Raw genomic sequence first — 113,521 nt, 5'->3', positions numbered from 1 at the left:
ACCATCTACAGCTCCTCACTGGGGATCTCTAGGCAGGGGCTCCACCCCGGAGCCACACCCCATCCATCTGTTTGTGTTCAGTCCTTTCTGAATGAGGGTATGTAAAATAACAGCACTTTTCTCAGGGCCTGGCCCATAATAGGCACTCAATACTCACAAGTGAGTCAGTGAAGAACAATTGCCAAGGCATCCAACACACAGTAAATGAACCAATAAAACTCTCCCAGGCCTCAACAGCCCCATACATGGTGACTCCTCCATTGATTGATTCACTTGAACTCCTGGGCTTGTCCTGGATGTCCCTGCCCTCAGCCACATCTGCTGTGGAGGTCATCAGGAGCATGTAGACCCCTCTGTGGGCAGGCGCACATCTAAACACCTAAAACAATCTTTTACACCATGCGGTGGTGGCGCACTCCTTTAATCCCAGCACCCAGGAGGCAGAGGCAGGTGGATGTCTGTGAGTTCAAGGTCAGCCTGGTCTACAAAGCTACACAGAGAAACCCTGTCTCAAAAAAACCAACCAAACAAAAAAACCAAAATAACCTTTTACATTATTTATTTTAGCACGTGTGTGTATGTGCAGGGGGGGCGTTAGTGAGTGACAAATCACTACCACAATGGCTGGCAAATAGTAGGTATTCAATACATACTTGATGAGCTGGAAAATGAATAAAAAGCAACTATCATGATGTCTGGCACATAGTACATATTTAATAAATAATTGCTAAGTGAATGAATACCAAAAAAAGTTCACACATGTGGCACATGGTATGTACCTAGTAAATATCTCCTGAATGAGTGGATGTGGTGCCTGGCACATAGTGAGTGCTCAATTAGTTGACTGGATGGGTGGATAGATGAAAAAGTTATTCCAAGGTTGGCAAACAGAAGGCACTCAATAAATGCTTAAGTAAGAGAAAATCAGTCAGCTGGGCGTTGGTGGCGCATGCCTTTAATCCCAACACTCGGGAGGCAGAGGCAGGCAGATCTCTGTGAGTTTGAGGCCAGCCTGGTCGCCAGAGACAGTGCCAGGATAGGCTCCAAAGCTACACAGAGAAACCCTGTCTCGAAAAAAAAAACAAAAAACAAAACACACACACACACACAAAAAGAGAAAATCAGTCATCGTGGTGCCTGGCAAGTAATAAGTGTTATATAATTAAACAGTTGTTATAAAGGCTGGGATGGCTCTCAGTGCCTAGGGTGAGAAGCTCTGGGTAATCAGTAGGTGATCAATAACTGCTGCATGAATTTTGGGCATCCCTGTATAGTTCCAAAGCATGGGGACAGACATGCCCTCCTGCCACATGGTGTCCCTAACCCTACTGTTGACTTCACAGACTTCAACAATGATGACTACATCTGTGCCTGGGACCTGGAGCAGACGGTGACCAGACTGACCCGAGGGGAGCTGAGTGCCGAGGAGGTGACCCTGGTCTGTGAGAAGGTACTGGACGAAGCAGACAGCGACCACGATGGGCGGCTATCCCTGGAGGACTTCCAAAACATGATCCTGCGGGCACCAGACTTCCTCAGGTGCAGGTTCAGACCCAGGGATGAGAGACCCCAGGGACCTCCCCTAGATGCTGTGGCTTCAGCCCACTCTGTCCAAGGACCAAGACTGGGAGGCCGAGGGCAGCTCCTGTGGACAGAAGCAGTGTTTCTGTCAGATGCCATAGCGTTTTGCTGTGAACTGTCCACATGGCTGTCCTTGGCAGCCTGGGGTAAGGGAAGAGCCCCTACTGCAGGGCTGGTGGGTATGACACAGGGTTGGTAGACTATGGTCCAGGGCTACATCCATCCATTCCTTTGTTTGTTTGTTTGGTTTGCTTTTTTCTCAGAAAGGGTCTCACTATTTAGACCTGGCTGTAGCATGAGTTCTAATTGGTCTTAATAATAAAAATCCAGAGTCAGATATTAGGGGTTTGAAAGCTGAATGATCAGAGAAGCAGAGCAGCCACTAGAGATCTTACCTCCTGGAAATCCTCAGACTAAAAAGAAACAGAGTTCCTGTCTCCTCTTGCCTTATCACTTCCTGTCTATCTGTATAGACCTCTAGCCCTCTATGGTTAGCTAGTGGCCAGCTCTGCCCTCTGATCTTCAGGAAAGCTTTATTTGTTAGAGTATAAACAGCATATCACTACATTTCCCCTTTTTTGTCTAAAATTAAAAGGCTATAACTAATATACGAAAAACTATATACAATAAGTATATACAATGTAAACAGACAATAAATACATCAACAATGTCTAATCCATTAGCAACTGACAAATCCGGAGAAAATACTCCATATCTATCCTATCTTGGTGAGTCCAAAAGGTTGAACTAATTTACTTTCTATTCTAACTTGCATTACCAAAACCATCTTTTTATGTCTCTTAACATTCTACACTTTACATTTCTTTTTTTTTTTCCAGACAGGGTTTCTCTGTGGCTTTGGAGGCTGTCCTGGAATTAGCTCTTTGTAGACCAGGCTGGTCTCAAACTCACAGAGATCCTCCTGCCTCTGCCTCCCAAGTGCTGGGAGAGGTGTCTGCAACCAAAGCCTGGCTGCTTTACATTTCTTTAGTGAACTTCTTTTCTGACTCTGGTAACAAGGAAAACTATAACTACAAATTATTCAACTCCATCAGAGACCCGACAAGGAAATAATATTACCTGAGTAAGCAGGAAGTGCAAGCGACTTCCAAAAAATGTGAGAAATGACAGAAACAGCCGGCTGCCTGAACAGTCACCCAAGGGTCCTCTGCAATGTTGGGGCACCCATCTTCAGCCTGATTCTTTCTTGTAACTGAATAAATAACAAAGTCAATTCTGTATCATCTGGTATAAATTTAGAAGTTTTAATATGTAAAACAACTTTCTGCATATTGCAAATCAGTAACTGTTGAGAGGTTCCATAGAATCCATTAATACCATGAGAATAGCATATAATTCTGACTTTTGGACAGAATCATAAGAACTTTGCATCAGTATAGAATGTAGGGTCTCCAGATATTGGTGCTCCCTGAACAATGTGAGGAAGGACCCAGTTAGTTCTCTTATAAGTTGAATTCTCTTGCTTTTGGGATATTTATTTTTAATCTCTCCCAAAATTTTTCTGCTCATAATTTGTCAATTTCATCATTAGTAAAAGGTACTACAATTTCTGCTGGATCTATTCCTGCTAATTGATTGTCTCAATTTTCCTTTTAGAATCGACTCAGAGACCTTTTCCACATAAGTTTTTATTTTTTACTCTGCTTGGGTGGTAAAAAGATCCATTCTAACACAATATCTTCCCTCTGCATTAATATTCCTGTAGGAGAATGCCGAGAGGGTAAAACAACCAAAATACAATCAAGTTTTGGATTAGAACAATCCATATGTGTATTCTGTAATTTCTCTAAGCTTCAGCTGATATTTCTGTTGCACTATTTAAATCCTTGTCATTGTCTAAGGTTTTAAACAAATTACTCAGTTCATTTTTTTCTACTCCAATAGTGGGCCTTAGATAGTAAATGTCTCCTAGCAATCTTTGAAAGTCATTAAAGTTAGCAATCAATCTCTCCTAATTTGCAACTTTTGGGGTCTGATTTTCTGTAGACCTATTTTATATCCTAAATAATTAATAGACTCTCCTCTTTGTATTTTTTCAGAAGCAATTTGTAATCTTCAACAAGGCAATGTTTTTTTTTCACTTCTTTAAACATTCTTTCTAATCAACTGATCTACATTTCTACATTCTAATCTACATTTGAGCCAGCTAGTAAAATATCGTCCATATAGTGGTAAACTATAGGTTGGAGGAATTGCTTACATACTATTCCTAATGGCTGACTTATAAAATATTGGCACAGGGTGGGGCTATTTAACTTTCCCTGGGGAGAACCTTCCATTGATCTCTCTCTCTCTCTCTCTCTCTCTCTCTCTCTCTCTCTCTCTCTCACACACACACACACACACACACAATCTCTCTCTGTTTTTTTTTTTTTTTTTCTGAGACAGAGTTTCTCTATTGCTTTGGAGCCTGTCCTGGAACTCACTCTGTAGACCAGGCTGGCCTTGAACTCACAGAGATCTGCCTCTCCCTGCCTCCTGAGTGCTGGGATTAAAGGCATGTGCCACCAATGCCTGGATTCCAGTGACATCTCTTAATAGGCTAAGAATTATAAGTAGGTATCCCGACCTGCAGGACATCAACCTGGGGCAAGAGAGTCAGGGATAGGGAATGGGGACAAGAGACGCAGAAAGAATGACCACAAGACAGGGTTCTGATCAAGTGGCAAACTTTACTTTTTCTCAGGCTAGCTTATATAGTCGGCAGAGCAGGATATGGGGAGGGGTAGAATGGGTTGTTTGTGCACCAGGTGTTGGTATAGGCAGGATATTAGGAAGCCACAAAGAGGATGTTTGACAAGGTAAAGAGTTCATGAGTAAGAGGTCCGGGAAGAGGTTGCCTAGGTGACTGAGCCTGTGGTGGAGGCCTGGGTCAAGCTGTTTCTTTTCTTGAGCTGAGGTTCTAAGGAGCTGCTATGTGAAGGTTAACTATGTGGCCTGCCAAGCATGGCCTAGAATCTCATGCCAAGATCTGAGATTTGGCTCCCAACAAGTAGGCACCATGAAGGCAAATTTTTCTGTCTTTTTCTTGTAAAGGTATGTGAAAAAAACACCAATCTTTTAAATCAATCACTATAAGAGGCCATCCTTTAGATAATAAAGAAGGCAAAAGAATTCCAGACTCTAGAGTGCATTGGCTGAATCACCTAATTAACAGCTCTTAGATCTGTTATCATTCTCCATTTCCAGATTTCTTTTTAATAACAAGGGCTGGCTGATTCTTCAATATGCTGAGTATTTATCTGACTCTGTTCTAAGGCCTGCAGTTTCTCTGTTGTTAAAAGCAGTTGCTAAACCCATCCAGGTTTGTCCATCAACCATTTTAAAGGTAGGGCTGTTGGTGCCTTTGAAAGATCAGCAGCTGTTGAGCCCTGGTCTTGTACAACCTGAATGGCCAGTGACTGTTCTTTAGAATACCTTCTAATATTGTTCTCAGAAACATATGTTAATTTATGGTTTGTTTCTGAGATTGGAGGGATGGTAATCTGAGTATTCCATTGCTGTAACAAATCGGATCCCCATAAGTTCATTGCTATGTTAGCCACACATGGCTTTAATTTTCTTCTGTCCTTCTGGCCATATACATTTGACCCATATCCAGTTCTCTTTACCTGAGATAAAGTTCCAATCCCTAAAAGCTGAACATTTATCTCCTGAAGAGGCCAATTTGGATTCTCAGATTCTGGTGCAATTATTGTGACATCCACACCAGTGTTTACCAGATCTTCGGTGACTATACCATTTATTTGGATTTCTTTTTTGTTTTGTTTTTCGAGACAAGGTTTCACTGTGGCTTTGGAGCCTATTCTGGCACTCGCTCTGTAGACCAGGCTGGCCTCGAACTCACAGAGATCCACTGAGCAAAGGCCCTGGTGTTGACATCCAGCCTCAGTCCTATGGGTGCAGGGGAACTACTGTCTGTGACTTCTAGGGCGTCCATCCCCCTGGTGATCCCTGCTTGCCTCTGGGTCTAGAAGAGGGCGTGTTGGGGATCCAGTGTCTATTTGTGAGTTGTCAGTGATAACTCTGCTTTTTGTATACAGCACCTTCCACATCCGAATCTGACAGACCCAGAGGAAGTGACCTGGCCCTCACCCATCCATCTGACCTCTGAATAAACAGGAATCAAACCTGCCTCGGGGTCTTTACCTTTTGCTGTGTGGATTGCCATCTTCCATTCATATTTTAAACTCCAGGTGAGCGAGCATATGGAAGAAGTCCAATGCCACACCATAGCTCCTTCCAGAGGCCAACTTGAGCCCAGGGGTGCCTCATTTTTCACTCACACCTCCATGTTTTGTGAATTCCAGGAGCCCAAGGTTGTCCCAGGGCCTTTGAGTAGAGCACTCTCCTGCCCACAAGGTGGTTACCCCACCAGACAGCCCAGACACCCTGAATCTTTCTAGACCACTTGCCTGTTGATTAAGAGCACCAGGTTCTGGGGCTGAAGAGATGGCTCAGCTATTAACAACACCTGCTTCTCTTGCAGAGGACATGGTCCTTGGGTTGTGTTCCAGCAGCTACATGATGGTGGTTCTCAACTGCCTTAGCTTCCCATTTCAGCAGACCCGACGCCACCTTCCGGCCTGAATGGGCACTTATGCGCACCTACCCACCCACGTATATACTTTTAAAAATGAAAATAATTCTAGCCGCTTGGTGGTGGTGCACACCATTAATCCCAACACTTGGCAGGTGGATCTCTGTGAGTTCAAGACCAGCCTGGTCTACATAGTGAGTTCCAGGACAGCCAGGGCTATACAGAGAGACTTTATCTCAAACAAAACAAAAATAATAATAATGAAAATAGGCAAGGCCTTGTGGAGCACAACTTTAATCTTGTTACTCAGGAGGCAGAGGCAGGTGGCTCTCTGCCAGTTCTGACACAGCCAGGGGTACATGATGAGACCCCGTGTCAACCAATAGTGGTGATGCTGATGCTGATAAGTAGAAGCCCCAGTCTTCCCTGCCTTCCTCATGCCCCAAGTGAAGAAGCGTGCCCAGAGAGGTCTGCGTTCATCAACGATCACATGGTGCTTTAATGTAGGAATCCCTTCAGAGGCCACTGCCAACCCCACCTTTGTGTTTTGTGGGGGCATTTGTGTGTGCTTTTATACAGTGGGAGGTCAGAGGACAACTTGTAGGCGTCGGATCTCTCCTTCCACCGTGGGTCCTGGGGCTCAAACTCAGATCCTCGGGCTTAGAGGCAAGAGCCTTTACTGGGGTTATCTTGACTGTTCAGATTACTTTTAACTCTGGTCTGTGTTAGTATGTAGGCATCTGTGCTGGCCTGCCCTTGGAGTTCTGACAGGGTAAGTCCTCAGCTAGCTGCAGCTGCTAACAGCACATTCACTATGTTCCTTTTTAAAAGGTGGGCCTTCCCCACCTTCCCTCTCCCGACCCATTCCATCAGCCCCCCTTTCCTCTGTATAGCTACTCCTGTCCCCAGCCTCCCTCTGCCCCTCCCCCTTTCCCATTCCCTTCCTCCAATAGGAAAACTCTCCACACGAGCTCTGCCAAATGATGGCGTGGCTTTCTCTCACCTGCCCTTTTATAAAAACAGTCTAGAATTCATCAAGTGGGCTAATGTGGCTGAGTGGGACATAGAGGACTAACTCATGATCAGAGAGGCTGGGATACAGGCCTGACATGTGTTGTGCCCACCGAGTCACTGCGATAATTATTCTTAAAGTTGTATTTACTATGTGTGTGTCAACACGTGTGTGGAGGTTGGAGGACAACTTTCAGGTGTTGGGTCTGACTCACTCCTTGGTGTGAGTGCCAGGGATTGGACTCAGCTAGTTAGGTTGCCTGCAAGCCCTTTACTCCCCTATCGATGGCCCATCTCATCCGAGTCCCTAAAGTGGTAATTCTATTATTATTAGAGCAATCAGGTCCCTCTGTTGACAACTGCAGAATTCTGCCCTGTAGCCCTCGCACAGTTCTCTGGTTGTGAGGGCAGGGGTGGGGACTGGAAAGAAGAGATGGGTACCCAAGACAGAGAGGGTGCTATCAGTACCCAGGGGCAAAAGGTGGTGGTCGGAGGTATTCCTCAGGTAGCCAGTCCTGGGCTTCTGGCAAGTCTTCAGGCTCTGACTTGGTTGCCTGGACCGAAAGGGCCCTCGCCACCTTTCCACGCCAGGCCCTGACCCCTGAGACTGCCTCCTTCCAGCTGGCAGGCCTGGAGGCTGTGAAGGTGGATTCTCTGCTTCTCTGGGCCTGGGGCTCTGAGAGGTTCTGGAGAGAGGTGGCTGCACCAGGGTCCTTGGAATGGCTAGCACTGTCCCAGCTGGATACTCGAGTCACTGGACTGCAATGCTGCACCACACGCCTGGCATCGCCCAGCAGGTTTGTGGCTGACAGATGCGAAGTGAGCCGCTGTTTCACCCTCCGGCTGGTCTCTGGCAGAGTCCTCAGGTTCTTCCACAGTTTCTGTCCTGCCTCCCCAAAATGTGCTTTTGGGGAGCACGGGGCTGATGGGAGCTTTCCATCAGTTGCTGCGTTAGGCCTCCTTTCAGGAGCCTGGAACAGAGAACATGGAACAGGGAAGGGCTGGCCTGGGGCCCGGCTGATCAATAAAGCTCTAGGCAGCCCCACAACCTCGTCCCAGAGCGCTGGAGGAAGCCCAAGCCCTATCCCTGGCCCATCCTAACCCATCTCTGTGTGTGGCTTCACCCCTGCTCAATCATTTATTCACTCATCTACACTGAAGATTCATTAACCTAACTCCTTCAAATGGCCAGGTCCTGGGTGGGCTCCTTGAGGCCTGGTGGGGCACACCGTTAATCACAACACTCAGAAGGCAGAGGCAGGAGGATCTCTGTGAGCTTGAAGCCAGCTTGGACTACATAGGGAGGTCAGGCCAGCCAGGGCTACATAGAGAGACCTTGTCTCAACAGAAACAAACAGAAACTCTTCCTAGGCCAGGTGTTGGTGGCACAAGCCTTTAACCCCAGCACTCGGGAGGCAGAGGCAGGTGGATCTCTGTGAATTCGAAGCCAGCCTGGTCTAGAGAGTGAGTGCCAGGATAAGAAGAAACCCTTCCTCTTGGAAGGGTGGGGACAGCTGTGCAGAAGGAGTCATCTGGACTTTGAGGTTTGATGGGAGAAACAGAAAGGATACATACACACCCAGAATAAACAAAAGCCTCTCAGTTGGAAGTTGTTCTCTGCAACAACCACACAGGGTGATATGTGTGGGGAAACACTTGTATGACTTCTAAAAGAAGAATCCAGGCAAGTGCCATGGTCCTGTGGAGGGACCCGAGGAGGAAAGGCCTGGAGCAGAGCAGCACAACAGGTTCTCAGGGTGGCTGGTAGGTCGATCTGAACATAGGAGGCAGCTGAGGGCGAGGATCTGAGGTTGCAGAGTCCTTGGTTGCTTCTGACGGGGTGGGGATGGAGCCCCGAACCTTAGGCACCCCTGACAAGCTCTCTACCACCGAGCAACACACAACCCAAGACTGCAATGTGGAGTCTAATTTGAGAGTCTGGAAATCACTCAGAAGCTTTTTTTTTTTTTTTCTTTAATTACCTAGCTACAAAAGAGAACTCTTTCTAGAGAGGGCCTGCTCTAGCATCTTTCTCCGACCAGGCTAGAGGTGCCACCTGGGGCCTACCTCCTCGGGTGGGCAGGAAGAAGGCCTCTGAACTTCAGTGGGGCCACGGCTTTCAGCATCCTGAACCAGGGCATTAGAGTACAGTAAGAGATCTTCGTAGTCCACGTTTGCTGGATCCTTCTGCAGGGTGTGGAAGAGACATAGGGCTCAGACCTAACAGTGAAAAAGGCTGGAGTGAGGAGAACCATGGGTGGTGGGGAACCCCTGACCAATCTCTGAACCCAGGTCACACCCACCTAGCCTCAGGGAAAGAGCCCCGCCCACAGTTTCTAGATCACGCCCACAAGTCTCAGATGGTAGAAAGACCTCCAACTACTGCAGATCTTAGGCTACACTCATCGTCCATTAGAGGAAAGAGCCCCTCCCACAGCAGGTTTAGGTCACATTTCTCATTCATAAACTGAAAGAGCCCAGCTCACATCAGGTAGGCCAAGCCCACCAGCCTCAGAAGAAAGCCATTCCTGTAGATGAACCCCTGTGAATTCCCTGCAGGGGCCTTTGGCACTCCCCGGTCGCCGGCTGGTGTCCTCTTGCCCTCACCTGCCCGCAGGCTTGTGTCAGAAGCTCCCGGTATGGACGAATAGGTTTCTGCTGGTGGAAAGTGACCAGGGCGTCGAGAGAAGCGTGGGTCACATGATCCCCAGCAAGGATGAACGTCCCATCATCTGAGAGTTTCACCATGAAGTGACGGCAGCAGGTCTGGGCTCTGTGGAGACACTGCTGGGATTGGGATGCTGCCAGCGTGCCTTGGTTTCCCCAGTTACCATGCAGGATTTCTAAGGTCCACCGCAAGAGTTCTTGGGTGGATGAAGTAAGGGGATACAAGCTAATTGTAGTGCCTGCCTGTCATCCCTGCGCTGGAGAGACTGAGGGCAAGAGGATGGAGGTTTGGAGGCCAGCCTAGGCTACATAGTGAGACACTGTCTCAACCAAATAGTAGTAGCAAAATGATAATAATCTTTTCATTTTAAAGATACAATCTCATGTAGCCCAGGCTACACTTAAACTACTACGTAGCTAAGGATGGCCTTGAATTCCAGATCCTCCTGCCTCAGCCTCCCCCCACCCTTTGTTGGGTTAACAGATGTGCACCCCCACATTACATAATCAGTCCAAGGAACCCTCTCCAAATAGGAATACGGGGAGAAAGAGAAAGAAAGAACAGGGTGTTTGTGTGGAAGCTCAGCCCCCCACTCCAAATCCTGCGTGGCTCCTCCTCCTGAGCTCAAGCCACACCTACAGGGTATTTAAGATCTGATCCCTAGACCTAGACAGGACAGGCACCCAGGAGTTGCTTTGCTCTGTCTTATTAATTCGGCTAGATTTGGCTTATTGCATTGGCAGAGAAACCCACAACAGGGGATTTCAAAATACTTATCAGAGATGGAGGACGGAAGTAAGGAAGGAAGGGAGGGAGGGAGGGTGAGAAGGAGGGAGCGAGGAAGACTTGTTTTCCCTGATGCTCTAAGATGCCAAAATCAGGCTTTGAGGCCCCAAGACCTGGCTTCCCTGACCCAGACTCATGTCACTAATTTGAAGGTGAAGGGTGCAAGGAGGCAGGAACCACCCTCAGATCCTGCCCCGTGCTCAGACGAGTCTCAAGTCTGCCCCAGTGTTCCATGACTGCTGGATACAGGCAGGCCGCAGACTGGGCAGACCCCTCATGCATGAGGTGATCTTGGCCATCTTCCAGAAGCCTTGGTCTAATCTTCCCCATGGTGCCCTCTCCCTGAAGCCTGGGCCTAACCTCCCCCATGGCCTTACTTGTAGGAAAGGGTGTAGCCCACATGGCTGTGGCTGACTCGGATAAGAAATGTCCCCAGGGGTTGTGACTCCAGCAGATTCTCAGCAACTCTGGAAGAGACAGAGAAAGGAGACTGGCTGGACATGGAGGCAAGCATAGGTGATGGCTTAGCAACCTGGGGTCCCATTTGGCTTGGTTATACACAGGGCACTCTTACAGTATTGCCCTTGGCAGCCTAGCTCTCTCACCTGCATGTTCTGTGCATGCGTGTGCACCCCCACCCCTCGGAGCCACGCACGTAGCAACCTTGGATGTCACATGCATCAGGCTACTTGTATATCTCTCACTTAAGAATGGGATAAGTTTCCCGACCCCTAAAAATGATCAAATTTAGTTTCTACTCAAGTGTATTCCCAGAGTGTCTAGGAGAAAGAACTGAAGGGCTGATCCTGGGCTGGCTGGCGCCGCCAAGCCTGTCAGCCTGAATTCAATCCCTAGGAGAGAGAACCTATTTTCACAAATTGTCCTCTGACCTCCACACATATAGTAAAGAAATAAAATATAATGAAAATGTAAATATCTTGTTACAAAGAAAGAAAAATTCTGACCCAGCCTCAACGGGTCTAGTGTGCATGTACGTTCAGGCAAATGGGCTTTTGGGGAGAGTCCTTCGTTTCCCGTCTTACACCTGTGTATAATTGGGCATGCACGTGAGTAGGATCAGATTTATTACAGGAAAGGCATGTCCGTGAGCAAAGACTTACATAAGCCACCCTGTGAATCAACCACAACCATACAGTACACTCCCTCAGCAACCAAACTCCTCTTGGAGCACACACCTTTGGTCCCAGTACTCAGGAGGCAGAAGCAGAGGCCAGCCTGTTTCAAGGACAGCGAGGGCAGGCGAATGTGCTATGATACATTCAGAAGTAAAGGACAATCCACAGAGGTGTTTTTCTCCTTTTGCCTTGTGGGTTCCAGGAATTGAATTTGCATTATCAAGTTTGGCTACAAGCACCTTTACCATCTTGCTGGCCCTTGCTGTCAATCTTGACAATGTAACCCTCTCTAACCTGCACTATTGCTTTGCTTCTAATTAGACAATTCTGCAAATTCATGTGAGCCCTTAGCATAAGAAGCCAAGAACCCGGGAGCACTTGACCCTGACCTAGGAACACCAGGGCAGGCCCTGGATCTTGTGGGCCCACACTTTCAGGTTGCCTTTGTTTCCTTTTGGGGTGAAACGTCTGAAGTAGCTCAGGCTAGCCTCATTCACACTATGAAGCTGAGGACGGCCTTGAATTCCTGATCCTCTACTTTCTGCCTCCTGAGTACTGGGATGACATTACGCTTGCTTTGTGCAGAGTGGGAACAGAACTAAGGGCTTTATGTGAGCCAGGCGAGCACTCTATCAATAGCTATAGCCATAGCCTATGAATGAGCAAATAACACTCTTAGGTGGGACACAGTATCCAAGTGAAAAAGCAGGGGCTATGGTCTGTCTGGTACTGAGTCTAGAGCCCAGCTGTGCTATGCATCTGCTGTGTAACCTCAGGCAGTTGTCTAACCTTACCTGCTCCTCAGCTTCCCAGGGCCCTGAGCTAATCTGAGAATGGTGTGAATGGGGGGTGTGGGGCTTGCTGCCTGAGTGTGCTCCCAAATGTTCACTGTGGTTAGCAGAGACCAACCAGGAAGCAGGATATGGCAGGATGGGGGGTTACCATTATGTCCTTACTCTCGAGAGATGGTGCCATGGAACCACTCCGGGATCCCATATTGGGCCAGCTGGTCCACCTGGGTGTGCACAAACCAGTCCAGCCGAGGGGGCAGTGGCAGGGGCGGCCTCCAGGCTTCTGCCATGGCATCCAGGGAAGGGGATCACCTGTGGGGAAGAGGAGAGGGGGGTGTCTCTTGGCTCTAATATTCCACACCGTGGTGCCTCTTTTCCTGGGAGCCTCCCTGGTGGTCAGAGCAAGGGCAGTCCTGTGAACACACAATTGCTTGCTGGTGACTATTGTGTCACAGGCTGTTGTGTACCTTGTGAGTGAGTATGAAGGAGGGGTCAGGTGTCTTCCTCTATTGCTCTACACCACGGTTTTGTTTGGATTTACTTTATTGTGTGTGTGTTCATGGGCCACAGTACACATGTAGGTAAGTCTGGACGACTTATAGGAGTCAGTTGTCTCCTTCTACCGAGTGGTTCCCTGACTGAAACTTAGGTCATCAGGCCTGGCAGCGAGCGTCCTTGGGTGCTGAGCCATCCTCAGCCAAACCAACACTTGTTATTGTTGTTCTGTTTTTAGACAGGGTTCTGCTTTTAGACAGGGTCTTTTTACATAGCCCTGGCTGTGCTAGAACTTACTATGTAGACCAGGCTGAGATGGAGATCCACCTGCTTCTGCTTTCTAATTAAAGCGACATTTTTTTGTTTGTTTTGTTTTTCAAGATAGCTCTGGCTGTTATGGAACTCGCTTTGTAGACCAGGCTCTTCCCTAACTCACAGAGATCTTTCTGCTTCTGCCTCCCCAGTGCTGGGATTAAAGGTGTTCTCCCCGAAAACTGCCACATTTTTAAAAGTTTTTTTTTTTTTTATTTGTGTGTGTGTGTGTGCGCGCGCGCGCGAGCACACACACACACACGTACAAACAGGTGCTTTTGGAGGCCAGAAGAGGGCACTAGATCTCCTGGAGCTGTAGTTATGGGTGGTTGTGAGCTGCTCCCTATGGGTACGGGGAACTAAATTGGGATTCTCTAGAAAGAGCAGCGAATGGTTGAGACATCTCTTCATACCTCACCTTCTATTCTGTCACTAAACCTGGGGCTGGTCACAGAATTCCAGGGGTCCTCATATATGGCCCCCCTACCTCAAGCCGAGCCTTTGTTTTGCTCTGTTGTTTCCATGCCTGCTGAACGGCAAATTGGAACTCAGGCCTTCATGCTCACACAGGAAGCTTTTTAAAAAATATTTTATTTATTAATTGCTTCCATGTATATCTGCACACCAGAAGATGGCACCAGATCACATAAAAGATGGTTGTGAGCCACCATGTGGTTACTGGGAATTGAACTCAGGACCTCTGGAAGAACAGTCAGTGCTCTTAACCTCTGAGCCATCTGTCCAGCCCCCGCAGAAAGCTTTTTTACGGGCTAAGCAAGACCTTGGTTTGGTTTATGAGACAGGTTAGCCCAACACTCACCACGTAGCCAAGGATGGCCTTGAACCCCCAACCCTCCTGTCTCTACCTTCTTAGGTGACAGCTCCTCCTGTGTGCTGTTAATTCACGCTCTTGGTTGATTTACACTCAGGGTACCGCAGGGCTTTGTGAGCTGGTGACTTAGGGACACAGTCCTGAAATGGAAAACAGTATTAAGCTGAAGGAAAATCAGCAAAAAGCACACCCAGGCCCTCAATCACTCTTCACTCAGTTCCTAGACTTGAGTGGTCTGATCCCACAGGGAGGGGCTGTTGACACAGGGTGGCTGTGCTGACTTTCTTCCCGGAGAACAAACACATTCCCTCAGGTGTGGCCCAAAGGCACTCAGAGGAAAGTCATTAACCGAATCCATTAATGAACCCTTGATAACCAAGTACAGTCTCTGTCCCCATTTCCTGTTCCCTCTCTCTCAGTGGGGCTTCCATGGAGGTGAACAGTCTCTTCCAGGCTCCCCTGGATGAGGCCTGGGATCACAGCATCTGGAATTAGAGGCAGATTATCTGGGTTCAAATTCTACCTTACAGAGCTGCTGTGTGGAGTCACAAACTCTGTTAAGTGACATTTTTGGAAGGGGACGGCTGGGACAGAGTACTATACCATCAATACATTACACATATAGATTGCTTACACTTCGATGTGAATGAAAAGAGGGATGAGAGGAAAAGAGCTGTCTAGCCCACGCTGGCTTTAGTGCACCTGAGGATAACCCTCAACTCCTGATTCCCACCCCCCCACCAAGTGCTGGGATTTCTGGCCTGCTCTACCAAGCCCAGTTTACACTGTGTTGGACCCCAGGCTATTGCCACATACCTGTAATCCCAGCACTTGGCAGGCTAAGGCTGGATTGCCATGAGCTCAGACCTACCTAGGGCTACACTAGGATACCCCGAATTAAAAACAAAAGGTCACATGTAGTGATGTACGTCTGCCATCTCAGTACTTACACAGTGGAGACAAAAGGCCACCTTGAAAATAATAATAGTGGAGCTAAAATTCTTCTATTACTTGGCTTTTATTTATTGTATTGCTTATTTTAAAGGTTTTTTTGTTTTGTTTTTCGAGACAGAGTTTCTCTGTATTGCTTTGGAGTCTGTCCTGGAACTTGCTTTGTAGGCCAGGCTGGCTTCAAACTCATAGAGATCCACCTGCCTCTGCCTCCCGAGTGCTGGGATTATAGGTGTGTGCCACTAACCCCCGGCTTTTGCTTTTTTAAGTTTTTTATTTTTATTTATGTGTATGTGTGTCTGTGTACAAATGTGTATTAGCCATGTGTGGTCAGGTACCACTGGAGGCCAGAAGGTGGCGCTGGATCCCTGGAAATGGATTTACAGGTGGTTGTGAGCCTCCCATTACAGGTGCTGGGAACTGAACTGGGATCCTCTGCAGGAGCACTGTGCACTCTTAACTGCTGACCCCTCTCCAGTCTCACTCTGATATTTAAAAATTTTAGTGTGGGGGGCTCAAGAGATGGCTCAGAGGTTAAGAGCCCTGACTACTCTTCCAGAGGTCCTGAGTTCAAGTTCCATCAACCACATGGTGGCTCACAACCATCTGCAATGAGATCTGGTGCCCTCTTCTGGCCTGCAGGCATACATACATACAGAACACTGTATGCATAATAAATAAATATATCTTAAAAATTTTTTTTAGTGTGTCTGGGCGGGTACTCATGTGTACGGTGTGTGTACGCCTGAAGTTGACATCAAGTGTTTTCTTCTTTCACTCCCCCTTTATGTATTGGAGTCTCGGAATGAGCAGGAGAGTCTGACTAGCCAGCTGCCCTGGATATCTCCTGCCTCCACCTCCCACATGCCAGGAAGACAGGTGGCCATCACCTGCCAGACTTTAGGTGGGTTCTGGGGATCTGAACTCAGGTCCTCATGACCCTCCACCATCACATCAGCCTTCCCTTTTGACTTCCCTTTTCTTATTACTCACCATGCTTCACAGAACCTGCCTCGGGGGTCCGCCTCTCACAGAATTCATGCAGATTGCAGTCCCAATCCCCAAGGGTGCAGCAGGCAACCGTCCAGACTGTGTAAGTACATGCTGCGACAAAATCAGCTACCAACACACCTCCCAGAATGTACCCCATCATGAAGAGAGTCTACATCTGCCGCTGTGTAAAATACAGCTGAATCCAGTCACAAACTGGCACAGAATTCTTTTTATCTCAAAACACTCCTACCCATCTCTCAAGACCCAATGCGAATGTCCCTTCCTCCAGCCAGCCTTCCTTCCTTACCTGCCCACAAACCCTGGCAATGTTTCCTCCCTCCCCTTGAGTATCCCCATTGTTCCTTCCTCTGCTGGCTCCAGCTGGACCCCAAGGAGCTGGAGGGGCTTTATCCCTCTCTGACTTACTTTCATTGCTTAGGACACAGGGCTAGTGGGCCGCTGGTTTCTTTGAAACAGGTCTCACTACTAAGCTGAAGCTAGCTAGCCTCAAACTCATGATCTAGCCTGCCTCTGCCATTAGAGTGCTGGAATGACAGGTGTGAATAACCATGACAGAGCTTGCAATGGTTCCCTCCTCTGGTAAACCCTTCCCTCATCTCCCAGTCCCACCCCACCCCACCCCACCCCACCCCACCCAGTGCTGGAGCCCAAGGGGTTCCGCAGCTGGGATGCTGGGATGCCAGGATTCTGGATGCAGGCTACATACCTCGGAGAGCCTGGGCTGTGCTGCTCTTGAGCTGCCGCTGGAGCCTTAGTTTCGCTTCAGGGTCTGCACGTCAGAGGGGCAGGGCGGGCAGCCCCAGGCGGTTCCTGTTTCCTCCAGCAGGTGAACCTGGGCGGGACTAAACTCACGGTTTGGTCTGTGGCTGAAGCTGATACTGGCTCCTGCTATGTCTTTGCTCACTATCTACTCACCACCAGCTCCATGGAACCCCCAAGACAGTTGCAGCCCTTCCTTCCCTTTTGAGACAGTCTCATGTGCCCTAGTTAGCCTGGAACTTGCTACGTAGCTGAGGGTGACCTTGAACTCCTGATCCTCCTGCTTCCACCTCCCGAGTGCTGGCAGGTCTCCGCCATCATGCCAAGATTATGCATTGCTGGTGATGGAGCCCAGAACTTCATGCTTGCTAGGCAAGCACTCTGCTAGCTGAAGTGTATTTCCTACCTTAATTGCAGCCTTAAAGTAGTCGGCTGTCAGGAAATGGGGGTGTGAGAGTCAAAAAGTGAAAGGGGTCACGCAGGAGACTGCTTGGTGGGTATGGGGTGCAGGAACAGTGTATAGACAGGGAACAGCACGTGCAAAGGTCCTGAGGTTGGACAGAGACATTGAAGAACAGACTCTCACTGCCCACACAGCTGCATCCTGCCTTCCTTTGCAAAAACACACTTGAAATGACATTCTACAATTGTGTTGCCCTCTAGGCCAACATAAAAGTGTGATGTGGCTCAGGTTTGTAGTCCCAGTATTCAGAAGGTTGAGGCAGGAGGACTTGGGGTTCCAGGCTAGCCTGGGCTACATAGGGAGACTCAAACTCAAAACCCAAACAAAATCAAAGCAAGACAACACCTGTTTTGTTTTGTTTGTTTTTGTAAGGTAGGGTCTCATAGCGTCCTGGCTTGCTTGGAAGCCACTATGTAGCTGAGACTGCTTCAAAACCCTGTTCTTCTTGCTTCTGCCTCTGGAGTGTTAGGATTACAGGGGTGACCATATTTTCTGTGGTATTGGGATAGGCCCCACAGCTTCATTCATGATAGGCGAGCACCCTGTCAACTGGGGCGCAGGCCCAGTCCATGCTGGACTGGTGGGGGCGGGTGGGAATGGGGCTCAGTCTCAGAGAACATGAGCTGTTTTGGCTTTGCTCTGGGGCTGCGGTCTTCTACAGGATAACATCTTCCTGTCAGCAGTCAAAGTAGAATTCCCCTACGCCCCATGTCTGTGTGGTTCACAAACGGACACAGCTCCCAAAGGAAGCTGTGGTAACCACCAAGGCGGTGCAAACAGGGTTGCCTGATGGAAGGAAGATAACAGGGACCCCGAGGTCCTGCTCCCTCTATGTCAGCTTCTTTTGTTGACCTCATAGGGTGAGTTCCAGTGGACAATCCTCAGGGGAGGTAGCTGCAGCCAAACTGCATCAGCTTGGGCCACAAACTCTGGGGACAGGGGCAGGTAGGGAAGGGTAGAGCCACCATTTTATAGTTCTCTCTGCCAAGGGCATCTGCTTCTATTTTTCCTTTGTTCATTCTTTCATTCCGTTTGTTCATTTCACAAACACTGGTTGGGCTTGACTTCTGTGCAAGTACCATACTGGGTGTCAAGGCTGAAGCAAAAGAAATGATGGCGTACCTCTCATCCCAGCACTTGGAGAGGCTGAGGCAGGAGGAAGGCAAGATCTGGGCCAGCCTGGGCCGTATCCTACCTCAAAAACGGGGGTGGGCAGCAAGAAGGCTCAGGGGGTAAATGCACTGGCTGCCAAACATTATGTCCTGAGTTTGATCCCCAAGAATCACAAAGTGATTCCCTCTACAAACTGTCCTCTGAACACATACACACAGGGAAAAAAACAAAAACAAACTTTTTTAAGTAAAAAAAAAAGTTTCTGTTACTACATTGGGCTTGAGCTGTGAGCCCAGGAACCTTAGCAGACACACTCAAAACATGGTATCACACACTGGAATATTACTCAACCATGAAAATGAGGGAAGTTCTGCCACAGGCTGTAACTTGTATAAACTAATAACTTGCTGCTGAGTATGATGGCCCTTGCCTTGAATGGTAGCCCTTGGGAAGCACAGGAAGGTAGATCTCAGTTAGTTCAAGGCCAGCCTGGTCTGCATATCAACAACAGGCCTGCTAGGGCTACACAGTGAGACCTGTGTCAACAAAACAAAACACCAGAAGTTGTTGCTGAGTAACAACACAGCACAGAAGGGTGTGTGTCATCACAATTAGCATACAGCCAGAGCAGGCAAATTAGACAGAAGCAGATGACAGGCTGCCAGGGGCAACTCACCAAGGGGGACAACAGGAAGTAGGGCCTGCTCACGAGGACTCGGTGATAAAACATGCTCTGAACTTTGCCGAGGCTATTTCAATCTATGATTGTGTTAAAAACCTGCCCAAGAACTGGAGAGACAGTTCAGTGGTTAGGAGCACTGCCCTTACTTGAGTACCAAGATTTGGTTCCCAGCACCCACAAGGTGGCTCACTTTTAATTCTGGCCCCAAGGGATTCCATGTACCTTCTGGCTTCCATGGGCACCAGGCACGAATGTGATGCACAGACATACATGCAGGCAAACACTCAAACACAGAAAAATAAAATTCGAAAGCCTTTCCAACCTCGTAATAGCCCACTGGCCTCACGCCCCTCTCCCTCCTGTTCTCTTCTCCAGGGCTGGGGAAGACCTGCTTGGCTCCCAAGCTTTTATGCTCCTTAATGCTTTTTATCTTGGATCCTTTTGAGATTGTTACCCTTCTGTCACATCGGAAGCATCTCTCTGTTTAAAGACGCATGCTATTATTATTTCCGGAAGACTCTGGGTACGAAACCTCAGTCTTGAACCCTGCTCTGTGAAACTGTTGTGGAATCCAGACTGCACATGTGCTTGGCAGGACCAGATGTGTGGAGTTCTTTCTGAGGGCCAAATAATGCCACAGGGTTATCACTTATGATGCATATAGGATGTTTTTATTTTTATGTGTATGGGTGTTTGGCCAGCAGGTGTCTCTGCACCATGCACGTGTGTGCTTAGTGTTACAGACTTAGTAGTCCTCTGGGACTGGAGTTAAGGATTGTGGTGAGTCACCAGCTGGGTTGCAGAAATAGAACCAGTGTCCCTCTGCAAGAGCAACAAGTGCACTTAACCACTGAGGCATCCCTTTAGCCCCTGTAGGATCTTAGTGTGCCTTTGTAGCCATTGCTCATCTCTTCTCTCTAGCCCCCGCCCCACCTTCCTGACTCTTCCTACTGACTGTGAGTGGGGGAGCTGGGATCTCTCCATGGCACACATGGTAAGGCTCAGAACAGAGTCAGCAGGGTTTGGTGAAGATCGTCTGTCATCCCAGCACCCAGGGGGCTGCAACAGGAGGACTGCTGTGAGTTCTAGAGCAGCCTGGACTTCATAATCATCCTCAGTCAAAAACCACAAAAAGTAAATCCAAAGGAACCCTTATCTGGGTGGCTCAGGGTGGTGCTAGCCATCTGCATACACACTAAGGTCTGTGCTAAGCACATGCTCACTGGGAGGAGGCAGTCCTCCTGACACCATGTGGGCGTCTCCATGGAAACCAGGATGCAGACACTAACCAACTTCCAATGGCAGACCACTCCTTCACATGCTGGCAGTCTGTTCATGTGGGGTGAAGCATGTGGTATTTGATTGCTGTGGTGGAGGGTTCTGGAAGTTTCTGCGGACTGTCTCCTGTGCTCACCCTATTAACTCCCCTCAACTCCTGACAGTTTCTCTGTAGCCTTGGCTGTCCTGGAACTCACTCTGTAGACCAGCCTGGCCTCAACTCAAGAGATCCTCCCACCCTGCTGGGATTAATGGCCTGCTCCACTAAGTCTGGCTTCATTAGCTGGCTTTTTTTTTTTAACAGTGAATCACCTTAGCTGACAGTGTGTGCTATAGTTTGGCTAGAGCTTCTGGCTAGAAAGGCTGTGTGCTGGAAGTTTGGCTCTGTGAAGGTAAGAGGTGGTGAACTTTTAAGAGGGAAGGTCTTTGAGGAGTGTGGAGTGCCTCCCAGGTAGCAAGCAGGCAGTGAGAGCCAGAGAGGAGGATGTCTGTAGCCAAACAGTATTTGCCCGACAAGACAGGGTTGCAAGTAACTCACAGCTGCCGTGACTGCACTCACAAGGCTGGCCCAGGCCACATGGACAGGGAGGGGCTTGTGAAGTCTCACCCCTAGCTGAGGAGAGCTGCAAGTGCTCAGCTGTCGGGCCATCTCTCCAGGCCCTGGGCCACTTGTACTAAATGTCATCCATTGAACCTGCCACCAAAAAGCAACCTGGTGGGTGCTGGGTGTGCAGAACTGCTTCTTTTCAAATGCACTTAAATCCGTTTTCCAATGCATCGGTCAGTGTAAGCAGGAAACGTTAGAGACTCCAGGGGAAGGTGACTATTGCTGGTACGTTGGTTTTAATTTCAAAAAAAGGGAGATTTTGATGCTGACAGCTTGGACTGACAGCAGCATGGGGAAGGGTTAGAGTGAAAAGGAAGGGGCTCCCAGGCAACACCCCTCCCGCCAGGACGTCTGGTCCCAATCAGTCTCTCCGGGAGGACAGAGCTGTCAAAACACAATTGGGTAAAGACAGAGACAACCCACCAGACTGTAGGGCAGCACTGTGCCGTGGAATGCCTGTCTGGGTCTCAGGGACCAGGTGCCCCTGTGTGGCCAGGGCAGTCACGCTGGTTCCTGATCACCTGGGTATGCTGCTAGAAAATCAAAGACGGAATCATTTCATGGTGTTAGGAATCTGGAAAAATAAAAAATCATCTCAGCTAGAAAAGGAACGTCCGATTGGAGCCAGCCAGAGGATGAGAAGAGCGGGGAGGCGGTTTTGGTGCCATTGAGGCAGGTGGCCCAGTGACAGTGGTTGTGGGTGAGTGGTGGTGATGGCGGAGTCACCTGCTGTGGGTAGTGTCCCCTCAGTGCTGGACCACAGACTCCCATCCTGCAGTGGCCATGAGAGCCGTCCACTTCTTCCAAAATCCTCTACATGGATTTTCCTTAGTTTGTGCTTCCCTTTGGTTTGACATGTAAGGAGACAGGGGACATGGTTCTTTGCCACTTGTCCAAAACTGAGAACAGATGAAGGCAGGTGTCAGGCTTGGCCTGCAGTGGCTCTTGTGGCGGTGCTCGGGGTATGGGGCCAGGCAGGTTGGGCACCGCTGCTGGCCTCACTTCTATGGTAGAGGGGCAGGGACAGAAGGCTGGGAATGGTGGCTACAATGCTCCCACCCCACCTCTCTCCATCGATGGCAATATGACAAGGGATGGACAGGCCTGACTGGCAGATGACACAGGAAAAACAGCAAAATTCTAACTCGTTCCATCTCTGAAGGTGGAAAAGATCAGAAGGTTACTAAAATAATCAATTTCTCAATTGTGTCCGGGCGGCTGTATCCGAGCAGTGGAGGTGGAGGCTCGCCCGGGGCAGGCACAGTCAGCTGGGCTGAGCCAGGCTCAGGATGGCGGTGACCTTGTCCTCACAGGAGGCTGCACCGGAAGAAGCTGGTCCTCTTCTGCTGCTCCACTGTGATCTTGACCCCGTGGCTGCTTCCCTGTGGGCTGTTCCCTTCCTGAAGTCACAAGTGTGCCTTGTTACTTACTGTGGACTGTTAGCACCACTTGCTACCCACATACAGCTGTCATCCAGTCTGTCTGCCCACCACTGTCCAACTAACCACCCCGCATCCACCACTCCAGAGCCAATCACCCACTAGCTATCCATCTGTCCATCCTTGCCATCCAGCTATTTATTCCCTAGTAACCACTCAAGTACCCACCCATCAACCATTGATCCATCCATAAAAACTCTCGTCTCAATAACTAAGCAAATAAATAAATAGGGGCTGGAGAGATGGCTCAGTGGTTAAGAACACTGGCTGCTCTTTCAGAGGCCCTGGGTTCAATTCCAGCACCTACATTGAAGCTCATAATTGCCTGTGACTTCAGATCCAGGAGAGCTCATGCCCTCTTCTGGTCTCTGAGGTCACTAGACGTATACATCGTGTTCAGACATAGTGCATAGACATTCATGCAGGCAAAACACCAAACACATAGGAAATAAATAAAATCATAAAACAACAAAACAATTCAGCTTGGTGGTGCTTCTAATCCCAGTATCAGGGCGGGGAGACAGGAGGGTCCTGAAGCTCACCGTCTAGCTAGACCAACCTAACCATCTGGCTCAAGGTTCAGTGAGAGACGCTGTCTCAAAATGTAAGGTAGGAATTGAATGAAGAAGATACCTGACAACCTGACATTGACTTCTGGCTGACATTGACACATACATGCATATGTGCACACACGCACATGCACGCACGCAGCATACACACGGTAGGATGGTAGACCTGGGCAGTGATGTGCTGCCCTAGGCAACGATAGCTGTATCCTACAGAACCCCACATGGAGACCTAGGAAGGATCCAGACTCACCAATTTTTTGTCCATTTTTGCTTTGATATCCCTGGCGAGAGTGAAAAACGCCTGTGGGAAGAGCAGGCTGTCAGAGCCCTCTAGTGGTGGGATGTGATTGGCAGAGGTGAGGGAGGGTTCCAGCTAGCACTTCCTCCTGTCTCCAACTAGGCCCCCATCTGTCACCCTCTGTAGAGCACTATGGGGACAGAGGCCTGCTGTGTGCCCACCTCCTGTCAGTTGGCCCTCGACACAGAGGCTCACAGGAGATCATGAGATTTGCTCAAAGGTCCCAGTGGTTAACTGGTTCAGAAGGGTCTGGAGGACCTGTGTCTACACATGCCAATGCCCTCCCTCTTATTTATTTTAGAGACATTCTCTCCAGCCCAGGTTGGCTTCAAATTCCTGTTTCTCCTGCCTCCACCTCCTGAGTAAGAGGTGACAGGTGTCACCAAGCCTGGCTACTCCTCTCTTGAACATCTACACAAGTCAGTCTGCTTGCCCACTGGCCCGTAGAGAGAGCATGCAGGTGGGGTTTAGCATCTCCGGCAGTGTTGGCAACTTGGGAAGTGGTGCCAGGGGAGAAGGCATGGAGGTGTTGCCCTTAGGTGGTAGGCTTGGACAGGAAAAGAAGAATCTGATGGCAGGAAAAGGGAAGGGATGCAGCAAAGGCTGGGAAAGGGGGACCCATCCAGGTGGCTTATGGGAGAAGTGGGAGTGAAGGTGAACAAGGTCCACTGTCCTCTGGGTACCTTGTGGGGTGATATGGATGATTTTGTTTTCTTATACAGTCTTGCTGTGTAGCCAAGGCTGGCCCCGGTAATCCTCGTAGCTCAGCCTCCTGAGAGCTGGGACTACAGGTAGATCTACAGGTCTGTTTTTGAATATCATTAGGGTTATGTGAAGTTGAGGGCCAGGAGCCAAGCTGGCACTGCCTTGGAGACAGCATGAGGACCAGGGAGCAGCACTGAGACCTGGCTCCCTATTGGGGCTGTGAATTAGCAGTGTGGCTGAGACAAATGCAGCTGGGCCTAAGACCGGGCTGGCTGGAATGGAGCATCACTCTCCCTTCATCTGTTGAGAGCCAGTGACATGTGTCCAGAGTGCCCAGCAGAGGGCGCTGCAGAGGCCCCATCAGCAGCACTGGGCTGGGGCCGCTGAGCCAGAGGCCAGTCCCTCTGTATCCTCCAGGCTGAACCTCCCAAAGAAAGGCCCCTAAAGCCCCACAGCACTGATCCCACAAGCCCGTGTCTCCCAGAAGCCTGGGACTCACATTCTCCACATTGATGTTGGCCTTCGCACTGGTCTCCATGAACTTGATCCCATAGTCAAGTGCCAGCTGTAACAGGGGACACATTAACAGTGAACACCTAGTGTCCCTCAGGAATGAAGCTGGGGCAGGGCTGACACAAAGCTCAAGTGGTGATAGGTCTGGACAGGCTAAGGGTGTCACCTTCACTGTGTGATGGTGCTGCACCAAGCAGGGAGGGAAAAGCAGAGGAGGAAGGGAGAGGTGGCATGCCTCAGCTCTGATCCGTGCTGTGGCGCTGTGTGCCTGGCCTTGGTGGGTTCTGGTGACAGAACTGGAGCTCACTGCCAAGTTCTCGTTGTGAGGCATGAGCAGGCTCTCTCCTCCATCCCAAGCAAGCCAGGATGGCATGTCATCCTCTGCTCAAAAGACTAGAAGGGGCACGTGGGTCCCCTGGGGTGGGACTGGCTCTGGCACCCACCTTTTCTCCCCGCTCCTTGGATACTTGTCTCTTGTCATTCACATCACACTTATTCCCCAGTATCATCTTCTCCACATCTGCAGAGGCATGCTGAGGAGAACGGATGATCAGGGTTACAGCGGCCGTGTGGGGACTACTCAGGGGCTGATAGCCCACGCCCCACTGTTGAACCCTTAACTGCAAACAGCTTCCATGGGCCATGGTCACCAGGCTCCAGGGCCAGGGCTCCCAGAATGGATGCTGAGAGACCTTACCCAAGCCCTCCCGACTGTTCTGTGTTAGTTTGTGTGTGTGCACTTGCATGCACACACCATGGCACACAGAGGACTATGTGGAGTCAGCTGTCTCCTTCCGTGGGTTCTGGGACTTGAACTCAGGACGTCAGGCTTGGTGGCAAGTGCCTTTACCCACTGAGCAAACTGCCAGCTGAAGCCTCAATGCCTGCTGGGACCTTTTTATTCTCTCCTTTCTCTAGGTTCTGGAAACAAGGCTGTGCCTAGAACAGCAAAACTTCAAGCTAAGTTCTTGATGAGCACTAAGGCTCCCTCCTAGAAATGGTTCCCTTGTCAGTCCCTCCAGTGGCTCCCCTGCAGAAGGGACATCAGCTCTGCTGTCAGGGAACACTTCTCCACTCTCTGCCATACCTATCTACCAGAGGACTACTCAGGGTGTCCCAAGCCAAATTCAGGACTCCTCTTTTGACCAAGATGGCATCTATAGCCAGAGCAAGCCCAAAGCAACTGCTCATAAACAAAGGGCCTGCCTCTTAGCCAGGCCTGGATCTACAGGGACATGTGTTCCTCTGTGGCTTTAGAGACGGGTGACGTTCTTGACATCCTAGACCCAATGTCTCACCTACTTAGTCATCAGGGCCACAGGTGGAGCTGGCCAGCAAGGGTAAGGGGTGTGGCAGCTGGTCAGAGGACAAAGTTAGCTTTGGGAGGGGAGGCTGGGCTGGCTGCCTTCTTGTCTCTTCACAGTTTAGGGTCTCTTTCTATGACCAGCTGTTGACCTGAGTATGGACTTGGACAGGCTCACACTCTGTTGAGGCTGCAGCTCAAAATGTTTCTAACACACCATCCAAATTACAAGTGTCTGTTGCTCTAGAACCTTCTCTCTCTTTCTCTCTCTCTAAAGAGCCAAATGCTCATGTGACCCCAAACAGAGATGACCTTAAGATCAGCCAAACACTACTGTGTGGGGCCTGGGCCAAGGGCGAGTTTGGGCAGATGGCAGGCATTTTGGTCCCATTCCCCACTCCCTGCCTGTATGCCATGTGCCTGACTTTGAGGAGAAGAAGCAAAAAAGTGCCCTCACCTCTTCAATGTTCCGAATCCAATTCCGGATGTTGTCGAAGGATTTCTCATTGGTGATGTCGTAGACCAGCATGATACCCTGGGTGAGGAAAGAGAGACTTGGGCTTTGAAGGGCCCCATGAGGTAGGCAGTGTACCCATCAGGAGTAGGTATGGCCACTGCCAGAGATGACCACTGTCTCAGCCCAGCCTGTCAGCTTCCCCACCTCCATGGTGACTTTTCTGACTCCCAAGCTAGACCTTGACACACACCCTCTGTTACCAGCCTTGCTGGCCCCCTATGCCAGCAGATGTGGACCTGAACTCCCCAGTGGCATCCAGATTCAGCTGGTGCCTCTTTGGATACCTGACATCATACTTACTATGTGCCAGGCTTACTTACAGCAGGCAGGAACCTGAGGCTGGGGTATGCACTCAGGCCCTACCCTTGGCAGTCTAGTCAGATCCCTAATGGATGTGAGGGATGCCTGACAAGGTGCACAGGTCCCAAGAGATCCAGGAGGCAACCTCAGCCAGCCTGAGCATACTGCCTCATTGCTGCTGTAGAGAAACCGAGGCATAGGGAGATGAGATCTTTTTGATTAATACTGAAGTCCAGGACACCTGAGTGCTGGTTCACACCTAAAATCCTAACACTCAGGAGGCTGAGGCATGTATGGTAAGACCACCTGGCCCTCCAACCCCCTAAGCTGCAGAGGATGCTGAGACAGAGAGCAGCTGTCCTCTGATAGTCTGGTACCGTCCTGGTACCTACAATGGCCCATCTTCTACCCCACTATCACAAGGCCCACATAGGACCAAACACTCTGGGTTTTAAGGTCCATAGTTGGTTCCAGCCCAGGCCCTACTTGCTCCTCTCCTCAGGCATTGGCTACTGGGTACAGTCCTGTGTAGAACACAGAATCCCACTTCTTTCCCCCCCACCCCTTTGGGTTTTCTGTGGCAGGGTTTCTCTGTGGCTTTAGAGGCTGTCCTGGAACTAGCTCTTGTAGACCAGGCTGGTCTCGAATTCACAGAGATCCACCTGCCTCTGCCTCCCGAGTGCTGGGATTAAAGGCGTGAGCCACCACCACCTGGCGCAGAATCCCACTTCCAAGGCTACCCACATTTGCCAAGAAAGAGGAGGAATCAGCAGGATGTGTGATGGCCTGGGTTCCATTCCCAGCACTGAAATGATAATAAACACAAAGTAACATGAGCTGCTATTGCTTGTAATTCAGCACTCAGGAAACAGAACAGAGGCATACTACAAGTCTGAGGTACAGAGATGCTGCCAAGAGAAAAATTGGCCCAGGGATGGTGGTGCATGCCTTTCAAACCAATACTCAGGATCTAGGAGGGTCAAGTGGATCTCTGTGAGTTCAAAGCCAAGCTAGTCTACATAGTGAGTTCCAGACCAGCCAGGCTATACAGTGACACCCTGTCTAGAACAACAAAACAAGGAACTGGGCTGGGAGTGAGGCAGGCAGATCTTTGTAAGTTCAAGGCCAGCCTGGTCTACAGAGTGAGTGCCAGGATAGGATAGGCTCCAAAGCTACACAGAGAAACCTTGTCTCTTAAAACCAAAACCAACAAACAAACAAACAAACAAACAAACAAAAAAAACCAACACTGAAGGAGACTGTTCACACCTGTACTCAGGGCACAGCCATGATCCAAGGAGATACCAGATTAAGATCAAGGGTGCTCTGTGTGTGGGGGGGGGAGGGGGTGGGGGAAGACGGGATGGGTTCGGGACACACTCAGGGGGGCAGGGAGGGGCTCAGGGTGACTAACTCAGCCCCCAGTGCTCTCAAGGGGCAACAGGATTAATTTAAACAAGGGTGCTAGGGTTTCAGGCCATAGGATTGAGTTTCCAATGTTGGCTGCACTTCCTGGAAGCTCTAAATACTTAATTTAATGTCATCATTCATGCCTTTTGCTCCCAGGCTCCTCAGGTGTCCCCATGAGTTCTCAGGCATCAGGCCTGCACAGGGATGAGATACATACTGTCCTCACGCTGTGGACAGCTGCTGGGAGGAACTGGGGCCTATGGCTCTAAATGACAGGTTGAACTACAAAAGTCACAGGGTGATAGGGAGAATGGGACTCTGAGAAGGTGGTCATTTGTTTTCATAGCAGCCCGGGGGCATGTTCCACTTTCTCAGAGAAGAGACAAAGCTGCGAGTGTGACCCAGAGTTCTGATCAGGGCTGGGGTTGCTCCTCCTGCCCCCTTTGTCCCTCAATGCCCTGTTTTACATAGTCTCACACAAGCAGGACCAGGTCAGGGTGGGACTCCGTCCTTTCTCACTGCCTCTCATCTCCATGGGGGAAATACATGGGGGTGAGTTTGTTGACATGTCATTGTAGGGAGCCGTTCCTGCATCCTCCATTACAATGATGGTGCCTGCAGACACCAAAATGTAAATTACTTCACAGGCGCTGGGTAATTTCCATTCCTTTGATCTCTGCCTATCCCGTGGCTCATTTGGCCTGAGGAGCTGAAGCCATTCATAGGGTAACACGTCCCAGGCGGCTGCTTGCCAGCCTTTATTAAGGAATGGGATTCTTGGTTCAGGGTCTCCGCTCTGGTAAGCTTATGCTCTCCCCTCTCAAGATGCATTAAAGCTTTTCTGCAGAAGGATCCGAGTGTCCTGCGTGTATTTCTTGCCGGCGAGAACATACAGCGCGCGGGACATGTCATCTGGCTACAGGCCCAGGTGGAGAAGATGGGACAACGATAATCCCAATTAAATCCAGCCTTCAAGTTCTTGTGTCCCATGTGGCCTTTCTCAGTATGGAGAGGCCAGCCCAGGGTTTGTCCTCCCTTGAAGGATGGGCTTCCTGGTGCTCCTTCATCCTTCAACAAAAGATATTCTCACCATTTAAGCCTTGTGCTGGGTCTGAGGCCTGGGAGTGTGTGGTGTATGTGAAGATGTTGCAGGGATCTGGTCAGGGCACAATGACCTCTCTAAAGCCAGTTCGAGTCCTGAGTTGCCTGAGGAGTTGGAACACAGGCAACAAACACAAGCCTTGGCCAGGTGTGGTGGCATACACCTATGATATCCTAGCCTAGAACTGTGAGTTTCAGGATAGCCTGGGCTACACAGTGAATTCTAGGCTAGCTTGGGCTGCACAGAAAGTCTTGTCTAAAAAGCAAACCAAAAAGGAGGCTGAGGAGATAGCTCAAGTCCAAGTGCTTACCACATGAGCCTGAGTTTGATCCCTAAAACCCATGTCATGCTGCTTTGCACTGCAATCCCTGGGCTGGGGAGGCGGAGACAGGCTGATCCCTGGGGCTCCTTGCCAGCTAGCCTGGTTTATCCGGCAAGTTCCAAGCCAGAAGCACTCAAGGAATGATGCTGGAGGCTGACCTGATCTCTGACCTCCACACTCATGTACACACATGCATGTGCACCCACATGCGCGCGCGCATGCGCGCGTGCACACACACACACACACACACACACACACACACACACACGCGCGCACGCATGCACACACTCACACACACTCTTTTAGAACACATAAAACAAGCAGGGTGCAGTGTTATATACCTACCATCCCAGCACTTGGTAAGTTAAGGCAGGAGGACTTTGATCCCAGGCCAGCCCAGGCTACCTTTGGGACTATTTCAACAAGAAAAAACAAAACAAAAGCCAATCACACAGGCCTTCTTACTGCTACCTACTGACGCTTGTTTCCACTTCAAAAGCAACAAAAAACAGTAACAAAATCAGTACCATGGCACCCCTGTAGTAGGCTGTCGTGATCGTCCGAAACCGCTCCTGGCCTGCTGTGTCCCTAGAAAGAATGAAGAATATTAGTGGTATCTATGGCCTGCTGGATCTCTCCCTTGATTCCCTCCTGCTCAGGAAGCAGGACTGTTCCTATGACACAGAAGAGGACTGTGGAGTGACAGGCTAAGGCCTTCCAAGTCCCCTGACACAAATGTTCCATTGGATTGTGTCCCCTCTGCCCCTTCCATGTCTTAGCTTCCAAGTATTGTCCTGGGGTCCCTGCAGTTGATGCTGAGGCTGTCAGGAAGAGCAAGGTGAGTTCAGGGGCTGCAGTACATTCTGTCACCCCCTTCATGAAGGAGGTGCCCGAGTTGGTGAGACCATGCCTGGACCAGCACTGGGGACATGGGGTGTGTGATGTATGGGTTACAAATAGGTGCCTTACATAGTTACATGTCTGCCTGTTATCCTGGCACTGGGGAGGACTAGCAGGAGGGCTGTGAATTCCAGGCCAGCCTGGGGTACACAGTGAGACCCTGTTAGAGAATAAAAAAGGGACAGGGTGTGCCTGGTGGTACAGTGTTTGCCTAATACATACAAGGTCTGAGAGGAAAAGTGATCTGGTCAGGGACATGGCTTTTTGTCCCTGAGCTCAGGTTCTTCCTGAGGGCTCTGGCCATCTGTATTATACAAAAATGTCTAGTGCTGAGTCGAGTTCTACCTCTTGCCTTTAATGTTTTCTTTCTTTCTTTCTCCTTCCTTCCTTCCTTCCTCTCTCTCTTATTCTTATTATTGTTTTCCTTTAATGTTTTCTTATTTGTTTGTGAATGCCACGGACAAGTATAGAGTAACTTGCAGGAGTCGGTTCTCTCCTGCAGTGTGGGTCCTGGGGATTGAACTCTGGTCATCAGACTTGGCAGAAAGCACCTTTACCTGCTGAGCCATCTTGCTGGCCCCTTGGCTTTGACTCTTACATTATCATGGCACAGGGGATGGAAGTCAGTGCCCCGTGTGTGCTCTGTCACTGAGTCTGAAAGCTCTCATTTAATATTATTTTTAGTTCTGAGATGACTTGCTGGTGGTACCTGCAGGGGACATACATGGTGAAGAATGTCAATTACAGCCCAGGTCAGCTTTCCAGTGACTCTCCCCTTGCCTGGGAATGCTGAGGGGTGCGGTGGAATGGGAGGAGCGAGGGCAGGTGGCCTGGCTTACTGGGACTGTGTCACTTTGGACTTGGGCACAAAGGCTGCCCCATGGCCAACCAATTGGAAGTGAAGAGCTTCTATGGTTTGGCTTACCATGTGGCCATGACTGATGACCAAGCTCTGAGGACAGGCAAGGATTCTCCCTTATCCAGGTTCAAGGTCTGAAGTCAGACTGTGGGGTGCTGACTGGCTAGGGACAAGGGACCCAGGAAGCTCCCCGAGAGATATTGGCAAGCTGGGTGATGGCTATGCTGAGATTAAAGAGAACGGACCATGCCACGGGGGAGGGGCACCTGGGCTCTCTGTTCCCACCCAGGGGTGCCTGGCTGGTTTTGACACAGGTTCTCACTGTGCAGTACAAACTGGCCGAGAACTTGCTGTGACCCTCCTGTCCACCCCATAAGGGTTGGGATGACAGATGTATGCCACAAGTCCCACTGAAGCATGCTCTTTGGGTCTGTTTGCCCAAGGCTAGCTGGATGCAGCCTCCCAGGATGTTGGGCTACCCCAAGTCCACACCAGTGATGGGGACCTAGATGCTCACACTTCTCTGACTGACTTTGGTGGTGAAGCCATGCTCAGGGCTGAGGAGTGTGGATACTTATGGCCTCTGGGCCTGGCCTTAGCTTCACAGTTGTTTGTGAGTTTCAGGTCCACACACCAGGAAGTGAGGCCTGGGTTCTGTCCGCAGGGGAGAAAACAGGAAGTGGTATGAGGCCTTTAAATTTTGGGGTAAAGCCGTGGGCTCGGAAGGAAACTCCCAGCTGGGTGCGGTGGCATACATTTGTCATCCCAGGACCTGGGAACCCCAGGCTAAAGACTGAAGTTCCAGGCCAGCTTGGACTACATGGTGGGACTCTCTCACAACAAAAGAGAAAGAGGAAATTCAAAGTCCAGGTGTCTTGTGCTACCATCTCTGCCTACTCCCCAAGACCCTTAGGAGATCAGAGCCACCAGACTGAGCTAGTGATGGGAGCTGTGGCTTATGGCCTATCTTCTGAGCCCTGGGCCTTTAGGATTCTCTCCATTCCCATTTGATAGCTTCTGGAAGTATTTTTCCGGACTCTGCTGTTTCTGCTAGCTTCTGGCATGGAGGACTCCTTCCAGGTTCAACATAATCCTTGCGCACCCTGGGACACTGAACTCACTGGACAGGTAGCTCTTCCCCCACAGGTTATGTCCATTAACACAACCATTAGGCTCCAATGGCCAGCAGAGCATGGCTGCCTGGGCTGGGTATGAAACTCCGGAACCTTCTGAGGAAAAGAACCGTGTGCCAGGGCCTGGTACCAAGGAATTATGCTCAATTAGTAGTGTTTGCCTAGCATGCACGGGGCTCTGGGTTCGCCGCCATCAGTGCAAAAACCAGTAGCTGTGACATATACCAGTCATGTGACACACCAGTAATGTGACACGCACCAGTCATCTCAGCACTTGGAAAGAGAGGCAGGAGGATCAAGAATTCAGAGTCATCTTTGGAGCTCAATGTGTAGGTGGCGCACCCCTTTAATCCCAGCACTCAGGTGGCAGAGGCAAGCAGATCTCTGAGTTTGAGGCCAGCCCAATCTACATACATAGTGAGTTCTAGGACAGCCAGGGCTGAACAGAGAGACTCAGCCTCAAATACATACATACATACATACATACATACATACATACATACATACATACATACATACACACACACACACACACACAAGTAAAATACAGTATGTGTGGGAGGGGGCACCAACAGCTCTGCTCCAAGTTTGGAACAGCACTCACCATATCTGCAGTTTAATCCTCTTGCCATCAAGCTCTATGGTCCTAATTTTAAAGTCAATTCCTGAAAGGAAGAATAAAAGGTGTTATTAAGCACGTCCCAAGCTGCCAGCCTAGGCTGGTGACAGAGGCTGTGGCTTGTGGAGCAGCGGCTGAGTGCTGGGTCCTCAAGAGCTCAGGGTCATCTCTACCCCAACAAGACTGGAAGCTTCTGGCCTTCTGGCCTCCCCTGCTAGAATCAGAGCCTGAGACTGCAGGGGGCTAAGGAAACTGGAAGGAAGCTGATAGGTGATGGGAGGTGGGTAGGCCCATCTCACACTGGCCCTGCCTTCCTGCTGCCATGGTCCAGCCTCAGAGTGGGCATCCTAAAGCCTTCTACAGGCCAGATCCTGCACTACAAAGCATCGAGCAGCTGCTCTATCACCCCACAGTGCACTGCAAACGGGTCACAGCCTCTCTCCCTAGCCATTGCACAGGTTCACTTATTTATTTGTATTTTTGAGACAGGATCTCATGGAGTCCAGGTTGACACCAAATTCACTATATAGCCAACCTTGACCTCCTGATTTTCTGCCTCCCTCTTCCTAAGTGTTGGGATTATAGACATGTGTGTCACCACACCTGGTATATCCAGGCTTTCTTCTGTACAGATGGTCTACCAGCTATCTGTCAAAGCCCTGCCTCAATGTCACCTCCTAAGACCCCTTCCTGATGGTGCCAGCTCTCTACCTCTGTATTCCCCTCTGCTGAGAGTGACTTGGAAGTTCTTTGGTCCCACTGTTACTTCTCTGCCACCACCAGCCTACAAAAATACAAGCCTTGGGCTTCAGCTGTACCTCAGGGTAGAGCACTTGCATAGCATGCACAACAAGGCCTGGAGTTCCATCCAGAACCACAGGGTAGAGGGCAATGGTGGTGAATTGTGCCAGACACAACAACACCCAGGAGGTGGAGGCAGGAGGGTCAGGAATTCATGGTTAGCGTTGCCTACACAGAGAGTTTGAGGCCAGCCTATGCTACATCAGGTCTCAAGATTAATAAAAACCCCAAACAACCCTAACTGTAAGTATGTCCAAAGCGGGCCTTGGCCCCGAGCTTCCAGTGGGCTCAGAAACAAGCAGAGAGACCAGCAACAGACCGTCTCTACTGTGGGATGCTGCTCTGTCACTGAACTGAATGAAGGACTCACTGGTAGATACACCGTGGAGAAGACTCAAAAGCACAATGCGGAGTGAGAGAAGCCAGAGAGGAAGGAAGGCTACATATGGAGTGACCAGGCTGACAGAGCAGGCAAATCTGGAGACCAGGACTGTGCCCGAGGTTGCCAGGCCAGGGCGTGGGGAAGATAAAGGGCTGAGAGGCATGAGGTGCTGGTGTTTCTTTTTGGCACAAGGAGACATTCTGAAATTTACTATGGTGATGGATGTGCAACTCAAAGCATACCAAAAGGTGCTGAGCTGTATGCTTTAAGTGGGTAGATCAATGAGATGTCAGTTATGATGGTCCTTTTTATTTTTGTTTATTTAAGGGTTGGCAAAACAGCTCAGCAGATAAATGGACTTGCTGTCAATCCTCATGACTGGGTTTGATGTCTGGAACCCACATGTCATTGGCCCCCACTGGCTCATGAATTTGAGTGCCTGGTCACCAGAGAATGGATCTATTTGAATGGATTAAAAGGATTAGGAGGTGTGGCCTTGGAGGAGGTGTGTCTCTGGGAGTGGGCCCAGGCTATCTCTCTGCTGGCCTGTAGATCAGGATGTAGCTCTCAGCTACTGCTTCAGTGCCATGGGTGCTGCCATGCTTCCCACCATGATGATGACAGACTAAACCTCTGAAACTGTAGGCCAGCCCCAATTAAACGCTTTTCTTCATAAGACTGCCATGGCCATGGTGTCTCCTCACGGCAGTAGAACAATGACTATGATCCTGGCCCACCGTGTAGCTATGCCAGTCCTCTGGCAGCACCCTACACATCCTAAATGTTCTAAGGGCTTTCACACTTGCTCTTCTCTCTTCTGCAATGTTCTTTGCTTCTACAGTCATCTGGTGTCCCTCTCCTGCTCAAGTTGTTCAAATGGCTTTGTGGGGGCCTTCCAACACTAGACACAACCATAAGCACCTACCCCATGGCGGGCAAGACAGATGGCCTCTACCTACATCAAAGCCTGAAGATATTCAAATCCTTTTCATACTATGATACTTGGTTTACACAGGAACTCTAAATATATCCCATAGATTTTTTTTTTTAATATATAGTTTTGTGAGATGAGGATGCGCTTCAGGAGGCAGCTCTCTCCTTCTACCATGTGGGTCGCAGGAATTGAACTCAGGTTGTCAGACTTGGCTAAAAGGGCCTTCACCTGCTGAGCATCTCATTGGAAGACAGGACCTCACTGTTTTATGAACTTTCCTGGAGATAGGAACAGGCCTCTATTTAGGTCTAACAAGAGACCAAAGGAACAATCCCACCTAAGTGTAACTGGGTGAACCATGTGGTCTTGGTTACAGAAGCATGGGTAAGGGTGTCACTGAAAGCTGCAAGGCAGACCTCCAACTCCACAAGCAGAGTCCACTCTTACCTTACATACATGTACTCCAGCACTCATTGAGACTCTGTGCAGCGGAGACAGAACTACTGTGTACTGGAAGGAGGTGCAGATGGGAGCAGCAGACAGCAAAGGCAAAGGTCTGCGGGGCCTCCCCATCGCACCTTCAGTGAAAGTCAGCAGTCGAGCTATCAGGGTCTAAAACAGTAGCCAGCTGTGAATCCGAGACTAGCTAGGGCTGTACAGAGAGATCCTGTCTGAGGGGGGGGAGGGAAGAAGGGAGGGAGGGAGAGGTAGGGAGAGGGAGAGAGAGAGAGAGAGAGACAGAGAGAGAGAGACAGAGAGAGAGACAGAGAGAGAGAGAGAGAGAGACAGACAGACAGACAGAGACAGAGAGAGAGGAGGAGGAGGAGGAGGAGGAGGTGGCTCTTACACTTAGAAGACAATACCTCACAATGAACTTAGAGGACAATACCTCACAGTGATTCTCCTGCCTCAGCCTCCCTTGTGCTGGGATTACAAGCTCCACGCATGGGTCCTCTGTAGATTCCCTATCCTGTCTAGAGGAGACACAGACTACCCACTGTCCAGGCTGGCAAATGGCAGTGATCAAGACGCTTGCCAACAAGCTCAATGACTTGAATGCGATCCCTATATAATCCACATGGTGAAAGTACAGACTCAACCCCTAGAAACTGTCCTTTGACCTCCACACATTGGCCACAGCATACACATATCTATACACACACACCCCAACCAAATTAATAAATGTTATTTGAAAACTTTTTAAATTATGGGTGTGGGGCCAGGGTTGTGGTTCAGTAGGCAGAAACCTTTGTCTAGCCTGCACATAGACCGAAGTTCTACCAGAGGTGGCGGTACACACCTGTCATCCCAGCATTTGGAGGTGGAAGAAGGTGAGGAGTTCAAGGCCAGCCTTGGCTACAAATTAAGTTTGAGGCTACTTGGAAGGCTAAGGTAGGAGGAACGATTAAGCCCAAGACTCCTAGGGCAGCCTGGGCATCTCTCTCCCTCTCTCCCTGTCTCCTTCCCTCTCTTTCTCTCTCTCATACGCATACACAGACCAGACACAGACACAGACACAGACACAGACACACACACACACACACACACAGACACACACACACACAGCTAGTGAGATGACTCAGTGGGTAAAGACACTTGCAACATAGCCTGAGATGACCCAGGACCGAACATGATGGATGGAGAAAACTAACTCCCAGGCTGTCCTCTGACCTCCACATATGCACTATGACAGGAACACCCACAAATAAATAAATGTGGCCAAAATTTTAAAAATAACAGGCTGTGACTGCAGCTCACTTGGTAGACTGCTTACTTAGTATCCTGGGCTCTACTTCCAGCACCCAAAAAACTGGGTGTGCTGATGTATCCCAGCAATCCCAGAACTCTGAAGATGGAGGCAGGTAGGCTAGGAGTTTAATGTTATCCTCAGCTACATAGGGAGTTTAGGCCAGCCTGGGCTACGTGAGGCCCTATCTTAAATAACAGAAAGATGGTCAGATAACACAGCTACAGTGTCTGCTGAAGCAATGAATGGCCCCGAGAGAGTGGCCTGGTTCTGAGACTGGTTTGAGAACTGATTTCAGGGTGCTGCAGGGCCAGGTTCACACCACAAATAACTCATGTAGCTCTGGAGAACAGCCTACCACAGGGCCACAGCTTCCAGAAAACAAAAAGCCACTCAGTCCTGGTCCATCAATGAACACAGCGAGAACAGCTGGCTTCCAGTACAGATGCACCTTCCTGCACAATTTTAGGGCTAAGCAGCCAAGGCAGACTCTCCCAGAGACATTTCCCAGTGTGTCACACATGCCCAGTGACACACAAAAGTCCAGAGTCACTGTATAACTCACTTTGGTCTGGAGCTCCCCTAGCTTCTATTAACATATGAATTGAATTAGGAACTGTAAACTTTATGAGGCTCCAGAATTATGAGGCCGTAACTTAAAGGTCAAGGAGATTAACTTTCCCAGAAGACAGAGGTCTGTGGGAATGTGATGCTGATTTGGGGAGGGAGAGATCCTGGTTCAAGTGCTACCTTTACCTCACTGTAAAGGAGGGCTGTCTCCCAGGGACCCCGAAGGACTAAGTTGGTTTTCTGATCAAGAGTTTCAAACCATCCAGATGGATATGATCAGTGGTCAGATATGTGGTTAACCTGGGCTCCATATCCAGTACTTCAAAAAGAAAAACTGGAGAAACACACGTGAGATGTAAAACAAGAGCCTACAAGAAACCTCATCAGGTAAAGGTGCTTGCCACTAAGCCTGATGATGTGAGTTCAATTCCTGGGGCCCACTTGGTGAAAGGAAAAAAACTAACTCCCACAAGTTGTCTCCTGACTTTGGCATATATGCACACACACAAAATAAATGTAACAAAACCAGTGGAGCAGGATGGCTCATATCTGTAATTCCAGCATTTGGGAAACAGGGGCAGGCAGATTTCCAAGAGTTCCAGGACAGCATGGTTTACACAGTGAATTCTAGGCCAGCCTGTTTCAAACAAACAAACAAACAAACAAACAAACAAACAAACAAACAAGGGCTAGGGACATGTTTGATCCCTCGAACCCATATAAAAATACCTGGGCATGGTGGTATCAACTTACAATCCCAGCACTGGTGACACAGAGAAAGAAGGGTCCTAGGGCTAGCTCCAGGTTCAGTGAGCTCCAGGTTCAGTGAGAGACTCAGCAAAGATGGCTTGGTGGGTAAAGGTACTTGCCCATAAGCCTGGCAGCCTGAGATCAGTCCCAATGATCCACATGGTGGAAGGAAAGAACAGACTCCCACAGATTGTCCTCTGACCCCCACATGTGCACCAGCATGCACCTACCTTCCGAATAAAATAATTAAAAAAAAAGAAAAAAGAAAAAGCAGCAGCAAGGAGAGTGACTGATCTGGTTGTTGACAACCAGTTCACTCTGGTGTCAACCTCTAGCCTCCAGCCCTCATATATATGCATGAGTATGCAAGAGCACACACACACACACACACACACACACACACAATAAAGCAAGCAAGCAAACAAACAGAAAACCACCCTGAACTAATACGTTGGTGACTAGGAAGTGTCTGAGGCCGGGAAACTGAGGTCTGTGTTGAGAGCAAGCCAGAGCCTGTGGGCAGCTATTGTCATTTCCTGCTTGGTCCTCACCTAAGGGTGACTCCAAAGCTGGATGTTTTGGGGGGGGGAGGGGAGAAGCTTCAGATGCACCTGTGTCCAGGGGTGTCTAAACCCTCCGCTTCCCCCAGATGGACCTCTTCACTCGTTGTATAGAGCTAACCCTCAACCACCCCGGGCACCAGCCAAGACAGACAGTGCCACATCTGCTCTAAACCAAATCACATAAGAAAGGTCAGAGCCTGTTCAAGGATGAACAGCACCTGGAGTCCAGGTATAATTTTCTGTACTTGACACCTGACTGTTTTAGAGTGCCCACCAGGAAGGAGAGTTCCGATGACATTAGCACACAATGGTCCGGTCAGGGAGACAATACAGCTTAGTTGACATTACACAGAAATCATTCCCTATGTTTTCCTTTTCTTTCTGAGCCAGGACTCATGTAGCTCAACCTGGCCTTGAACAGTCTATGTAACCAAGGATGACCCGAACTCCTGATCCACCTGCCTCCACCTACCTAGTGCTGTCATTACAGCTATTTACCAGCACACCTGGTTTCAGGATGCTGGGGATGGACCCCAGGACTGCACCAACTGAACAACAGCTTGGCCTGGGATAAACCAGGCCTAGGCACCATTCTCTTGTTCCAGGGCCATACAGCATGCAGACCACCCTGTTTGACAGGAGTTACTTCCAGGTCCAAGGTCTGTGCCATTTTTGACATCAGGACTTTGTCAATCACAAGCCAATTCTGTTCAACTGCACCGTGAGGCAGCCCTGGGGGAAAGCTGTTCAGGAAGTGACAGGTGGTGTCCTGTCAAGGCTGCACGTGGCCGTGGCCGATCTTAGTTTCTCACAGGAACTTTTTTCTCACATCTCCACCAGGGTGACAGGTACTAGCACCACTCCTCAGGCAGAGGGCAGCAGGACTTTGGGTTGGAGTCCTGACTTAAAGGTTAATTGATGGTGCTGGCCCTGTGAGGGTATAAGGCGGCACCTCTCTGGGACAGCTAGGCCTCGAATTTGGGAGTCAGATACACATGGGTTCAAATCTCAACCCTGACACCTGTAGACTGACCTTCAGTGCGTGCCACACCCTCCCTCAGTTTCAAATTCCTCCTTCAGCGACACAACACCCAACCCGAGAGCACTACAGTATTTGATAGTGCACAGGCCGAACCTGGCACATAGGGAATGATGCACGAGGTCAGGTGTCACTTCCATGCCTCAGTTTCCACTTCTGTAAGACGGGGATCTCTCCCAAAATTACCGTCTCGAGGGCTGCTGTGAGGACAGAGAGTTGACAGGCTCCAGGACCCCAGCCCAGGGCAGCCTCTCCCTCAGACAGCAGCCTGAGTGTTCCCGTCTGCACCTCGTTCGCGGCGTCCCCTCGAGGAGACGGAGGCCGCTGCGGTCCTCCGTCAGGGCCCACGACCCTCCCGGATCCTCGGCCCGGGTGGATACCGAGCCGATCCCTCAGCCCAGCCCCACAGGGGCGCGCCCAGCCCCGGTCCCCGGCCGCCCCGAGGCGCCGCTACCTATGGTGGAGATGAACGTGGAGTTGAAGGCGTCCTCGGAGAAGCGGAACAGGACACAGGTCTTCCCCACCCCCGAGTCCCCGATCAGCAGCAGCTTGAACAGGTAATCGTAGGTCTTCGCCATATTACACTCTCTCCCCGACGGGAAGTCCGGCCGGCGCCTCGCCACTGGCCGCTAGACCCGTCCATCATCTCAGATCCCGCCCCCTATTGGACCTCGGCCCGCCGCGCGTCACCGAGGCCGACGCCCGCCCTCCGGAGCCCCGCCCGTCGCAGGGAGCTCAGGGCAAAGAGACGAATCCGGCGCAGAGCCGGAAGCAGCCGCACCGCGCCGCTCATTGGCTGGCCCTTGGGGTAGCGAGATTTGTGATTGGCTAGAGATGGAGAGTCGGAGTGGGGGGGCTTCAAATGAACGGCGGTGGGCGTGGCTATGCCCTGGCCCCACCTTCTCATTCCCCGCCCCTGACGGGAGGGACCCCAACAATTCCGCGCGCTAGGGGCGGCGAGGGACGGACGGGCTTGGTGAAAATGCGCATGCGTGCTGGAAGACGGTTGGCTCCAGCAGAGGGCGCACGCGCGCGGAGGACGCCTCAGCTTTCCCGCCTTCGCAGCCCGCGCAGTCGCATTTAGGCACTGCGGCGAAGCGCGGGAAGTGCATGAGTCACTGCGCTCACTCCCTTGTGGAGGTTTTTCGGCCGAGGCCTCCGGGCTCGCCCCAGTGAGCCCGCCACGCGAGGCCCTGAGGCGTGCCATCCCAGAGGCCGTAGCGGGGGCAGGCGCTGGTAGGACAGTGGCAGATCAGTGTAATGGCAGTGTTTGTTCTGTGCCCGCCGGAAATGCAGGCTCCTTCACCCCACACCAGCGGCTGAGTATGCTGACGCTATAGGTGAGGTGACTTTCCCAGGCTTTACAGTGGCACTTCCTTCCCTTCTGGGTTTTTGTTTTTGTTTTTTTCGAGAAAGTGTTTCTCTGTGTAGCTTTGGAGGCTGTCCTGAAACTTGCTCTGTAGACCAGGCTGGCCTCGAACTCACAGAGATGCGCCTGCCTCTGCCTTCTGAGTGCTGGGTGTAGGGAAAAAGGGCCAGCCAGAGAAACACACTTTGGCCCTGCAATAAGTGCCAAAGAAACACACTTTGGCCCTGGAATCAGAGTCAGTGAAAGAAATATACCTTGGTTCTAAAACTAGAGCCAAAAGCTAAAAGAACTTGTGAAAGAAACACACTTTGTCCCTAGAATCAGAGCCCGTGAAAGAAATACACCCTGGTCCTAAAACAAGAGCCAAAAGGCTAAAAAGACCAGTGAAAGAAACACTTTGGCCCTGAAACCAGAGCCAAATCTGACCACAAGCCTGTGCAGAAAACTAAGCAATCCCTGAGCAGGAGATCTAGCCAATCTGAGTTCAGGGATTGAAATCTGACCAATCCCCACCTCCCTTAGGAAATCTCCACCCCCCCCCCAAGAATTCCTATATAAACCCTGTATCTGTTCAGCTTGGGGCTGTTGGGGCTGTTTGGGCTGTCCCGCTGTCCTCTGCCACCCTGGATTCTTCCTGGATTCTTCCCTCTAAATAAACCCCTTGGGCTGGGTGGTGGTGGTGTTTCGAGGCCAGTCTACAAAGCAAGTTCCAGGACGGCCTCCAAAGCCACAGAGAAACCCTGTCTCCAAAAACAAAAAGCAAAAACAAAAACAAAAACAAAAATAAGCCCCTTGGACGAGCTTTGGGTGAAGACCTTTTGTTGCAGAGCAGAGACAATCCTGGACAGAGCAGAGTGAGCTGCACTGTAACACTTGTGTCAGGATCCCTTTCAATCTGAGCTGTGTAACACTCAGTATTTTGTGACTCCTGAGAGCCAGAATACCTGTCCCATCAGATCCTCGGGAAATACACTGGGATTAAGGCCTCTGCCCAGCTGTTTGTCATATGTGCTTTAAAAAGTTTGTTGATATGGAACCTGGGGTAACAGGAGAGCAGTGACAAAAGAAAAGTGCCACATTAACAAGATGAGGAGCTGCCTATGTGGCCAAGCCAGTAAAGGCACTTGTTGCCAAGCTTGAGGGTCTTAGTTTGACTCCTGGTACACACTTAGTGGAAAGAAGAACCAACTCGTGTAAGTTGACTTCTGACCTCTACATATAGGTCCTGTGCCACCCTTCCTCTTCTCCCCAAAATATAAAATCTGTGGATAGCAGCATTAAGTTTAACACTAGGGGCCAACAAAATGCCCCAGTGGGTAAAGATGCTTACTGCCAAGCCTGATGTGACACAAGTTTGATCCCTAAGAAGACACATGGTGGAAGAAGAGAAGAAGCTCCTACAAGTTGTTCTCTTGCCTCCACAGGTAGACACATGCTAAGTAAATAAATGCAATTAAAATAATATATATATATATATATATATATATATATATATATATATATAGGAGATGGCTCAGTGGGTGAAACATTGGCTAAAGACCAGCTTAGGTCAAACCTATCTCCCAATGTGTCTCTCCTCACCTTCCTAAGTGATTGTGTATGCAGGCTCCAGGCTAGTACACACCAAGTTATCTTATGTTGCCTCCTGAGAGGAGCAACATTAATTAAATGAACCCCTTCCAACTTCCCCTACATCATGCTAGCTCAGAATCAGAGACAGCCTGATTGCAAGCTCTTTCTGTAGACTACTCAACCATGTTGTGGCTTGGAACCACTCCCTATAAAACCTGCAAGTAAAGCCACCCTACTATGCCACATTGACCTGAATTCTGAGTTCCTACCTCAGAACTCCTTCCCTGCTGCTTGTATGTCTATGTGTTAATAACTCTTCTAATAAATGTCTTTGCTGAGGGGCCAGGTGATGGTGGTGCATGCCTTTAATCCCAGCACTCGGGAGGTATAGGTAGGCAGATCTCCGTGAGTTTGAGACCAGCCTGATTTACAAGAGCTAGTTCCAGGACAGACTCCTAAGCCACAGAGAAACCCTGTCTTGAAAAAACAAACAAACAAAAAAGAAAAAGAAAAAAAGAAAAAGATCTTTGCTGAGATAATCTGTCTCAGTATCCCCCCTGGAAGTCCAAATCAGAAACCTTTCACTGTGTAAGGTGAGGACTGTGTTTGAATCCCCAGAACCCACATAAAAAGTTGAGTGTGGTCTCACTCAACTATAATTTTTTTTAAGATTTATTTATTATGTAAACAGTGTTCTGCTTGCATGCATGCCTGCACACCAGAAGATGGCACCAGATCTCATTATAGATGGCTATGAGCCACCATGTGGTTGCTCACAATTGAACTCAGGACCTCTGGAAGAGCAGTCAGTGCTCTTAACCTCTGAGTCATCTCTCCAGCCCTCCACTATAATTCTAATGCTCCTAAGGTCAAATGGAAGACAGGTAGGAGAATCTCCAGAAGCTCAAAGGTAAACCTGGCAACAGCACAAATGAACAAAAAAGCAGTGTTTTAAACAAACAAAAAACCCAGTCTCAAACAAGGAGGAAGGCAAGCATGGACAATTGAGGTTGTCCTTTGACCTTCATGGGCACATGTACCTCAACAGAATGCCATACAAAAAGCCAGCCGGCAGAGGACTGGAAGTTCTTTTCTACCTGAACTATCTACAACAAATGGCATGTACAGAAAATGGCCACCATACACATATATGGGAGAGGCTCATCATGAGTCTTGTAACCCCGTGCTTTTGAGGAGAGACCTGTTTCCTGCTCACAAGCCCATTCTCATTCTCAAAAGCACTATTTCTTACTAAACTGTCTATTTTTATGTCCCTGGTACAATCCTTTGTCCTGGTATATAAGAGTAGGAAACCTGAGCATGTGCCTCTGGGATGCACCTATAAAACAAGGAGGACTTGTGTGTGCCGAGCAAGTACTTTGATCCTAACCCTCATTCCCAAGCTAGAAATTGGTTTCTGAGCTCAGACTATCACAGAGTAATGGCAAGAATTTGATCTATGGTTTCCTGTTCCTCCAAGGTAGTCTACTTTTAGGTTACTCTGGAGCATTGGGAAGGCAGAGATTCACCTAAGGACATGTAAGAAGCTGGTCTCTGTCTGCCTCTTCTTCCTTCTCGTTCTGCTTATTGTATTTGTCCACCCCAGCTTGGGAAGTTTCCATCTGAACTGATGAACTGATGCCCACTTTCTAGGCCTCAGCTTCTGTGGTAGTTGCTTCTCTTGACTACCTCTGCAAATTTCTTTTTCTTGGTGCTCTCTTCATGCTAGCTGCCTCTCCTGTCTTCTCTATATCCCCTTCACTAAGCACTGCAGATATCTGTAATTCCTGTTTGTATTTCACTATCGGTGTTCGGCAAGGTTCTTTCCATCTGACTATCATTTTCTGGATGGTGTTTCCTGAAGCTTTTAATATCTCCATGGTGATAATTCGAAATTCCTCATCCAGGGGCCGGTGATATAGATTTGTGAGTAATGGTGCTTGCTACCAATTGTGACAACTTGAGTTAGATTCTTAAGATCTATGTGGTGGGGGTTCAAGGTGGCCAGTGTGAAAGGGAAAACAGGGTGCAATGTCTGTAAGCTGTGGAGATGAAGCCTTGATGTTCTGGATCTAGGGTGTCAGGCTGAAGCTGAACCAGGAGGATTTAAAGCAGAAGATGCTTGAGGATGTGAGCTCCATTCAGAATTTTCTCATCTATGTGGCTCTGCTGTGAGTCATACCACATATCTTAACCATTATGAAGATTGGGAGTCCTATGTGGTGCATGACATGAAGAATCTAGTGACAGTTTCTCCTGTCTGTAGATGACTTGGCCTAGAAAGGTATAAGAATGATTCAAAGAGGACAGGCGGTGGTAGTGGCACACACCTTTAATCCCAGCACTCGGGATGCAAAGGCAGGCAGATCTCTGTGAGTTGTAGACCAGCCTGGTCTACAAGAGCTAGTTCCAGGACAGCCTCCAAAGCCGCAGAGAAAACCTGTCTTGAACCCGCACCCACCAAAAAAGAATGATTGAATGGACATAAAAATTCTGTTAAGAACAAGTTGGGCTGTGGGAACTGACATTTATAGCTGAAATATAGAACCATTTGGGAAGTGCAAAAAGATGTGGTAATAGTCTTAGGCCTATGGTGTCTACTTCTATGAGTGTTGATGGAATTGTAAGTGATATCAAACTATAAGGGGATTATGTCTGAAATGATACTGTCTTGGCAGTCATTTTTGTTTACATCTGTACTGTTCAGAATGATTGGTGAAGAGTTTGATGGAAGTCTGAATATACTCACAATGACATTTGAGCACAGGACTATCAGTCCATATTTTCAATAAAATACTGATGAAATAAAAAATATCCAAGTGATGGAAGAAGAGACTCAATTTCTGCAAGCTGTCTTCTGACCTGTATAAGCATGCTATGGCATGCACCATGCACCCAGACCCATACACACACACAAAATAAATAAATTACTCATCCATTGCCCATGTTTAATTGCTTTCTAGTCATTATCCAGACTAGCTTGTCCTAAATTACCTTGTGGGTGAAACTGAGGTAATTTTTGAAACTTTTAAAAATCTCTCTTATATCCTGATTCTCTGTGTATATCAGTCTCAGTGTGTATAGGTGTGTGGTGTGTGTGTGTGTGTGTGTGTGTGTGTGTGTGTGTGTGTGTGTGTGTGTGTATGCATGAACCAGAAGTTTATTTGGTCAGGCGTCTTCCCCAGTCACTCTCCATCATATTGTTGGAGACAGGATCTTACTAAACCTGAAACTTGTCAGTGTGGCTAAATTTCCTGTCCAGAGAGCCTCCGATCTCCATCTCCCCCATGTTGGGCTTAGAGGTGAATACCACCACGCCTGCTTTTTTCACATGAGTGCTAAAGATTGAACTCAGGTTCTTATGCTTACATTACTCACTGAGTCATCCCGCTAGCCACATTCTGGTTCTTAAAAGAGGTTCAAATCCATTTCCATTATCATAGTTACATTATCATGCTCCTCCCTGTCCATGGTATAATCCACTCTGGTGTGCTCATTCTTTTTATTTATTTATTTATTTGAGAAATACTCTTATTTACATATCAATCTTCCCATTCTCTCCCCATCCCATCCTCCCATGCTCCCCACCCACTCCCCCTAACCCACCCAGGTATGCTCATTCTTTTTTGCTTTTTTCGAGACAGGGGTTTTCTGTGGCTTTGGGGGCTGTTCTGGCACTCGCTCTGGAGACCAGGCTGGTCTCTAACTCAGAGATCCACCTGCCTCTGCCTCCTGTGTGCTGGGGTTAAAGGCTTGTGACACCAATGCCCGGCTTGTTAATTTAGTCTTCTAGAGTCTATCAAAACTTGACAAATCTAACTATAGTGTAAGTCATTACCAGAGATACTGGGAAAAATTTTCAATTACAGTCACACCTAAGATTATCATCACTGGCTCCAATTCTCCTATTGTGATGGAAAGGAAAGCTGAACACTTAAATGCTGAGGCACAAATGTGAATAAAACTATTCTGAGTTCAGTTAGACTCTAACCCTGTGGGATGAGGAAGGAGCAAAGACGTGCATGAAATAAGAACTTTGATTTTATGGTAGTATGGCACTCAGAGGACAGGATTATGCTATTTAAAGACATCTGTACCATCTAAACTAATGGTGTCCACACTGCATAGGGAAGCTCTTAATTATATTTGGTTAAGGAAATGGTTTGTATTTTGCACAAATGTTTTGAAAGCTATCATTTCTGTCTTGAGACAGGGTCTCAAATATCCCTGCCTGTCCTGGAACTCACAGAGATCTGTCTGCCTCTATATCCTGAGTGCTGGGCCTAAAGGTGTGCACCACCTCGCCTGACTTTTAGAATCAGGTCCTTACTCTAGTTAGCCTGCAGCACTACACCCAACAAAAACTCCATTTTCTTCACTGCCTTAACCCCCTTGAAGGTAAGGTTTTGAAGCCAAACACTAAAGTAATTGCAGTAGTGAAACTGTAGTGGTTGACAGGCTCTTATTCCATGTCCCCTACCACTCAGCCAAACAAGAAGATCACTTCTCCTTCAGAGCAACTGCTATCCCAGATATCCCCCTTTAAAAACATTTATCTCATGTGTGTATACAGGTGCATACATACTATGGTTTATAAGTTGGGGTCAGAGGTCAACTTTTTTTTTTTTTTTAAGAGTTTCTCCATGTAGCTCTGGTTGTCCTGGAACTCATTCTATAGACCAGGCTCCTGCAGTGGACAACTTTTATTTCTACTTTGTGTATGTGTGTATGCCTGGTTATCTGTTATGTGTATCTCGTAAGTACAAGTGCCCTCTTGAGGCCAGAAGTGGTTGTTGGATACCCTGAAACTGGAGTTACAGATAGTTGTGAGCTGCCCATTGTGGGTGCTGGGAACCGAACCCAAGTCTCTTCAAGAGTAGCAAGTGTTCTTCATGCTCAGCCACCTCTCCTGCCCTGAAAGGATGTTTTTTGGGAGTTGGTCCTCACCTCCCATGGTGGCACAAGGATCTAATTCAGGTGGTCATCTTGCACAGAAAGCACTTTTACCCTGAGCCATCCTGCCAGCCTCTATCCTGGGTCAGTAGCATTTTCCCACCTTGCCTTCCTGCCTGTAAAACCAGCCAGTCACAGTATTTCTGAGATTAAATGCTAAGCAACTTCCCTAATACTGCTGTTTATTTCCATTTCTGATCAAACTAGCAAGTGGATCCAGTCTTCTCTATTTTCTGCTTGACTTTGTATGTACCACAGGAAGCCTGGTCCCAACAGGCCTTACATTTTCCTAAATAGGACAACAGAAACCTTTCTTTCACCATCTACTAACATCATTCCCACTCTTTTCAACCCAGCTTAGGCAGGACTAGGAATCACAAAGGACAGGGCATCTGTAGTGACAGAAGCCACATGCTTTTTGCTGGCTGTTTTTCTGGTTCTGTGGCTGCTTCTCAGCCCCAAATAAACACAGAGACACTGTATTATTAAGCTGTTGGCTAAAGGTTAGGGCTTCTTATTAGCTAGCTCTGTTTTAACCCATTTCTATTAATCTATTTCCATGTGGTTTTACCTTACCAGAGAATGCCTGGTGTGTCCTTACATGGCTACTCTTTTCTGCCTATCTTTCCCAGAATTTTCCTCCTCTCCTACCTCCGCCTATCTTCCTGCCTCTACTGGCTATAGGCCAAACAGTGTTTTATTCATCAACCAGTAAGAGAAACATATATCCAGAAGGACATCCCCCATCCCATGTTCCCACCAGCAGTATGGAGATTATCATTGTACCATGAAGTCACAGTGTAAGGCAAAGAAGCTACTTGCTGAGCTCTTGACACAGTCTCTTTCACTTTACATTCTGATAACATTTGCCTGCACATTCTAAAACACACAGCTGGGCTCCATAGCAAAAGGCCATTGGTGCTAAAACTGAAGATCCCAGAACCCAGATGGTGAAAGTAGAGAACCAAGTCCTCTGGGTTGTCCCCTAACCTCCGTGTGCTCACCATGGTGTGCATCTAAATGCACAAGTGCACACACAATAAACATTAAAAAAGAGCTACACAACTAAGTCCTAAACAAGATAGGCTCAGGAAACAATGTAGAAGAGGGTGGAAACAATGTAAGAGCCAGAGTGGATAAGGGCTGGGAAACGACATTGTCTGGGCAGAGACAGCCATCAAAATCGTAATGTCCTTAGTAGGTCTGCACAGGAACAGGACAGTCAACAGCCAGGTGTTAGCCGGGCATTGGTGGTGCATGCCTTTGATCCCAGCACTCGGGAGGTAGAGGCAGAGGCAGGCGGATCTCTGAGTTCGAGGCCAGCCTGGTCTCCAGAGCGAGTGCCAGGATAGTCTCCAAAGCCACACAGAGAAACCCTGTTTCGAAAAACCAAAATAAATAATTAAAAACAGCCAGGTGTTGATGGAGGAGGGACCTGGGTGTCCCATCCCTCAGTGTGGAACCAGTTTAAGGGGGAATAGTTGTGTACACTGATGATCCCCTGAAGGCTCCTGTGGAAATCATAGTCTTCGTTTAACTATACCTGTTGCAAAGCAAAACCAAAATGAGACCGGTAGGGGTGGAGGTGGGGTGTAAAGGAGTGGGAAGGACATAAGGGTGTGTGTGTGTGTGTGTGTGTGTGTGTGTGTAATAACCAGATTGTATTATATATAACCACACAATTATCCAAGAACTAAAAAAGAATAAACACATACATATTGTTTATGTAAAAATTTATTTGACCAAAATGTAGAAAAAGTGATATTATCACATATACAATTGCAAGAATCTAAAGAACAGAGTAGGTTTATTCAATTGCACAGTTTGCTAAAAATTCATCTTCCTGGTAGTGTGATGCTTAATAAATAGGAGTGAGGGGCAGGGCTTCAGATAAGCTAGAAGCAGGGTGATTTTCAGGTGGAATTGTAAACTTGAGTTTTCCCCACACTGCTAGGGAATGTGGAATGTTTCAGTCTGAGATGGTAACTTAGAAAGCAAAACTACAACAAACCCAAAATAATGTGCAGCCTACAGAATACTCCACATCCAGTTCAATCAGGGGTTTCTTGGTCTTTTATTAGTGTCATTCCCGAAGGAATTCAAGTCTTGGCAAAGTCAAGCTTCCATTTGTTGTTCCCTGAACAATGGAGATGAAGTTAAACCAATTTCTTTTTCTATCACTTTGCTGCTGGAGAGACCTTTCGTTGCCCAACAGTTGTATGTATTGATGACTAGCAGTCCTTTTGCTTATTATTTGAGACAGGATCTCACTCTATAGACCAGGCAGGCTGGCCTGGAAATCAGAGAGACCTGCCTGCCTCTGCCTCCCGAGTGCTGGGACTAAAGGTGTGCGCCACTGTGCCTGGCTTTGCTAGCAGTCTTTGACATGGCTGATCTGGAAAGGATTGGACTCCGCCACTGGCTCTACTGAGTATGTCACTAGACCACAGCAGGCAAGTCCTGGAGTAAGACACTTGCTCCTCAGAGAACAATTTTGGAGTGGAAGGAAAATGTGCATGGAACAGCATCAAGGATCTACTGGAAGACAGATGGGCAATCACTTCAGCCTCCTCACTTGGAATGCTTAAAGGAAGTTTGTTCTGCACAGTGGAGTGTGGAGCCGACTCAGCATGATCAGGCCAATCTAGCTATGGCTTGACTTCCCATACTAGCCCGTTTTAAATTTTAGCTCTGGGTGGAAAATTCCTACTTTTTCTTGTAACAACCCCCAGCCTCCCATAACTTCCCCAACAGTGACCAGATACTATCAGATACCTGAGCCTGTGCTTGAAAGTGTGGGGCTGACTAATTCCCAGGAACCAAATGCCCTCAGCCTTAAGCAACTACACTCAGTGTGAAATTCCCTGCCTATTTTAGGAATAAATGCAATTTAAGAATAAGACTAGCTAAAGAAGCTGGTGCCATTTGAAAAGAAAAGGAAAGAAACTTAAATGGTGCTCAAAGCTTGCCTGATACAAAATATTTGGTCATGAATTCATTATGTGCTTGGCATTTCCAGTAAGGTGGAGACACAGTAACAAGAGGAACTTCTTACAAGAGAGGAAGACACAGCACACTCTCTGGAGTCGAGTTCGTGTCAGAACAGGACTCTTCTGGTTTGGGTTATATACAGTTAAGTTCGTTTAGTGTCTGATCCAGTGTCTGATGTAAGCCCACATTCTCTTCTTTGGCCTGGGCAAGTTTTTCTGTTAAGGATTAAGACAAGAAGGAAAAATGAATTAATAAAAATTTTTGTTAAAGGAAGGAAAAGGGGGTAACCTCAAACTGTCTCAAAGTCACAGCTAAGATAGTATTTCTGTTCAAATCACACAGAATACCATGGAGTAACAGGGATCAAGGATCAAACAAGCTAAAGTATGGATTACTAGGCTGGGCATGGTAGTGCATTATTTGAATCCCAGCTCTCAGGAGGCAGGTAGATCTCTTAGTTTGAGATCAGCCTGATCTACATAGCAAGTTCAGGCCAGCCAGAGCTATGTAGTTAGATCCTGTCTCCAAAACAAAAATGTCTAGAAACAGCCTGGCTTTGTGGTATATACCTGACACTCCAGCACCTAGAAGACTAAGGCTGGAGTATCAGGAGTCTCAGGTCATCCTGGGCTAGGCTTCAAGTGACTTTGTTTCACCTCTACCCCCAAACCAAAGAAAAATCTTGGGTTGGTAGAATTCCTCATCAAGAAAATGTACTTGCTGCCAGGTGTGATAATCAGGTTTGTTTTTGTTTTTGCTTTTTTGAGATTGTTTTTCCATGTGGCTCAGGCTTTCCTGGAACTCACTCTGTAGACCACGCTATCATCCTTGAACTCACAGAAATCCACCTGCCCCGCCTTCCAAGTCCTGGGATTAAAGGTGTGCATCCGTCCCTTCCATAATCAGTTTTGTCCCTAGGACTCACATAGTGGAAGGAAGAGAAGTGACTCCTACAACTTGTTTTCTGACCTCCACACATATACTATGGCACATGAGCAACGCCCCCCCCCAACAAACATATAAAGTACAAATAAAATTTTAACATCCCAAATGTTTCACGAGATGAACTGCACAAAAACGAAATTCTTTGCCTTGATGAAATTCAAGTTTGACCTACTGCCCTGTGTTGTCCTTTGCTAAATCCAGCAATCCTTGAGCCAGGGCACTTGGACTGAAGCCCTAAGATGTACAATTAGAATAAGTCATTTAACCTTTGCAGGTCTCAGTTTGCCCATCTGTGAAATGGAGAGAATAACACCAGTGTGTATGATCTTAGGAGAACTAACTGGGACATGCTTCAGAACTCAAGAGGTACTGTACACATAAAAGATTTTGGTCCCAGATACAGGTACTTATTACATTTGTTACAAAAGTGTCTGGGGATGACTGCTATAATCCCAGGCATACAGTGTTCACTATCTGTGTGCCTCTGGCAATGGAGTCAAATCCCAGGTAAATGACGTAAGACTGAAAACCTAAGTCAGACTACAAGCTATTCCATAACTGAGCTGGCTAAATAAATTTTAAAAAAGAAAACGATGGTTTGTGAGATGGCCAAGGTTCTTGCTGTGAAGCCTGAAGACCTGAGGACCCACATGGTGGGAGAAACTTGATCGCTCTGTGTGCTCCCTTCACCCCCACGTAAATAAATCCCCACAGTCTGTAGAGTTCATTGAGAGCTCTGCATGATCAAACACGAGAGGACACTGGTTTGTGTGACCAATGGCGGATAAGGTACCAGGTCAGGAGTCATTAAAATACTGGAAGGAAGCAAAAGGCCTCAACTGTGATAGGACCACCCTGGAAATTTCCAGAAAGGAAAACACCTTACACTGCAGAAGATGAAAGCCTCTCCATAGTCACAGATGTCTTTGTGTGACAAACTACTGTAACGAGCCCACGTTAACTGCATGCCCCTGGGAGCCAGCTGCTCCGTGTTCTCAGACAACTCTCCCGGTAATCCAGACTGCAGGTTATGTCTGTTTAACAGAAAAGCTCTTGTAGGGCTCCAGTAGAATGATCAAACAGACAGGAAGAGATGGTTATTTCAAAGGGTGGAGGCTATTCATGTCTGGAAAAATCTCAGGGAAATACAGAGCAAACAAAAGCACTCCACCCCCTTGCAAGGTCTGTAATCTATCCCAAGGCGTATGCAAGACAAGGTATATAGGGCAGGGTTTACAAAATGCCCCCCCGCCCCACACACACAGGGTTTCTGTGTAGCCCTTGCTGTCCTGGAACTCGCTCTGTACACCAGGCTGGCCTCAAACTTAGAGATCTGCCTGTTTCTGCCTCCCAAGTACTGGAATTAAAGGCACGTAGAAATGGGGAGACTGGTGGTAGGGAGGGCAATGTAGAGATATGAACCTTTGCAAGGTTGGTCAGAGGTCACACTTGGCTGCTGTTCCTGAGATGTCATCCACTTTTTTTTTTTTTTAAATTGGTGTGTGTGTGTGTGTGTGTGTGTGTGTGTGTGTGTATCTGTGTCTATGAGATGCGTGTAGGTGCCTGCAGAGGCCAGAAGGTGTCAGATCCCCTGGAGCTGGGGTTACATGAACTACTTGGTCTGGATGCTGGGAAATGTATTTGGGTCCTTTGAAAGAGCAAGGGGTCTTAATCATGTCTCCAGCCTTCTTACCTTGCTTTTTTGAGACATGGTCTGTCACTTGCCAAAAACTCACTCAGTAGGCTGGACTAGATGGCCAGCAAGCCCCATGGATCTTATTTCCCTCCTCTCCAGTACTGGTATTACAAGCCCAAGTCACATCCTAGTCTTTTATTTTGGTTATGGGTACTGAATTCACGTCCTTATACTTGAGAAGCAAGCACTTTAGAGACTAAACAAACAAACAGTCCATGTTTCAGTGCTAATAATGAGGTATTGGTGGTGTAAGATTAGGAGAAAAATCGGGCAGTGGTGGTGCACACCTTTAATCCCAGCACTCGGAGGCAGAGGCAGGCGGATCTCTGTGAGTTTGAGATCAGCCTGGTCTACAAGAGCTAGTTCCAGGACAGCCTCTAAAGCTACAGAGAAACCCTGTCTCGAAAAACAAAAAACAAACAAACAACAACAACAGAAAAAGATTAGTAGAAAATAAGACTTCTGGAACTCAGGGGAAAACCCCACTTCATTGCCCCTCTCTGCTCCCCTCAGTGTATGTGAGCACGCCTTGTGCACGTGCAGAGGCTAGAGGCCGGATCACTCAACCTTACACCCGAGACAGGGCTTCATACCAAACCTGGATCTAGGCAGGCAGCCAGGGAGTCCCAGTGACTGAATGCTGGAGTTATAGGATCATGCGGCTATGTCTAATTTTTCATGTGGGAGCTGGGGATTTGAACTTAAATCTTCCTGCTCGTTCAGCAAGCACTCCTACTCACTGAGTCATCTCTCTACCCAGACCTCTTTTTGGGTGAGACAGGTAGGATCTGGCTATGTTGTGCAGACTTCACATTCAGAATCCTCTTGCCTCAGCCTTCAATGCCCAGCACCTTTATTACTTCGTCATTACATTAGGTCAGCTTCCTTGCACTGCTAATGGGTATGGTATCCTCTGTGTAACTTTCTAATGGCAGGGTGTGGAGGTGACCCTCTCCCTAGGACAGGGCATTGGCTGACTTCCCTAGACAGTGGAGACGTAGAGACCCCAGTTATCTTCCTCAGATTTTAACAGAGAGAACAAGACCACTTGGAATCATAGCCTGAACCCCAATCAAGGGCAGCCTCCTTTTATCTGCTGACTCATCAGACACTCTCCACTACAAGCATGGACTGGGCTGCCACTCTGTTTAGTTACTGCTATGTTTGAGGACTCCTGCCAAACTGGCTTTTGGAGTTATTTTCAGAAAAGAGCCACATGGACCTCATTTTTCTTTAGGTAAAGAGAGCCTCTACCTCTCAGTCCAGCCATGGTCAAAGGCACCCGCCCCAGCTCAAAGACGAGATGGCAAGGACAGAAAATGAAGATGGCCTGTTGTCATTCCAGACAAGAGTCTGAGAGTTCATACCAGGAGGTGGGTCCCTGGAGCTCCTGGGCACCAGAGGCAGGAGGTCACCTGGAGATAGATGGCTAGGCCCCAAGGTGGTACCCAGTGCCCTCAGAAAGAGGTTTGTCATTGAGGGCTGGCTCAGATCCTTCATGATAGCTCTACTGACTTGTGCTTCTGGGCACTCTGTCTACAGGATGGGGTCCCGAGGGAGGGAGGGTTGAGATGGAACAGTGTAGACAAATAGCAGGAGAACAATGAGAAAACTGTGTGACCAAGACGGAGTTGAGCCTCACGTCAAGCAAACAACTATGGAGTGATCACTAAGAGGTTTCAGGTTCTGAACTGGAGCAGCCTAGCTGAGCTCTTCAAATAACGTGAGCTGGGCCTGGTGGCACACACCTTTAATCCCAGCACTTGGAAGGCAGAGGCAGGAGCCTGGTAAGATCCTGTCTCAAGATAAATAACCCCCACTACCACCACCACTGGGTCCAGGGTGACTTCTGATGATGTAATGAAGTCATCATGTCACAGGTCACCCTTTGGAATGGAGCATTTTCCCTTATATGGATAGGGATATGAAGAATGAGTTTCACTCCCTTCCTGGATGAGACAGTCTGGAGGATCCCAACCCCCAAGTGCCTGGAATTTCCGTGCTCTATCTCGAAGAATAATAAAGTCACTTCAAGAAATGCTGAGTATTGTTGCCCCAGGGAACCAGGGCCCTGCAGGCTGCCGTTTTTCCTTTTCTTCATACTAAGATAAGCCTTGACTCTGGGAGAAAGGCCAGCAAGAACTGGAGGCATTTAAAAAATGCAAGGCATCTCTGTGAGAATTCTGAAGACCTCACTCTGGAAACAAAGGCTAGCTCTGTCCCTTCACAGACCCCCTCACCCAACTTTTCACTTGTCACTTAGGGAGGTAAAGATTCCTACCTTCCAGGTCATCGATTGTCTTCTCCAGTTTGGAAACTGTCCTCTCTGCAAACTCGGCTCGGGTCTCAGCCTAGGGAAGAAGAGAGAGTCACTACCCTGCCTCATATGAGACCCTCAAAAACTAGGACATGGCTCAGTGTAGCCACACTCACCTCCTTCAGCTTGTCAGACAGAAGCTTAATTTCTTCTTCATATTTATCCTCCTTTTCAGAATACTGTGGGAGAAACCAAAAGGCAGTTCTTTAAAAGTGGGGAAGGAGGCTGGAGAGATGATGGTTCAGAGGTTAAGAGCTCTTGATGCTTTACAGAGGGCCGGTGTTCAGTTCCCAGCATCCACAGGGAGACTCTCACCATTTGTAACTTCAGTGCTGGGGGACCTCACACCTTGAAGTGCAGACATACACGCAGGCAAAACAGTTATGTACATTCAATAAACACTTTCAAAAAGGAAGGAGGAGCTGGGGAGGAGACTCAGGGAGTGAAGCACTGCCCTGCAGAGGACCACAGCATCCACTGTGGCAGCCCCTCGTGGAGATGGACTCCTGGAACAAGCTGGCTAGCTAGAGGAGCCAGATAGATGAGCTTCAGGCAGGAGATCCTGCTTCAGCAAGACTCCCATTAACAAAGGTCTGCATGCTGACACCCTGGCATGTGCCAGGTCACCTGGACTGAAGAACAGAACAAAATGCAACAATTTCCCCTCCATCTGACCTTTTCAGATGCAGCCTCCAGTGACTTCAGGTTGTTAGTGACATTCTTGAGCTCCTCTTCCAGGTCGCCACACTTACTGCACCAAGACAAAAGATCTGTTTTCTCTCACATTGTAGCAGGCAATTCCCTTCCAAGAAGCCCCCACTCCCCAAGGAATGCTGGGAGCTTATCAAACCCTCTCCTGCCAGATACAAGCAGAGGCAGGGCAGGAGGGCACTTGGACGGTTTGTAAAGCAAACTGGGCATCTGCCAGGGATGAGGCAATAGGGACTTGTGAAATCTGTGACTGGTCAGGCTTTCTCAGGAAGGCACGCAAATGAGATGAGGGTGGAAGGAGGGAGTTGGCATTCAGAGTTCACACCGGACACTCCAGAAGCAAGCCTAGAATGCATCTGTGAGACCAGCCTGCTCCCAGCCCCGCAGGGTTCTGTGGAGCTGGATTCCTGGTCCAAGGCCAAGGGGAGAGGTGTTTTGTTTGTTGGGGCCTGTGGGATTCTAGGTGAGCTACCTCAACAGGAATGTGTCAGACACCAATACCAATATCAGCAGCAAAGCCCTGAAACACTTGTGGGGCACCAGCTATCTACAGACAACGTTCTGTGAAGATCACATGGCCTGGCTGGGTGTTCGAAGCTAAGGAAAAGACCAAGTTCCAGGCCAGCCTGGCTCTACAGTGAAATCTTGTATTAAAACTAAACAGCCGACAAGGAACACTGAGGAAGTAGAGGACTGGAAGGAGAGCTGTGAGATGCTGCCTTCTGCGTCAGACAGGGCTACTGCAAACTCACAGTAGCAGTAGTTACCTACACAAGACCCACACAACGTGGGGCCTGTCAATATTCCATCACAGAGGAGGAAGGGGCTCATGAGGCCCACCCTCCCCAAATAGTCATCAGCAGTTAATGGCCTCTAGGGGAGGAGGAGATACATTTCGTAGTGGGGTAGCTATTCAGCAAGTTGCCTTGCTCAGGTAAATAAGCCCTACCCATACTCATGCTAATATATATTCTTGTGTGTGGCAGGTCACTCACAAGCAGAAATGAAAGTTAGGAGGGGATACACTGAGCAAAGGGGGTCACTGGGAGAGGGTTAAAAGAGGTGTTAGAGGTATGATTAAAAAAACAAAGTAAAATATGTGTGTATACATATATAAAACTGTGAAAAACAAAAATCTGAAAGCTCAGTTTGGTAGTGTGTGCCTGCCATCCTGGCAGCCAGGAATCAGAGGCAGGAAGATCAGGCATTCTAGGCTACAAGAGACCCTGTACAAAGCTGGGCGTTGGTGGCGCACGCCTTTAATCCCAGCACTCGGGAGACAGAGACAGGCAGATCTCTGTGAGTTCGAGGCCAACCTGGTCTCCAGAACGAGTGCCAGGATAGGCTCCAAAGCTACACAGAGAAACCCTGTCTTGGAAAATTAAACAAAACAAAAAAAGACCCTGTAACCAAAGCAAAGCACAGTAGCCTTGGCTGGGTGAAGGGAATTTCAGGGCCTCTATGTTGTCCTGGAGTCTCAACCCAATTTCCCAGGTTCTCGTCAGGAAAGGGACCCAGCAAAGCCTTCCCTTGTAGTAAGAACCATCAGCAACCATGTCCTGTCAGCTGATAAGCAAAAATGGGGGGAGGAGCCCTGAACCCTGGATGCCTGAGCCCCTGCGCAGAGGCCCTAGCTGCAGACAATTCCCAGCACAGCCCATTCTTCCCTCCTCCGCCCGGAGCTGGATGAGCAGCTCAACCCCGTTCTACTACTTACAGCTCGGACACCTCCGCACGCTCCTCTGCTCTCTCCAGCTCGCCCTCCAGGATGACCAACTTACGAGCTACCTACAAGACAGAAGGGCCAGCTGAGATCCATCCAAATCTAAGAGCTCTGGAGCCTGCAAATGGATGGAAAACCCCAGGTCCTCAAAGTGGGGCAGGCAAGGAGAAGGCAGAGCTGAGGCACCAAACCATGCAGCGAGGAAGAAGGACAAGAGCCCAGTGTGGTGGTGACACTGTCAATCCTGTTTGGGAGGCCCAGTTCAAAACACAAACTAGGCAAGATGGCCTGTGATCTCAGCATTTGGGAGGCAGAGGCAAATAATTAAATAAATAAATCAGGAACTAAGGGTTACCTCTGGCTATATAAAAGGGAGTTGGAGGTCAGCCTGAGATACCTTAGACCTTTTCTCTAAAAACAAAATTCAGCCATGTATAGTGAGTGGCTCATGCCTATAATCCAGCACTTTGGAGATGGAGGCAGGAGGAACAGGACTTCAGAGGTCATCCTTGCCTTCTTTTCTAAATGGGGAGAACAGCCTAGACTACAGAAGAACCTTCTCTCTCTCTCTCTCTCTCTCTCTCTCTCTCTCTCTCTCTCTCTCTCTCGTTTTTGGAGACAGGGTTTCTCTGTGTAGCTTTGGAGCCTATCCTGAACAGGCTGGCCTTGAACTCACAGAGATACACCTGCCTCTGCCTCCCAAGTGCTGGGATTAAAGGCATGCGCCACCAACGCCCGGCCAGAAGAACCTTCTCAGAAAAAAATAAAATAAAAAATAAAACAACAGACTGGAAAACCACAAACAAGATAGCCAGACACAGTGGTCATACTTATGATCCTAGCACTTGGAAAGCTGAGGCAGTGGACAGAGCCAAGAGTTCATCGCTAGCCTGGGCATCAGGAATTCCAGGCCAGCCCAAGCTAGTATAAGGTCCAAGAAGATACAGGCAGACATGACCCCCAGAGTCTGCAAACTGGTCTCACATCGAACTTAAGGGACAAGAGCAGTGAGCTGACCATTTGGTCTCCAGCAACTCAGACAAGTGGCCGCAGGACTTTTTTTGGCACCCGTCAAGATAGTTTCCCAGCTAAGTGACGGTGTCTGGGAGCACAGATGTTCCCACAGAGGTAATCATCCTGAGTGTGGGCTTCCGCTGGGTTCCTATCAGCAGCACGGTTTCCTCCCGCTTCCTGTGGCCACGCCCACTGGCCCCACTCACCTCCTCATACTTTCGGTCAGCCTCCTCGGCGATGTGCTTGGCCTCTTTGAGCTGCATCTCCTGGATCTCCATCTTCTCCTCGTCTTTCATGGCTCGGTTCTCTATCACCTTCATGCCTCTGCAAAGGGGTGGGTGGGGTGTCAGAGATGGGTCCTCAAATGCCTCCACCCAACACCAGGCAAGGATGAAGACCTACTGTCAACTTCCATGATGAGTTCACTGAGAAGCCAGGTCTTCTGAAGAGCAGCAGGTGTTCCTAACTACAGAGCCATCCTCCAGCCCAGGTCTCTCACTGAACCTCCAGACAGGTCTCTCACTGAACCGGAGCCTGCTGTTCTCTATAGATTGGCTGGCCACGGAAGCCCAGGGATCCTCCAGTCTTTGCCTCTCCAGTGCCAGGATTACAGGCACACACACCCACGTCCATCTTTTACGTGAGGGTTGGGATACTGAGGATCTCAGGCCTGTGCAGCAAGCACATCACTCAAGGAGCAATCTCTCCAGACTCATGTTTATTTTTTTGAGACAGAGATCTCATATAGCCCAGGCTGACTTCAAATTCACTGTGTAGTGAAGGATAGCTCTGAATTCCTGATCCTCCTGCCTCGACCTCCTCAGTGTTGGGGTGATGGGCTTGTATCACTACACCTGGCTTTTGTGGTGTTCAGGATTGAACCCAGCTTTGTGCAAGCATTCTTACCAATGGAGCTTCAATTCTACCCACCCTGAAGATCCCTTTTATCAGGTCTTAGAAGACAGGATTTTGCTACTTAGCCCAGGCTACTACACCCGTCTCAGCCTTCAGGAGAGCTAGAATGACAGGTATGCACCACCACCATGTCTAGTGTCCTCCAGACACTACCAAATACCCCAGCTTTCACAATCACACCATGTGATGGGTCTACACCTTCAGATAAAAGAAACTGAGGCAGAGAAGGTTCAAGGTTATGGAGCCGTGAAGCAGCAGAGCTGGTCTGGCTCCTCAGGTGCCCCGGTTTTGTATTCCTCTCAGTGAGTAGAGCCTGAGTATCAGCAGTCACTATGGAGTATGCAGCCACACCTTTTGGGAATGCTGAGGAGCAGGTGTAGTAGGAAGTGAGGGAGAGCCACATGAGGCTGCACTAAGGGTAAGGAGAGAACTGGAGGAGCCTGGCAGGTGACAGAGTGGCCCACCTCTGTCATCTCAGCACATGGGAGACTGAGACAGGCCTCTAGTTCCAGGCAAGCCTGACTCTATAGCAGGATTTTGTTTCAATAAAACAAAACTTAAAGAAAGAAAAGCAAACAATAAACCCAGAGCTACACCGTGTGTGGTTTTGCACCCCTTTAGTCCCAGCTCTCAAGAGGTGGAAACAAGGGGATTTCTGTGAGTTTCAGGCCAGGCAGGGCTATACAGCGAGATTGTGTGTTAAAGCACAAAAAGAGAAACAAGGAAGCAACCTCCAAACCAACCAACCAACTACCCACCGCCCAAAACACACAGGACAGCCACAGGAGTAAAAGCACATGTCCAGGACGGGCAGGGTGTTTATGCTGGGGGAAAGCGAATTACTGGAAGCTTCCAGCGCCAGGACTGAATGGAAACAAAATAGACAAGCTGCAGTGCAAAGACCCCAGGGAAGGCAGGCACAACCTGGGCAGCCCAAAGTGCTCCAAAGTAAACTAGTTTTGAAAGGTGTACATCACTGTGCCTGGCTTTCAAAACAAAAAAATTTTTTTGGACATGTAGGGGATAGAACTCAATGCTGTGTGAATCCTAAGCAAGAGGCCTTACACTAAGGCCCACCCACAACCTAAACCTTTGAGCAGCCACAGCACAAGTGGAAAATTCCAGATGCAACAGGCCACTGTTAAAAGGAGGGCACACTAGAAATGCACAAAATGCCCCCCAGGGATGGAGGATGTGTATGGCCTTCCTGTTTATAAAGGAAGACATTTCATTATGCATATACAAACATCCCCAATTCTAGAAACACCCAAACTCCTAAGTACTTTCACACAAAGGACACTTACGTACACCCAAGTCAGAAAGGACGATGCCCTACGGCAGCCAGAATAACTCAGTTGCCTCAGCAAAGCTTGCCCTGGCTGAGTCACACGCAGTGGAACACAGGTTATGGGGTCAGGGAGATGGCTGTGGCTCAAGTGCTTCCACACAAGCATGAGACCTGGTGCTGCTCCCAGCACCACATAAACACCACTGCTAGGGAGGCGGGGACAGCATCCCTGGAGCTCACTGACCAGACATATGGCTGACTGGATGAGCCTGTCTCAAAAAACAAGACAGAGAGATAGCCAGAGAGAGCTCAGTGGATATAGCACTTGTCACCACCAGTCTTGACGACAGGGAGAACCCTAGCATGTCCAGGGCAGCCAGGACCCTGCTTCAAAGACAGACAGACAGACAGACACACACACACAAAACAACCAAAGATGGAAGCTAGGCACAAGGCTTGGTGACATACATGCTATTAAAACTATGCCAGATGGTGGTGGCACACACCTTTAATCCCAGCACTCGGGAGGCAGAGGCAGGTGGATCTCTGTTAGTTTGAGGCCAGTTTGGTCTACAGAGTGAGTTCCAGGAAAAATAGGGCTACACAGAGAAACCCTGTCTCAAAAAACCAAAAACCAAACCAAAACAAAAACAAAAAAGACAACAAAAAAACCAAACCCAAAAAACAACAAAATAAAATAACAAACAAACACACACACACACACACACACACACACACACACACACACACACACCAACCAACCCTGTGGAAAATGACAGAACCCCTGATTTATTATTATAACTTTACATTTATTTATTTATGTTTGAATGCATATGCCCCAGCATAAGTGTGGAGGTTGGAAAAACCTGCAGGGGTTGGTTCTCCTTCCACAGTGTGGGTCCCAAACACTAACTGAACTCAGGCTGTCACACTTGGCAGCAAGTGCATTTACCCACTGAGCAATCTCACTAGCTTACTGTTTTTGGTTTTTAATACTTATTTTATTTTTAATTATGTATGCGTGTGTGTGTGTGTGTGTGTGTGTGTGTGCGCGTGCGCGCGCGCGCGCGCGCGCATGCGCATGCGCAGGTGCCCACAGAATTTGGAGGTACCCTGTTCCCTGGAGCTGAAGTTACAGGCAGTTGTGAGCTGCCCAATATGGGCACTGTGTGTTCAAGGTTGTGCTAAAGCCATGGCAAAAGATATGGAGGTCAGAAGACAACTTGCAGAGTTGGTTCTCTCCTTCCACCATGTGAGAGGGATTGAACTCAGGTCATGAGACTTGGCAGCAAGTGCCTCTACCTACTGGACCACCTCCACAGCCCTAGTGAACTCTTCCCAGTGCTGAGTATAGAACACAGGTCTCTCACAAGCGAGGCACAGCTCCTGGTTGCTGGCTAGTGTCTGGTTTATATGTTCACAGCAGCACAATCTGAGATCAGTTCTTTGGGAAGAACCTACACTGGGAAACCTTCGGTATTGGCTTGGCCAGCCACACTGTCCATGGCTGGAGGTTCTGAGCTATGCGTTCTGCCCTCAGCCCAGCCCTCCAAGCTGAGACACACCAGAATCACTCACTCTGGGGGACAGTGGGACAGCGCTCCCTGTGGAAGCTGAAATACAGCACAGACATCACCAGAACAGCACAATCAGTTGTACACACAGCAATGGCTGGTTATGCACTGTTCCCAAAATACAGCTGACATCACCTGGAAGCCTAAAGCTTGCCCCGGCAATGGGAACTGCCATTTAGGCAAATGGCAGAGATCGGCCTCTTCTGCATAACAGTGTGCACTGCTGTGCCTATCCAGTCCACCTTCACTTCCTCTTTTCTCCACATCATGTAGAAGCCACATTTTTTCTAGAGTGGGGACCAGAGGCACTGTGGGGCTCCCACAAAGCACACTGAGGCCCCAGCCCACACCTACACATTGTTGCTTTTCTCTGGCTGCTGAAATATAATCTCCTAGGCCATTATCAAAACAAAACAAAAACAAAAACCGAAGCTGGCACATGGGGGAGCAATTTGTCACCTCAGCACTCAGGCAGCTGAGGCAGGAAGGTTGCTAGGAGTTAAGGCCAGCCTGGGCTGCATACGTAAACCCTGCCTCAAACAAAATAAAACAGAAAAGGGAATTAAAAGCAAACAAATAAATCCCCCAAATCACCACACGGAGTGTGGTGTCTATAGGACTTTCCCTTCACTCCTGAAGTCACCAGTACCATCTCAAATCTTGTTTCCATCCAAAACTTGTGTGTGCATATGTAGGCCAGAGGAGGATGCCAGGCGTCCCGCTCTGTCACTCTGTCACCCTTGAGACAGGGTCTCTCACTGAACCTGGAGGTAGGCTGGTAGCCATAAGCCCCAGCATCCTCTGTGCATACAATAGGCCTTTTGCATCGTTGCTGGGCATTTAAGTGTGTATATACGGAGCCATCAGCCCGGCCTGGAACCTGCTGGGCCCACAGGGTACACCACCACACCTGGCTCCGTCCCCAATCTTCCACAGGTCGGATGCACTGTACCTCTCGCTCTCATCTGCAGCCTTCTCGGCCTCCTCCAGCTTCTGCAGAGCTGTGGCGAGTCGCTCCTGAGCCCGGTCCAGCTCCTCCTCCACCAGCTGGATGCGGCGATTGAGAGCGGCCACATCTCCTTCAGCCTGCAAGTCAGAGTGCACCAGCCAAGTTAAGAAGTGGCAAGCTGCCAAGCAGCGGCCCCCACCACACCTTCCCTGCCACCCTGCCACAGCCCACCCAGGGGTCCAGGCTCAACAGAATTCACTCTCATCTGAATTTAAATTTGCTTTAAAAAAAAAATCATTGTTCTGTGAGACAGGGTTCACAAATTGGCCAGGCTGGCCTCCAACTCAGGGATCCTCCTGCTTCAGTCTCCTACAGGCAAGTCACAGCCCCCAGCCTCTCTGAAGAACATAAAATACCAGTCTCCCTGAAAACTTCGGGGACTTCACTCTGTGAAGTCAACATAGGAGAGACTACCTGTGGAGCTACCATGTGCTGACTAAGACTGTAACTGCCACAGCAGAAAGAAAAGCAAGCCTGGTCTCCAAAAAAAGGAAGAAAGGAAAGTTAGGCTTTGGAAAGTTAGGAAAGTGGTACATGCCTAACATCTCAGCACTCTGAAGTCTGAGGCAGGAGGATGGCCAGACGGAGGCCAGTTTCAGCTACAGAACCCATAATGGACTCAGTATAAGGGTAAGTCCCAGAAGGTTCTCAGGCTCAAGGTAGGATTCTCAAAAAGGCTGACAGTCACTGGGTGCACAGGGACCCAGCTGAGTGCAGTCCAGTCCCACTGAGAGGCCGGCCACAAAGCTTGGATAGCAGGAGGAAGGAAAGGACGCTGCACTCAAGGCATGGCTGGGGCAGACTGCACAGTGCTTCTTGTGTTTTGTTGTTTGTGGTTGCCCTTCTCATAGTGGGAGAGGGCCCTGAGGGCCCTGTGCACACTCAGCAAGCAGGCTTCCCTGTAGCTGCACTCTAGCGCTGTTAGCAGGCTTTCAGGGGGCCCTTTCACAGCATGCGGAAAAGCCGGAGCTCTGGAGTCAGCTGGGTAGAGGCGCCCCTCATAGACTTTATCTCATATGCCCATATCTCTCACAGACTGAACATTTCACAGGACTAAGGACTACGACCAAAGGCTGCGGCATGGCTTATCCCTCACAAGGGAAAGATGGTGGGGGCAGCGTGGGGACCCTTACTGGTATGCTTTGTCATTTTTCTGAATTACATTCATCGTGTGTGTGTGTGTGTGTGTGTGTGTGTGTGTGTGTGTGAGTCAGAGGACAACTTTCGGGGTTGGCTCTCCCCTTCCGCCATGTCGTGGGATTCAAACTCAAGGCAGTGTAGCTGTTGGCAAAAGCCTTTAACAACTGAGCCATCTTCCTGGCCCTGATATTGTTTTTATCTTCAAGTCTCACCCATCTTATGGATGGGGACACAAGGCTCTATCAGTGCAGTGGTTTTGTTCAATGACTTGGGGCTGATAAGTCCCTTCTTTCTCTGTCCCTCAGAGGCTTAGAGACTAGGCCAGTCACCTAGAGGTGGCCACCCTCAAGAAGAAGCATGGAAAGTTGAGACTTGAGACTCAATTAACAGGGCATGGTGACACATGCCTGTGGTCCCAGCTCCAGGTGATTGAAACTAAAGGATAAAGTGTTTCTGGTTAGCTGGGAGTACTATATAGCAAGACCCTCTGTCAAAATACCAGAAATAGGGGGAGCTGTGGAGCTGTCTCAGTAGGTAAAGTTCTTGCTGCACAGCAAGACCTGAGCTTGAATTCCATCACACATGGGCGCAAGGAGTTCAGCTGAAGGAGACACAGAGGAAGACACACTATCTATTATTGGCTTCCTTTCAGGGATAACCACTGCATGAGGACAGCTATAAAAACCAGTGAGAGTCTGAGTCCTCTCTGTCCCAGACTAACAGCAGGGAAAGTAACAGAACAAGGCCAGGGTGACCTGTGACCTCATCTCCCAACACCAATGTGTGCCTGAGGTTTCTTCTCCCACTATGCGGGTCCTGGGGATTGAACTCAGGTCATCAGCCTTGGTGGCAAGAACCTCTACCCAGCTGAACCATCTCAGTAACCTATAGGGGCCTCGTTTTAATGTCTTAAACCTCAATACCTATCACACTCCAACAACTAGGGCATGATTGGTTCCCACCCACTTCAGTTTCTAGGACTACTATATAATCTGTTCATTTTTGTCATTTTCCAAAAAGAACCTTGTACCCATCTGCAGTCAATCGTTTTTTGAATCATGGTCTCATGTAGTACAGGCTGGCCCTGAACTTGTGATTTCCCTGCCTGACCCTCTCAAGTGCTGGGACCACCTCATCCTGTTCACCGAGCCCTGGAGATGGGACCCGGGACTTGTGCACGGTAAGCAAGCACTGTACCACTCAGGGGCAGTCCAGCCTCTGGAGTACAAGGGGACTGCAGAGGTGCAAGGCCACACCCAGGGTAGTAGTCAACTTCCACAATCACACTGAGTTTCTTGATTCATGAGTCGGTACAAAGGAAAGAGAAAGAATTTAGATTGATGAGGCACATTCTGAACCTTAGCACATTTTCAACTGCTTAAAATCGAAAGAACTTTAGTTCATAAATATGCAGCGCGGGATACAGAGACACACACTGCCCCCCCCTCCCCGCTAGCCATCCTGACACACACACACACACACACACACACACACACACACACACACACACACACACACAACACACACACACACACACACACACACACACACACACACACACACACACACACACACACACACACACACACACACACACACACACACACACACACACAGAGCGCCCCCCCACCCCAGGCTAGTCATCCTGAGTTCCGCCCCTTCCTGCAATCAAAGCCTTCCACGGGCTACAAAGGGTTTCCCTTATAAGGTAAAAGAGGCTCGCTAGATACTTGTGGCCAAGGAACAGGAAGACGTCGGTTAATCACACAAAAATCTAAATGAAACCAGCTGTTGGGACACAGGCCCAGAAGTCTGCCACATGCCCCCCCCCCATTTCTGGTCTACGTGCTTCTGCCTGGAACCAACTTAAGATGTCTTTCCACAAGGAAGAGAAGTACACTTTGTCACACGAACTTTTCCAAGGAGCCCCAAGTTTCCCCAAAAGCATGCCCCCACGCCCCACCCCCGGGCCGCCCGATTCCTGGCTTGGCTGCAGACTGGGGCCATGTTGGAGCTGTCTAGGGTGGGCCTGGAGTGTGGACGGCCAGGAGCGCTACCGTGTGCAGCTCCACCCGGCGCTGGGGAGCTGCAGCCGGAGCGGCCCTTGAGGCACTCCGGGTTTTTGCTTGGGCCAGGCTGTCGCCAGACCGCCCCGGGAAGGGTCCAGGCGGTGGCTGCGCTGCCAACTCCACCTGGCCTGGCAGTTTTTAGGGTCCCCGTCCTGAATCTCTACACTCTGGCTTTCAGGGCCCCTGGACGTCCCCCCAAGACCTCTCCCTTGTCCGAGAGGCTCCTCAGCCAGCAGACGCGGCTCTAGTGCCCAGGCTGGGGGCCCTCGAAGCCCCGGAACCGTCTGGAATGCAACTCCCCGGTCTTGTCTGCCCGCCCACCCACCTCTCGCGGACTTTAGGGAGAGAAGCCCGAATCGGGTGCCTTGTGTGGGTCAGCGCTGGGCGAGAGCCCAGATCTGCATCCCGCCCCGGGCTTGACCCAAAGCCGAAGAGGAGGTGCGGAGGCCGCTTCCCCTTTCGGGTCTCGGCCTCCCTGAGGAGCCGCCTTCAGTGTGCGCCCCGGCCTTGGCGGGACAAGGTGCCGGGGTGCTGCGGGCCTGCGCCCACATACTCCTGCCCCACCCGCCCTCGCGGACACGTCGCGGCCGCACCCCAGGGACGGGACGCGCCGGCCGGCCCGGAAAGTTCGGGCGCGAAGCAGCGCGCGCAGCCCCGCCCCGCCCCCGCCGCCGCCGCCGCCGCCGGCGCGCTCGGGCCGCAGACAATAGGAGCGCCGCGTCCGCCCGAGTCCGCGCCCATCCCCCGTTTCCCGCCCTCCCGGGGCGCGGAGGACCCAGGCGGAGGACGGAGGACGGAGGGCGGGAGCTGGAAGCGCGCGGGGGCCGGAGGAAGGAGGCGCGCGAGCGCGGCGCGGGCCGGGAGCGCGCGGGGGCGCGGCGGCGCCGGCCGAAAGCGAGGTCGCGCGGGCTCGGGAGGGCGCGGGCCCCCTGGTCGCTCACTTTCTCGCGCCGCTCGCGCTCGCCATCCAGCTCGCGCTGCAGACCCTGCGCGCGGTCCTCCGCGTCGTCCGCCTGCTGCTGCAGGGCCTGGATCTTGCGCTTCACCGCCTCCAGCGAGTTGAGGCCGGCCATGGCGCGCTCGCTCCGCTGGGCTCCGGCGACAGCTGGGCGGCCGCGCCCGGGCCCGCGAGCCTTGGCCACGCCGGGGCCGCCCCCGCCTCTCCCCGCCCCCGGCCGCTGCCGTCGGGCCGATGAGGTCACCCCGGCCGGCCCTCGACGTCAGCACCGGGCGGGGGAGGGCTGACGTCGGCACCGCTGGTCGCCGCTGCCCTGCGGGCTCCTCGTCCTCCCGCGCGGCCCGCCCCGCCCCGCCTTGCCCGCCCGCCCGCCGAGCGAGCGAGCGGGCGAGCGCCCGCAGTTGCGCTTACATCCAAGGCTTTCTTCTCCGCCAGCTCTAGCTTCTCCTGTGCTTCCTTCAGGTCCTCGGAGTGCCTGTCCAGCTCGTCCTCTGTGCCCTTCAGTTTCTTCTGGAGGTGCGTCAGCTCCTCTTCCACCTGGGTACACAGAGGACACCGAGTCAGCCTGAGGGTCTGCTCCCAGCTCTCTGGGCCTCAGTTTCCTTATCTGTAGAGTATGGACGTGGTGGTGCAAGCCTGTCACCCAGCGTTTGGGAGACTGAGGCAGAGGGATTGGGAGTTGGAGGCCCTGCCAAGAAACATCATGTCTTTATGAGCTGGTGAGATGGCTCAGCGGGTAAAGGCCCTTGCCTCCAAGCCTGACACCATCCACACACAGAACCCACTCCCACAAGCTGGCCTCTGCCCTCACAATGCGCCCCCCACAGTAATGTAGAAAGTGAAAAGTACATATAGACAGGTCTCTTACAGAGAACCCAGGTTTGATTCCCAGCTCCAGTTCCAGGGCATCCAACACCGGCCTCTGGCCTTCAAGACACTGATGGACAGGCATGCACGCAGGCCAAACAGCCACACATTGCAGTAAGTGTGCACTACTGAATTCCTAGACTTACCAGCGTCCCCACTCTCTTGAGGAAGTCAGAGCCTCACTTTGCTTATAAACACTACAAAGTCCATTTTGCATTCCCATTTTCAGAATGCTGCTTTCGGGTTATCTCTGTTTAAGCAAAGTGGAGCCTTTGAGTCTCCTCGCCGAGTTTCATAGTCAGCGATGAAATTTCTGATCATTTGCAGGCCCGTCTCCCTATTGCTTTTGAGAGCCCTGACCTGTTCCTGCCTGGCCTGGTGGGCTCTGCTGGAACAGACTTACCCCTCAGAGACCAGTTCCCTTACAAGCTCACTTCTCCCTCTCCAGTTTTTGCACATTTGTCGTGGATCTGTTTTAACTAACACATCCCTTAACCTCTGCAGACCATAGTCCCGTTTGCCCTGAGGGTCTGTCCCCCACTTCCTGTTTGAGGTGTCCCATCCATCTCTCTCACAGTCACCCAGTTTTTCAGTCAGGAAGCCACCCAGCCTCAGTTACACCTGCTAGCTGCCAGGCCCCCTCCTGTATTTCCTCCAGTGGATCTATTAGTGCAGCCTGCTGCTTCACCCTAACGCTCTGTGAGGCTCCAAGCAGGCTGCCCTCACTGACTCCATCAGCAGGGAGCACACAGGGTGGCTGCCTTTCCCTAGGTTATCTAGGACTGGAACCCAGTTCTCAGGAAAAACTTGTTGGGGACTGAATGCTCACACCAAGATGGATCACTGTGGTCAGTAAGTGTTAACTAAGACGATAACCAGTTGAATGTGTGTGTGTGTTTGTGTGTGTGTGTGTGTGTGTGTGTGTGTGTGAGAGAGAGAGAGAGAGAGAGAGAGAGAGAGAGAGAGAACATTAAATGCTATCTACTCTTTTTTTTCCTTTTTTTGGGGGGGGGATGTTCAAGACAGGATTTCACTGTGTAGCCCTGGCTGTACTGGAACTCACTCTGTAGACCGGGCTGGCCTTGAACCGGCAAGGGTTCACTTGCCTCTGAGTGCTGGGATTAAAGGCACGTGCCACCATGCCTGGCCACTGTCCACTCTTTTTCATTTTAATTTTTGGAGACAGGGTCTCACTGTATGGGTCAGGCTGTCCATGAGCTCTCAGAGATCTGCTGCCTCTGCCTCCCGATACTGGGGTTTAACACTTTGTTCTCTTCTCTCCCAAAGGGAGTGTGTTGTAATAGGGGCCACCCCGCAGCGGGGAGGGGTTAAAGCGCAGCCGCCAGGGGGGAGATCCAGGCCTGACATAGGGGCTCAGCTGACATCCCAGGTGAGGCACAGTAGAGAGCAGGCCCAGCTGGCTTTTGTGACAACCCAAGGCCACTCCTATATAGACCCAGTCTGCCACTATGATGGATGTGACTAGGCTATCCCATTTTACCTAGCACTTCAGGCTAAAGCCAGCACCCTGACCCCCAGGCAGAGAGCCCCAGATATGTGACTCCTGACCCCTTTTCTGGCCTTGGTTTCCCTATCTGCAGAATGGAAACCTTGGTCTGGTGACCTCTGAACACTCTGGAGCAGGAAACTGACTTTGACTAAGAGTGACTCATTTTCCTTAAAGACACCTCCCAGAGCAGGACTGGCCCTCACCTCCTGTCTTCCTTCTGGATCTGTAGAACTGTATTTATTGAGCGTCTACTATATACTAAGCATGGGTACTCTCAGTGTGAAACAGATATGATCCCACTGGACTCAGAGGCTGTAAAGAGAGTTTTGGGGGGTTTTGTATGCTTTTTAAAAAAGAGGTGTGTGTGTGTGTGTGTGTGTGTGTGTGTGTGTGTGTGTGTGTGTGTACAATGAGTGTAGGTGCTTGCAGAGGTGTTAGATCCCCTGGAGCTGGAGTTACAGGCACTTGTGAGTTGCTTGACTCAGGTACTGTTAGCCACAGACCCGTCACTCCAGGCCCTGTTTGTTTTGTGAGGCTGGGTCTCATGTAGCCCAGGGTACCCTCCATCTCTCTACGCAGCCAGGGATGAGATTGAATTCCAGACCCTTCTGTCTCTACCTCCATAGTGCTGGGGTGACAGGCATGTGTCCCTTCACCTGGCTGGGCACCTGACTGAGTTCCTGATGTTTTGGGAGACAACACTTGAACAAGAACAGACATACAGGCTCACTGAAGCCCTGTGTCAGAGTGACAAACTGAGTCCAGGGAAAGGGAGTGGACTCCAGGGTCACATGGGTGCAACTTGGATGCCAGTGCTGGTTTGACTGCCAGACTCTGCTATCCACACTTTTGCTGTCAGCCCACCCATCCCTAGTGTCCCCCAGCCTCTTCCTGCTGGCATCCTGAGGCTAGGAATGTCACTGAGGACCAGGTTTGCAGTTGAAGTCAATATGAGCTCCAGCATCAGAGCAGAAAGTTAAGTTACTTCTGCCTGAACACAGCAGAACACAGCAGGAAGTGATCTTTGATATGTGTACAGTGTGTGTGTGTGTGTGTGTGTGTGTGTTCACCTATGTGGAAGACAGAGGTTAACATCAAGGCATCTGCTTCTGTTGCTCTCCACTCTATGTTTTTTTGAGGTAGGGTCTCTCAGTGGAACTGGAGTCCACTAATTTGGTTAGCCTGGCAGGGCAAGGAGCCTCCAGATCCCCAGTGCTGGGGTTACGGGCATGCCCTGCTGTGCTGGGCTTTTACATGGGATCCCCAGCCCCCAGTGGTAGGAGGAGGGTATGAAAAATAAACAGACAGGGGACTGTTTCCTTGTGTCCAAATTTCCTGCACAAAGTGTGTGGGCATGCAGCCTTCCCTGGCCAGCCACTGTGCTTTGGACCTCAGTTTCACTTCCAGGAAAGTGGTCATAGGATACACAGTTTAGTGAGGTGGAGGCAGGATGTGGGGTCAGAGGGCAGCAGGAACGGATGCTGCTGCCCTGAACTGTGAGTGGGCAGGAAACAGCAGGGCCAGTTTCCATCCTCCTTCCACTCTGGATAGGCACAGCCAGGAACTGGACCTGCCTGGAGGCCTCTGGAGGAACCGGGGCAGGGGTGATTCAGATGGATCCTGATTGGCTGGCTCCCTCTGTCCTGGAACAGTGCTGGACCCTCCAGGGAAGGGGAGGTAGATGTTGGCATCTGTCCCCACCCTGTAGCCTCTATCACCAGGCAGAAGTAACTTAACTTTCTGCCCCAGCATCCTAAGATTTCACTAAGGGCTCAGAGACGGTGGCCTTCGGCCAGGTGCAGTGGTGGACACCTGTCATTCCAGCACTTGGGAGGTTCAGACAGTTGGATCGCTGTGGGGTGCCAGCCAGCCTGGCAACATAGTTGGATCATGTGTCAAAAAACCATACCAGGGAGATGACACAGTGGATAAAGGTGCTCAAGCCAAGCTTGGTAACCCGAGTTCAGTTCCAGTACCCAGAAGGTGGAAGAAAAGAGCCAGCTCCTAAAAGTTGTCATCAGAGTTTCACGTGTGTGCCCCTCCCCCCAACACAAAACAGACAAAGAAAAGGAGACCTGGATTTGAATCCAAGTTACTCCTAGCAGGTTGCTTGAGAAAAAGACTTGGAAAATATAGAAGAAAAAACAAAGTGCAGGGCAGGGGAGATGACTCAGTGGGTAAGACAGCTTATAACACAAACTTAACGATCTGAGTTCAAATCCCCAACACCCATATAACCCCCCCCATGTGGATACACATGTGTTGTAACCCCAGCACTGTGTGTGTGTGTGTGTGTGTGTGTGTGTGTGTGTGTGTGTGTGTGAGGAGGGTTACTGGCTGCCAGGCTAGCTCCAGGGCCAGTGAGAGACCCTGCCTTAGGGGATAAAGCAGAGGATGCTAGAGCGGACGCTAAGCATGTTTCTCTGTCATCTGGGACACAGATGTGTATACACCACACACACACACACACACACACACACACACACACACACACACACACGAAAAGAAAAACCCAGCGAGAAGCAGGACAGACTGCCACTATTTTGGTTACTGAGCTGGCTGGAAACTGTGAAAGTCTTCTCTTTGAGCACAAGGTTCCCTTGGGAGAGTCTCTAGATCAGCCAGTCACAAGTTAGTGAGAAGAGGAGCCACAGACTTACTTTTCTGTATACCAAGCCAAGCCCTCATGACAAGGACTTGAGGGTTGGGCGAAACACAACGTTCACACACCACACAGACATGGGCAGACAGTCTAGCCTAGGACAGGGAGGGGTGGAGCTAGCCTACACAAATGTGCCACACAGGTTCTCCAGGCAGTCCTGGGACAGTGGGGGATGGGGAGGCCCAAAGGGGAAGTCAGGCGGGGCAGGATATAACCCCACACTTATTGAGTGCTTACTTTCAGCTAGGCACTGGGCCAAGGGTTTCACCTGTACAGTCACCCATGAGCCTCCATGTCAGCTGGGAGGTGGCTTTGTGACTTCTCCACCTTACAGGGAGGCTACAAAGACACAGAGAACTGGTGGTGCTTGTCCCTAGGCACACAGTTACAGTGTCTAAACTAACTCCTGGCCCGGGCAGGGCTTTGAGTTTGTGTCACCATCTCTGGGACCCTTGGGTTTCTCTGAGGCTGTAGATGCTTCTGTGGTCTTCTCAGGTGACCCTGTGGTGGGGTTCACCCCTGAGGGCAAAGTGGAGTACTGCACGAGTGGGGACAGGGTTGCCTGTCTCCCTCCCACTGTGGCTCTGGATACAACATTGAAACAAGTGAATTTGCTTTGCCGGGGTCACTGCAGTGGCTGCCCAGGAGTGCTGAGCCTGGGCAAGTGTCCGCTGTCCTCCCGGGCTCCCCAAGGAATCCCCCACCCCAAGGCCTCCTGGGCATCTGCTCCCCATACTTCCTGGCAGATCCAAGGCTGTCAGGGCAGAAGTGGTCTCTGGCTCTGTCACAGGGAGCCCGGTTTCCAGAGTACTCAATGCTACGCTCCCTGGAACCCAGACTCCTCCTGGCCACTCTGTAGTGGGTCACAGGTCACCTCTCTCCAGACACAGTCATTCTCTTTAGGACGCTGTCACAACTGGGTACACATGTGACACACTTAACCTAGACACACAGGGCAATGTCCTGATAACACCTCACGGACACAAGTCCAGACACTACAGCCACAATAAGACAGACAGATGGACAGTCTTATCTTCCTCACACCTCGGCCCTGTAGTGAGGAAACACGACATTCACATACCACACAGATATGAGCACACTAAAGGGAGAGGAGCCTACACACACACACACACACACACACACACACACACACACACACACACACACAGCCTCCCTGACTCACATCCTGACCTCCAGGCCGCTTTCTCAGACTCCCTCAGAATGCTACAGTGAGTGTCACCTTGCTCACACCAGGGGCTCTGGAGACCACAGCCTAACAAGTGCTGCTGCTAGGTGAGTGCTTCACCAGGCCCCTGTCCATAGCCTCCTAGGAAGACTAGGACTCCCCTCTGCTTTTCTTTGTTAGAAAACTACACATCCTAGCGTCATGAGCAAGTTCGGGGTCAGAGGGCAGCTGGCTGCAGGTGCCTCTTTTCTCCCACCATGCAGGTCGTCTGTCTTGGAGGCAGGCCCCTTTACCACTGAACTCTCTCTTCAGCTGACACTCTTGCCTTTTCTATTACAGGGCATTAGCCCCCACCCTCCCGGCAGTGCCCAGGCTCCAGAGTTCCTGGGATGCTCACCCTCAGGCCCAGCCTGAGACGGTGGAAGTAGCCCAGCATGGCTCAGGGCTCTTACTTGCTTGCACTTGTCCTCAGCTGCTTTTTTGTCCACCTCGGCCTGCTCTGCACGGTCGATGGCATTCTCCTTGTCCAGCTTCAGCATCTGCATCTTCTTCTTGATGGCCTCCATGGCTTCTGTGGGGTGTGGGCACGGGGTTGAGTGAACAGCCCAGGGTGGAGGACCAGGCCTTATAAGCCTTGCGTGCCCGCCCTCCTGCGGGTGAGTCTTGGAGGAGGCCCAAGTCTGCTGCCGGGCCAGCCACCACTCGCTCATACTCGGGAGGACTTGGCCAGCTCACCTGCCCGAAGACCTCGCCTTATTTGGGTCGAGGCTTTTCTTAAAGAAAAAAAAAAAAAAAAAAAAAAAAAAAAAGGCCAGATCCGGTTCCATTTATAACCTGGTGACACAGGTCTGGGGCCCATGCGAGACTGTGGGCAACCTGCAGGTCTCCAGAGATTCCTGTGGGCAGGCCTGGGGCAGGGTTGTACCTGGCAGCCTCAGTTTCCCTGGCTCCAGGGAAAAAGGAAGGTTCGTGAGTGGCTCAGAGTCTTTGCCTCGGATATGCAGATGCCTGTCTACATCCTGGCCCTGTGGAGTGCTGCCAATGGGTAGTGTTCTTTTGCTTAACTTACGGAGCGCGATGGAACTCGAACCAAGAGATTCATTAACCATGGAGTTTATTAAAGTGGGGCGGTGGGGGGGGGCAAGAGAGAAAGGGAGAGCAAAGGGCAAGAGAGGAGAAATCAGGAGAGCAAGAGAGCGTGAGTGGGTGGGGGTCTGTCTTTTAAAGGGGTCCTTTACACCTGCGTGCACACTAGTACTCATGGAACCCTGGGTACTGTCTAAGAGCATTCTGCCAGGTGACGGGGGCAGGTCAGCATAATGCCTGAATCCTTCCAGGTTCAGGGCCGGTTGTCTTCATTAGGTCTCCCGCTGGCACCTAGCATGGTCTCTGCTCTCCTCTGCTCTCATCACTTCCTCCCACCATCTCTTGTTCTGTAACTCTCTGTCTGTGTTCCGTCTTTCTTTCTGACTCTCTTACATCTCTTTCTTTCCCATCGCCGTGGTTTCTCTCACGTGCAGTCCACCAAAGTGAGAAGCCTGGCCCATCAGCTACTGCCGGTTATCTCCTGCAAACCTGCAGCTCTAGGCAGGTTTCTTAGACCCCATACTCTGTCTTCCTTGTTCAGAACCTGCTATGGCTCCCTAGTGCCTACGAAAGTAGCAAACAGCTTTAGACTCCCATGCTTCCCTTTCCTGCCAGTGCCCCTGAAAAGCCAAACCCTGGACTCCTGGCCCAGTAGCAAGACTTTCTTGGTCCAGGACCTAGGCCCAGCCCAGACCTTCCCTTAAGTCCTTTCTCTATCCCTTCCCTAATTTGAGATGTGTTCTCGTCAAGCAGACTGTTTCTCTTTGTAACAAAAGCATACTATTATATGTATCTCCAGATGTCAAAACAACAACAACAACAAAAAAATACAACTCAGCGGTAGAAAGGCTCCCAAGTCAAGCCACTGACACATCATGCTTGTCACCTGCCTAACAGGTAGACACTTTCACTTTGCTTGAGACAGGATCTTCCAGTGTAACCCAGGCTAGCTTGGAACTCATGCTTCTCCCATCTCAGTCTAGCAGAGAACTAGGGTCACAAGACTTTACCTCGGCACTGGGCTGCACTCCACCATAGTTTTTGCAGTGCTGTGTGTGAAACTGCAAGCCTTACCCTAAGCTCAGTAAGTGTTTGTGTGCCCACTCATGACCTCACTGGGGGATTCTAGGCAGCGTTTCTACCTATGGGCTGCACCACAGCCTACCCTTCCCTGATTCACAGATAGGAAACCAAGGCCCAAGGCTCACTCCTGGCCACCCAGCTTGTCAGTGACTCAGCTGAGTCTGGTGCTGAGGTCTTTACCCCCCCCCCCCATGTGGTTGAATCAACCAAGCTGAGTCATCCGAGGTCACCTGGATGACTACTGCCCCTGGTGCCTGCCCACCACAGGTGCTGTGGCTAATTCCAGGTCTGACAGCATGGCTGAGGAAGAGGATCCATCCAGCAGAACCCGTTTTCCTGGGTTTGGCCTCGGCCTCTTAGGGGCAGGCCCTGGTGTCTGGACCTGTCCCTTGCTCATGGAGCTCTGGGGTGGAACCTGATGTTGGGAGAGGACTAGGGGCTGGGCCCCGTCCCCAGCCATGTCCTCTTTGTCCCCTGCCCTCTACCCTTAGGGATGAGCACTGTCTTTCTGTGTCTCTGCCCCAGGGTCATTTGGGAAGTTCTGGCTAAGGGTGGAGGAACATTGGAGTTTCTAGCCCCTGAGGGGAGGTCTGACGACTGTCCATCTCTATGCACCCAAGGCAGGGCCAGTTAGAAGATGACATTTCTAGCTCAAAAAGAATGTGGTCTCCTTTACTCCACTTGAGGATAGACATCTGGGACATGAGACTCAGAGTCCTTCATGGAGCAGTGTTATGATGCAGGCTCCTGTGCCAGTTCAGTGTCCCCCTTTCTCTGTCTCTCTGTCTCTGTCTCCCCCCCCCTCCACTGTGTGTGTGTGTGTGTGTGTGTGTGTGTGTGTGTGGTCAGCTTGTGGGATTCTGTTCTCTCCTTCAGGTCATCAGGCTTGGTGGCTAGCTCCTCCACACACTGAGCCATCTCTCCTGCCCAATGTGAGGGTTTGAGTGGCACGGTAGAGACTGTGACTCAACTCTGTGGATTGAGACCGACTGACCATTTCAACAGTGCAAACAAATGTCTCAGTTTGGGTGTTGCAGAAGCAGATCCTGACACAAGATCTCAGGGTGAATAGTTTATATGGGAGGTGATCCAAAGAGCAGTGAGACCCGGAGACCCTAACCTTCACATAAACTGGTTACCGCCAGGTTCAATGGGGTTGCAGTACCACAGCAAGCCTGTTGGAGCGTCAGAGAGCACAGGCCTCCACCCCCACCCCCACCTCCCCACCCCCGCCCCCATGTCTGTTCCTTGTGGTCTGTGCTGGGAGGGGGCTGATTGGCCGGTGTTTCTGTGACCAATATTTTTTTTTGTTTTTGAGACTGGGTCTCATTATGTAGCCCAGGCTGACCTGGAGCTCACTAGTAGACCAAGCTGGCCTGAACTCGCAGGAATCCATCTGCCTCTGTCTTTAGTGCTGATATTAATTGTCTGCACCACCAGGTCTGGCCTGTGTTTTAGTTTTTTTGAGACAGGATATTGCTTTGCAGACCAGGCTAGCCTTCATGCGGTTGGTCCCTTGGATCTCTACATGCCACAGATTCCTGGAGACTTTTAGAGTGAGGAATAGACTCTCTTATGCCATTCGGGCCCCATAGTCACCCACCTTGTTCCATACCCTACATATTCATGAAAAGCAACAAGCTAACTGTATCAACCTTCCCCGTGACACTCAGAGCTACTTCTCTATCCTCCTTCACCCCACCCAGGGTGAAACAGGGGCCCAGCATGACACTTTCTCACTAAAGCTGTTGGTCACCCTCTTCATCTGCCCCGGCCCCTGGGCTTCACTCTGCACCCAGCGCCACCACCTCGCAGGCTCTACCTAACTTCCACATCTGGCACGCCCCTTTATCTGCAAACTAACTGGCTTGTAGCAAGACGGGATTTGAACAGGAGTGTCTGATTCGTAAACCCTGATGCTCCCATTTATTAAGAAGGACCTGTGGGATTGGCAAGATGGGTCTGTGGTAGAGCAGAGCCCTAGCATGTGAACCCCAGGATCTGTCCCTGGTGTCAGCCCCGGTGTTGCACTCCCAGCACTGCTGGGAGGACAGACATAAGTTGTGTGGGTGTGGCCTGATGTCCTCCTTGCAATGCTGAGTAGCACTGTGTGGTTTAGAGAGCTACAAAACTGGCAGAGCCACAGGCATGGCAGCATGGTGGGGTAATTAATAATAATTACAGTTAACACTGATTGGCCCCATTGTGCCTGCAGCTCTCTGCTAAGTGCCTTCAGTTGAATTGCGTGCAGTTTTACAATTCTCCCAAGAGACAGGCACTGTGTTTTACTTTTAAAAAAAAGAAAAATATTACTTGTTTTTATTTTATGTGTTTATGTGTGTCTGTGGGTGAGTTTGTGCGTCACATGCATGCAGTGCCCTTGGAGGCCAGATGAGGGCATCAGATCTCCTAGAACTGGAGTTTTGGGTGTCTGTAAGCCACCCAGTGTAGGTGCTGGAACTGAACCCAGGTTCTCTGCAGGAGCAGCCAATGCTTTCCACAGCTGGTAACTTACTCAAGCGTCAGAACTGGATTTGAACATGGGCTCTTGACTCCAGAGTCTACACACAGAGCCACTAGCTAATGCCATGGACAGCCTCTTCTGGTTCAGGGCCAGCTCAGGTTATTCACAGCAGTCAGCCAGGGGTGTCATTGCTGCTGTCAGGGTTCAGTTCCATTCATGACTCTGAAATATCTGGCTCCAGGGGTGTGGCAGCCTGGGTTCCAGCTACCTCTAAGGATGTTTGCCCACGGAGTATAGCTTTCCCTGTGAAGCAGAGTGTTTGCCTATGGGGCACAACATCCCCTGTGAACCAAAGGGCAGGTTTGTTTGGTCTCCATAGAGATAATAATGAGGGCAGGGCGGGGATGTTCCCTTCCAACAAAAAAGTTGGAATTTATTCTTTAAAGAATAGCATTTATTTTTGTTTGAAAATAGTTTTTCAATATACAATATATTCTCATTTTTACTTTTTACTTTTTTTTGAGACAGGGTTTCTCTGTGTTGCTTTGGACCTGTCCTGGAACTCGATCTGTAGACCAGGCTGGCCTCAAACTCACAGAGATCTGCCTGCCTCTGCCTCCCAAATGCTGGGATTAAAGGCATGAGCCACCATTGCCCGGCTCATACAATATATTCTGATTACTGTTTCCCTTCTCTCAACTCCTCCCAGAATCTCTCCACCAGAGACACCCATCCTACTCCATTCCTTCTTTCTCTCTCTTTCTTTAGGAAAAAAAAATAGGCAAACAAGAAAGCAAACAAACCATAATAAAAAAACAAAACAAAACAAAGAAAAATCACAAGAAACACACACCTATGGAAACACAACATTGTAAACCATAATTCACAAGCAAAAGACTGGTAAAACAAAATAATAGCCAAACAAAGCAATGTGAGTAAAAAAAATTCTTAAAAAACACTATTGAGGGCTGGAGAGATAGCTTAGAGGTTAAGAGCACTGACTGCTCTTCCAGAGGTCCCGAGTTCAATTCCCAGCAACCACATGGTGGCTCACAACCATCCACTATGAGATCTGGTGCCCTCTTCTGATGTGCAGATATACATGGAAGAAGAATGTTGTATACAAAATAAATAAATAAAATCTTAAAACAAAACAAAACAAAACAAAACAAAAAAACACTATTGAGCCGGATGGTGGTGGCACATGCCTTTAATCCCAGCACTCGGGAGGCAGAGGCAGGTGGATCTCTGTGAGTTCGAGACCAGCCTGGTCTACAAGATCGAGTTCCAGGACAGCCTCCAAAGCCGCAGAGAAACCCTGTCTCAAAAAACCAAACCAAAAAAAAAAAAAAATTAATTGTGTGTGTGTGTAGGTATGTAGTTAGGAAGACAATTTGTAGGAGATAGTTCTCTGTATTATGCAGGTCCTAGGGGTCAAACTTAGTTCATCAGGCTTGGCAAACAAATGCCTTTACCTGCTAAGCTATCTCAGTGGCCCTTTTATGACTCCATACATGTACATCTTGATCCTATGTATCCCCTTCTGCTGCTCCCTTGCTCTCCCCCCTACTTTCTGCTTTATCTCTTCCTCTCTCTGATTTCTTTCATCCCTCTCCCTCTGTCTCTGTCTTGTCTGTCTGTCTGTCTGTCTGTCTGTCTGTATGTATGCATGTATGTGTGTATGCATGCACGTATGCATGTCTGTAACCCATAGTGCAATTAACACTGCCTGCTGAAATGCTGACTTGTCTTGGTCTTGTGAAGTCCCGAGCTGGGTTAAGTGCAATGGCCCCACTGTGTTCAAAAGACAACATTTCACAGCACTCCTCCCCATTTCTAGCTCTTACATTCTTTCTGCCCCCTCGGAAGAGGTGTTCTTTGAACTCTGGGGGAGGGGTGGTGATGGAGATGGCTCCTTTCTGGCTGAATACTCAACAGTCACTTTAATCTCAGACCTTTGGCCAGCTTCGAGTCTGTGCATGAGCTGCTGCCCACTGTGGAAGGAGGTCCCCCTGCTTAGCCGAGAGCTGCGCTCCTGTTAGGGAGAGAATTGCTGCCACAGCTTCCTGAGTTAAAGGGGAAGTCCTCTGATCCTCGGCTCCAGCAGGTTCTGTGCTGTGTGGCGGAAGGGCGAGCGAGGGCTGCTGGTTTCTGCAGCCTCAGAGTTCCCGGGGTCCCGGCATATGTGTGTGTGTGTGTGTGTGTGTGTGTGTGTGTGTGTGTGTGTGTGTGTGTGTGTGTGTGTTTGGGAGTGCTGGCACTTCCCGCTGGTTCCCTCGGACCCCTGGCCTCCATGGTCCTGCAGGGGTGCGGAATGCGTCACCTTGCAGTGCTTGGCTCTCTGCTGGCAGCTGAGTTCAGGAGGCCGCCTCGTGGCCCCATCTAGTCTCTGCAGGGAGCTCTCATCACTCTCTCTCTCCCTCCCTCTTTCTCTCCCTCCCTCCCTCCCTCCCTCCCTCTCTCCCTCTCTTTCTCCCTCTCTCTCTCCCTCCCTCTCTCTATCTCCCTCCCCCTGCTCGCTCTCTCAGGATTTATTTTACTGTTACACATTTTACTCTGTCTGTGTGTCTGTGTGTTTGTGTGTCGTGTGTGTGTGTGTGTGTGTGTGTGTCGTGTGTGTGTGTGTGTGTGTGTGTGTGTGTGTGTGTGTGTCGTGTGTGTGTGTGTGTGTGTTGTGTGTGTGTGTGTGTGTGTGTGTGTGTTTATGGCCTGGAAGCCTGCCCAGGCAGAGAAGGGAGACCAGGAAGTCTCACTTGGGGGAAGCCACCGGGACTCAGCTTGAATCTTCCTGAGCAAAAGCAGACACCTCAGGCTGGGATCCTGAAAGTTAGGCAGTTATTATTTTATTTATTTAATGTACCTGTGTGTGCCTCTGTCTCTCTGTGATGTGTGAGTCCCTGTAGGGGACACTGTAAGCCAGTAAGCCACGCCTTTACCTATCCACTCTTTCTCTCTCTCTCTCTCTCTCTCTCTCTCTCTCTCTCTCTCTCGGGGGGGGGGGTTTCCGAGACAGGGTTTCTCTGTGGCTTTGGAGGCTGCCCTGGAACTAGCTTTTGCAGACCAGGCTGGTCTTGAACTCACAGAGATCCATCTGCCTCTGCCTCCCGAGTGCTGGGATTAAAGGCATGAACCACCAACACCCGGCTTATGTATCATCTCTTAATAGGTCCCTAGTAAGGTCAGAAGTGGGTGTCAGATCCCTAGGATCTGGAGTTACAGGCATTTGTGAGTCTTTTGATGTGTGTTACAAGATGTCAGTCAGGTCTCTGATAGAGCAGTAAGCCACGGCTCTGGCCTCAGTTGTCTAGTGCTTTTTCTGGGGTGGAGAGATGGCTCAGAGGTTGAGAGCACTGGCTGCTCTGCCAGAGGACCTGGGTTCAATTCCCAGCACTCACATGGCCGCTCACAACTCTAGTTCTAGGGGATCTGATGCCTTCACACAGACAAGTACAAGCAAAACACCAATGCACATAAAATTATTTCTATGGGTAAAATCACGTGTGTTGTGGGGTATCCACCAGAGAAGACTACTTAGACACCAGTTTATGCCAATAGAATATCTTTATTAGCCAGCCTGTGACTACCCTGGGTGGTCAGGACCCCAGTGTATCTCTAAGCCTTTTTCAGGGAGAGTTTTTAAGCACAAAAACTATATCCTGGGTTGATATATTTCAGTTAGCAAGAACAGTTAGCTACAAGCCAAAAAGCAAGGTTAGTCCATTTCCCAGAACTATGGGTTTGATGGAATAGGTCTTTTTTTCTTTTTAAAGATTTTATTTATTTTGTATACAACATTCTGCATACATGTGTATCTGTACACCAGAAAAGGGCACCAGATCTCACTACAGATGGTTGAGAGCCACCATGTGGTTGCTGGGAATTGAACTCAGGACCTCTGGAAGAGCAGCCAGTGCTCTTAACCCCTGAGCCATCTCTCCAGCCCGGTCTTTGTTTTAATGTCAGATGGTGGTACTGTCTTCTTGCTGAATTTTATGGCCTGAACCACACTTCCATCATGGAATCAGTTGTACTAAGGTCCCGGGCCCTGTTACGTGTGTCTGGACGGAAGTATGTGCTTGCGTGGGATTTTGAGGAGGCAGAAGGGGGGCTGGGTCCCCTGGAGCTGGAGTTGCAGGATGTTGTGAGCCACCCAAGTGGGTGCTGGGAACTGAATCTGGGTGCTCTGTGAGAACACCCAGTGCTCTTACCCGGTGAACTGCTGCTCCATCCAATTCTTGACCTTCCTTACCTTCACCTGTTCTTTGTTGCTGTAACAAAATACCCGAGACTGGGCAACAACTAAAGTAAGGAGGTTTACTCCAGCCAGGAAATGCAAGATTGTGCTAGTCAGACTCTATAACAGAGCATCTCAGGAAGCGACTTTGTAAATAAAAATATTTATTTTGATTCACCTATTTGGGGGGGGCACAGTTAAGCTCCTGTGGTGGAAGTTGTTTGTCTGCTTGAGAACTGTGAGTGGACTGGAGAAAGTGGGGTGGGATTGTCACCCATGTCTGCTGGAGTCTTGCCTGTGTGCTGAAGAAACTGTCATTCACTCGTGCTTGTTCTTTAAACGTGTGTAGTTACTGAGATAGGAGAGGAGGAAGCATTTATTTGGCTTACAGTTTGAAGGATAAAGTCTGCATGACAGGGAAGACATGGAGAAGAGTCTCTGTCTGGGGAGGTGTGAGCTTGCAGCTGCTATTTATCACATATAGGGAGATGAGGAAGCAGAGAGCTTGGGTAGGAAGTGGGTGTCATCATCAAGGCCCACGCCAGGGACCTCTTCTCCTAGCTAGGTCACATGGCCCAAAGATGCATAAGCTCTCCAAACAGTGCCACCTGCTGGGGACCGAGAATTCAGACACATAAACCTGTGGGAGAATATCTCACACACATTCAAATCACAACAAAACTGTGCCAACAGCCCTGCTCCCAACAATGTCACTAGGTATGGTGGCTCACACTTGTAATCTCAGCTCTTGGGAGGCCTAGATCGGGGAGGAGTTTACTGCTTAATGTAGTGAGGGCACGATGGCTCTCAGGTATGCTGAGGAGAGGTTGATTTTAGATAGGTGAAAGAATATAGCAAGAGGCATCCAGAAGGGCCCAGACGGGAGGGGGCCATGAGAGTGGCGGGAAGGGAGTGCGGGGGGAGCAGGGAGTGAGGAAGAGAATACTGGGGGGGGGGCGAGGAAGAGAAGTCAGAGGGAGACAAAGGAAGGCAGAGAGCACCAAAGTGACTGAGTGATATTGGAAAGGGAAGTTGGAAGAACTGGAGAGGTTTAGGGTGGGGGGCGGGGTGAGAAGTAGTGGGAGGAACCACAGGTACTGAGCGAGACTTGTCTCAGGGTTCTTTGGGACCTGACAGTTGCAGTCTGAGGTTAGCCTGGGCTAGACCGAGTTCCAGACTAGCCAAGGCTATATTATAAGGTGTTTTGTTTTGGGGGCTTTGTTTGTTTGTTTGTTTGTTTTTGTTTTTTCGAGACAGGGTTTCTCTATATTGTTTTGGAGGCGGTCCTGGAACTCTCTCTGGAGACCAGGCTGGCCTCGAACTCACAGAGATCCATCTGTCTCTGCCTCCCGAGTGCTGGGATTAAAGGCGTGCGCCACCAACCCCCGGCATGGTTTTTTTTTTTTGTATCAAGAACTAAACAAAACAATGGTGTGAGGGCTTGAGAGATACCTGCACCTATGCTTGCACACCAGAAGAGGGCACCAGATCTCATTATAGATGGTTGTGAGCCACCATGTTATTGCTGGGAATTGAACTCAGGACCCCTGGAAGATCAGCCAGTGCTCTGAACCTCTGAGCCATCTCTCCAGCCCCTCTGGCCCTTTCCATGATGTCCCCTGAGCCTTAGGATAGGTTATGTTATAGATGTCCCATTTGGGACTGTGTAACCGATGGTCACTTGTTCTCTACATTTGACCAGTTGTGGGTCTCTGTAATAGCCTCCCTCTGCTGCAAAAAGAAGCCCCTGTGATGACAGAAGAGAGCTGCATTTGTCAAGAGCTTGCATTGGCCCCTTAGCCATCTCCTAATCCAACTAAATGACAGTCACAGTTAACCAGGTTAATCACGGTTAAATATCTGAGGTAAAATGATTCATTAGTGGGACCAGAGAGATGACTTTCGGCTAAGAGTGATTGCCGTTTTAACATGGACCAGGGGTCAGACTCACATCTGGCAGCTCAGGATCACCCGATGCCCTCCTGTGGCCTCTGTGGATACACACACACACACACACACACACACACACACACACACACAGAGAGAGAGAGAGAGAGAGAGAGAGAGAGAGAGAGAGAGAGAGGATAAGAGGATAAACCAATAAACTATTTTTTCTTTGGTTTTTTTCGAGACAGGGTTTCTCTGTGTAGCTTTGGAGCCTGTCCTGGAACTGGCTCTGTAGACCAGGCTGGTCTTGAACTCGTAGAGAGAGAGATCCACCTGCCTTTGCCTCCTGAGTGCTGGTATTAAAGGTATGTGCCACCACTGCCTGGCACCCGGCTAACAAATATTTTTTAAAAGATTAATCTAAATCGGGTGGTGGTGGCACACACCTTTAATCCCAGCACTCCAGAGGCAGAGGCAGCAGATGTCTGTGAGTTCGAGGCCAGCCTGTTCTATAGAGTAAGTTCCAAGACAGCCAGGGCTACGCTTGGGATGGCTCAGTGGGTAGAGATGCTTGTGGCCAAGCCTGATGACCCGACTTTGAAGGAGAGAATCAACACCAACAAGTTGTCCTCTGGCCTCCACACAGGTGTCATGACACAGGTGCCCTTCCATACATAACATATATAAGAAATGTTGCAGATGAATTTATAAGTTAGGCACAACAGTACCCTAACAACAAATAACAGTGATAAAGTTATGTAAACACAGTCTCCTCTCTCTTTCCCCTCATCATTTCTCTCCTTCTTTCTCCCTTCTTCTCCCTCTTCCCCTCTCCCTTACTCTCACTCTCTCTCCCTACCTCTCTCTGGCTCCTTTGCCTTCCCAAAGTCTCACTCTGTAGGCCAGGATGGCTTTAAATTCCACATTCTCCCACCCAGCCCCCAGGTTCTTGGATGACATAAGGGATGTACAATACCATGCTTAGCTTCCAACTACGCTACCACATTGATCTTTTCAGTCTTGGGATATCAGGAGATGATAGGATGCTTATGTGGCCATAGGGGCTAATGACACAGGGACTGAGGCAGGATGTGGGGATGCTATTTGAAAATAAGCACACAGTGCCAAGATGTTTATCTTGAAACTGAGATGGCTAAGTCATGGGTGGGTAGGCACTACATGGACACACTGAATAGAGGGGTATTCCCATCCTGGAAGGGTTGGAATGGGACAGCGTAAGATAGCATCATGTCTTAAGATTACCGCGTGCGCTCAGAGATGAACTATAGTCCGTGATGGTAAGACTTCTTTATTCAGGTAAACACCAGAGCAAAACGCAAGCCAGAGCGAGCTCATAGGAACCAAGCTAGTGCGGCCAGAGAGAAGCGGCCAGGGTCTCCATGTGCAGCCCTTAAGAACCTTCCCTTATGTCACCCCGACTTCCCTTCACCCCGCCCTCATGGTTGAGTCCCGGGTCCACCTGGCACCTGTCCGGGTTGCCATTGGGTGGGGCTAGGGTGTCTCCCTACAATCATGTGGGAAGAATGTCACATGATTGGGAATTTGGGTATTAGAGATACGGCTCCATGGTTAAGGGCACTGGCTACTCTTGCAGAGGACCCAGATTCAGTTCCCAGAACCCACATCTCTAACTCCAGCTCCAGGGGATCCAACGCCCTCTTCTGTACAGGCACACATGTAGGCAAACACTCATACACATAAAAAATAAAAAAATTAAAACTTGGGGTTTCTTTGGTTTTTGAAATTTCTCTTTTATTTTACATTTCAATGAATTTATTTTGTGTGCATACGTGGGCGTGGTTGCTGTGACATGCAGGTGAAGTCAGAGCATGGGATGTGAGAGTCCATTTTCTCCTCCCACCATCCCAGTTCCAAGGGTCACAGTCAGGTGGTTAAACCTGGCTGGCAGCTTGGAGTCGGGAGTTTTCTTCCTTTCTTTTCTTTCTTTCTTATTTTGGTTTTTCGAGACAGGGTTTCTCTGTGGCTTTGGAGGCTGTCCCGGAACTCGCTCTTGTAGACCAGGCTGGTCTGGAATTCACAGAGATCTGCCTACCTCTGCCTCCCGAGTGCTGGGATTAAAGGTGTGTGTCACCAATGCCCAGCTGAGTCTGACATTGTTTTGGGCCATGGTTGCTCGTGGCTGACTGAAGCTGCAGGATGGTGGCAGGAGGACCAGAGGTTGGCACCTGTGCGGTGTGCAGTATGGACAGAACCAGGGTCCAGGGCACAGACAGGGCAGGACTCGGGATTGGTGGAGGCAGAAGAAGGAAGAACTTGGAACCCCCAATGCACCACCATGGGATCTGTGGCCAAGGACAGGTGACCAGGTCACAGCACTGGAATGGATAATTGATTCTGCCTTGGAGGCTGGAAAGGTGGCCCAGTGGTTAAGAGCACTTGCTGCTCTTGCAGAGGACCCAAGTTTGGTTCCCAGCACCAGGGGCATCTGACGCCCTCTTCCATCCCCCTTGGGCACTGAACTCACTTATATGCTCCACAACACCCTGGCAGAAAAAAAGAAAATCTTAAAAAATTCTCTCCCTCAACTACTAACTCTGTCCATCCTGCTTGGCTCAAAGACTGGACAAGATGTGGTGTGTTCAGGATAGCACAGTCAGGGAGAAATGACTAATTCTGTAAGTAGAATTATAGGAGTGATACAATCACTGCGAAAGTGTGGTTGTTGAAACAGGGGAGGTTAGGCTGTAAAGTTATCCGCTCCTCCTTCCTCTGCCCCTCTTCCCCTCTTTGCTTGCTTTTTCCCTCTCTTCATGGGGTGAGGGCTATTCTGGAGGGATGACGCAGTAGTTATGAGTGCTTACTTCTCGAGGACTCAAATTTGGTTTCCAGCACCATTTCAGGTGACTCACTGTCACCTGTAACTCTAATGCCTTGTTCTGGTCTCCATGGGCACTGCACTGCACACACCCATGCACTCATGCAAACACACACACACACACACACACACACACACACAGTCTACGGCAAACAAACAACTGTTTTGTAGACAACTTTGGGAGAATAAAATAATTTGTCAATTAAAGCCATGTGATGAATGTCTGGGCAGTTCAGGAGAAAGGGGCTTAACTTCCACCCTTCTGAACAACTCCTAAGCCTGTGTCTACTCAACAAAGACTGTCTTTCATCCTTTGAACAAGGGCTCCCAGGGCACCTTTCATGTCCCTGTTCCTCAGGGTGTAGATAAAGGGGTTCAGCATGGGGGTGACCACAGTGTACATCACAGCAGCCGCAGTGTCCTTCTGGGCCGTATGGGAGGATGTGGGGCTGAAGTACACCCCGATGAGTGTCCCATAGAACAGGGTTACCACAGAGAGATGGGAGCCACAGGTGGAGAATGCCTTCCATTTCCCTCCTGCAGATGGGATCTTCAGCACTGCTGTGAAGATGCCTGTGTAGGAGATCAAGATGCCCACGAAGGGGGTGAAGATGGGCAGTGCGCCCACGGTGTACACCAGGGCGTTGTTGAGAGATGTATCTGAACAGGCCAGCTTCAGCAGTGGGCTGAGGTCACAGAAGAAGTGGGGGATTTTGTTGTGGGCACAGAATGAGAGACGGGTCAGCAAGACTGTGTGGGTTAGGGCGTTTGCGAAGGCTGCGGCCCAGGAGGCAGTGACCAGGAGGCCACAGAGGCGGGGTGTGATGGACGTAGTATAATGCAGAGGGTGACAGATGGCCACATAGCGGTCATAGGCCATGGCTGTCAGCAGGAAGCTGTCGATGCCGGCAAACCAGATGAAGAAGAACATCTGTGTGAGACAACCAGAGTACAAGATGCTTTTGTGTCCTGACACGTGGTTGGCCAGCATCTTGGGGATGGTGGTGGAGGTGAAGCAGATGTCTACGAAGGCCAGGTTGGCCAGGAAGAAGTACATGGGGGTGTGGAGCCTGGGGTCGGTGGCAATGGCCAGGATGATGAGCAGGTTTCCTAGGCCTGTGAGTAAGTACATGCTCAGGAAGACGGCAAAGAGCAGCTCCTGCTGCCTGGGGTCCTGTGATAGGCCCAGCAGCAGGAACTCGGAGACCCCGCTGAAGTTGGCGCCTTCCATCTAGGCCTAGAATAACAGTAAGAAACTCAATCTGTCCACGATGCTGGCCAAGGACTGTTTGTTGGTCCATGCCCCTCTCCAACCCCTTATCTCCCCACCCCCGCACCTGAATTGTATATTCCCCCCTTGATTAGACACCCCCTGAGTGGGGGTTCAAGACAGGGCTCCACCCCTGAGCCATGCCTCCAGCCCCTCACTGGGAGATTTTAGGCAGGGCTCCACCCCTGAGCCATGCCTCCGGCCCCTCAGTGGGGGATTCTAGCCAGGGCTCCACCCCTGAGCCACGCTCCAGCCCTCACTGGGGAACTCTAGGCAGGGGCTCCACCCCTGAGCCACGCCCCCAGCCCCTCACTGGGGAATTCTAGGCAGGGCTCCAGCACTGCAGTGAAGCCTCTGCCAAGACTCTCACAGTGATAGGGTGGGGATGTCTCAGTGGCAGTTCTCACTCACCGAGCATGCACAAGGCTCCTGAAAGGGGAAAAGGTAAAAACAATGCTGTGCAGGAGTGGGTATGTCTGTTTGAGATAGCATGTTTATCAGACTCCCAATCCTGTCACAAAATCCTGAGACCATCAGTTGCATAACAGGGCAGGCTTATCTTGGCTCACAGCTTCAGAGGTTTCAGTCCATGCCTTGTGGCTGGAGCAATGTGAGACAGTATCCTGGGATGGGTGTGGCAGAGGAGGAGAGAGGAGGGGACCAGTACCCCAATGCCTCTTCCCACTAGGCTCTGTCCCCTAAATGTGCCACTATTTCCTAATAGTGACAAAGGCTGAGGACCCAGTCTATCATCATCATCATCACCATCATCATTATTGTTGTTATTTTGATTTTTCAATACAGGGTTTCTCTGTGTAGCCCTGGCTGTCCTGGAAGTCACTCTGTAGACCAAGTTGGCCTTGAACTCAGAGACCTACCTCCAAAGTGCTGGGATTAAAGTTGTGTGCCACCACCGCCCAGCTTATTTTTTTTGAGAAATGATCTCACTATGTAGTTCAGGCTGGCCTTGAGCTCACAGTGCTGGGGTTAGAGGTATGCACACCATGCCTGGCTCCCGTGTTTTTATAACCATGTGTGTGTGCATGTGTGCAGAGCCTTAGAAGGCCAGAAGAGGACGTCGGGTCCCCTGCAGCTGGAGTTACAGTCTCCTGACATAGGCTCTGGGGATTGAAGGCTTTCGGTAAGAACAACACAAATGCCTCTTTTTCAGCCTCAAACACATGGGCCTGTGCAGGGAGTTCTAGACCCAAGGCTTAATGGACAGTGATTCCACTTCCTTTCTTGCTGCTGCTGTTTTTGTCTCTTTGAGAATCCTGTAGCACAGGTAGGACTTGAACTCTCTGTGTACCAAGGCTGACTTTGCATTTCTGATTCTCCTGCCTCTACCTTCCAGTGCATGGGTGACAGGTATGTGATTCCTGCTGGTCATTTCCTGGATTTGTGACCAGAACTAGGTGTGCTTAAAAAAGAAGGAAATCCAGGATGGCCAAATGGCTCAGTGGGTAAGGAAGCTTGCTGCCAAGTCTGACAACCTGAGGTTGATCCCCAGGTCCCACATGGTGGAGAGAGAGAGAAAAGAATTCTACATGTTTTTCTCTGACCTACACACACACACACACACACAGAGAGAGAGAGAGAGACAGAGAGACAGAGAAAGAGACAACACACTGAAAGACAGAAGATTATATATATATATATATATATATATATACATATATATATGTATGTAGAGAGAGACAGACAGAAAGAGACACACTGAAAGAGAGATTATATATATTATATATATATATATATATATAGAGAGAGAGAGAGAGAGAGAGAGAGAGAGAGAGATAACAAGCTCTGTGTAGATAAACATTGGGGGGGGGACCACACCACACAGTACTAGCTTTCCCTGGATTTTTTGCTCCTCCTTAGCTTGGATAATGAATATAATCTGACATCCAGCTGAGTTGTTTTCTTTTGTTTTGCTTTTTAATTTTAAAACAAGCTCTCTATGTAGCTCTCTCGGTCCTGGAACTTGATATATAGACTAGGCTGGCCTAAAACTCACAGAGATCCTTCTGTTTCTGCTTCCAGAGTGCTGGGATTAAAGGCGTGCACCACAAAATCTGGCTAAACTGGACTTATCCATGTTTTTTGGATGCCTGAAAATCAAACTCACTCTCTCTCTCTCTCTCTCTCTCTCTCTCTCTCTCACACACACACACACACACACACACGCACACACACACACACACACACTTCCCACTTTTCAGCCCTGCTTAAGTTAACTACTTAATTTAGACCCCAATACCATTCTGTGCTCAAGGCCACCACGCCTGTGAGCTGTCACCCAAGGGCCCTTAACTCCTCTCAAGATGTCCTGGTCCTTGCTGGACCTGCTCAGGTCCCCAGAGGTCATGCCAACCCTATCTCAGTGTCTGATGTGATTCTGGCCCCCTGGTTTAGCCTCACCTCCACTGAAGTCAGTGCTGCCAGGCAGTGTGGGGGTGAACAGTGGTGGCCATAGACTGCCCAAGGGTGCTGACCACCTTGTGTGCCACATATCTGTCTCACCTTCTCCTCTCCTTCCTCTTCCTCCTCTTCCCCCTCCTCTTTCTTCCCTTCTGCCCTCTTTTTTAGTTTTAAAATAAGATGGTCATCATTATTTGCGGTGCTGGAGATGGATGCGGGGACTCTGCTTGTTGGCACTCATCACTGGGCCACATCTTCTGCCTTTAGTTTGCTGAGGCAGGGTCTCACTCTAGCCCAATCTGATCTGGAATCTTGCATCCTCCTGCGTTGGCCTCCTGCATGCTGGAATGATGGGTGTGGGTCACTGTGCCCAGCCTCCCTCCTACTGCTGGTTCTCAGTTTGTCCCCATTGACTCTCAACCTTACCCCTTCACTGGTTTCTTTGGCACCAGGCTTGATATGGGTCTCTCTGTACAATGGCACTTGATCAGGGTAAGGAGACCTGCCTCTGCTCTGTAAAATCAGTGGGCAGCTACCACTCATGAGATGCTTGCTGTATACAGAAGGCCATGGTAAGAAATGGATGGAGCCTCCTCACCACACTTAGCATTCAAGAAATTATCAAGGGCTCAGCACATCACACTATGTCTTTCTCCAAAGTGCTTAATGCCATACCACACAGCCTGAGCATGGTGGGCTCATTTGTCACCCCAACACTCAGGAGGCTGAAGCAGGAGGATTACAAGTTCCAGGTTAGCCTGGGCTACATAACTCTTGTCTCCAAACGAACAGAAAAGGAACACCATTGGCGTGCAGGATCCAGACTGTGACCACTCAGCAGAACTGCCCATTTTGTTCTGTCTTTTTTATAGCCACGACTTAATGATGTCTGGAAAGGGTTACACAGTGGGCTCAGCTGCACCCTCCAAAGCCCACTGCCTGGTGTAACCCCTTTCTTCTCCTGCCCAGCTCATCTGTCTCTACTCACCTGTGAAAAGTGTCCCTATGGCCTTGGGATTCCTGGTGGGAGTTGAGCCAGCTCTTCTTGGGAAAGAGTCTTGGACAGTGTGTGACCCTGGATGCAGCTCTTTGTCCCTACAAAGGACTGCACAAGGCCTTGGCAGAGCACGATTTAACCTCCATCCTCACATCCTGGACTTGGTCCCCAGGGTCTTGTTAGGACACTGGTTAATTGTTCTGTGTTCTGCTCCTATCAGGCCAGCTTCTCAGGGGCCAAGGGCACTGTAGCTCCTTCCCAGGTTTTCCCTCCACGCATGTGGTGCCTGTGTCTCTGGCATTCTTTGGGGGACTCCCTGAAGAGCATGGTTCAGTAGAATTCCTTTGACACTGTTAGTCCTGCCCAAACCCTGGGATAGGTTTGTGGCTTCTTGCTGCTGGGAGCAATAGCCCCATTCATACTTTGCTCTCTTTGTTAACAAAGAGAAAATTTGTTATGGGTGGGGGTTGAGGGACACAATGTCTATAGCAGGCACGACTCCTGTTTTGTCCATATGTGTTAGGGCATGCAACATTCTCACAGCCTTTGGTAGGAATGGAGTCCCTTGAATTAATATACTTCCATTCCTCTCAGCCTGGTCGTGATCTTCCAGGAATAGCTTCCCTTCCTTGCTTTGAGGCAGCAGCGACTGGCTCCATTCCCTTGCTGAGGGGAGCACCCCAACTTCCTGTGGGGTCAAGTTCCCATTGGCCTCACTAGTTTTGCTGTAAGCAACCCCATCTCCCATTCCTTTCTAAACTATGATTTCTGAGGCCCCAAATTCCATATTTGGGGCCTCTGACTGGAATTCCTCCACATCTCCTACAGGTTTGTTCCTCAAGCTGAACTCTCTCTGTTTGTCCTGAGCCCCTTCTGCACATTTCCCTGAACCCCTTCCACCCTGGGAACCTGACTCTGGCCTCCTTGTAAATCCTTGACCTGTGGAAGTTTGTTGTTTCTTTGTCTCACCGCCTGTAGTGTCTCAAGCACCGGGCTCCTGCTGAGTTTTCTCTGCTGTCCCAGCCCTACTCAGCTGGCAGGAGCGGGACCATCACAGAGACAAACAAGCTAGGCTTCGTAGAGCATGCTAGGGAGCTGCACTCATGTCTTCCTAGTGGACCATGGGCGCTTTCCGGCTGGATGTGCTGCGGCTTGAATACCGTGTGTCCTGCTCAGAAGCACAGCGAAACCTAACCCAGTTATGAACTTGTTGGTGTTTGGGCGGGAACACCTCAAGAAGTGTCTGAGATGGGGAAGGGTAGATGCCTAGCATTCATGAAGTGGGTTCCAGCCAGGCATGAGAGAGAGAGGGAGAGGGGGAGGGAGGGAAAGGGAGAGAGAGGGAAAGAGAGAGGGAGGGAGAAAGGGAGAGAGAGAGATTGGAGAGACACTTCAGTAGGTAAGAGAATTCTAATTTTCTGCTCTTGCAGAGGACCCTCGTTCAGTTCCAGCTTCCAGTTCTCAACTGCTTGCACCTGTAACTCTAAGGGCACTGTACACACACAAGCCCCACCCCCTACTCCACCCCAACACATACATAAAAAATAAAGCAAGGTTTTGTTGTTTGTTTTTGTTTTTTTTTTTTTTTTGAAGCAGGGTTTCTCTGTGTAGCCCTGGACCAGGATGGCCTCGAACTCAGAGATCCTGACAAAACATTTTTTTTTTTTTTGAGGCAGGGTTTCTCTGTGGTTTTGGAGCCTGTCCTGGAACTAGCTCTTGTAGACCAGGCTGGTCTGGAACTCACAGAGATCCACCTGCCTCTGGCTCCTGAGTGCAACAACTGTTTTTTTTTTTAAGATTTTATTTATTTATTATGTATACAACATTCTGCTTCCATGTATATCTGCACACCAGAAGAGGGCACCAGGTCTCATAACGGATGGTTGTGAGCCACCATGTGGTTACTGGGAATTGAACTCAGGGCCTCTGGAAGAGCAGTCAGTGCTCTTAACCTCTGAGCCATCTCTCCAGCCCGCAACAACTGTTTTTAAAAGAAAGAAAAGGAAGGAAGGAAGGAAGGAAGGAAGGAAGGAAGGAAGGAAGGAAGGAAGGAAGGAAGGAAGGAAGGAAGGAAGGAAGGAAGGAAGATTAGAGCAGCCAGGCATGGCGATGCACACCATTCCACCAGCTCTGGGATCTGGAGGCCCACCCTTGTCGCGTGGAGATGGGTCCTGACCTTCCAGTACCTTCATGAATTTTTATTTTTCTGCATACTTTGATGTTGTGAAACACTGAATTTCGTGGCTTTAATCCTTTCCCTCTGGGTCTCCAGTATTTTGGGGGACTCTGTAGGACCTTTAGGCATCGCCCCAACTATGGGTCTGAGCAGCAACAAGGCTGTGCGGATTGGAGGAGGCACCGCGGCCTCTAGTGGCCACAGTGAGAAGCACAGCACAGAGCACAGCAGCTTCAACCCCAGAGTGCCTTCTCCTGGCTCCCTCATCCTCTTGGCTCCTCTCCCTCCCTCTTTCCTTCTTCCCTCCCCAGTCTCCTCCTTGTCTCTCCTTTCTCCGTCTTTCCTCCTCTCTCTTCTCCCTGCTCCTCTCCTCACTCTCTTCCCTTCCCTCCCTTTGCCTTTTCCTGCCTAGCGATGAACCCGGAGCCCACCACACAGCAGGCAAGCATTTTTTCCACTGGACCACACACACAGCACACAGCTACAACTGTTTCCGAATTAGTTGAGATTTTATGGAGTCGTGGTTCAAGCAGATGCTTAGTGTGTACATGTCATATTGTAGACTGCCCTATGTGCCCACACTTTGAGATAGGATCTTACCATGCAGCCCTGGCTGGCTTGGCTTGACTATTCTCTTGCCTCAGCCTCCTTGATTGTAGGATAACAGGTGAGCTACCATGACAGGTGTGCCACCATGACAGGTTGCTTGATTATATTTGGGGTTTTACCCTGTTGTAGATGGGGTTGAGATGCGTAGACCAGGCTGGCTTAGAACTCCCCATGTCCCCACCTCACACCTCTTCAGTGCTTGACGGGATGGTGTGCGCCTTCACTTCCAGCTTCAATGTCCAGAGCTGATGTTTTATTTTTCTGTCTGGTTGGATCCATCTAGTTGCTATGTGTCTTAGTTTGTTTTCTACTTCTGTGATGAAACACTATGACCAAAAGGAACTTGGGGAGGAAAGGGTTTATTTGGCTCCATATCCTGAATCATATTTCTCTGAGGGAAGCCAAGGCAGGAACTCAGACAGGGCAGGAACCTGGAGGCAGGAGCTGATGCAGAGGCCATGGAGGGGAGCTGCTTACTGGCTTTCTCCCCACGGCTTGCTCAGCGGCTTTCTATAGAAGCCAGGACCAGCAGCCCAGGATCTACATTATCCTTCCCCATCAGCCATGAATCAAGAACATGTCCTGTAGTCTCATCTTCTGGAGGCATTTTCTCAGTTATCTGAGGTTCCCTCTTCTCAGATAACTCAAGCTTGGGTCAAGCTGGCAAAACTAAGCAAGATACTGTGTGTCTTGTGTGTGTTCACCTGAGGAACTCCTTGACTTTCTTTGATCTTTCATGATACTGAGTATTAAAGGACATATTTAGGGCTGGTGAGAGGACTCATTGGATTGTTAAGATTTGCTAATGGATACAAACACGCAACCACTGAAGACCAAAATACTTTGACATTTTCTAGGCATGGTGATGCAGATGTATTATTCCAGTTATTTTGGGAGGCTGAGGCAGGAGAATTACAGAACAGAGTGAATTCAAGGATAAGCCCTTGGCCAGGCAGTGGTGGTACACACCTTTAATCCCACCACTTGGGAGGCAGAGGCATAAGGATCTCTGTGAGCTCGAGACCAGCCTGGTCTACTGAGTGAGTTCCTGGACAGCCTCCAAAGCCACAGAAAAACCCTGTCTCGAACATCCTCCCACACCCCCCCCCACCAAAAAAACAGATAGGCCCTTTTCTAAAAGGAAAGAAAGAAGAACTGGGGATATACCTCCCAGTGAGTGGCTGGAGGTGGGCTCACAAATAGAGCCCCTGTCTAAACAACTAATAGCAGTAGAGACACTGTCTACCCTGAGTTGAGCAATCTTTTTTTTTTTTTTAAGATTCATTTATTATGTATACAGTGTTCTGCCTACATGTATGCCTGCAGGCCAGAAGAGGGCACCAGATCTCATTATAAACAGTTGTGAGTCACCATGTGGTTTCTGGGAATTGAACTCAGGACCTCTGGAAGAGCAGCCAGTGCTCTTAACCACTGAGCCATCTCTGCAGCCCAAGTTGAGCAATCTTAATTAAGCCTAGATCCCATTGTCAGTGATAACAGAAGCTTAAAATGGCAGTATAACTGGGTTGTGGTGGCACATGCTTTTAATCCCAGCACCCAGGAGGCAGAGGCAGGTGGATGGAGGCCAGCCTGGTCTACAGAGTGAGTTCCAGGACACCTAGGGCTACATAGAGACCTTGTCTTAAAAAACAAACAAAAAAATTGACTGCATCAATCAGTGACATAGCTGATAGTCATTGAGGGCTCCCTTCCTACCACTCAGCTCTGTAACTATCAAAACACGTGTGAATGGCCAGCAAGGGGCACCCTGAGCGGCTGTCTTTGACTTAGGTAATATCTACAGATGTGACCCAAGCAAAGTCACTGCTAATGTCATCAGGGGCTAGAAGTTTCAGAGCCATGTTGATGGCTCTTTCTCTGGATTTCAGAGGTTTGATCCTGGAGCCTGGCCTGTGTGATGACTTCTTCTTCTTCTTCTTCTTCTTCTTCTTCTTCTTCTTCTTCTTCTTCTTCTTCTTCTCCTCCTCTTCCTCCTCCTCCTTTTTCTCTCCTCCTCCTCCTCCTCTCCTTCTCCTCTATACAGGGTCTCACTGTAGTCCTGGCTGGCCTGGAACTCACTATGTAGACCAGGCTGCCCTTGAATTCACAGAGACACACCCGCCTTTCTCTCTAGATTGCTGGGATCAAAAGCATGTGTTACCATGGCCTGCATGCCCTGTGACTTTTCCTGGAGAGAAGTGAATAAATATTTGTTTACTCTGGACAGGCACTGATCACAGACCAAAGAAATTACTCAGTCTAGCTTAGGGAACCAGTGTGTTCACTGGGATTACTTAGAGAGTATGGGTGGCTCAAAGGCAGCTCCCAAAGTTCTCCACAGGATGTTCTCTCACAAAAGGTGCACAACTTGCAGGCAGCTCCACTGTGGAATCGCCATCCCAACAGTTCTTACTACTTTTTATATATCCTTGGGGAGGGGCCTTGTAAATCCTGTAAATCTGGGGGAGGTGTTTTTTTCTTTTTCTTTTTCTTTTTCTTTTTTTTGAGACAGGTTTTCTCTGTGGCTTTGGAGGCTGTCCTGGAACTAACTCTTGTAGACCAGGCTGGTCTTGAACTCACAGAGATCCGCCTGCCTCTGCCTTCCGAGTGCTGGGATTAAAGGCATATGCCACTACCGTCCTGCAAACCCTGTAAATTTGAGGAGTTTCATGAGACTTGTGAGTTTTGTTTACTTCCTGAGCCCCATGAGCCCACATCCTTCCTTCAGGAGTTTGGAGGCAATCACTAGACAGCAATCCCTCCCAGACTGCAGAGATATCGATCATGGGTTGAGGCAGGTTGGCTGTAGATCACTGCTGCCTCTTTCTGCTTTCTGTTGCTGTAACACAATGCCGTAGGCTGACAAGTTATAAGGAAAAGAGGTTTATTTTAGTCTGTGGTCTGTGAATACAAGGTTGAGGGCCACAGCTATCAAAGGTTCTTTTTTGGAAACCTCTCACATAGTCTAGGTTGGCTTCACACTCAATATGTACCTGAGAATGACCTTGAACTGCTTTTTAATGTGTATTTATCAATATTTTTCATGTGTGGTGGGCATGCATATATGTATGTATGTGTGTATGTATGTATTTTGCATGTTTGTGTGTGCACATGTGCAGGCCTGGGGTGGTGTCAGGGTTCCTCTTCCACTCCTCCACCTAATTCTTTTGTATGGGTCTCTCCATACAACTCAGAGCTCACAAATGTGTCTAGTCTATCTAGCCAGCTTGCTCTGGAGATCCTCATTTCTGCCTTTGGAAGCTGAGATTGGGGTGGGTATCACCCAGCATTTGTGTGGGCTCTAGAATCTAAACTCACATTGTCATGCTTGGGTGGAAAGCACTTCAGGGCTGCAGCCATTTCTGCCGGCTGACTGTGAAATCCCAATCCTCCTGCCTCGACCTCCCCAGTGCCTGGGAGACAGGATGCTTCACCATCGGCAGCCTAGAACACCTGCCCTCCTGTTTAAATACTTTACTGAACATTTATTATGTGTGTATATGCCATACATGTGTGTGTGGGTGCCCAAGGAGGCCACAAGAGGGCATTGGATCTCCTGGAGTTGCTTGTAAGATGTGTGACATGGGTGCTTGGAACCAAACGCAGGTCTTCTATAAGAACAGCAACTGCTCTGAATGACCAAGCCATCTGCTGTTCCTTAAATGTTTGTTTTTTTTTAATTTCTTTTTCTTTCTTTTTTTTTTTTTTTTAGGTAGCTTCTTGCTATGTATCCCAAGCTGGCTGAAGACTTGAGGTAACCTTCCTGCCTCAGCAACCCTGTGCTAGTGTGGAGATGACAGGTATGTACCCCAAGCTGGGGTATGACTTTTAGTTTTCTACAAATTCACACAGAAGTGAGAAGCGCACCCTGGAGGAGGCCACCGGCCAGTTGCAATGAACTGTGCACGCCTCCAGCCTTAGAGGAGGGCTCCTGGGAAGACCAGCATCTCAGGACATCAGCGCTTTGCCCTGAAGTCAGCCCTGCCTGTGGCCTTGACCAGGGCCATTCGGACTTCTCTGTTCCTCAGGCTGTAGATGAGGGGGTTGAGTGTGGGGGTGATGAGGCTGTAGAAGAGGGATACCACGTTGTCCTGTTGTGGGCTGTGGTAGCTGCCCGGGACCATGTACATGAACACAGCCGCCCCATAAAAGAGACCCACTACAGCCACATGTGAGGAGCATGTGGTGAAAGCTTTGCGTCTCGCTTCGGCTGAGCGCATGCGCAGCACAGCCCCCAGAACGTGGCTGTAGGAGGTGAAGATGAGAGACAGGGGCAGCAGTAAGATCAGCACCCCGGAGATGGATAGCGCCAGCTCGTAGTCGGATGTGTCTGCACAGGACAGCTTGAGGAGAGCTGGCAGCTCACAGAAGAAGTGGTCCACAGTGTGTGAGGCACAGTAGGGGAACTGCAAAGCGATGGAGGTCTGGATGGAGGCCACAAGTGCGCCCGAGAACCAGGAAGCACCCACCATCACCAGACACACCTGGCCCCTCATGAGCACCTGGTAATGCAGGGGGTGGCACACAGCCACGTAGCGGTCGTAAGACATGAGGGACAGAAGGACGCCCTCAGAGACACCCATGAGCATGAGAAGGAACATCTGGGTGACGCATCCCCCAAAGGTTATGGCGTTCTCTCCCTGCAGGAAATCAGTCACCATCTTGGGGATGGTGACCAGTGGGAAGCCAACATCCAGAAGCGAGAGTTGGCTGAGTAGAAAGTACATGGGCGTGTGGAGCCTGGAGTCTGTGGCAATCAGGAAAATCAGGATGGTGTTGCCTAGCAGTCCTGTGGCAAACATGGTGGCCACGAGGAAGAAGAGGGCAAGGTGGAGCCCTGTGTGGCTGAAGAGCCCCACGAGGGTGAAATCTGAGGTTGTTGACACGTTTGATGCCTCCATCCTCCCAGAGTGCATCACTGTCTAAAGAAGTACAGGTGATTTGTAAACGGTCCCAGTGGCATAATTTTACATCTTACCGCAACTGTTTGGTGGTGGCTTCCTAGAGTTTCGCTAGAAAGGGGATGAAAACTTATGAATAAATCCAGGCTGGGCGCCAGTGAGGGGCTGGGGGCATGACTCAGGGTGGAGCCCCTGCCTAGAATCCCCCTGTGATCAAAACACGGAGAATTCCATCCCAGTGTTCTGCTTTTGGTATTTTTCGGGCAAGTGCAACCTACCAATATTTCCAGTTGAAGTCTGTTGCTAAGCTAAAGAGCACAAAACAGCTCCAGTGGAAGATCAGAGCACATAGCTCCCCAGATACCCTGGGGCTGAATCAGGTGTGGGATTTTGAAGAGGTCAAGATTCAAAGTAGGGAGATGTTGCCCCAGATGACACATAAAGATGAAGGTAGATCAAGAAATGTCTGGAACTGTGAAGAAAGGCTCATTTCCATATCCTTGGCAGAGAGAAGATCTGAAAATTGAGACCAGTCAGAAATGGAATATTTGGAATGGTTCAAGAGAGATGGAGAGTCAGCACGTTGGACTAAGTGTTCCCAGTGATAGAGGAGACACAGCATCAGCCTGACTGCTAAGTTTCTGGTGTGTGTGTGTGTGTGTGTGTGTGTGTGTGTGTGTGTGTGTGTAGGCTAGTTACCAATCTTGGGTGTTGCTTCTCAGGGCTGTGCTGTCCATCTTGGTTTTTGAGATGATGTGTCTCCCCAGCTTGGAGCTTGCCAAGCTTGGAGCTTGGAGCTGGCTAGCAAGCCAAGGGACCTAGGTGCCTGTCTCTACCTCCCCAGAGCTGGGGTTATAAGCTTCTGCCACCATGCTTGTTCTCTCTCTCTGTCTGTCTGTCTGTCTGTCTGTCTGTCTGTCTGTCTCTCTCTGTCTCTCTCTGTCTCTCTGTCTCTCGCTCCTCCACTCTCCACCACTCTAGCTCCCTCTCCCCCTCTCTTTCTCTCATTCTCTCCACTCTCTCTGTCCTTTCTCCCTCCCACACTCTCTCCCTCTCCCCACTCTCTCCCTTTCCTCTCCCCTCTCTTTTTCCCCTCTGCCTACTCTCTGTGCCCCTTCCCACCCTCCCTCCCTCCCCCCACTCTCTCCCTCCCCATTCTCTCTGCCCCTCCCTACTCTCTCTCCATCCCCCTACTCCTCCCTGATTGTGTGTACCTGTGCACATGTGCTCAGAGAGCAGCCTGGAGGAGTCAGTTCTCTCTCCTACTATGTGTGTCCCAGGGACTGAACTCAGGCCCTCATGCTCGCCTGTCAAGCACTCCTGACAGAGTCCTGTCCCCCGCCCACAGCGAGCTAGGGCAGATGCGGTGTGTTTAGTGTGTGTGGATGAGTGGCCACCCACCCTCCAGCCTCCGCTCCCCTTGAGTCAGAGCATCCAGCATTAGTGTTTGCACTTCTCACCTCTAGCACTGAGCATGTCTGTGTAAAGATGCTCCTGTCACGGTTGACGGGTACACACCACAAGCACAGACATCTGCCTCTGGGGTACAGGACAGACATCTGCTTTGCCATGTGTCCACGGGAAGCGATACACTTGGGCACCAGGATCTTCCAGGAGACCCCCTGGTACCCAGGTCACCATGCCATTGCCACGGACACCCTCCAGTCTCTCTGACTCGGTCTTCTCTAACACAGCGCTGTTGAGCTTCGTCAGAAGCCTTTGGTTTAGGGCTGGCGATAAGGATCCGTTAAGGGCATGTGCTGCTCTTCCAGAGGACCCGAGTTTGGCTCCCAGAGCCCACGCCAGGTGGCTCACGACCACTTGTGTCTCCAGTACCATGGGATCAGATGCCTTTGCCTCAGAGCATCCACACACACATATACACATGATTTAAAATGAATGAACTGAATAATAATAATAATAAAATACTTTGGCAAGGTCCTAGGGAGATGAGTTAGTGGGCAGAGATGCTTGGTGCCAAGTTTGAGTTCTCGCCCTGAGGAACAACATGGTGGCAAGAAAGAACCGACTCCTGCAAGCTGTTTTCTGACCTGCGCACACTTGTCATGCTGTGAGTCCCCCCCACACACCCCTTTGTTTAACTGCCATCCTCTCTCTTCTTCTGTTTCTCTTGTTTCCTTTGAAGCCAACTTTAACAACTTCATTGAAGGCATTGGCTTTGTTTCATTAGCCTTTCCCAAGCCGTTCTATCCTGCAGCTATTTCTTCCCTGATTGAAACAGTCCCTCCTGGAGGCTCTCAAGGCCCAGGAAATGCAGCCAAGATTGGCAAGGCTCCATTGCAAGGTTATAGAAGCAGTGAAATGTTTCCTTGGGGTGGGGGAATGGGGAGATGGGGGCATGACACACATGATGACAGGAAGGGACATGACAGGGATGACTCGACAGTTTCATCACCCACTTTCTGGAAATACTGCTCCCTGCATCCTCTATACTCATATAAGATATTCCCAAGAAATGTTAGGTTTTTTGTTTGTTTCTTTGTTTGGTTTTTTGAGGCAGGGTTTCTCTGTGCAGCCCTGGCTGTCCTGGAACTCACTCTTTAGACCAGTCTGGCCTCAAACTTACAGATTCACCAGCCTCTGTCTCCTGAGTACTGGGATTAAAGGTGTGCTTCACCATGCCTGGCTCAACGTAATTTTTAAAAAAATATTCCTTTATTTAAAGGTACTTGTTTTGCAGTGATTACTCTCAGTAACCAACCACTTGTATCTTATGGTAAATGACAGTGCGGAAAGAAAAGGCTTAAAGCTTTTGTTAGTTGTGAGTGTCTAAGAAAGAGTTTTAAGGTATAAAAATGAGAAGTGTTTCAGATTTGTTTCCCTCTCTGTGCTATTGTTATACTAAGACTTGAAAACCTCAGAGTTAAATATTAATCAATCATGTTCTGATAAGCTACTAATGTAGCCCAGGTAAAGCACTGTTACTATTATATCATAGTTACAAGCTCAAAAACTTACAAGTTCCCAGTGAAAGACTTAAAAATTAGCAAAGAAATATAGCCCAGATAAGGAAACTCTCCAAACTGAATGTAGGGCAGCCTAACCCAGAAACTAAGGTCACTACTATGACTTAGGGCCTGGAATTTACCAGCTTACAAGGTCATACGATACCAAGAATTCCCAGATGGCCACCCTCCCCAAGGGGCTCATAGAGGAAACAGATTGCCCCACTGGTCAATGTGTCAATAATTAACAATTAAGGGTCCCTATGAAACAAAGAGATAGCTACCATTTGCTCAAGCAAGATAAGCATATCCTGAGGTCTGCAGGTTTTATAACTGGTGGGTCAGGAGGCCATCTGATTCCCAGCCCTCTCCTCAAGACAAAGGGCCTCCTAGGAACCCATGACTCTGGTCACGCCCCTCCCTAAGCTTGTGGTTTTTGCCTTTAAAAACACCTGTGCCTGGGGGAGGGAGCTGCTCTCTAGCCTGCATGCTGGGAGAGCCCGTTTGTACAAACGTCCACCTTTCATTAAAGCCTCTTGCTGTTTGCATCAAGTTTCTGCTTCCTCATGGTGATTGGGGTGGTCGCGGTCCTGGGAAAAGATTCTGGAGGCCTGAGCTTCCGGGGGCTCTTACACCCAGCACTTGGGAGGCAGAGGAAGGCAGATTTCTGTGAGTTGGAGGCCAACCTTGTCTACAGAGTGAGTGCCAGGACAACCTCCAAAAAAAAAAAAAAAAAAAAAAAAACCCAAAAATAAAGTTCCTTTGATGTCTTCTAAGTATAGAGTTGAAAGTGCTTCTCACTGTGCTAAAATTATCTCTGTCCATCCAACCTTCTGGACAGAGGAAGGAAGTATTAATGGTTTGTAACCCAAAATCATTGTTTTGGGTCCCTAAGCTGTTACTATGACTCAAGGTGTGAGTTTGCTGCTTTTTCTTCATTGTGGATTTCAGTACAGGTCACAAACAGTGGGAATGCTGACATATCTAAAACTTTTATCGCATTTTGTAAACTAAAAAAAGTCTTGTAAGCCGGGCATTGGTGGCTCATGCCTTTAATCCTAGCACTCAGGAGGCAGAGGCAGGCAGATCTCTGTGAGTTCGAGACCAGCCTGGTCTATAAGAGCTAGTTCCAGGATAGGCTCCAATGCTACACAGGGAAACCCTGTCTCAAAAAAGAAAAAGAAAAAGAAAAATTAGTTTTGTAAACTTCAAAGAGTTATGAGACTTGGACCCATCTCTCACAGGTCAAATGGACTTCAGACTGATTGACTCCTGTCAATCAGCAACCTAAGTTTCCCTGCCTACTGCCTTTCCCTGAGGTTGGAACCCCTCCCCCATTTCCCTGGTCTTGGGATTCCTTCCTCCCCACCAGCCAAAGATCTAACAAGAAACCCACTGGTTCATCCTGCTGGGCTTGTGTAGAGTTGTTTATTCCATCTGCTGCAGGTGCTCTATCTGGAGTAAATAGTTCCCATCTCTTCAGAGAAGGTTACACAACACATTCCTACACTCACTCTCTTGGTGACAAGTTACAGTCTTACAGTGTCTTAGTCACTAAAGGAAGCTTGGAAACCTGGAGGTCCCGACAGGAGAGATGGCTCACTGATTAAGAGTGCTTGCTGTTCTTGCTAAAGACTAAAGTTAGGTTCCCAGCACCACATGGTGGCTTAAAACTGCCTGTAACTCCAGCTACAGGAGACACCATGCCCTCTTCTGGCCTCCAAGGGCACTGCACACATGTGTATATACCCACACACAGATACACTCATATACACATAAATAAAAAATAAATCTAAAACATGAAAGGGAACTTGGGGGTGAAAAAGACAAAGGAGCTGGGCGGTAGTGGCACATGCCTTTATTCCCAGTACTTGGGAGGCAGAGGCAGGTGGATCTCTGTGAGTTCAAGACCAGCCTGGTCTACAAGAGTTAGTTCCAGGACAGCCTCCAAAGCCACAGAGAAAACTGTCTCGAAAAACCAAAAAAAAAAAAAAAAAAAAAAAAAAAAAAAAAAAAAAAAAAAAAAAACCAACCAAACAAACAAAGAATCCCAGAAGGCCTGGAGTCCCTTTGGGGAGATAAAGAACAAGGAAACAAGAAGGCAAAAGAAAACCCACCATCTTCTTCCATAAACATAACAAAGGAGAGTCATCAATTTGAGAAGGGCTCATACAGCAGAGAATGTGAAACAGACCTGGCAGCGGGAAGAAGTGGCCCACAGAATGGGAAGCCTTTGCCAGCATTTGCCTAACAGGAATTACTATCTTGAATACATGAGGAACTCAAAAACATCCACCAAAGAAACAAAGCAGCTAGTCCACACAGGGGCATGGGTTGAATGGATGTTTCTCAGAAGAAAGACAAAAGATCAATATGTTTGTGAAAATGACATTCAGCCTCTTCAACCTTTTGGGAAATGTGTATCAAAAAGTCCATGGAGAAGTGGGGTGTGAAGGGTTCCTCTGAGATTAGAACCTTCTGATTCCCAGGGGAACTCCTTAATTAAGCACATGAAGAAAACAAAGCCTTCAGGAAGTTCCCAAAGTGACAAGATTGACTAGGCCCAACTTTCCTCAGGTGTGCCTAAGATATAGACCTGCTGAGAGAGACACAGACCAGTTGAGCCTCATGGAAAAGTTTCAGCCCAACTAAGGGACCTGGAAGGACACTCTCCAACCTGTCAGGGGGCCTGCGTGCTGAGCAGTGCACTCCAGGCTCCAGCTCTGGGAGATGTCACTAGTGTCGTCGTGGGCTTTCAAAATGCAGCTGTCTTTAAGTCATATCTGCTCCTGTAAGTAACGCCAATAAAACTCATGGTTCACCAAGTTGAATTTTTGGTGGTATTTGTAATTTGACCTGTTTTCAGTTTCCTATCTGGAGTGAGTAGACATATGTTCATGTCCCCAGTAATAATGTCACACAATACTTGTCATCTCAGCACTCAAGAGACAGAGGCAGGAATATCAGGAGTTCAGATCCAGCCTGGGCTATGTGAGACCCCGACTCCAAACTTAAACCAAAAAGGTACACGGAGACTCCACCTCACCCCAAGGAAAGCAATTGTCACCAAGAAAACCACAGATGCTGGTGATGATGTGGGGACTCTTATATACTGTGGAGTGCAAAGCAGCACAGCCCATAGAAGTCAGTCTGGGGGTCTCTTAAGAATGAGAATGAGAACTACTATGCGATCCAGCTGTGCCCCTTAAGATTTATCCAATGGGATCAAGGTCAGCATGGGTTGCTTGTCACGTGAGTAGCTGTATCCAGAACTTCCTTCCGTAACAATAAGTAGAACCACCTTAAGATCCAGCAGCTCTAGTAGTAGGTACATATCCAAAGAAAACAAAATCAGTGTGTGGAAAACCTATCTGAACCCCTGAAATCATTGCGTCACCAGGCAAAGAAATTAAGGTGGAATAGAACCTAGGTGTCAACAGACAAATGAGGAAGAAAATTAGATTGCATGCATGGGATGCACATTTTTAGTGGAATATTACTCAGCCACAAAAGGACACCTGGCCATTTGGAACACTGTGATGACCTTGAGAACAAGACCTTAAGTGATGTAACCCAGGCATGGGAAGACAATTATTGCCTACTATCGAAAGACAAAAAATTAAAATTAATAAAAATTTAAAAACTCAGGCCTTGAAAAGAAAACTTCTAATGACTGGGAATGCCATGGCTGGTGCCTGAGCCCTGCTCTCACAGAAGGGGAGGTGACCCTCCACCACTTGGGTCAAAATTCCTATGTCTGCTAATTGCTGGTCTTAAGGTTGTAAAGATCCCCAGCCCAGGGGCTAACTGACAGACCCAGTGACCCCGTAACCTTGCAACCCCATGTCCTGTCTTATCTTACTCAAGTATATCTTGCTTAAAATATATAGTTACTGCTTTACTCTGTACTTTGTATGACCTTAAGTAACCATGGAAACTTTGAAATTTGTGGCCTTCAGCCTTATGGTCTGCCCCTTTAAAAGCTTCTCTTTTTGGTAGTTGGCATCTCATTTCCCTGCCATGGAGTGAGATCCAAGCTGACCAGTTTGAACAATAAAAAAAAAAAAACCTTTGCGTTTGCTCCTTGGTTTGGTCTCTGGGGTTCCACAAACCTGGCACAACACTATCACTTATATGTGGAGTCTGGAGCAGCTTAACAGAGACAGAAAATTGGGTTGAAAGTAGTAGATCATGCCTATAACCTCAGTAAACTGGAAGCTGAGGCAGGAGGACTGTCATGAGTTTGAAGCTAGCCAGGGCTACAGAGTGAGACTGTCTCAGAGAACAACAGCCCACAGCAACCAACCAACTAACAGAACAACCAACTACCAACAACAGGAAGAGAAACCAAACCAAGCAATCAATTAGGCACAAGAACAACAAAGCCCAAACCAACCAACCAACCAACCAACCAACCAACCTTCCAATCAATCAACCACAACAATAATTAAACCTCCAAATCCAAGGGAATGGAGAGGTTTCTCAGTGGTTAGAGCACTGGCTGCTCTTGCAGAAGACCTGGTTTGGTTCCCAGCACCCATATGGTGCTCACAACCATCTCTATGTAACTCCAGTGCCAGGGAATCCAGTACCCTTTTCTGGTCTCTGAGGGCACCAGGCATGCACATGGTACACAGATATAAATGCAGGCAAAACACTCATACATGTGAAATAAAGTAAAATAAATAAATCTTAAAAATAAAAACCAAACCCACAAATCATCCCCAACCCAACCGACTGGCTTTCCTACTGACCAATCAACCAAGTAACCAACCATGAGAACAGAGCAATAAATGGAACAGAGGCCATCAAGGGCCTGGATAGGCATATGCTGGCTGGCTGATCATCTCTCAGCCACTCTGGGTTCTGGTGCACAGCCTAGCTGGAGATCAGTGTGTTAGCTAAACTGCTTATAATAACCATGGCCCAGTGCACATGGAAATCAAAAAGTAGAATATATTAAATATACACAACCTTAAATGGATCAAATAAACTAAAACCTGGGATTTTACTAAAAGCTGAGCTTTCAAGGTGGTGTCTGTCTTATCCAATCCCTGGACAATATACGAGTTATTGAGGAAGGAGTTACCAGGACATGAGAAAGGAAAAGATTCTGGCTGAGGAGTCTGGCTGGAAGCAAGAGTCCTGAAGTAGTTACCAACTGCTTCTTTGTTGGCAGGAAACCAGCAATTTTCTAGGAATCTCACCAGAAACTCCATTTACAGTAAAAGACACAGTCTCACTTCTTTGTGCAACCCCAGTGGCCTCTGGTTTTGTCAGATTATAATTCCATCCAAGCTGACCTGGAGCCACCCTGTCTCATTTATCAAGATAAAGGGAGGGAGCTGGGCTTTGGTGGCACACACTTTTATTCCCAGCACTTGGGAGGCAGAGGCAGGAGGATCTCTGTGAGTTCAAGGCCAACCTGGTCTATAGATCGAGTTCTAGGACAGCCTCCAAAACAATACAGAGAAACCCTGTCTGGAAAAACAAAACAAAAAAAACAAAACAAAACAAAACAAAAAAGACAATCAGGTTTCCTAGCAATCCTTTGAAATTTTTTACACTTCTGGTTACACAGCTGAGACACTTCATTGAGACTCTCCGCTGAGCCCGTCCCCACACTCGGTTATGTCACCGCATTTCTTTTTTTTTCTTTTTTTGGTTTTTCGAGACAGGGTTTCTCTGTGTAGATTTGGAGCCTATCCTGGCACTCACTTTGGAGACCACGCTGGCCTTGAACTCACAGAGATCCACCTGTCTCTGCCTCCCGAGTGCTGGGATTAAAGGCGTGTGCCACCAATGCCCGGCATGTCACCTCATTTCTGTTTTGAGAGCTTCCCTCCCTTTCCTTAACCTTCATGCTTAAGAATAATGGCAGGAATATCCCTTAGTGTCTTTTGCAGAGAAGTCCACACCCATACCACTCTGTCTGCACTCATTCTTCTCTTAAGGGGCAGCTTTCTATTTTTAAAAAGAAAAATAATAATTCTTAGTGTGTGCATGCTGTGTATCTGCCTGTGTGCCTGTGGAGGGCACAGCACGGCTTTCGCAGTCCCTTTTCTCCTTCCACTTTTATGTGACTTTGGGTGTGGAGCTTAGATTGCCAGACCAGGCTTGTCACGATGCCTTTACCCACTAAGCTTCTCTCTTGCCTCCTCTTTCCACTTTTGAGAAGACCCCCAACTCAAATCACAAGTCCTGGGTTTGCCTGAGTGAAGGTCCCTAAAAAATGAAGAGAATGTAGGTTGGAGAATAGCTCAGTGATTAAGAGTATATACTACTCTTGCAGAGGACATAGATTTGGTTCCCAATACACGTGATGGTGGCTCACAAACCCCTGTAACTCCAGCTCCAGGGGATCTGGTGAGCTGATGAACTCTTTTGGCCTCCACAGGTGCTGCACACACACACACACACACACACACACACACACTCAGAAATCTTTGTTTTATATAATTTATTTAGCTTTATTTTATTTGCATTGATCTGAAGGTGTCAGATCCCCTGAAACTGGAATTACAGACAGTTGTGAGCTGCCATGTGGGTCCTGGGAATTGAACCCGGGTTGTCTGGAAGAGCAGCCAATGAGTGTTCTTAACCTCTGAATCAGAAATCTTAACAGAAAAGATTAAGGGAACTCCTCCTGCCTCTGTCTCCTCCCTGATGATGACAGCAAGACCCTTTCAGGTGGCTTTTAAACTCATGGAATTTGATGGGGTGCAGGTAAACGAATTACTTTAGAGCGGGAAGAAAGGAGGGGCATGGTGCTTCTGACCCCAGAGAGGGCTGGCACCTGGCTTGCCCGGCAGGTAAGTGGTCCGGAAATGCTTCAGGGGAAACCAATTCTCCCTGTGCAGGCTTGGAGCACAGCTGCCTTGGACCAGGTGGGTGAGTGTCTGTCCCACCACACGACACCGCACCTGGTGTGTTCTTATCTACAGAGCAGCCAGAGACCCAGAGACCCAGGGCTCCATCCCAGAGTTCTCCCTTATCCCAGTCAGCTGCCAATTACAAGTTCCCACAGGGCCAGTTGAGCTCTCCACCCCCCCATGAACTTCCAGTGTCAATCACAAGTATCTAAGCTTACCCATTCTCAACTGTTCTCACAAGTCCTTGAGCCCACAGAACCTACTTCAGCTGTCAATCACAAGTACCAGAGACTGCTCCTTTGCAACCAGCCTCCAGAACCAGTGTCTTCTCTATGCTTTGACTGGACCCACTGGACTTCAGCGTTCCCACACCCCATGGTTTACGTCTGTCTGCATCAGCAGCTGAGAGCTTCTCGGGATCAGTAACACAGCACACACAAAGTAGGTCAAGGGATGTCCTTACAGCCAGTTCTGGGCCAGGAAGGTGGGGGAAGGTGAGGCTTTCTAAGCCCCAGAGGGAAAGAAAATTCTAGTTTTCATGGTGTGGATGCTTTGGGGAGAAAGCTATGGACCAGGGACTTGAGATAAAACCAACACATAACATCACAGGAGACCTTGGAAGGCCAGCATGTGGTGTGGGAAGACAGGAAGGAGGTCCCACTGACTCCTGTGGGTTGCTGGTTACTAGTCGAGAGAATGCCCCCAGGCTTAGGCAATGCTAGCCCACCTACCCTGGGATCTGGGCAGGTCACACACCCCTTAGGGTTCTGTTTACCTGAATTTAGATGACAGTAAAAAGCCCCTTGACTCACCGTCTTATTGCCTCAGTCTCTCAAGATGCTGGGATCACAGGTATGGCCCCTTATACTTGGTGAAGGAGCTTACACTCTTGAATTACGTTCTCAAGTATTATTTGTATAATTAAAGAAATGTAATATTCATCCGGGCATTGGTGGCACACGCTTTTAATCCCAGCACTCGGGAGGCAGAGGCAGGCAGATTTCTGTGAGGCAGAGGCAGGCAGATTTCTGTGAGTTCGAGGCCAGCCTGGTCTACAGAGCAAGTGCCAGGATAGGTTCCAAAGCTACACAGAGAAACCCTGTCTCAAAAAAAGACCAAAAAAAAAAAAGAAAGAAATAAAGAAAAAGAAAAAGAAATGTTCAGTGGACGGACCGAGGGCTTGCTTAGCATGTTGAAAGCCCAGGATTCCATCCCAGCACCATGAAAATAACAAGGACTTACTCGGCAGCAAGCTCCCTCAATGAAAAACACATGGGTTTGGGTTGGGACATTTCTGAACCTTTGCATCATTGATATTTTAAGATGGATGAGGGTAAAGCTTCTCACCACCTGAGTTTGATCCCTGTCACTAAGTCAAGTCTGCTTCCCCAGGTTTGTCCTTGCTTGCCTGCCTCCATGGCACCACCTGTTTAATTACACATCTCTGTTTAATGTTTCTTTCTGGGTGGGTGAGATAGCTCAGCAAGTAAAGGAGCTTGGAGCCAAGTCTGAGAATCTGAGTTAGGTCCTCACATGGTAAGGACCAAGGAGAGAATCGACTCCCATAAGCTGTTCTCTGACCTCCGTACATGTGCTATGACTATAAATAAATAAGATTTGATAAATAAAACTCCTTCCTGTTCCAGGGCAGAAACTTCTTCCCATCCATGGATGTCTTAGCCCCACGTCCCTGCTCCCAACTCTCCTCCCCGCAGGACTCACCTGGATCCGTCCTGGGGTCATCTCAGCTGATGGATACAGGGTCATAGACAGCTGTCCACACTCAGTCTTGAGAAAGGGGGGGAGGTGGGCTCCAAGAATGTGGACTCACGAACAGGAGGTGAACTCAGAACTGCTGGCTTCCAGATGCTGGGTCCCTGCCTATGAAGAAAAGCTGGGGAATGTCTCAATGACTTCCTGTTGTTTCCTGGAGTGTTTGGGTGGCCCCACTGCTAATCTAGGAAAGTGCACCCCTACCAGGATCTGGAATTGCAGGTTGCCTTTGAATAGGATTTTTTTAAAATTACTTATTATGTAAACAGTGTTCTGCCTGCATGTATGCCTGCACACCAGAAGAGGGCACCAGATCTCATTACAGATGGGTGTGAGCCACTATTTGGTTACTGGAAATTGAACTCAGGTCCTCTGGAAGAGCAGCCAGGGCTCTTAACCACTGAGCCATCTCTCTAGCCCCTTGAATAGAATTTAACAAAAAAAGACTTTGTGTGTGTGTGTGTGTGTGTGTGTGTGTGTGTGTGTGTGTGCAGTGCCTATGGAGGCCAGCAGAGGGCAATGGATCCACTGAAGCTGGAGTTACAAGAAGTTGTGAGATGCTCTGATGTGGGTCTTGGAAACTGAACTCAGGTCCCCTGCAAAGAGCTGTAAATACTCTTAGCCTCTGAGCCATCACTCCAGCCCTTGTGATGTCATCTCTCTGTGTCAAAGGCTGCCTTAGAAAATTAATGCTTCTACCCACCAATTCTACTCTCTAGTGGGCTGGCAGGGTGTAGGACCTGGGGTGGCTTTCCTTTTACAGCTCTCTTGTTATTGTGTGTGTAGGTCATCACACACCTTTGTGGAGTCTGCTCTCTGCTTGCACCTTTACATGGGCTCTGGGGATCCAACTTCAATCGTTGGCTTTGCCAGGAAAGCACTTTACTTGCTCAGCACCCCTTCCCCGTGTCCCTGGGGATTATTTCCCTCTTCCAAACAGAGTGATGGCTTCCTCAGGGTGGAGAGTCCATGCCACAGGCCCAGGGTCTTGTACACAGTCAGGTGCTCTGCAGTGAGCTACACCCACAGCCCTCTCTGGACTTTTCTCAGGCCTCTCTGTCTCTCTTTCTCCCCCTCCCCCCTCTCTCTCACATACATGAGTGCAAGAGTGTCTGTGCTGCAGCCCACAGAGTCAGAGGACAGCTTGCTGGAACCATCTCTCTCTTTCCAGCCACATGAGTTCTGGGGATCAACCTCAGTCACAGGCTTGCCCAGCAAGCACCATGACCCCTGAGCCATCTTGTCAAAACCTTCCCCTTTCCCCCCTGTGTTTTGAAACACGATCTCACTAACTTTCCCAGGCTAGCTGGAACTCTCTCTGTACCTCAGGCAGACTTTAAGCTAGCAATCTTCCTGCCTCAGCCTCTGAGCAACTGGGATGACAGCCCCTCGTCCATGGGCCTGACACAGGTTTCCTGGATTGACTTGAATATCTTCCCTTTCACAGCTTCTTTGCTGTGTGTTTAAGATCTGATGCTGAGAATAAGAGATGAAGAGACATGCTGAGCTTGACTGGCTCTGTGCCAATAAAACATCTGCATTTTCCACCCCTGACAGCACCAGGCTCAAGAGACTCGACATCCATGGAAATGGTTCCTAGTTTGTTGTTGTTGTTTTCTCTGTCTTTGGAACTCACTCTGTAGA

The 113,521-nt window shown here is 49.4% G+C and overlaps 6 protein-coding genes across 10 annotated transcripts in view; 1 reads left to right on the top strand and 5 right to left on the bottom strand.

The window, feature by feature from the left end:
• The window catches only part of Cib3 (calcium and integrin binding family member 3), a 14,138-nt gene extending 8,471 nt beyond the window's left edge, over positions 1-5,667 (top strand). For both annotated transcript variants that reach the window (XM_035451841.1, XM_035451840.1), the window contains 2 exons: positions 1,344-1,539; positions 5,646-5,667. In XM_035451841.1, the coding sequence (XP_035307732.1) occupies positions 1,344-1,539; positions 5,646-5,667 (218 nt within the window). The remainder of the gene's footprint in view (positions 1-1,343; positions 1,540-5,645) is intronic.
• Positions 5,668-6,420: 753 nt separating this feature from the next.
• On the bottom strand, positions 6,421-21,095 carry Hsh2d (hematopoietic SH2 domain containing). The gene is made up of 8 exons (XM_027394905.2): positions 16,845-21,095; positions 16,118-16,213; positions 14,208-14,313; positions 12,700-12,846; positions 10,985-11,074; positions 9,761-9,926; positions 9,221-9,340; positions 6,421-8,124 (listed from the first exon to the last, which is right to left on the bottom strand). The coding sequence occupies exons 4-8, from the start codon at positions 12,822-12,824 to the stop codon at positions 7,615-7,617; spliced, it is 1,011 nt and encodes a 336-aa protein (XP_027250706.1). The 5' UTR covers positions 12,825-12,846; positions 14,208-14,313; positions 16,118-16,213; positions 16,845-21,095; the 3' UTR covers positions 6,421-7,614.
• Positions 21,096-21,257: 162 nt separating this feature from the next.
• Rab8a (RAB8A, member RAS oncogene family) lies at positions 21,258-40,429 on the bottom strand. Its single transcript, XM_027394906.2, has 8 exons — positions 40,270-40,429; positions 33,015-33,075; positions 30,046-30,106; positions 26,325-26,402; positions 25,008-25,097; positions 24,551-24,616; positions 23,299-23,349; positions 21,258-22,440 (listed from the first exon to the last, which is right to left on the bottom strand). Exons 1-8 carry the CDS (start codon positions 40,391-40,393, stop codon positions 22,348-22,350), a joined length of 624 nt encoding a protein of 207 aa, XP_027250707.1. The 5' UTR covers positions 40,394-40,429; the 3' UTR covers positions 21,258-22,347.
• An 8,996-nt stretch (positions 40,430-49,425) lies between these two features.
• On the bottom strand, positions 49,426-74,865 carry Tpm4 (tropomyosin 4). Of its 4 annotated transcripts, none has more exons than XM_027394907.1 (9): positions 74,737-74,865; positions 68,471-68,596; positions 63,836-63,969; positions 59,313-59,430; positions 58,087-58,157; positions 56,334-56,409; positions 55,775-55,837; positions 55,623-55,692; positions 49,426-50,915 (listed from the first exon to the last, which is right to left on the bottom strand). In XM_027394907.1, exons 1-9 carry the CDS (start codon positions 74,848-74,850, stop codon positions 50,833-50,835), a joined length of 855 nt encoding a protein of 284 aa, XP_027250708.1. In that variant the 5' UTR covers positions 74,851-74,865; the 3' UTR covers positions 49,426-50,832. The 4 variants fall into 4 exon arrangements, with proteins under 4 accessions (XP_027250708.1, XP_027250709.1, XP_027250710.1 ...); XM_027394908.1 differs by lacking the exon at positions 74,737-74,865 and adding an exon at positions 69,990-70,082; XM_027394909.2 differs by lacking the exon at positions 74,737-74,865 and adding an exon at positions 68,928-69,041.
• Positions 74,866-88,184: 13,319 nt separating this feature from the next.
• Positions 88,185-89,126, bottom strand: LOC100756229 (olfactory receptor 1361). Its single transcript, XM_027394472.1, has one exon. The coding sequence runs from the start codon at positions 89,124-89,126 to the stop codon at positions 88,185-88,187; it is 942 nt and encodes a 313-aa protein (XP_027250273.1).
• Positions 89,127-99,321: 10,195 nt separating this feature from the next.
• Positions 99,322-100,266, bottom strand: LOC100761437 (olfactory receptor 2Z1). Its single transcript, XM_027394462.2, has one exon. It carries the CDS (start codon positions 100,264-100,266, stop codon positions 99,322-99,324), a length of 945 nt encoding a protein of 314 aa, XP_027250263.2.
• Between the last annotated feature and the right edge of the window lie 13,255 nt (positions 100,267-113,521).

Source organism: Cricetulus griseus, assembly GCF_003668045.3.
Source record: "Cricetulus griseus strain 17A/GY chromosome 1 unlocalized genomic scaffold, alternate assembly CriGri-PICRH-1.0 chr1_0, whole genome shotgun sequence".
Lineage (NCBI taxonomy): Eukaryota > Metazoa > Chordata > Mammalia > Rodentia > Cricetidae > Cricetulus > Cricetulus griseus.
Note: the sequence above shows the minus strand (reverse complement) of the source record. Positions and strands in the feature narration are given on the sequence as shown.

Bases quoted from the DNA above. Each gene is read 5' to 3' on its own strand.
- LOC100761437 (XM_027394462.2), bottom strand. From the start codon at position 100,266: ATGGAGGCATCAAACGTGTCAACAACCTCAGATTTCACCCTCGTGGGG.
- Hsh2d (XM_027394905.2), bottom strand. From the start codon at position 12,824: ATGGCAGAAGCCTGGAGGCCGCCCCTGCCACTGCCCCCTCGGCTGGAC. The intron at 11,075-12,699 runs GTAAGGACATAA...TGTCTCTTCCAG, and splicing joins CATGGCACCATCTCTCGAGA to AGTTGCTGAGAATCTGCTGG. The intron at 9,927-10,984 runs GTAAGGCCATGG...GTGTCTCCACAG, and splicing joins GGCTACACCCTTTCCTACAA to AGCCCAGACCTGCTGCCGTC.
- LOC100756229 (XM_027394472.1), bottom strand. From the start codon at position 89,126: ATGGAAGGCGCCAACTTCAGCGGGGTCTCCGAGTTCCTGCTGCTGGGC.
- Rab8a (XM_027394906.2), bottom strand. From the start codon at position 40,393: ATGGCGAAGACCTACGATTACCTGTTCAAGCTGCTGCTGATCGGGGAC. The intron at 25,098-26,324 runs GTGAGGGCACTT...CGTTCTCCTCAG, and splicing joins GGATTCGGAACATTGAAGAG to CATGCCTCTGCAGATGTGGA. The intron at 24,617-25,007 runs GTGGGTGCCAGA...CCCCTGTTACAG, and splicing joins CCAAGGAGCGGGGAGAAAAG to CTGGCACTTGACTATGGGAT.
- Tpm4 (XM_027394907.1), bottom strand. From the start codon at position 74,850: ATGGAGGCCATCAAGAAGAAGATGCAGATGCTGAAGCTGGACAAGGAG. The intron at 68,597-74,736 runs GTAAGAGCCCTG...CTGTGTACCCAG, and splicing joins CTGAGGACAAGTGCAAGCAA to GTGGAAGAGGAGCTGACGCA. The intron at 56,410-58,086 runs GTAAGTAGTAGA...GTCTTGGTGCAG, and splicing joins CGTGCGGAGGTGTCCGAGCT to TAAGTGTGGCGACCTGGAAG.